We start from the raw sequence: 121,896 nt of genomic DNA, 5'->3' as shown, positions 1-121,896 counted from the left end.
TAGATAAACAAATAAAAATTAAAATTAAAATTTGAAACATATGATAATTTTTAATTCTATTTATAAAGTTAAAAATTATATTATTAATGTATGAAATGCGAATTTTATATATAACATTAATGAAGGGTGGAAATTGAGGAAGGCAGCTAAAGCTCCGTTCAAAATAATACGGCTTGCATTGCGCCCGAGGATGCATTTGTTGACTTTCAATCTTTCATTGCCATTTCCTGTGATTAATGTCTTAATTTGTTTTTTTTTTTTTATCTTAATTTCTTCAATATTCTCATTTAGATACGGAAAATATTATATCCATGTACTCATGCTCGTGCACAAATGTAATGTAAAAAAAGTAAAAATGAAAAATTTTCACTCAACTTTTAAAGAAAAGGAAATTACTATATAACCTTATATATAAATTTTTTTATAATGTCTTTTTTATTAATTTTTTAACTCAATTTGTGTCACTTAACTTCGTGACATCAATTCAATCATAAACTTTATGTAATTAATATAGATGTTTAACAATTACAAAAAATAATTCATTTTGAGATATGTAAAAAAAATAAAAAATATGATGGATGCATGGAATAAAAAAATTTAGAATTATGTAACTCTCAAATTTTTATTGAGGATTTATAGAGGCATCGTCATGTAGGTGTCAACTCTCAAATTAGATCTTCAAAATATATTTATATGTATTATATTAGAGATTAAAGTATAGAATTCTTACTAAAAATTAATGTAAGAAATATGAACTCGAGGAAAAGGATGCATGATCAGATAAGCTTGGATATGAGATCAAGGACAACCGCACTGTAAATATGTTGGGCTTATGCAATTGCAAGGGATTCAAAGATGAAATAAATTAATGGGCCCGTGATACAATGTCAAATGTGCCTAAGTCCAATCATACCATTAGCGATGAGGCCTACTTCTTTCTTGGCTCGCTCGGAAATTCTGACTCGCTAAACTGTAGACTAGGCCTCCTTAAGGGTCAAATTGCTTTTTTATTTAAATTTTGAGAGAGTTTTATTCAAATAAAATTAACATTCATTAAATAGATTTGGATATAATTTTTAAATTTATTTAAAATTTGAGCTTACTTTTAAATAAAAAAATTAAAATTTAAACTCAATCTAATTGGTTCAAATAAAATATATATAATTAAAATCTTATAATTATATATATACAATATTAGTATATTAAATAATTTTTATAAGTATATATATGTAAATTAAAAAAAAGAATTTTTTAAATTTTTAAATTTTTTATTATATAAATTAAATTCAATAAATAAACTTAAGATATATTATTTCAATTTGGGTCAACTTAAAAAATTTTAAGACATAAAATATTCAATCAAACTAAACTTAAATAAATATATAAAATATTAATATCAAATTTAGACTCAGTCTAACTGTATTAATGAACATTTTTACTATATATTATGGGCGTTGTACAAGATTTTTGATGTAGTTTTTAATCAATATCATTAATTCATCGTACATTTATTTTATGCTCTATACAGTTAAAATACGATACCGATTGCCCGTGATTAGCTCTTCCTTGACAGCCGATTGAGTGCCATGTGGTATTTAATTGTTGACTCTCAAATTAATTTTCTTTTTCAAATAAGTAGGCAGAGAAAAAAATAACAGATGGACGCCATCGGTGAAATCAGTGCGATGCATCATCGCCGACAGGGTTGACATGATGACCGCAGGAGAGCGAAAGAAAAAGTATTTGATACTGCATCAATGCGGTATATTTAAGGTTAACTCGTTATAGCTATAATATAATTGGGACCACAAGATGCAATAAATATAAAGATTGAAGTGTGGTTATCGATGGATTTGAGACAGGTAACATGATGTGATCACATCAAATAGGTCTGGGGCATATGGTGGATTTGAGATATCTAGTATGATGTGACGGAATAGATTCAGGGCATAGGAGACACTTTATTTTTCTTCGTAGGATGGGAAAAAAATGTTAAAAAAATAAAATTATAATATTTAATTTAATTTGAATCATTTTTTATTTAATTTAAATTAAAATTATATATTAAACATATATATATATATTAAATTTGAATTAAATTTTAGATCAAAATATGTAAAATTGAAAAAAAAATCGAATCAAATTATATATTTTTATTAATTTTTATATATGTTTAAAATTTTCATAAAATAAAAATAATTATTTTTATATACATTTATTTAATTATATTAAAATAATATATAAAAAATTAAAAAATAGTAAATTGAATCAAATCAATAAAATTTTTATTAAAATTGAATTAATTTAAAAAGAAAATCAATTCAAATTTTAAAATTTTATAATATTATATATTATCCAAAAAATTTAAATCAAATTTAATTTAATTTAAATCATTATCACACTTATTAATAGAATTGATGTTTTTTTAACAAGTTCTTAGCATAAAGTCTTCAAACTTCAAATGAACTCACGGTCGTGCAATTTATTAACATGAATGAATTTGGCTTTCGAAGGGTTTAAGAGAGTGAAAGGATAGCTTTCTCAATATGTGTGATTGGATAATGTTGGACTCTTATAATAATTTACTTAGGGATAATTGATTCAATCGTTTTATTAAGGATGAATATTGAATTTCATCATAATGATTTAAATTAACTAATTATCTTATGAGTGGGATTAAAAGATTTGGAAGATATATAAATTTTTGAGAAATTATCAAATATATTAATAGTAAAATATTTTAATTTCACAAGCAAAATTAAGATAATGACATATATATTTTATATATTTTTAAAAAATATGTATTATAATTCTAATTTGATTTATAAAGTTAAAAAATTTCGTTATCAGTATATTAAATATTTTTAAAAATTTTTTTTATAATATATATTTTTTATTAATTCAGTATGAATATAATTGTGATGACTTTACTTTGGGTATACGTGGAAGTAACCAAATCATGAGTGGCAATAGGCTTACCCTCATAGGATTGGGTATTGTCGTGTGTGAAATATTTTATCCAACGGTTTCAGTTAATGGTTTTGCTGATGCAAAAATAAATTGTGCCAAAGTTAATTAGAGAGGTTAAGAGTATCGAAAATGTGATCAGCAACATAGATGTTTGCAATGTAAAGATATATAGAGTACATTGTTTTTGTTTTTCTTTCTTGGCACACTGGGTGCTTAAATTAAGCTCAATAAAAGCAAAGACGCAGCACACAAACCACAAGTGAGACAATACATGTTAGCCCAACCAAATCATTCAAAAGGTGCTCGCCAAACCATTTACGTCCATGGTTATGGCCCTAAATCCCTGGAATTGGCATTGTCTAGATGCAAACAGGTGCCTCATTGAGCGCACCTGGCTGGGAGGATAAGGATGGGCCTAGTCTTCTGAAGATCATCATTTTCTATTATTATAGTTCAGGCAATTGCTGATAATATATATATATATATATAGTAAAAAAAAATTAAACCTTTTTTTTAATAATTTTTTTTATATTTAAACTAATTCGTTTTTAAAAAATATAAACATGGACATCTTATCCATAGTTATTAAGTTTTCTATAATTTTCTTTGTAAATAAATACATAACAACTTGGCTTAAAACGTGGAATTAAAAACAAAATGTTAGGTGCCATGCGAATGAGATCTTGGTTCACTAATCAATAAAGAAATTAAATGTGAATTTTGTAAAAAAATAAAAAAATTGAGCGGCCCAATTTTGTTGGTGGAAGCCATTGCCTTGAATCACGCCAAAATCTAAAATAAAACGCAAAAATGTTCCAATTGTCCCATTCGTGAGGAGAATGCAAAGCCTGCAATTCAAAGATTGAGAATATCATTTGTTTTTAATAAGAAGGGTCAAAGCCTAACAAAAACGAAAAGAAGAAAAAGGACATGGACACGTTATCTTAAGAATACAGTTTTAGACACAAAGTGGCACGTGAGAGCTTCCATTTTCGCGGGCTGCGGGGAAACCCACAGTTTTGCCAGCTCGCCACAACTTCGAGCAATCATTTTTGAAGTGGGTCACCCTCGCCGAGTGTAGGTGTAAGAGTAAAGCTATTGACGTCGTTAGCCTTCATTTCCTTTGGCTGCCTGGCCCTGCCCGGTCCACACTTTGTTGCATATATGTATGTATTCACCAAAACGCGTCCACATTCTTTTTTATGCCAACATTGCCCCTCCAATATTTTGCAATTGAAAAAAAGAAAAAGAAAAAGATCTTAACTACTCAAAACACTTATTTATTTATAATCTACAATTTATATTTATATTTAAAGAGTATATTTGGTATATAAAATTATAATAAACTAAGATAAAATAATATTTTAAGTATGATTATATTAAATAATATTATTTATCTTATGTTTAATGTATATAAAAATTAAAATAAAATTATTTATTTATTAATAAAATTTTAAAATTTTATATAATTTAAATTATTGATGTGATTTTTAAAAGTTTAATAAGGTATATAAGTTCAAAGTTTTGAATTAAAAATAATATTTTTAATTTTAAAAAAATTAAATTATCTTATATTAAAAGGATAATTAATTTTTTTATAATTATATATATTTTAAATAAAAATATAATATAATATAAGTTAATTATTAACCTATTTTATCCATCATCATATTCACCAAATATGACCCTAATTTATAATCTATAATTTCATAAAACTGATGTGCATAAAATTTTGATAATTGAAAATAAATATATTTATATTTACTCCTTTTATAACTATATACATTTACTAGTTATATTTTAAAATTACCAATTCAAATATTTTTTTATTATCATTTTAAATTATAATTATAAATTAATATTAATAACATTTATCCAATTATAGATAATAATTCTAATTTCATTAAATAACTTTCATTACAACATGATGTACTTGCTTTTGAATTCTCTGTTCATTATATTTTTGAATTATAGTCATATTAAATTAAAAAGTAAAAATTCATTTCTAATATAATGAGAAAATATATAACAAGAATTAAAAAATTTGTATTTATATTTATTATTATTATTATATTCAGTATCCAATAAAAATTTTAATCTTATAATAAAACTCTAGAAAAAAATAGTAACAAACAGGATGAATATATAAAAAAATTTTTATGGCAAAAAGAAGGATATTTTATTCATTTTAGTTTTAAATTTGCATTTTTAAACAATTTTGTTGATTATAATATTTAATAATATAATAATAATAATAATTAAAAGTAATAAATTATAAAAAAGATTTATCTTTTGTATATATACGAATTTTACTTTTATCGAATCACTTCAATAAAAAATTTATTTGCATTTTAGAAATTCTTTATTTATTAAATTTCTAAATGGTAACCATATTAAACATTTGTATATATAATAACTAATATTTAAAGTAAATAAAAATAAAAGTATTTATTTTACAATAGGATTTACATAAGGTATATTATATAAATTAATTATATTTATATCAAATCAATTTCATAAATAAAGTGATTAACTTGGTTTAGAATTTTTATTCAGTATATATTTAAAAATTATCATAATAAGTAAGAAAAAATTAAATTCAAATATGATTAAAAAGGAACATAATTATATGAATTTAAAATATTTATTTATATGCATTATCACTATTTTATATTTAATATTTTTATCTATTTCATAATCAATCAATATTTAAAAATTACTAAAAGAAATTCGAACATATATTATATTTATAAATTTTTGATTGAATTTGTGTCAGGAATTAATTAAAAAGAAAGGGGTATTTTAGTCCATCAGAAAAATAGTTAGATTGATTTTCAACGCTCAACCTAACCATCGCAACATGTCCTATCAATGCTCTGGTTAACGTCTCTCTCTCTCACTCTAACGTTCCAATAATTGTATTTTTAGAAACAAAAACTGTTTAAAAAAGAAGCATTAATTGTATTTTATTCATAATTTTTTGGTGTGTAAACTGATAATTGTTATCAGATGAGTTGGAGTGATTTTTGCTGAGGAGGAAGAAGAGAGATGAAGATGAACCCACCTCACACCTCCTAATTTTCTACATATTTTCAAGCTTTGATTTTTACCTACCAATAAATTCTCCTCCTTTTCTTCTCTTTGAGTCATCCATTTCCTTTGAAAAAAATAAGAAAAAAAGAAGAATTTTACTGCTTTTTTTAGAAATTTTTGTTTTGCGTTTATCTCTCTAATTGCGGAACAAAAAAAATCTGTTATCTGGGCTTTTCTTTTCTTTTTTTTTTTTTTTAATTTTTTAAAGCTTTTACTGTTCTGGGTTTTTGAAATAATTCGATTTTCGATTTTCAAAATTTATTATTATTATAATATGAAAAAAGAACTTTCAATTAGCCATATCCAAAAGTGCGAGCTTTTTCTTTGTCTTGTTTGTAACTCGTTCTCTTATCAGTTTCTTTAAATAAAACCCATTTGCAAGACTCAGCCTTTCTTCAAATTTCCAAGCTTGGGAGCTTGAAAAAATTGACCTTTACATGGTTCAAAGCTTATAGCTTTCTCTCATTTTTGACAAAGCCCTTATAAGCCATTTCTTCTTTTCTCTTGATCTATCAAAAAGAAGAAAAAAAGAAAATGTTTGGTACCCAAAGCAAAAGGGACCTTGCCTTGGAATTGCAGGCACAAATTCCAATCTTAAGGCCAAGCATCCATGCAAGAAGGGCAAATCTAACAGTGAAATTCCAAGACCTTTATGGGTTCACGGTAGAAGGCAATGTGGATGATGTTAATGTGTTGAATGAGGTAAGAGAAAAGGTAAGGCAACAAGGGCGTGTTTGGTGGGCACTTGAAGCAAGCAAAGGGGCCAATTGGTATTTGCAGCCACAGGTTTCTTCAATATCTGAAGGAATTGTGTTGAAATCTTCACTCAAATTGTCAGCTTTGGCTAATGCAATTACATTGAAGAAGCTCATTAGGAAAGGTATACCCCCTGTGCTTAGGCCTAAGGTTTGGTTTTCGCTTTCGGGTGCTGCCAAGAAGAAGTCTACGGTTCCTGAAAGCTATTATAATGATTTGACAAAGGCGGTGGAGGGTAAGGTCACACCTGCTACGAGGCAGATTGATCATGTAAGTTCCTGCATTAAGGGTGTTTTGTATTTGCTTGATTGAATTTTTGGTGCTTTTCTTTTTTTCTTTTTTTTTAATTTTATTTGGATCTTTGTTTTGATTGATGGCCTTTGGATGTGATGTTTGTCTGGTCTTTTTCTAGAGGTTCGGTTAATTTTGCATAATGAATTTGGAAATGAAAATACATATCTGATGGAGACCTAATTGCAAGGATGATTGCATAGGTTTAATTTGGGGTTTTGAGATGTAATTCACTTAATATTCTTTTCTATTGCATGATTTAAAAGAAGTAGTCGAGTTTGAGAAATCACCACATGAGAAGGTTTTGATCTGTTGACAAAAGGGTTTATTTTCTAATGAAATCTCAAGAGGTTGGAATCCAAACTTGAGCCGTTGAAGATGCCGAATTAGAAGTTATATCAATGAGGCTAAATGTTTTATTAAGTTTGACAATCTTATTGGAAGCATCTTAGCGATTTCAGTTTTCCTTGTTTCTCAGCAATAATTGCACATAAACTAATATAAGTTTATCAGTGAAGCTATATACATATGCCTGGACTAAGATCCAAGATTTACCCAATGCACTTGATAATCTGTGTCTGTGGAGTAAAGTTCTCGGTGCTAAAATTTCAATACAACCTAGACAGAACGGAAAGTTCTTCATGTTCTTTTCTTTTAGGCTAGTGCATGTGAACTTTCCTCCTTAGATGTGTGCAGGCAAGGTTGTGCTGTGCCATCTGAACCAATTGAATCAGAAACAGAAGAATTGACAAGTGTATTTTTGAAAAGTACTTGTGAAAATTCCAATGAATGTGAAGGTCTGACACAAAATTGTTGATTGGATATAAACTGGAATAGTGACTTTTGTGCAAGTTTAGTAGATGAAGTGAATTATAGTCTCTATATCTCTTATGGTACTGCATTTCTTTTAAGTTATGCAATTTGGTTTGAGCCTTTCTCTTATATACTTGCAGGACCTTCCACGAACCTTCCCTGGTCATCCATGGTTGGACACTCCAGAGGGCCATGCAGCACTCCGGCGTGTGCTTGTAGGTTATTCTTTTCGTGATTCTGATGTAGGCTACTGTCAGGTGAGTTCATCAACAGTAGTGTCTTACAGCATTTTATCAGCCTCTAAGTACCATGGGCATTGAAAGGACAGAATATGATACAAATATGTCCAGCCCTTCTTTATTTGTTGTGTAAAAAAGACGCCCTTTTCTGGTTTGCTGTTTCTGCCTTGAAGGATTTCTTTCCCTTTTGGTAGGTGGGCTGAGGTTGAATCATGTTTGTCTTTGTCTTATAACCATCAGTCTGTTTTTTAGTCTATGTTGAAAGTTAACAAGGCAATGCTGTTTTTATGGCTTCAACAATGTGAGAATGCCCTTTTATGCAATTCTGTTATATGATTGTGGCCATGGAGCTATACTTGTTTTGTGGTGCTAGTTTTTTTTGGCCAAGCAGTGCAAGTTTAATATAGCCAAAGTTGTTTATTTATTTAAGTTTGATAGTTAAATCTTGTTTCTGCATTTTATGTCAATCTGCCATAACCTGGTGAAGAGGAAATAAAACTTTTCCATTTCTGTATTTTTGTCCTTGTCTTTATCAGTTCTCTTTATTTACAGTGACTGAATTTTTGAACCCTAATCAAACTTTATTATTTCAGAGGTTTACTTACTTACTTTTGGTTACTAATCATTTGTACCAAATTTGATGTGCAAGTTTAAATGATGTGTACGAAATGAGAAATGTCCCTTGTGCTGAACTAATTTGATGTGCACTTTTTGAAGCATGCTGTGATTGGTTTCATCTTTGCTTCTTCCCTTTCCTTTTAACATATCAATTTGAGGTGGATTTCTCCTCATGGATAACTTGTTCATTCACTGAAATTAATTTCTCCCTACTATTACTAACTGTTAGTACTTCTTGCTTTGATTTTTTAAGTAATCACGTTTCTAAGTTCTTCATCTAATTGTAATATAATAAAGACAAAATTTATTCTTGGTGTAGGGCTTAAATTATGTTGCTGCATTGCTATTGCTTGTTATGAAAACAGAGGAAGATGCATTTTGGATGCTTGCCGTCCTTCTTGAGAATGTTTTAGTTAATGACTGCTATACAAATAACTTATCTGGATGCCATGTTGAGCAAAGGGTTTTTAAAGATTTGCTTGCTAAGAAGTGCCCAAGGTATTCTGTTAAGGATTAAACTATTTTATTTATTTATTTGTGGATAAATTAATATGTTTCAGCTATATGTTAAAATCGTGGTTTATCTTATTAAAAATTGGATAAACAAAAATGCAGGATTGCTACTCATTTGGAAGCATTGGAGTTTGATGTCTCCCTTGTAGCTACTGAGTGGTTCCTGTGCCTCTTTTCTAAAAGCTTGCCTTCAGAGGTTTGAATAATATATATATTTTTTTTGTAAAAAAGGAAGCTATAGTCTGGTGAAGGGGAAGGGGTTGCAAGTTTTGGGATTTGAACTCTAAACCTGCGGTACCTCCCACCTTAAAGGTGGGGACATGACAAATTGAGCTAATGCTCAAGGTCAAGAATATTTCATTGCCACGTCCCTCCTGCTAGCATCTCTCATTTGCTTTTAGCAGATGGTGTCAAATATCAATTTTATTTGAGGTTGCTTTCTGACTATCTTATTTTACTCTTTGTTTGGCTATTTGTCCAGACAACTCTACGGGTGTGGGATGTCCTTTTCTATGAGGGTGCCAAGGTTCTTTTTCATGTAGCTTTGGCTATATTTAAGGTGCCAATTTCATTGCTGCCATTTGGCTCTTCACATTCTGCTCAATTTGGAAATTTTCTTCAATTTGTATTCCTAAAAATCACCTGGTTGTCAAAACAATACCATGGGATCTAATTTAAGTTTTTGATTTGCTTTTGCAGATGAAGGAAGAGGAGTTGCTTCTAACGCATCAGGTTGGTGACATTATTAATATATTACAAAGAACTACCCATCACCTTTTTGATCCTGATGAGTTATTGACGGTAAGACAAGCCCTCATCTGTTCCTCCACTTTTCTTCTCTTCTGTATCTTTTCATGCATCTTTCCTCATTATCTGTGGAGAAATGAATTAAAGAGTAACAGACCTAGTTCCGGAAATAAACTGGATAGGACATCGTTTCCATTTGTTTTATCACAGCATCTATATGAATTTGGCTTATAGAGTATAAACATAATTTCGAAATCTATAATATATTTGTTTTTCTTTCAAGAAAAGAAATAAAAATACCACAGGGAGTGAAGATTTCTTTAACTTTGTAGATAAAAATCGAACATGGTATTTTCTTTCCTTGTGGCAACCACTTGCCATCTGGATCTTGATGTTTTATGAGTATGGACTTGGTGTATGTAATCCGAACATTCTGCTATGAAATGCAACCTTCACTATATCTCTACAGGTTGCATTTGATAAGATCGGTTTTATGACGACGAACACTATATCAAAGCAAAGGAAAAAGCAAGAACCAGAAGTAATGAAAGAACTTGATCAGAGATTGAGAAGACTAAACTCTCTCAGAGCTGATGACAAATAACAATTATTGTGAGCAGACCAAGTTGTAGATCAAACATCTTACAATCGACCCGCTTTCTGTATGTAGAAGAACATGAATTTAATGCCTTATATTCACTCTGCCAAGGACCAGGTAAAGAGTGTTTTTTTTTTTCCTAGGATGTTGTAGGTGATAAAATGTAAATTTTGAATCCATACAGACTACACAGCTGAAGTTACTTTGCAAATCAGTCTGGGCACTGTTGAATTTTGTGTGCCCAGTGATTTTATTTGCCATTGGCTGCTTCTCAAAATGTTTCTAAGGTTACTCTAAACAGTTTTAACACCCTTTTCTCTATTAAAAGTTAAATAATTGCCAACTATTCCTTGTAAAGCGAAGGAGAGTAGATAAGGAAATGAAGTAAAGTTCATATTCTTCTTGGTTATTTATATATACAAGAGAAATAGAGATGGAAGAGGAAGGAAAAAGAAATGATTTGCTGTGTCTCCCATCTTTTTCCATGCAATTGATTGACAGACCTCCAATGGAATGTAATGTCAGCATCTTCCATCACGATGTTAAATTTTTTTTTATTACTGTAAACTTCTTTTCAACATTTTTCACCTACTTCGTGAAACATTTAAACAAACCAATAAACCTCAATTCGAAAGCTGTAAAGTTTGTTAAAAAAAAAAGGAGGATAGCTGTAAAGTTTTGTGAAGGCAATCAATCCTTGGTTTGTAACAACACCAAACTTCTTTGAGGGAATTATGGGCTCAAATAGTTCAATATTTGGATTCACTTTGGTTTCTAAGTTTAGTTATAAACAAAGTACTTTTTTTGGCCAATAAAAAAACGTACTTCAATTCTTGGGTTTTGTTACGGTTTGTTGACTGATATTTTTAAGAAAAAAGTTTAGAGTTCGTTATAGATCATTCTGCAGGTCTCCAATGATTTAGAAATTTATTGAATGGTGGGGTAGATAATCTAATTTAACATAAACTTATAACACTTTTCTATCTATAAAATAAATCCTTAATGAAAGTCTTTTAATGAAATTAGAATTTTTACCATAAATTGGATATTAGCCATTCTTTTTCAACAGTAATGCAAACTAGAACTCTACAAGTAATACAATTCCAGGTTCAAATTTGTTTTTTTATCAAATAAATCAACTTAATGAGAATCTTTCATTATAAATTAATATTTTTAATCATAAACTGAATAAATCTTATTAATATTTAAAATAACAATTTAAAAATATAGTTAATAATGAAGCTTATTTTAGTAAATCAGAAGTTCCATTAATATATGTGCTTTTATAAACTATATAGATAGATTACATTTATAGATTATAAATAATGAATAAACCATCAAAGTTTTACTCTAGATTATAAAGGGCCTTTTCCGCGGTTCTTGAAGCCCCCACCTCCGCCTTCAGTTCCAGTAGCCAAAGAATCTCCGGGTCTATCGTCTGGAGATGATGTTTCTATGTCGATGCACGTGTCATCAGCTTCTGAAGTTATCAATGTATCTCTATGGCTATGTCCCTCATGTCGCATCTCAAGTACATCCTCACGAATTTGTTTTGTCAAGTCATTATTCTTCCAACTACTACTGCTTCCAGGAAAGTGGCATTACATGTGTTTTCCATGTATAGTTCCTCTGCTTCCTTCAGATTCAAATCCATCAGGAACACCATCAAATATGCTGGAAATACCGCCACAAGCATAAATATCTTTGGAGAAATCACCATAACAATCATGTTTCTCCTGCATAAGATAATTAAATCCAACTTCTTTGCCATTGTCTTCATTTCCATGCATCTCTTCCAGCCCATAATATGCGTGACCATGCTCTTGTGCTATTGCCTTGTGCCTGGCTGTCCAATCATTGCGACTCCAAAGATAAAGCGGTGGTGGCTTCACATTCCATTGCTCCATCTGCTTGTCATTTACATCAACTGAACCTGGGAGGTAAAATGACTGGAAATAAACAAGAAAAACAAAGTGCATGATGAGCAATGCAAAAAGTACAATTATATCTAAAGATCAGTGAGAAGTAGCAAGAAAGTAACTAAAAACCTTACGTACCTTGCCAGATACAATTCTGTCATCCTCCCAAATCAAATCATATGCCTCTTTTTCATCAAGTCTGTTAAAATGCAAAAGCAAGAGAGAGAGCAAAATCATTTTTCTTTAAAATTTTAAACAATTAGAATAAAGAAGTAAGGGAAGCGCTTACCTTCTGGTTTCCTTTGGAACAATAAGAATAATAACCTTTGGTCTGAACTTAAGAGCCTTGTCAATGAACTTGTTAGCACGAGATGCCTTGACCCCAAAAGGGGGGTTCAGCCCCATAATCTAATTGTAATGTTAAAACAAGAATATCGAAGAGAGAAAGAGAGAAGTGAAGCTCATGCAACATCTCTGTCAATTTGTTTAATCCTTTTTTAAGTTTCTTACCAGTTTAGAACCATCAGGTAATTCGTCCAAGTTGACACTCATCCAATCTCTCTTTTCAAAATTAAAATCATTCTGCAAAAGAGAAGGATTATGGAACCCTCAAAATGGCATACCGTGGCAAGACTGGAGAAGCAATCGGAAAAGGGAAAAAGAAGAAAATAGAACTGCAACAACCAGCTTTCAACTGTTTCAGATGTTAAGGGAAGTAAAACAACACAAATCAATGCTGATTATATAACATCATTGTTAAAAAAACAGTAGTCTTAAGACAGGCTCCATTGTAAGAGGCCTATGGGTGGCCACAGGAAATGATCAACCAAGCACAAGTTTTAGTCATGATTCTTGCAGAAACTGGGAGCCAACACAAAGCAGTCAACATTCACGCTATTGCAATACAATAATCGCCATAAGTTAGAAGTTTACCATTCAATTTACAGCTTGTCCTACATCATCAGAATCCTTTACACTCAGACCACATCAGGAGTTCTGTAGTTAATTTCACACGTTCCTCAGAACTCCCTCTTTCAGTTTAGAGTTAAAAACAATGGTAGCAACTCAATCCGAATACGGCCCATAATGATGGCATACTGCTAATTACTCATACAGTAGTTGAAAATATATGCTGAAGTTAAGAGCATGTTCATCTAATTTGAGTACATAAACAACAAACTAGTAAAACTACAATTACTACAGAGTTTGGAAATGTTACAGGGTGTTAATGCTTAAAATCCTTTGATTTGGATGATACAGTAGCACCTCATTCACATTAGAGATCTCCAGTTAAAAAATTGGGAAATGTGAAGTTTGGCTTATATCTGCTCATAAACCCAACAAAAAAAATGAAACAAAAGGTGTTCAATGTTGTCAGTAAACTATTTTTAACTAAAATAAAATTTATAGGTGAACTTGTATAAAAAAGATGACCAATTCTTTGAAAGAAAAATATCTTATATATAGAGGGAGTTTATCTAACCCTTGTGCTTTTACTTTCAACCCTTTAGGCTTGACACAAGAACCTTACTTGACATTGAACATTTCAAAGATAATTTATGCTAAATCTTTTACAGAATCAAAGGTTTTCCCAGTAAAGACAAAAAGGATGGTGAAAACAGAAGAACCTCAAAATCAATATATATGATTGAGAAAGATTGTAGATAAAGAAAAGGAAACTGCTTTGCCTTCTATCAAAAAGATTCTTAAAACTTAGTTTGCGGATTAAATGATATTCATCTGCATGAAGGGGATGGAAATTTAAAATATTTTTATTGAATGGATACAACAATGTTAATTAGAAACAATTCGTCATGAACTTCAAGTTGTAACTGAGCCTTCAAAACTTTTAAAAACAAACAACAAATACCAAAAAGTATTATCAATCAAAAGGACCTCAGATGCAAGAAATGATAACAGTACCTTTGGCTGAAAAAGATCATAATTTTTAAATAAGCATGACTTCCCCACTTTCTCTAGCTTCTCTTTTAATAAACAACTGAAATCATTGGAACCACAGCAGAAGTCGACCATCTGTTCAAGTAGAATTCATGCATAGATAAGATGACCATGATAATATTATCCATGATAAATATCAAACGAAAATCCAGTAATGAGAAAGAATCAATACCAAGTCATAATTAGGAACGGAAACGAAAAAAAAAAAGAAAAACTGAAACAGGATCTTGCTTCTTAAGCCATTTTTGTGACCTCCAAATATATCCTAAATAAGCCTATGCTAACTGAATGACAATTCACTATTCAGGGTCATCTGAGCATTTTTAATTTCAAGTCAGTAGCATCTTTTACCTAATCAAAGTCATTGCATTGCCAATTTCACATTCCGATGCATGATGCTTACACATCACTTCAGCATAAATTAATGCCCCCAAGTAACCCTAAACTACAGAATGCCTACAAGCATAGATATTCCGAACCTTTTGAAAACTTTGTGCCCCTGCAACTCTAAACTAGTTTTGAACTAACAAGAAAACCAGAAGTGCAATCAAAACAATGTGAGAATTCCATGAATTGCTTCCAGTGATACACGTTGAAGCATGGAAAAAGATAGACAATGACTATTGCAGATACAAGATGTAAGATCACAGTAGAATTTTCTTTTAAGCTTTAAAGAACAATGTAGCTGTGCCCATTATGTTATGCTTTTTCACAAGAAAATCATACATTATGTGTGATAATGAGACAATTTCTTGAAGTGAACTAAGAAAAACAGAGAAGAATAGTCTTACAGTGTCACCATCTTGCACATACCAATGGAGCCTATCAACTATCTGCAGAATAAACAAATGCTATTAGCTCCACCCTATAGATCAACCAAGCATCTAGATATTCATGGAGGGTGCAAGTACAGAACTGAACCACAATATATTTGCATAGTAAATTTAAGTGAAAACCTAGAGAAGTAGCCTTATAGTGAAGTGATTCTCTATGCCATTGATAGAAGTACAATCATTGTTTGTGGGCTCACACTTTTTTCTTTTACAGTTGCAAGGGAAAATGTTCTATTGCACCTTTACGTATAAAGGGCCTCTTAAAGCAGTATAATAACTGGAAAATCATGAAAAAAAAAAAAAAAAAAAAAAAAAACCCTTACTTTCCTACCATGTTTTATTTGGGATTAGTTCCTAAGAACTCCATTAACTTACTGCCACATTTATTCATCAACAAAATATAAGTCTACCATGTTGTGTTGTTTTCTTCTGGGTTGAGGTTTTGAAAGTGACTGGAACTTTAATATAGTAGCTAGCAATGTTGTTCTAACAAATAGTGTTGTTCTTAGAAGGAAGTCAACTCTTATCTTTAATTCAAATGCTTGGAAATAAGAAGATAAACATTAATACCTCTTTAAGCTTCTCCACTTTTGTGAAATGGCGACCAAAAGATGTATACCGCATCCCATGGAGAAAAGGTCCAAGACAAACAGCAAGATTCTCCTGTAGAATTCAACATATGGCCATTTAGCCTGGCAAACAATCTTTTTGTGGTAAGTTTAATACATTATCCACAATGTTTCTGCATTTTATAATTGAATTTATTAACATCATACACAACATATAGCTTGGGAAAAAGATATAAGCAGCTAACAACCATAAGGACTCTTCCTAAAAATGATTAGAACTTCTGTCAATGCAAACAAGTTATTCAAAAAGAATATAATACAAATAATCAAAAGAAATGGCAGCGTAAGGACTTGTAGAAGTCCTGATGATAAATTACCCTAGGATGTTAAATTAACCAATTAGGCATGTGAGTAAGCTAGTTATTCATTTATATTAAATGTGAAATTATTATCATAAAGATAATATAGTAAACCCAACAGCGCTCAGCTTCAGATTGCTTTTCTCTTTACCATTTTGCTTGGAATGTTAAATGGTACTTTGTGCCAGACACAGAAAGATGCATCAGATGATAAAGGAACAAAGTTTTGAAATGACGATGGAAAAAAAAGATACTCAATTTGACCAATTGAAGCTGAGATAGGAGTTCTTTACAGTTTAAGAAGCAAGCACCTATAAAATCCTAACATGAAACATAAACCCAGAATTTTCCAGCATCAAAGTTTAGTGTGAATGTGCAGTCCTAAACACAAATAGATACACCGAAAGGAAAAATGGATCAAAACCTTCCACTTGAATATCTGCTTGAGCACCTCTGGACCGCAAACAGTTTTCGCATCCTCAAGAGAACCTCCTGCTTTTAACTTCTCTAAGGCAGTTCTAACAGCCTAAAGCAATGGTTTGCATAAATGTCAAGAAAAAGAATCTAGCCATCTCAAACTACTTTATGCCACACTTAACAAGAAAATAGTAAGATATACCTTAACAGAGGCTTCCACCCTGCCCAATGTAATGGTCTTGTCCACTACACTCCTAAAGCTACATGCATTTGCAGCAGAGATTTGCCGCTGATTTTTCATGAATTCCTCAGCATTAAATGAAGAATCAGCATTTTCCATGAGAACCAAAATTCTGTTAATAAAAAAATGTGAATCCAAAACCAAAAAGTGCTTCAGCATCCTGAATTTTTTCAGCGAAAAATAAATAGTAAGGTTCAGATTACAAAAAAAAAGTGAGTAAATTACCCTTTCTCTAGTTCTGAATCAATTAAAGGCCTTGTGCTTTCCATTTTCTTCATCACTTGCATATTTTGATTGGTATTCTTGGTTTTAAAGCAAGTTTCTTCTGACTGCTTGGACATAGTTCCATGGAATTGCAACTTCACTTTTAAGTTACCTTTTGTCTGGGTTAGCTTGCTTTTCTCTCTTGCAAGAAACCTATCAAAGTCAGAGCTGGCATCCTGCTTCAGGAACTTTCTACCAGTGATACATGTATTTGGTTTCTTCAAAGGAGAAAATTCTGGTCGCAAACAGTGTTTCTCAATTCTCTTACTAGAAGCTCCAGCTTGAATGTCACCATAGGCCTTTTGAACCAGTTTTGGCTTCTTTAAAAGATTTCTACTTGTCGCAACATCTTCAGAAACCTCACTTCTCTTTGAGGCCAAATTCTTTCCTCTATAAGATAGCAACTTCACTTCGTGTTTCTTTTCTTTGACTTCAAGATTAGGAAATATCAAGTGGTCTCTGCTTGGCGTTTCAAGCTCTCTGATGATCTTATGCTCCCTGGTTAGCACATTTAGCAGCAATATGGCCATTGACAAATAAGTTCAATAACAAGTTTATCCAAATGGGCAAACCATAAAATAAAACTTACATGCAGTATATTAGAATCCGGTTATATGGCAAGAGACCATCCCACGCCCTTTGTAAACCAGTTTTATACATATTACATTGAAAGCAAATACTCCTGAAAACAAAGCAAAAGCTTCAGATGAAGTCAACCTTCTTTCTAGGCATCAAGTCTTGGTAAAGAGGTTCTACAAAGCTGAAAATAGTGGCTTAGTGTACTTGGGTAAACATTTCCTGTGGTATGCCTTAGGGCAACGCCTACAAAGAGCAAACTGCAAATCATGAACCTCTGCATCTTCATTTCGCTTACAAGCAAAGCATTTATGGATGGGACATGTAAATGAATCCCCTGCAGCAATTTTCTCTCTAAGCCTTCCTGCCTCAGCTTCATTGTCGGCATGAAGCAATTTCGCAACACATTTTGGATGATAGAAATGCCCACAAGTTGCAGAAACACAAGGAAAAACCTTGAAGAAAAGCCCCCCAAAAAAAAAATTGATCAATGATAGTTCAAATTTAAACTGCACTTATCAACACACCTGGCATCTACTTTAAAATGATTGCCAGCGTGGATGGCAGTAAAATGATTTAAGTGGACAAGAAAATAACACTTGCAATGTTTAAATTTAACAATAATAATGTAGTCTATGAAAAACTTAGTCAATGGTGAAAAACAACAAAAAGTCATCCTTAATCCAGGAGCAAGACTTTTAAATAATTGTTTTAACAATCTTTTGATTCCAAAAGCACAATAAAACTTACCTCTTGACCAGAAGAATTGTCAGAGGAGCCTAATTCACCACATGCATAACACTGATGCTGCTTATATAGACAATTTTTACACAAGAAGGATGGAATAGCCTACAGATATACAAAGCATGGCAACATTATACAAGTTACTAGAAAATTTACCAGAGAATCATATATTTAGGAAAATAAAGATGCTCATACATCAAGTTGAGCATCATTGACAAAGCCAAGAGATTCACAGAAAGAATCAATCCCATCAGCTTTTGTTGGGTGAAATGACCTCAGGCACCTTCCTTCACAGCTATATCAAATCCAAACAAACAAAAAGAACCGAAGTCAATTAACAAATTATTATGTAGGCAAGCAAAGATGAAGAAGAGAAGCCAGACCTTGAGCGCATAGGAACATGCCAAAAGGGCCCATGTATACATGTTGGATACACTTGAATCCAAAAGCCTAAGTTAATGGTTTCTTGGGTCTTTCATGTATATATGTCTCTTTCACATCCTAAAACTACCCAAAGTTGGACAGCCAAACTCACATGTGAACCTCAAGAAAAGACAAACCTAGGAAACTTAAACTGTTCTAAGGTCATTAATATGACAAAAATAAGGCACATTATAAAAAGAAAAAAATTGCTCAAAGTATAATTCATGAACTAACAATAAGAGCACATCATATATGGAAGCCATCTAAACAGCAAATATACAAAATCCAAGGACATGAATGTGTCTCTCCTATTGTTTTCTGGCTCGTGAACCCTAGTTTCAGTGATCTTCCAAATGAGGTGAAAGTCCAACTCAAGATCAGAAATAGCATTTTTCACTAGGAAGCCATTACCTATTAGTTTGTAAGAAGCAATTTTTAACATTCCATCACTGTGAAAATGCAAATGAAAGGAATTTTCTCAATAAATAAATCTAGCACTACAATGAAAGAAATGTTTTAAAATTAAAAAAAATTAAATTTTGACTAATTAATTAAAAGTCCATTATTCATTGAACCAAAAAGAACATATTACTCTATAATTTCCTGAAAATATGCATATCATTTAGACAAGCCTTACATTTTCATGACTTAAAAGTCAATCTCAAGTTATACTTCTCATCTTTATAATGAAACCAAAATATGTGGCTGTCTATGAATTATCATTATCAAAGCTGATGATCAACATCAGTATAGTCCCGTCTTTCTTTCTAAAGTTTCCAGTATTCTCCTTGCTCTCAACACTATTTTACGGCAAAAGGGTTGATCCATTCGTTCAAATCCTGCTACCATCCCAAAATCTTATATACAAAGTGTATTGATTTACATTTCAGAAAGCCACCTGGTATTCCAAGTGAACCCAAAAATTTTATTAGTTTCTCAAGGAACGACAAAGCAACTGGCTACTAACCATCCATGATATGTACATAAATCACAAAAAAAAAAGCCAGTTAAAGGTCTGGAAAAAATTAAAAAACCAAAAAAGTTCTTCATAACAATTTCTAGAACCAAAATGTTAGGGCATACCAAAGAACATTGCCGCCATTATCACAAATTGCACAGACAGGATCAAAAATGGGCTTCCCCACACTATCCACTTCTTCACCTATGTCATCTTCATCATTGTAATCTTCGTCTAAATCTTCATCAACTATAAAGTTATTTTTCCTGGGTGTATGGACATCCTGTTAAATCAGGGCCAATTTCTTCAGTACAGTGGGGAAAACGAAAAATAGAAGACTTAAAATAAAGGGCAAAAGCAGGTAAAAGAATTAGTCCACGAGCTAAGAATAACATGTTTGCAGACCTGATGAAAAGTTATATTTGTCTGAGGCATCTCCACAAAGTTAAGCACATTCTGTTCCAGATAAATTGTTTATCAGTTTCCAAATATCAGATTCTTCATGCGCATACTTATTAGAGCATGTGAGTCAGACAAATTAATTGCAGAAGATGGCATGTATATATGTGCTTGTAGAGGTTGGAGATACAGGCAGACCTATAATACAAATAACAGTATACAAATATGTTAGAAGTAACTTGCTAAATTTGTTAAGAAAAAGATGATTTGAGAATAGCTGACAAGTTCTAACTGGGAAAGTGTAGTATGCATTTGCATTTAGAAAGGAACAAAGATTAGGTGGTTATAGGTAATAATAGCAGCTTAACCTCAAAAAAGAATTATTCAACAAGAAAAGAAATTGCAAAGAGGTAAGAGAACAAGCTTTATCAATCCTATTTGCATTGAATCCTAAATCTTATATATATAGCAACTCTTGGTCGAGTAATAGTATTGCACATTGAACCACGCTGCAATGGATGGCAAATTTCACCAGGAAAAACAAATTCCGTCACCTGGCCAAAATAGATTCCCCAAAATTAAAAGCAACTAAATATGTTTCCAAGATCTATATGTTCTAACAAAGTGAAACTTTGACACAGCTAAAATTCTTTAGCTTATGATGAACTAGACAAATATCAACATGCTTGTTCCAGCAGTTATAGCTATTCAAGACAAGTAGCCAATAAAAGAAAAAGAGATAACAGAGAAAAACCGCATCATTTAATTGATGAGATTTTGCAACTAGAAACTAATGGCTTCTTTCTTTTTGCTCAAAATAATAACTTTAGGCCGAAGAACTGGTGTATTTAATCTTAAGCTATATCCCCTAATTGATGACTTGAGAGATAAGTATGAGATAACCATGCATATATGGATTTCAACAGATTAGTTTACAGTGCAATCACTTTGGTAATTTTATTATGCATATAAACCCAATGAGATATTATTGTCATGACATGAGACAGAGAGATAAGCCCATGGTAGCACAAACCTTAGACTTTGCTAAGTCTTTATCCCTTTTCACAGCTTCACCAATTAACAGCTTGTGATGCAAGAGGTCATTCTTAGAAGCCTCAAACTCATTTAAGCTGGATGACACACAAAATAAGTAATATGAACACAATTACACACAATTCTAAACCACCCTTTGTGAAAATTAACTAACCAAAAATAAATTCAAACAACAAAATTGAAATTTTGTGCAACAATAAGAACAATAGAATGAGGAGCTACCTTAATACTTTTTGCAAGTGGCTCCATACAGATTTTGTGGATGCGTCTATGTTCTTTTTCATATAATGCATCCAATGAATGGCGATCAGGATTGTCGTAATAGTGCTTTTAAAACTCTTCCTAGGCTTTTGGAGTGTCATCCATTTCTTGTCCTTAGAGAGCACCAAAATTTCAGGCAGTGCATAGGATAGCTCGAACTTCCATAGAACAACTTGCTTGTAAATCTTCTGAAGCCCATTGTCAGCATCTCCGTGTAAGAAAACATCAGTTTTAAGGTCACCAATGACCTCATTTTCACTCCATTGGAGAGGCAAAACAGCAAATGAAATTGGTGAACCGGTTTGATCAACAAAAGCATATTCTGAGACATGGATTTGTGGCAAAATCTCACCTTCTTCGTCAGAGGATGACATTACATATCTGAAAAAAAGAACAAAACTGCATTAAAATCATTAACATACATTTAAACAAACAAACAAGACGTATCTGCAAATTGAATATTAAGGCACCATTAGTGCCGCTGATAATTGTTTTACTTGATTAAGCAAGAGAAAATAGTGAAAATAGTACTAATATAATGCAAAGGAAAAGTTGAAATAAATTAGACCTATAAATTCTTCCGCTATACGCTATAAAAGTGTGTAAATTATAAAAATCAAACCCCATAACATTTTAACAAAAATACGAGTATTTTCCTAGAAATTCTAAAGGTGAAGAAAAGCTGCTTTCTTGAGTTCCAAACAAAGCTTAAACCATCAAAACCCATTACTCATTTTCCTTTTTACTTTCTTAACAATAAAAAACAAACAATGATGCATATACATTAACAATAAAAAACGAAACTAGCAAAAAAATTGGGGCGAGATCACAAAACCTTAAAATTCTTTTACTAAAAAACAAAAACGTACGTGAGGGTTTGAAATAAGAGATGGAGGAGGACAGAGACGTTGACTTTTCAAGTGAAAAATGAAACCTTAAAAACTTGTTTGGAGAGGAAGAAACTTAGGGAAAATGTTGGAGAAGTGGACGGCTGTATGGTATTAGTAACACGCTTGGTTGCTGAAAATGTGAGAGGTGTGTTTTCAAAGGTACAAGAAGCAAAAGCAGGCGACCTGAAACGTTTTTGGCAAGCAACCAGCTATTTATTATCCTCTACGGAAAGTTTTATCATGAGCTGGTCTTCTCTCGTTGACTTTGTAGTTACTGATCCTATGATTTTCTGACAAGTGTATTCCGCGAAATTTTTTTAAAATTTTTTAAGTAAAAAATTGGGACCATATCGCTCATTATTTTTTTATAATATTATAATTAATCAATTATAAAAATAATTATAATTTAAAAATATAATTTTTATTTTTATTTTTTTTATAAATCTCATTATATTATAATTAATTAATTACACTGATATAACCCCAAAAATATCATGCTTATTTGCCTATTACAAAAATTGGTTAAAAATGCTAATATTTTTAGAACCTTCAAATTATAAAAAATAAAAAATAAAAGTTGGTTATGGAAAGAACAGCGTTAGGACAAATGCCCGGTTTGTAAGAAATTCAAATGCAACGTCTAAAAGCTCAAAATCCAAGCGAACCGCCGTAAGACTCTTTCCCCAAGGCCGCGACCCAACGTCGAAACCGAAGGCCCTCCACCCAAACTAAAGCCCCCAGCTCCACCTCGACCCTCCTCTTGGACCATCTCTCCCGACCTCGACGTCTCTGACTTCACCGCCTCTGTTACCTCCTCGACTCCGGCGTCAACGTTAACGCACGTGATAACTGGGACTCCGTCGCCTTGGATTGCTTAGCTGGCCACTTGATGCCGCCCGTATGTTACTGGAGAATGGAGCCATCTGCTCCGAACATGCCTTGACGGGGACAGGTGCCACTATGCTGATTTTAACTTAAAGGTTCGGAAACTTCTCAAGGCTTTCGAGGCCCGTCCGCCGCCTCTTGGGCCGTTGCAGGGTGCCCTCAGGGACACTTTCTTGAGCTGTGGGGCTAATCGGGCTTTTCTCGACCAGGCTGCTGAGAGTGGATTACATTTCCAGGTTTCAAGTCAATTTGCTTCTTTTTAATTGAATTTTTCACTTGGGTTTATTTGGAGCAATCTGTTGATACTTCATTAAACCTTGATTATTGATCTTATTTAGTGGTGCAATGCAGCTTGACCAATGCTAGTAGTATTTCTGTTTTCTAACTTTGGAATTGCTTGATGATTGATGTTAATCAAGTGGCGTTTGATAACATCGGGGATTACTGTTAAAAAACTCAATGTAAAGTGAAAAATTATGATTTATAGTGTTTGGATTGATAGAAGAGAACGGAAAGGCAAAGACTTGAAAGATAGAAGTGATTTATAAGATGAAAGGTAATTCCTTTCTAATTATTTGGATTGGATACAGATTGATGCTTAGAAATGAGATAATGTAATGACTAGAGATTTTTTTGTCAATATTTTGCTCACGACTTCAAGGGATGTATATACAAAATTACAAGGAATTGAATTGCTAGTATTATTTCTCATTCTAGTTATTAAACTATTTCAAGATTGTGAATAAGAGTTGCCCCTCTGTTCTTTCTACCCTGTTTTTGGTTTTGCTATCTAAGTAAGAGTAATTTCTATCATTTCACTTATCTTCTCTTCATTTCTATCAATTCAAACATGATGTTGGAGAAGAGAGAAGATTGGTTTAAGGCCACCGGCTAATTAAATTAGCATCAAGATTGGGAATAGGAGCTCCCATCTTCTTGATTTTCCAGTCTTGGGGTCTGGCGATATGACATAAGTTCTATCAGCCCATGTTAATTGTTTCTAGTCAAATCTATAAATCAATAAATCAATTTGCACAACTGTGCTTTTAGACCTTTTTTTTTTTTTCCAGAATTTCATTATATTTATTCATGGGGCAACCTATTTTCTTAATGAAGAAAATGTGACAGTTAGCTTTGAAAGACCATTTTTGCTTCTCATATATTTACTTTCTATCATTTGTGAAGGCTTTCCTGGTATGAATATCACAATATAGTGGAACACTGAAATCTTTGATGAAATCTTAAGTCAATGGCATGAAACTTGAAATTGTTGCATTTGATGCTCTATTGGGTCTCAAAATATCTGCTCATTGTGGTTGCAAGTATTGTTCTTCTAAGAACGATATATATGTAAGAATCTGACACCTAATATGTAATATTCAACCAGGTTTTGCATCCAATGGGGTATCAAGCTCCTATCATTTCCCCCCAAATGTTGTATTTTTTGTGCAAGGCAGACCCATTGAAGCTCACAGAGTTATTTTAAGTGCCAGGTCACCATTTTTTAGGAGAAAGTTTGAAACAGATTTGAAAGATCGCAATGAAGTAAGATTTTCACGAGAAAAGTTGTCTTATCCTGTTCTCTACAGCCTCATCCACTTCTTTTAGTCTGACAGAGTAGAGGTTGCTATAGATGATATGGAAGATCTTTTGAGAATTTGTAAAGTATGCAAATGTGAATCGTTGCAAAGGGTTCAAGAGAAAGAACTAATTCACCAAAAATATGCTGAATATAAAGCACTGAGAGATGCAGATAACTCTCAAAAACGGTTTATTTTACAAGGCATTTCCCTCCCTGAGGAAGACCGGCTTCCTGCTGCCTTGCATCAGATCCTTAAAATTTCCCTAGCAAAGTCTCCAAAGGAAATCAATCTAGAGAATGGTGTTGATAGATTACTGCCTTGTGTTGGTCAATGTGGATAAGTGACTATCTGGATGATCTTGCAGATATTTGTATAAGAGTTGACAAAAGGTTTTTTAGTTGCCATCAAGTTGTTTTAACATCAAGATCAGAATATTTTAAAGCAAGATTGTCTCGTATGAAAGATTTTCACGAAGGGAAAGATGAGTTACCTAGTGTTACCCTCCCATGTCTTGAAGAACATGATTTGAGTGCTGAGGCATTTGAAAAAATGATTGAGTATATGTAAGCTTTTTTGTTTTTCTTTCTAACTTTTTTATTTTTTTCAGTACCGTAGCTTAATTTTGGATTGTTTTTGAAGATAATACTTAACTATTTATGAATTAGTCCTGTGGTTGGAACATTATTGCTACCCGTATGGGTCTCTAAGCTGTCTCAGAACAGATCATGTTGGAAAAGTCATGCAATATCTGTTCCCAAAAAAATTATAATCTGTTACCTAATATTCTTTGAGGCATGATCAAGCATGCTCTAGTTATTGGAACCATTATGTGTAAAATCGATATTCACTTTCTCATCTTTTAAGAACTTGTCATGGAACTTATTATAGCTCCATGATTGCTTAAGGTACACTGATGGTTTGACAGATATAGATCCTGATCAGGTATTATGTTTTTTTTTTTTTAATGTAAGTGGCTCATGGACATCATTTGAATAGCTATCTAATATTAGCTGTTCTAATGACCTGGCAGAGGAATTGTTTGATGCTGCTTCGCGATATCTGTTATTTCCTCTTAAGCGTGCTGTAGCTGATGTACTACCGCCACAACTAGAGATGGTCTCACCAGCAGAATTGTGCCATTGGCTGATATTGTCTGACATGTTTGGTATATCTACCTTTTATTTTCCTCTCAAATCTGAAGCATGAGATCAATGCCTTATTTTATTACTCATCATTTAAATGAGGCTGTTAACTTTAAGTTGGATTTGTTTTCTGGCCTTGGGAATGGAATTTATACTTGTGTGTTATTACAATGAAAATAAAGTAACGAAATGTGAAATGTGATTTGTTGATTGTTGAATGGAGCTTTGGGAGTTGTAGAGTCGTGATAGGCAAAGACAGTAGCATTTACTTAGCCTGAAAATGTTTCGGCAATTGCTTTGTAGTTTGTCGGCTATTCAGATTCTGATATTATCTCATAGAACTGATATATCATCCTCCATGTTAAATAGGCTATGCATGCGAACTCGACCAGGAGGCATATATGATCCGAAAGATTTGATAATGAATCGGAAACGATTTTAAGGTCATTTCTTTATCAAAACTTTTGTAGCCATTGATCAGATCAGCTAATGTCATTATCAGTCTTGGGCTTGTAGTTTTGACCACAAAGCCTTTTTATTTCAATTCAAATGTGTAGGTACGGTGTTTTGAAGATACGAGAGTATTGTCTAGATCCCATTGCTTGCAACTTCGAGATATTTGCTGACACATATGAGTCAGGAGCAATGCTTTTGACACACCAGCCACCACCTGGAGATTCCTCACTCCAGACTACTGTTCCAAGTGCCCTGGGAGCTGTGATTAATACAGGCCAAGCCAATCTTCTGGATGATCTTCGAGAAAAATGGCTTGAAGTTGAAGGTGCTGAGCTTGACCAGAGAGAAGAGAGCACTTTACTTTTTGATAAGCGCCTAGAGATGCTTATGCTTGTAGCAGAACAAGAAAATTCTGTTCCTTCTGCTGCTGATGGCCAAGATTGTGTCATGTAAGCTTTATTCTTTTCATTCCATCTTTGCTTCAAATGACAACAGATAAATTTTAAGCTAAACATTTTTTTCCTATATATTATAAATATCTCTATTGTTTTATATACATGGGAGGTCTCAGTATAACATCTCTATTGTTTTATGTCATAATATCTCTATTGTTTTATATACATGAGAGGTATTAAAAATTTAAATTTTAAATCTATTAAATATTATCTCTTATAGATAATTATATAAAGCAATTGAATTAAACTTCGGATGTTAATAGCTTTTCTTGTACAAAAACCAAAGTTTTAGATGACAATAATTTAAATAACTTCTAGAAGCAACATTTGCTTACACTGCCACAGGGAGATGTGCTTCAATTGAAAATTGTCATTAAGAAAAATACAAGGAAGGCTCATGTTATAATTTTTTTTCTTCCCATCTTGCATTATTCAGCATAATCAATGCAATCCAAAGAATATTTCTTACATTAGGTAAAAAATTAGTCCCATTTTCTTTTTCTCCTGTGGTCTACATAAATCAATAAACTGGACAATACCTCTAGTTCCACTTCTCTCAAACAAAAGAATAGGGGAAAAGAATTATAAATTTACCTATGGTCATTATTAATTACCATCGCTTTCTTCAGTCTTTGGAGATTGTTGTTCACCTTCAATATTTGTGGGAATTTCCTCATTTTTGGCTTCGGGAGATAGAGCAGTATCCGAAACTGAATCGTCAATAGCCAAACTGGATACTTCACCAGAGAGAGATGTCTCGTTCTCGCCCTCCTTTGGTGACCCAGAGGATTCATCAGGAACCTCACCATCTTCAGACTCTGCTACCTGCTGCTGTAGGCTCCAGTACATGATGCTGGCAGTCAAAGTAAGCATCATTTTCTGGTTCACCTGTTATAACAGACATTAAAGTTAGAAGTTACATTAAATGAGCCAACAAAAAAAAAAATACAAACTGATATCTGATTTGACCAGTTCAGGCTTAAAATAGTCACGTTCAGCTCAGTACCATTCATCTCAAGGGGTTGCTAACCAAAAAGAAAAAAAAGGAAATTCAAGCATTTGACAACAACTCACATGAGTTTTGTATATGATTGACTTGGATTAAAATCAACCCAAAAAGGGACAAAGTACCTCTAACCATTATAGTTGTCTAGGTTAGACATTGTTCTCAATATTCTGCCCCTCTTTTATAAAATATGACATCTATAACATCATGAAAGATCACACAAGTTGAAAAGTATATTTGTTATAACTTTGTGTAAAGAAACATCATGTTGATCAACCCACAAGGAAAAAACAGACATAAGATAAGGCAAACATCAGTAGTTTAAAAAAAAAAAAGATTCAGAGAAGGGATTGGAATTCAGAAAAACAATTACCTCTATGACATCCTCCGGTAACAAGAAAATGGAGCATCCAAGTTTCCGCGCAACACTGATTATATAGGTTGCATTCAACTTCTTATCTTCCTCTGCAATGTCAATAACAATAAAGCAATGCATCTCTTCCATGGATTTTATGATTACATATTACACAGTATCATCTATTTATTCGTAAGGGTGAGACTTGAACAAAGTTTCCCGTGTAAAGTTCCTTCGCATCCCCAATAAAATCACCGCAATGAATTAAAATTATTGATTGACCATTAAAGATTAAAGGTTCAAAGCAGGATTAATGCTGTGTTAGTGATTTTTTATTGAGGAATCTAAGGAAGTTCACAAAAGGAACCTGCACGTCTTTTTCTATTCATACGTTCTCAGAAGGAAACAAAAAGTACAGCCTTGGCAGGTACTTTATTTTATTGGTCAAGTGCCAAACAACATATGGTCAACCAAGTTTCAAAGGAAAAGGACACAGCTTATATAATAATCAAATAGCATCATACCAGTTTCTCCCTTGGTAACAAGACTCCAGTTAACCACCCTTGGTTCCACTGCACTTAGAAGCTCAAGGAAGAATATACCATTCGAAAGGTTTTTATCCTAAAAGCAAGAGTCCAATAAAAATCAGAGTGTCAGTAAATGTATTACAATCAAAATTTTAAGATACGATTTTCTTTCTGTTGCTTATGTACCTTGAAGCTCTCCATTTGAGAGGTTCTACCTGCCTTCTTTACTTTATTGTTAGCCCAGTTCAAAATGTCAGCATCTGTAATTTCTTTACCTTGGGAGTGAGATCTCAAGTTTTTAAGGAGTTGAAGCATAGAAAACCTCATCAGTTGCCACAAAAATGCTGGAAGTGAGGAAGAAAAACAAGAAAATGAGAAGAATGAAGTTGTTTTACAGAACATAGTGGAGGAATATAGAGCAAGGAGCCATTGCAAGGCTTATTTATATGTGCCACACTAGCCGCTGTAACGCCATATTACAACCCCAAAGCCAAAAATTTCGTGGGATATGCATCCATTTAAAAACCATAGGAATGATAAGAGTGCTGTATTTAAAATATCAAAATAACAGGCTCATATTTACCAAAGAAAGAAAAATAACAGCCCTCATTCACACTAGAGACAGCATAGAAAAGTTAAAAGTCTTTATCTTGAACTAACTACCCCATTAACAATAAGAAATAGATGGCATATGTTCTATGGAAAATGTAAGATGGAAGATCTTACCTAGTATAAGTTTCTTGTTTCCTTGCACAACATCATTGCCAGCTACATTCACAAGCGAGAAATTTAACTCCTTCCCAATCTTAATAACTTGATTGCAATTCTCAACCTTTTTAAATGGCATCTTTATAGGAGGCTTATTTGCATGCTTCCAGTTAACCGATCCAGGAGAAATTTTGTCTAAAACCTCTAACAGAACCCATCTGCAGGCACAAAAGGGTGAACACCAAACAAGATTCAATAACTGCTTTATACTGTTAGGAAAGCCGATTCAATAACTGCTTTATACTGCTAGGAAACCCAAACTTTTAGAAGATAAAAGAGCACATTACCCATTTCTAACATCTTCAAAAAGATTGTTGACATATGAAGCTACTCCAAGACTGTTAATCCAAAGTCGAAAGCATCTCTCTTCACGAGAAGTTTGTGCATCATCAGTCATCATCTCAGCAAAGGACATATTTTTGCTGTCAGTTGATAAACCATTCCTGCAAGAGAAATTATATGCTAGTTCAACAACTTTGCACAATCATAAGTACATGTCCACAAGGGAACAACCTGGAGATTAGAACTTGAGACTTGAACTTAGAGGTCTCAGGATTGAAGGGTGGGATTTATGGGAAAGGGGAGGGCTAACGCTTTTGTGTAACCCAAGATCACATGTAACCGAGAAACCAAAAAAAGAAAACAAAACAAAAAACAAATAATAAGTAAATGATTGAGTCAGCTTTTCCTGAATGCATATAACAAATAAACCAGACAATATACATTATTAGATCACTAAGTGTTAGTAGAAAAATATAGTTAAGTTTTACAAAAGGCACTAATCATTTTACTGGCAAGTTGAGAAAATCAATGAAAATGAACAGGGACAAGCTAATATGAATGATTATGAAAACTTAGTTCAGACGTAAAGCAAAAAACATTAAAAAAAAACATCATTTCTCACCTGTGCTGGAATATTTGTGCAACAAATGCAAGATTGAGATTTGGTGAGCCCTCAACAATGTCCTTAGGGGTCAGATATCTTTTGCAATCCAATTTCTCAGCCTGCTCAAGAACCATGTTTGCTCTTTCTGTTGGATCCTTTGTAGCCAAAGTTGAGGGTGTACTGTGTTCGGGGGCAAGTGCATTTAGCAGATATGCATATGCCTCTCCATCCTGTAAATAAATAGGTTCATGATACGTCAGTCACACTAGAAAACTAAAAATAATATAGACAATTGGCAATTTATTCTTTACACATTAAGAACTACTTGTTATTGGATTATACATAACCATCAATCAAATTCTTTTCCAAATTAGGAGGCAATGTTTGTGAATATGATGATATATTAAACTTTGAGACACTGAGAGACATTTAAAACATTTTCCTGCAATTGTTTCACCATTTCATGGAACTTAAGGCCCAAAACTAAAGATTAGTGCAGCACTGAAAACCATGATAAGAATTCTTTCATATATAAAATTGACATGCCATATAACTAGAATTAATAAATTGTCGAGTTTCCCTACCTTCAAATCTGAAGAGAAGTTTGTAACCTGCTTTTCATATCCAGCTTTCTTCAGATGAAAATTCATCCATTTCAGCAATACCTTTTCAGGTGCTAAACCCAAGAGCTCTTCCACATCCTACAAAATTTGTACAAAAGATGAATAAAAAAATTTGTTTCCAACCTGCAAAATGGAACTAATCTAGTATCTGATATTATCAAAACACAGAAAGAAGGCAAAACCAATTAACATTCTTGGACCTTGCTATCATCCACCAGTTCCACAAGTTGAGGAGTTTTCTTCAGATTGAGATCTGCTAGTAGTTGAATCTGATGTTACAACCATGTAAACATTATTAGCAATGTAATTCAATATGTATCCCTTGAAACATCTATGGATGAAGAAAACTGATATGATCAGTATGGTTTCTACAATTCTATGAATTGCAAGCACAATAGAAATGAGTTCAAAAGAAGTTTGAGCGGAATACCTTAATAATTTGAGAAATCAATCCAAGTACCAGATGGGGCTACAAAATAAAATCAAAAAAAAAAAAAAAAGACAACAGGAGAAGTTAGAATCTTGTGCAAGTCTATATTAAAAGGCAAGTATAACACCTAAATTGGTATTAGAAAGGAGCATTACTTACTCTTCCTTCAACAAGGTCTTGCGTGCCAATATTAACCACAGTGCAAGCAATAGCTTTTGCAGAATTAAGGCAAAGAGTATGGTTCTCATTCCTCTCCCAGGGATTGAGAACCTTTTTTGTGTTAATAGCTCGCTCATCTATTGTCCCAGGAACAGCTACATTGATAAGCTTGCTGCATGAAAGCAACTAAAAGCATCAACAAACATCAAATCATGAATCAATAAGGGGTAAAGCATTGCCAAGTAGGTCCAGTGAACCAACCAAAGAAGAACTCCATTTTTAGCAAGATCAAATAAAGCATCTGTGGCTGGATCAATTGGAAGAAAATTTTTCAAGAATTTATCTTCTGCCAGATAGCTATTAATATGAGCAACATAAGAAGCCTTCTCGGACTCATTAATAGCATGGTGAAAAGTGGTCGTGGTTGCCTTGAGAAATGAGGATTTTGAACCGCCTGATTTTGCAGTTGCATGACCATGCAAATTTAAATAAGCCTGCCAATTCACCAAATCCCACAGATAGCCACCAAGCAAGAAATAAGAACATATGCAAAAAAAAAAAAAGTAAACACCATACACCAGGTATCCTAACACAAATACATCAGGAAACATTGATTCACAAAATTTGAGATATTGAATCTTCTTTATAATTAACAAGGCTATACTGGGAAAGCAGTGCAACTGCTATTTGAAAAGGCTTACCCGAAGGAACACCTCAAAATCAATTTCTTCACCCATGTCACTATTTGACTCTCCCAAGATAGTCTTAATCTCATCCTCATTGAACATTTCACTAAAAGCCTTCAACTTGGCAAAAACTGGTGGCAAATCACCCACAGTAACACGACCATGTTGAGCCCTCACAGAGATAAACTAAAAGCAACAAAAAGGAAATCCATGTCCCATGTCAAACAAAGATTGCCAATTCACTATATAATCTTGTAAAATAAGGTAGGCTATAGTTGTTGTTTTTGCTAGTTGCAAAAGTCTATTTGCAAACAAAAAGCAAATGGTAGTTTTAAGGGTTAGAAATTAAAATTGTAATCTTTTAGAACTAAATGCATGGTTTCACTTTCATTCAAGGTACTTATGCAATGAGTTGGTGTTACATGTTACACCCGAAAGAAAAAAAAATAAAGCCAAAAACAACCAAAAGAAAGAGAAAAATAAGGTTACCTTGGATTTGAGGGTGCGAAGCTCGACTTGAGTGAACTGGCTTTGAAGCCAAGGATCAGAAACGATCACACCTTGATAACTAGACATTGTTTGCCTTGTTTTTTCCACCAAATTCTACCCCCCTAATCACACACACAACCAAATATTATTACACGTTCAAATTACATACACCTTAAGCCAATGAAAATTCAACAAAATCAGATCCAACGAATGCGGAAATGAAGAGAAACCCAATTGAGAAACCATCATATAGGTTTGAAATCAAAGCACAGGCATACATATAACTCAATAGGAAAATTAAATGATCAAACCAAACTCACAAACCCAAAAGAAAGACAATCATATTTGCCAAAACAGAGATTAAAAAAAAAAGACCCATGTAAGAAAACGAATGAAAAAGACAGAATAATAATGAGGAAACGAACCTTAAAGAGAAACAGAGAGAAAAGAGACAGAGAAGCTAAGATTGAAGGGTGGTTTCCTCCATCTTTTTTTTGGCTTGTCGTAGGTTTGTGGCAGTTGTAAGAGAGAGGAGAAAGAGGATGTGTTATGTTTGGGTGATGTTGGAATTGAGAGTGAAGAAAATGGGGACGAGAGAAAAGCGTGTTGCCCCCAGAGAACCCGCGAACATTGCCGATTGCAAATGTGTATAGGAGAGAGAACGAGAAAAGGCCAAATAAAAACAGAGAAAATGGATTTTTTTTTTCTTTCTAAAGTAAATAAATAAATAAATAGAAGTAGTATTAAATGTATATTAAATGCAAAAAAAATAGACAACATTGCCTTTTTTTTTTTTTTCTGGCTCATTTATATTCATTGGTCATCTTCATTTAATTCCCGTGTTGGAGGGTTTCAATTCCTTCTTTTTCTACATTTTTAAAAAAAAAATTTTAAGTACCATCCAAATAATAAAAAAATTACATATGTTAAGAGTCTTAAAGAGATATCTTTAGATACTTTTTAAGGGGATATTTTATACATAAAATTATGATAAAATAAGATAAGATAATAATATAAATAAAATTAAAATAAATTATTTTATTTTATTTTGTATTTGATATGTGTATGGATTAAAATAAAATAATATTATTTATTATTCAAAATTATTTTTTAAAATTTTTAAAATTTAAATAATTAATATAATTTTTAAAAATATAATAATACTGATACATATAAATTTAATATCATGAATTAAAAATAATTATATTTATTTTAAGAGAAATGAATCATCTTATGTATAAAATATAATTAACTTTCCTAGTAATTGATATAAAATAATTATTATCCTATCATATTTATTATCTTATACAATAAATATGATCTAAAATTATTATATATATCATTAAATATATTAAAATTTATGAATAAAATTATGAATTGTTTTGTTTAAAGTGTCCACTCATTAGCAAGCACTTCTTTATTTAGAATATTACTATGTTATTGTTTTTCTAATTTATTATATTAAAAAACATGAAAAATAATTTAAGAATATAGAAAATAATAAAATTAAGTGTAAAAAAATTTTAAGACATCTAAGAAAAAATGAAAGAAAAAGTGGAACCCAAGATTAGTAAATTTTGTTAATGAATAGATGTGTCAATGTGTTGGGCTAAGCTGTTTGACACTTTTAATATCTTTCCATATAAAGTCTATATTGATAATGAGTTTTTTTTTTTGTTTCTTTTTGTTTTAGAAAAATGCAATTCTTTGAATAAGAGCTATTAATCAAATGCTCAATTATTAATGTAATTTTAGTTTTTAAATTATGATGAAAATATAAAATTGATTGAGTTGATAAAAAATTAAATATTTTATTTATAAAATTTAAATTTAACTTTCACTATTAGTAACATTTTTTTATGATCAACATGTTTGCCTTTATTTATAAAAAAACAATTATGACCACAATAAAAATAAGTTAATCAAAATGGAAAAAAAGAAAAAAAAAAGTTAATTGGTTGGTGCCCTAGTGAACGGAATTAGCGGACTTTTGAGCATTTCAGATTGACTAGGCTAGCTAGCTTGTGCTTCCGCGTTCCGCCACCCCCTTCCCCTCTTTATTTGTTTCCTTTTTCATGTTGGCAGCCCAGGGACAATTTTTGATAGCCGAAACCTTTTTGGTTGTCGGTCCATTAAAATTTAAATCACACATTATCATTGAAAAATTGAACTATATATTCAAGAATTTTATAACTAAATTCAAAACTATAAATTTTAAAAATAGTTTTTCAAAATTTCGGAGTGTTTCTTTTGACTTTTAAGCACAATGGAAAGAAATTGTTGAGAACATTTGGAGTGCTGGGGATAAAGGAAACCAAACTGGATTCTGATTTTAAAAAATAATAATAACAATGTGGGCTGATGTTGATCCAGTTTCATTGCCCGAAAGAAAAAAATCCAATTTCAACTGGACCTGGGCCACAAGATGAAAAGCGCTTGCCTAAAGAAAATATATTGAAAAAACATAACAAGAAAAAAACGAAAACAATGGCCCATGCAGGTCTCGAACCTGCGACCTTCGCGTTATTAGCACGACGCTCTAACCAACTGAGCTAATAGGCCACTTGTTTACACATGGCCAATATCTTGAATATTAATTAACTATTTTATAGTTCCTCTCAAATCTCAATCACTGTAGTAAGTAAATACTGCTACATTAATTGCCACCATAAATAATCTGGTCGTACAAAAAATAAGCAACTGACACTCAGCTCCAACTCCAATTTTTCCTATTCAATTTTGGTCGCCACCGGGTGGTGGCCAAACTCGTGAAACTATTTGTCGCAGCATAATTATGTCGGGTGGTCCTTGTAATGAGTATATTCGCATGATTTTTCAGGGACTGTGTGAAAACACAATGGCCCTCCCTCTTCCTATCTTAAATTCCATGTGAATACCTTAACCTTGCTCATTTCTTTATTTACAACTTGTTTTTCTTTCATCTACTTTTTCCTTCCATCTATGCTGATGTGTATATACACTTTTTTAGCAACTATGACTAATTTCGTCTTTATAAGCATTAGATCCCAACCCATTTATAATGTACCACCAAAACTAAATTTTATTTTTTTTATCATCTAGTTATGACCTTTTATTAAAAAAATAAACCATCCCTTCCGCTGTAGGAAGAGGGAGCCTTCTTTGCATTTCAATGGAACTTGAACGAATTGCTATTAATGCAAGAGTTAGCACCAGCTGAAACAGATCTTGGGGCACCAACTTAACCATGGTCCTTATTCTTTTGCCCCTTTGGGGTTGGATAGTGAGGTTGCTTGTGATCTTGACTGAGTTCCATGAATGAGAATTGGTATGAAATCAAGTTTCTCACCATGGAAAAATATTTACAATCATTCAATGCTAGTCTAATTGTTCATTTTAACAGCAAGCCAATAACAATTCTATGCTAGAACAACTAGTTTAGATGTGGCAACCAAAAAAAAAAAAATGGAAACAAGTATGATCAAGTTAAAAACAGAGATTCAGGTAAAGCCATGTAAATTGAAGTAGTAATAATAACAGAAGAACTCACATTCTCAACACATAATCTCAAAAACATAAAAATGAAAAAATGGTTTTAAAAATCAAAGTAAATTGAGAAACTCAGAGGTGTTCCTCCCAGAACATAAATTAGACTCAATGAAGTTCTATCTTAAGAAAACAGAACCACCCCACCTAAGACTGCCAAAACCAGCTGATTCCAAATGCCCAAGTTTATAATCCTATGAGATGATGAATTTGAAGGTGAAGACTTGGGTGAAGAGTCGCCTTTAGACTCTGCTGATGGAGAATCTGCAGCTGGGCTAATATCAGGAGATGGGGCCGGAGCAGGAGTTGGAGGAATGTCAGTACCAAAGATCGCCTCTGGAAGAAGGACCTTGTCGACTTGATAAATTGCAACAGGATCAGTTGAATGTACAGCGCTGGTAATTTTTGTTTTGCTCCATCCTGAATCAAGGTGCACGGTGCCAGAATCATCTGTGAAATTCAAAGTGTATTGGCCACCAGCAAGTGTACTAACAGGGCTTTTTGCACTGAGGTCATTGAAGTCTGCAAGGGCATAGAATTTGGGCAAGGCATGGAAAAGGAGGAGTGATTGGAGCTGGTTAGAACTGAGATTGGATAAAGAAGGCTTCTTCAGAGCCTTGAACGCATTGTCTTTTGGTACGAAAATTGTAATGCCCTGTTTAGTGTTGTTGGCTTGGTTTTGGAAGGTGTCAATGACTTTAGTAGATTCAAGGTAGTTGAGGAAAGTTTCGAATGGACCAGCCACAGAGAGTAAATATGTGAGGTTCACATATTCCGGTGCAGGTGCTGGTGCTGGTGTCGGAGTTTGAGTCATTGCGGCCGGAGCAGGAGGACTAGCAGCTTGCCCATATGCCAAGGAGGAGCACATGAGTAATACGGAACAACTAACCGTAAAAATCCTGGAAAACTCCATTTTTTCCCAGAAATTTAGTTTTGCTTCAGTAGTGACAACTCTCCAAATTCCTACAAGAATCAAATCCTTCACATTTACATTGCAGCTAAACGGTTAAAAACCCAATAAATCTACATTATGAACGAAAACTAATAAAAAATTCCCTAAGATCGAAACCCATTGCACAATCTAGATCAGAATCTCAGGGTTCCATCTGTACAAAACAAGAAATGCATTGTAAATAAAACCAAAATCTCCTACTTTCTGCAAGAACGAAAGTAATGAAAAACCAGATCTTGACTAGTTCATCAAAACAAAGCAAATAATAGGAACTCTCATTAACCATAACAAGAAAAAAAAAAGCTTAAAACAGGATCTAAGACTATGTAATTACAGATGATACATAAATGTGAAGGCTAAAAAACTTAAACTGAACTCGTAAATATGATCCATTTTCTTGTTCTTGAGCTCCTGTAGACAAAGCACAACTTACCAAATGCCCAAAGTAATCAAATTTCAGACCAAAACCCAGATCAAATCTAATTTTCACTTTGCATACACCTTAATTTTACAAATGGCAGGAACTCAATTTTACAAATGGCAGGGTACTTCACACTAGAAGAAGTTTCCCAGAAAAGCCAAGTGAGTTCTTCAAGAAAAAAGGGAAAAAAAATCACATCCACACAATGTACATCAACAAAAAGCAAAGATAATCTAGATTTAAAGTATTTAACTTGAAAAGAAACTGGATTATTACAACTCTAAGAATGGAACTTTAACAGAAGCAAATTTCAATGAGAGCAGACAAATGAAGGACACTAACCTGACTGAGAGGAATTCAGAGAGAGAGTTTAGTGCTTTGGGTACCAATGTAGCAGATTGGAACAAGCAGAGAGACACTATATAAAGATGGGACTTTTTTTGCTTGTAAGTTATAAACAGAAAAAGGTGAATGTGGGGTAGATCCAGCTGTTGGTGTCTAAAGTGGGGATATAAGGGGTAAGGAAATTAGTAGGGGCAAGAAATTACTAACAAAACAGTGAAATTATTAACAATAATAAAAGAATGAAAAAAAATTATACACATATGGGTGTTGTTTTATTTGGTGTGAATTGAATTGAATGAGCTGGGGATGGCACGTCCCTAGAGAAAAAACCAATGCATTCTTAAGTTGGCAAGACTTTCAAGGAAAGAGGACTATGTAAGGTAGGCTTTCTTAATCATCTTTCAACTAATTAGTTTTTCTAATCCTTCAACACACCAACATTGTGCATCTCACGATATATTTTTCATCGTTGGAAATCATCTTTCAACTTAATTGTCATAAAAGATTTTTATATTAATAATTTTCTGATCTATTCATAAAATCCAAATTCCTATTACAAAAAAGAAAGAATTTTTTGTCTATCATAAATTGGTCTTTCTAATATGTAATATCAACTTGGGGTAAACCCTTTTTTTTTTCTTTTTTTTTTGTAGAAATAGCAATTGTTTATTTGAGGGATCTTGGGATGGATCCCAGGACTCGTAAAACCCTTCCCTTGTGGAGGTATCTAATGAGAGGAAGAGTAGGTGGGGCCTGGGGGAGAGTAGAGCCAACCAGCATTGCCTGTCGAGTTGTTGCTGCCATGAGAAGAAGCCGATTGCCAACTGTAGTATTTGTAGTATTCTATTCTTACTCTCCAAACCAATCATAAGCCCAACAGCCCCACCCACCCCTCCAGTATTCTTCCTGGTTTCCTCCCTATTCACTGTACAGTTCATTTCTTCACAGGAAACCCAACCTTTTTCATTTTTGTTTCTCCTTCCCCCTGCCCTCTCGCCCATAAAAAAAATTCACTTAAGTATAAAAAATTCTTAAATAAAAATTAAATAATTACTCGAACTTTTAATATTTTATTATAATTAATTTAATTTTTTAATATTTATTTTTATTTAATTAAATTTTTAAATATTTATTTTTATCAAATTAAAATTTGTATTTAACAAAAATAAATATTGACGATTAATTAATTTTTGTTTGAATATGAGTTCAATTGATAAAAATAAATATTTAATAACTTAAATGGTTAATAGTTATTTAATTTAATTCAAATTTTTTTTATATTTATACCAAGAATATTTTTGAAAAATTTATTATTTTATACATCTTAAAATATCAAAATCTTTATTATTTTAGAAAGGTCAAGATCTTTGAAATAGTACAGCCCACAGAATTAGTAAAGAAAACCGCAGTTTTCTTTAAACAAAAAAAATCATGCATCGTTTTTTTTTCTAATTTGTTTCGAAATAGTACTAAAAAAGAATGAATTGTTGAATATCAAATATTCCTTTTTTTTTTTTTTAAGGATGAGAGTCCTCCTTCGAGATTTTCAAATGTTAGAGAATTAACACAAGGAAATTGTCTTCTCACAATTGCCATGCATTGCATGTATATATTATGCATATATCAACAAAAAATTAATAACATTAACAAAAATCTCTTCAATTAAAAGTGTAATCGAGTCGAGTCGATACAATGAAAAATTCGAATTCGACTCATAATTTGAGGTTCAATATTCGATTTGAATTCGATCGAATTTTATTTTTTAAGCTCGAATTCGATTCGTGATTGAATTCGAGCTACTCGAACTCGCTCGATTAATATGTAAAAATAAGCTCGATTCGTATACTCGATAAAAATTCGATTATTTATGCTTGAACTCGGACTCAAAATATTTTATTAATTAAAATAATAAAAATATATTTAAATATAAATACTCGATTAAGTTCGTGAGCTACTCGAGCCGAATATAAAAATACTTGAATTCGGCTCGATTAATAAGTCGAGTTACTCGAGCTCGAACTCGACTCGATAATAATCGAACCGAATTCGAGTTTTCTTCGAATCGAATCCGAGTAACTTGCAAGTACTAATATATCATTTACACTCCTATCTCCAATGACGTTATCTTCACGATAAAAAAAAAGATTTTATTAAAATTTTATATAATATAATATTTGATTAAAATTATAATTTATTTTATAGTTATAAAATCTCATCAAAGAAACAAAACAAACCTCAACACCGAAACATAGGCAGTAAATGGTAATAATTTAATACTTTTTGACCCAGAGAAAACCATTTTTATGAATCCCAAACATGCTTAGTTATAAAAGTATTTTTTTATTAAAAAAATTATAATCTAAAAATAAAAAATATATTATAAATATTGAGATTTGAATTTTAAATTTATTAAATATTATTTTTTAAAAAAATTATATAACTAATTAAATTTAATTTTTAAGTTCTATAAAAATATATCTTTGGCTAAAGGACACTCCTAACAAATTATGCTTGAAGCAAAGCGACGACAGGCAGCATGTGAAATTTCATTGAAATCGGCTATCAACTTTGAGTTAAAATTTGTTTATTACTCCTACTAGTTATAAATATCAACCGGTTGTCTTCGATCAGTAATTAATTCAACATTTGTAAGGAAATTAGGTGCAATGGCAATATCAAATTCCGTCCAAAATTTAATGCTTTATTGTTAAGATTAGATTAATTTCAGCATATGAACCTTGTTTTCAATAATTAGATCCTTGGATTAACTTAACCGACACTATGAATTATCAAATTAATCAATTTGATTCTTGACATCAACTCCCTTTATATGATCATAAATCTCAATCAACAGTAAGATTTGCATCAAATGGTTAGTCATAAAAGGTGTAGATGCAAAGGTTTAATCAAAGTGATGCTTGTTTAAGTTGATTTAAAGCTTATACATAATTGAAATTACCAACCAATTAATCATTTTCTAAAACGTTTTATAATAAAAAATTAGCATTGATAAAGGACTTTAAACAACTGCCGACAATTTGAGAGTGATGAGAAAAAAAAATCTGTCAGCCTTTTGCTTTTTATTGCAAAAAAAAATTAATAACAAATGAAATGATAAAACCAAATACTCAATACAAATTATAATATTTAAAAAGTAATGGGGGGGGGGGGGGGTGGGATGCTAATAATGCACGGAAGCTTCTATATATAATAGTTTGGTGAAAAGCAAAGTGGAGCGGGAGGCTAAAAAGGGAGGGGGGCGGGGTAGCAAGTTGAGAGGTTAGCATCAATGGCAGGAGAAGAAGCAGCTGCCATTGCCCTTTCAAGCTGATCCTTAGCTTAAATGTTTTGGGGTATTGACTTGTCAAGCTTTGCTTAATTGGACGCCCTCTTTTTGAAAGTGATGAGAGAGAAATGAAGTGCTTGCTTTCAATTGATTCGGTCAAAACTCAAAAACTTGTTGAGTGCCCCGTCCGTCTGTCATTCAGACCTTCAGCATCTTTTCAATGACGAGCTCACAACTCACAATAATTATTTTCTAAGAAATTTAGTGACACTCCAAACTCCAAGGCTTTGCTTCTGGCTGTCTTTTGAAGTACAATGTATTAGCTTCAAAGTTTGTTTTAGTAAAGTTATTACAGTTTTTATATAGTTAATTTTGATCACTCAATTGTGAAAAATTACATTATAATAATATAACAAATAAAATAATTTATAATTATTTTAATATAAATAATGATTTATACATTAGTGATCAAATGTTATCAAATTATGTTAACAGTAAAATATTAATAATGAAGATCATAATATTAATAAATTTCATAAAATATTGATAGTTGAATTATAAAATTTTTAAAGTTTAATGATTAAAGTAAAAATTATAAAAAATTAAGCTATCAAAAGTATAATTTTTTAATATTTATTTTTTTCACAATTTATAATCTCACATGGCATGTGTTACAAAGCATGTTGAATGATGTAACAACACCACATGATGAGTAGTTGATGATGTGGTAATGCCATATTGTAATGCTGTTAGTCTTTAACAATTAAATGATAAAAAATTTCATAAATATTAATAATTAAATTGTAATTTTTTATAGTTGAATGATAAAAATACAAGCACATAAAAATTTTAGTGACTAATCTTATAATTATTTTTTTCTTAATATTTTTATATAATTAGTTGGGATTTGTTGTTTGACCATTTATTAATCTACAAGCTTTTGTTTACTTTTTCCTATATAGATTAGATAAAAGGAAGGATTTGATCTCAAAATTTATCTCTCTTAAAAATATTTTCAAGATTTTAAATAATTATATCTCTATAGAAGAGTTCATAAGTAGGTTAGTCTGAGTTCGGGTCAAGATTAAATATAATATCAATGTTATATATTTACTTAAATTCAATTCAACTCAGGTTTCAAATTTTGCTTAAACTTTCTCAAATTTGTAAATGGTATAATTCAGCTAAGTCAAATTGGCATAGATTTCATTTTAAAAAAATAAAATATGTTATTTTTATTTACTCTTTAGTGATATTTAAAATTAATACCTTGGTTAAAAAATAGTTGAAATTAATAAAACTACATGTTAACATGTAAATTTTGTCTTAGGTGAAAAATATATTTAATTAACATAAAATTTATTACTTTTAACATTATGCAAAAGTAAAACTTTGAAAACAAACAGCAAAATTACTACTTTTAAAAATTAATGTAAAATTTAATTCACTTTTATTTATCAAAAAATTTTATTTAATGAAAGTAGAGTTTTTATTTTTAAGTTGGATAAATCTTATTAAAAGTTATAATAAAAAGTTTTAAAATATCGGTTTAAAAATATAAGGAATATATGTAGATCTCTCTTTTCGGTAACTCAAAAGATTATTTACATTAGTATTTTACACATGTTACTATAAATTATAGTTATAAATTATAAATATATAAGTAAATAGTAAAAATATAGTATTTGATGTTTAAATTTATAATTTTATCGAATCTAATTTAATTGAGTTCGAATTATTTAAATAAATTACGAGTTGAATTCAATTAAAAAACATGATTTAATTTGAGTTTGAACTCGAGCCCAACATTAAAATGACCCAACTATACTCTATTACACTCTTGATCAAAAGAACAAGTTATTGGTGAGAGAGAAAAATTAGGTTGAATAACATTTTAATAATTAGAAAAATCTCGTTGGAGGCATTGAAAGTAAAACAACTCCGTCATCAACGGCACAAACGATGTCAACACTTGCCCAGGGAACAAAAGTGTGGGGAACCACAGTTTCACATTTTGTTCCATAATTAGGCCAAATTGCCTTGACTACACGCACGAGTCATGCAAAATGCAAGTTTTGCTAATTAACGTGGGGGCAGCTCATTTCATACCAATACATACAATAGTTGTTCTGAGCTTCCTCTAAAATTCAGTTCAATGGCAGTTGCCTTAGCTCTCTCAAATTCTATAATAATCAGGCTGGAGTTGTTTACAGTTCCAGCAATGATACTTAGTTGAACAGTTTGGTTCCCATGCATGTATCAGTTGAGGAATTCTAAGCCATATCAAGCTTTAGCAGCTGGAAGATTTGGATAAACAGGCAAGGTTAGGATCAAGCTCATTACTTGCACTGCTTTCTAATGTTTTAAATCCTACTATCTGCATGGTTAATTATTGGAAATCACAATCTCTGAATTTAGAGCAGTATGATGACAAAAGGAAATCATTGACTCACTCATTGTTGATATATGCACATAGAAGAATTGAACAAGAGCAATATCTAGATATCATTATCAAAATGTCCCTAAGAAATGCTAACTCTGCTCTTAATGAATAGCAAAAGCTTTTCCAAGTGAGATCTTACTCACTTGCCTTTGTTGCATGGAGTAGCTGGTTTAGACAGAAAAGAGATGGTTGAGATAAGTCAAAAATTGTCTGAAATTGAGATACTTTAGCTGAACATATAGTGGCATAAGAATATTGATAGAGATGAATGAAGGGTGCTAGAGCTCATCAGGTTCTTCTCTAATTAGAAGCAGCCCACTCTTTACGGATGTCAAATGTATAGTTGATCTCCAAGTAGCACTTGTTATCATCATCAAGGAACTGAAACAAAGAGAAACAGTAATTCAATTTACTTGAACAATTTGATTTAGAACCAGAAATCATTTCAATAAAATGTACAAGACAGAACATGTTGTGGAAAGATTTGGTTCCTGTTCTTTTATTAAGCTTTACAAATGATTAAGAACAATATTTCAGGGTTTGTTAATTAAACGAATAAATCACAAACATAACAAAGTTAATTCATGTCCGGTTTGATTACACCCCCACATCTACATCAAGTAATTCATATACATTTCAGCATGGGCCATATATGTAGCTAAAGGTAGCCAAACAATGGTGAGTTAAATCTTAAATGAATGAATTCATGGGTCACATATGCTATACAATAAATTAAGAAAGAGATGATAATGGACATCATCATCCATATGAAGGTAGGTAGGATAATTGAAAGCTTGAAATTTTGGGTTTCAAGCGCAAGAAACAAGAAGCTATAAATATGGTTAGAAGTTTAAGATAAAAATGTTTGATGCAACCAAGAAAATGCAAGAATTTGAGAAATACTAACTAGAAAGATCTTTAAAAAAAGTTGAGAAAATCATTGACAAGAACAAGCTTTTGGCTAAAAATTAAAACAGTATAAAAAATCCAAAAATAGCAAAGGAATTGGATCTAGTGCACTCCTTCAATAAGCGTCAGCTGCATGAAAGTAATTAAAGTAGACGACAAAGTGTTTTTGGTAATAAAACTCAATTGACAACTCATTGCATCAAAATTGAAACTCCTCATCCTTAATAGAAACAGGGTTTTCGTTGAATCCTCAGCAGGACACACATCAATTAGCTCTTAGCATGCACACCTTCTCAACTGGCATCTATCAAGCATTTATATTCCAGAATTAAGATCCTCATTCTCTCTCTCCCATTTTCCCAAAGATCATTGTTTTCATATCCAAATCCCAGGAATTAACCAAATATTTGTCACTAGCAAAAATTGATGCTCCACATATTATGAAAAGAAAAGCTCTAGTCCTGTTTTCTCAACTGTTATTTAGCCCCAAGGTAAGCAACCTTCTACAGTTGAGATCAGACTCACATAGTAAAGCTACTGCTTTTCTTTCTTCTTTTTCCCCTCTCCCATTGTCAGATGATTAAATAAAACTAAGAGGCATAAATAACTTCAAGGGAAACTATGTAAAAGCTTCACATAGAAAGAGAGGCTCGTTTATATTGTGGATATTCAAAAAGATACACTCTAAATAAATACTCATCAAAGAAAACTTTCAGCTTCTGTGTTTTTCATCTCTTAGGAAGGAATCTCAAGAAATAGGCATACAGGAAAGGATAGAGGCATAGAGCTTAGTTGAACAAACCTTTGATTTTGCAGTATATGATCCTCTAGCCAAAAAACCAGAAGGGGCTGTCTCTTCTGGCATTTCATGTGTATAAGGCTCTAGCTGAGGACTAAATGTTCCAATCATATCTTTTGTGCTGAAAACTGAAAAAAAAAAAAGATTCATTTTTAGGTAGATTTTCAAATGCTTTTCCCTTCAACATTTTTTTTTTTTATCAAGAATTAAGACATAGAGGAGGCTTACCTTTGACACCTGCTTTCCAAACAGTATTGGTGTACCTGAGGCCGGATACAATGTTGTTGCCAACTTGGAAGGAGAACTTCAAGCGATAATGGCTGCCTTCTTTCAGTGTAAACCATAAACCCCGGGGCTTTCCATCTTCAGGAATTGAAAGAACCATGTCAGGCCTGTCCGGAGAGACGATTGACACGCTAAGGAATTTTACTTCTGGATCAAGTGTTTCTGCAATAAAAGGGATAAAATAAAACCATATTCAATAAATGTAGAGTAAGTTTAGGAAAGTCCTTTTAGCTCCTCAAAAAGGACGAATAAATTGGATAATGATTATGTTTTAAATTACAGAATTCTCAACAATGACAGTTTAATATTTACGAGCACTGGGGGAAGTCCCGAAGAAAACCAACAAAATCTCAACATATATTACAAGCACCAGGATGGTAGAAAATGCTGCATTTCAAAATGTCAGCTGAAGTTGGGGAAAATGCATAAAATCTAGTTATTGACAAAGTTATTGTCGTCTTGCACAAGAAAATAATGCACATAAATTCCATCTGTCACGATTACTGACCAAAATGTTTCTTCTTGCAAAAGCAATCTTCTGGCAGATAATTTTCAACTCAGAGAAGTAACCATATCAGAGCATGCACAATGACCCGAGTTTCGGTGGTTGGTTTTTGCTAAGGCGATTCTACAATTGGTGCAAAGATCCAGATCTATTTGTGCTTGCAGTATCCATATATAGGACTCATGCCCAAAGGAAGTTTTAATTAGAAATGAAGCAAAATGCAGAATTATTCAATTTCATGGACTTGCATCATATTAAATTAGTACACATGATAAACAGCTATATTAAGAACCAGTTAGCACAGAATTGTTCCCATTTATCTAGAGCCAGAACAATAGAATGTGAACAACTTGATCTTATGTTCCTTCTCAACATGTGAAGTCAATGGAAGAAAAATATTCAGAATCAAAATTAATTCATAATATATACATGTGCACTGCATTTTTTAATCAGCTGGGTCTATAATTTGACAATGAAAGTTAAAAAAGAAAATGATAGAAAGAGAGGGAAAAAATTTAAAAAGTTTCAAATGTGCCAGGCTACAAATAATTAATGTAGTTGGTGAAAGAATATGATCAGCACAGTACCTCCAATGTTGTTGATATCCACACTTCCAAGAAGCTGCTCTTTCCACTTCCTTAAGCTCTCATCATCCTACAACTCAAGCAATGATCTCAAACATATAACAGTGAAATAAAAAATCTATGCATGTGCATATGACAATTAACCCATCTGAATAAGATGACAAAAACCTTATCTTTTTCAAGCTGTTCTTTGAGAGTGCACTGCGGACCCAACTGAAATGTGTTGCGATGCTCATCATCATCGTAATCATCATCCTGATCAGTTGCATAGAAAGAGGATTCATCACTTATCTGTGTGCTGCCTATCCTGTCTCCTCCATCATCATCACTGCTCTCTTGAGGATGAGTTGGCTTTTTTTCAGGAGTCCCACTCCTGTCTTCAGCTGCCTCCTTCTCCTTGTTGTCCTCAAACCCCATATTACTGGAACTTGCTACAGCTCCAACAGCCAAAGACATCAACTCATTCAACAGTGGAGAACAACAAGAACCGGAATCACTTTTGATCCTTCCACCAACAAACAGAAAAAGGTACAAAACCGGTGTGTAAACAAGGGAAGGGAATTAAAAAGGTAAGAATTGTCTGTGGCCAAAGCAAAAGACAGAAAGAGTCAGAAAGCAAAGGGCAAAAGACAAAAAGAAAAAGAAGCTAGGAATTGGTCCTTGTCTGCTAGCTTCTTTTCCGGTGGTGGGCTATAGCTGGTTTGTTGAAAAACTCAAATGCACGAGGGAGGGAAGCCAAAAAGAGAGTAAGGTAGTTTTTGGATATGATTCTTGGTCTCTGATTGTTACTTGTTTGTTGAACATGAAAGGGTAAGAAATAGTCATGTGGTGATCCGAAATTTACTACTACTACTCCGTAAAGATTGTAGCAACAAAATTAAAGAGAGAAGGAGAGAGAACGTGAAGGACACTAATAATAGAAACAAAATGGAGAATACATTTATTTGGCGGAGCATGATTCAAGGGGAGATAGATAGAATATCAGAGACAGCCTGAAATTGCGGGCGTTGCGCTTTTGACTCTTACTCTTGGACTAGCACCAGGAAAATTATAAATGAAACAGAAAGAAAAAGGGTTTCTCAGCAGGTTTTTCTAAACCACAGTGGTCCCGCCCCTTTTTTTATTTATGAATTAGACAAGTGGCCGTTGGGAGGAGATAGAACAGAAAAATTCTTGGTTTCGATTAGAATTTGAATATTTTGTAGTTGGGCCAATAGCAAGATTTGCTCAACATTTTCATGAGTTTGGGGCTTCTAGTTCTTTTTAGATAGAATGGATTGGATTTGACAAAAAAAAAAAAAAGACCCAACAGCCCAAACAAGGAGTATTGCATTTGCATGGTCAGGTTCTGATGATTAACTAGGCTGTTTCAACTTCATATTGATCTTAATTTTACATGACTAGATCAACCAATCGATGATCTTAGCCAGGCTTTAGTAATTGTGACATGTTCATTTTATTTTTTTTAATATAGGATCCACATGATTCATTAAAAAAGAAGAGATTTTGATTTGAAATCAAATCTCTATATCCTTTTAAAATTTCTTAGCTATTAAATAAAAAAATTGAAGATTATAATTTAACTCGATAATTGTGATTTGATTAGTTATTATAATGTTAAATAAATTAAAATTTTTTAAATTTTAAAATTTAAATTTAATTCAATTAATTTTTATAATAATTATCAAAATATAACATCCGATAATTTTAAAATTTAAATTTCAATATTTGTATCTCATTCACTTATTTTCATAGTATAATTTCTCTATAAAAAAAAAATTTAACCTGCACTGAAATTTTTTTAAAATAAAACCCTAATCTGAAGTTTAAGTAAAAAGACAAATAGAAAATCTTTTTACCATAGTTTTTCGAACCCATGATTTTATAATCCAGCTACAATACCAAATATCATACTTGATTTGCTGTAGCCTCTTTCTTTTTGGGCATTATTCGCTAGATTTACTATACTTTATGCCTAAAACTATTATTAATTAATACCATTGGTTTACTATATTTTTTTTATTTATTCATTATATTATGAAATAGTATAAATCAATCTACTAAAAGTAAATAAGAGAAAAAAGTGGCCAAAATAACAATAAGATAAAACCTAATTATTTGTTTATGAACCCATCCAAACTTTTGATCAAGAGTCAAATTTACATTGATTTGCTACCTTTTTCTGTAAAGATATAGTAAGTTATTTTGTTCTACTAGTTGAATATATAGCAATAGCATGATTGCTCATACAGATATTTATTTCTTGTGAATAACCAATGACCAAGTTGTGGAACACTTTAATATTTGTCTTTGTTTATTGGAATTGGCCATTACTAAATATATTAAGCACCAAGATTTCTACATATTCAATAATGGAATATGGACCGGATTAAGTGAATTTAAACTGGTTGGTATATCTAAATAGATGTTATTTAATTATTCATATAAATTGAGGTATAACTAGATTTTGAAAATTTACTTATGCATGGGAATAGGTGACACCAAACTTATTAATTCGGGGAAATTTTATTTACACTCTATTTAATATTATATACACATCACTTTTAAATACATTTTAAATTCAAATTTTAATTTCTTATTTCTACTAATTACATCTCACCATTCATTTTATATCTTTCATTACTACCATGTCTCTTTGCTTCTCTCTATTTTTTGAAATCGAGTTTTACTAAAATGAATATCTAAAAAGATTTGAGACTTTTTGGATCTTTATTTTTGAAAAGCTTGATTTCACTTTTAATCATTGAAAAATCATAAGTATACGCTTATGAATCCATTTACTTGATTATATGTACGAATAAAAATGAAATCAATTTTCAACATGCATGGTATAAACTTATTCTTTCTCATGAGCTTTTAGAAAATCAAAAACATCATTTTTTTAGTTTTTTGGTTTTATATGGGCAAAATGGAATTCTTAGTTTTCTGGGCTTAAGACAAAAATACTTTTTATACTCATGCATGCTTGAGAACTAATATGTCTCATCCATTTACATACATGATCAAATAAGAATAGGTATATTGATGATTCATGTGTATGTATGCATGATAGTCCGAGCTTGAACACCCTATAAAACATTGACATTGATAATGTCATAAATAAATTGATAAATTTGATAGTATCTAATTTTTCAGTCACCAATTCTTATTGTTAGTTTGTTAATGACATTTTTCAGTGGCTAAAATATTAAAAATTATGATTTTTTTTGTTATTAAGAGTTATAATTAAATATATATGTATTCCATAAAAAAATTTTGAAAACACAAAATAATTTTTGAAAATCTATTTTCAAGAACTCAAAAAAATTTCAAACATAGATTTTGGAGAGTTATATTTTATTCTTAAAAATTTATTTTTGAGAATTATATATATTTTTTTAAAAATAAATTTTTAAAAATATAATATAATTTTTAAAAATTTATTTTCACTAAATACAATGTAATTTTAAGGTGTATAAATCTTTTATCGTTTACTAAATATTAAAATTGACATTTAGTATTTGGGTATTTTTGAAAATTTTTTTTGAACATATACAAAAAAAACTTTGTTGGTGTATTGAGAACACCCCGTTAATTTGCCTTCACTCAAATCAATATTGGGTGCATTCCTAACAACTAGCTGCAACATGCTAAAAAGGCAATACACTTTGGCTAATTACCAAAATGAAGAAATTGCCCTGATAAGAATCATGTATGGTGTTGAATAAAGAAGGTTAATTCCAAATGATCACTCATCACCTGATTGATTTATGATCACATCGGATGATGTAACCAGCCCATAAAAGCCCTTTCGATCCCGTCAACGGATTTATCATGAATACATGCGTGGGGTCGCACTCCCCCACCGAAATCAACCAATCAAAATCCAAATAGTGACATGAGAGGGTACGGATAACGTCATCCCACGTGGTCCGTGTTCCGGATAACACTCGTCATTCTCCCATAGGTTAGAAGTAGTTGAAACGTCCCACGTGGGCTCCATTTTGGTAGGAGCCTCCACCGCCCACGCAGAAATTAGCCAAAAGCCAGGTTGGCGAACTTTACGGAGCAGCCGAAGGAGGAAAGACGGAAAAGAAGATTTCTTTTGTTTTGTTTCGGTTGTTGGATTTTGAAGAGAAACGGGGAATCCCATAGCTTTGTAGGAAGCCAAGGCAACGAAATAAGGCAGGGGCCAAGTTTTACAAATGTCAAGGCACAATCAGGTTGACTGCTAGCGTACGAAGTTTTCAGTTAGCAAACATGTTACTTTAGGGATCCACGAACACGCCATGATTAATGACTGAAGTGACCAAACCGTTGCATTCAACTTCAACGGGCACAAACATTTTGGAGTCAAATTTACAGTTTAGGAGATTGTTACAGCGAATCTAATATTAAATAATTCCATATTCTCTAGTCTAATATCAAATACGTTAATTGTGTGTGCAAATTGATGGAGAAAAACCAACAGCAAGTGAATCTTTAAATTTTAATAATCAAATTGAAAATTGGATTAGAAATGTAATGGCGAATTCTAACGGAGGAAGTCGGGAATGGGGAAGCAGAGCCAAGTCATTAGAGTTATTCCAACTCGGCCACAGTGTACAGATCCTCAACGTGACTCAACAGCTCACAGCAGTACTAATGTCAGCATCTAAGGGATGTCCCAATGGCCAATTGGGGGGGCATCGCCATCCTATCTGATGTGGAAAGGTTTTCCAGTTTTAACCAAAAAGAAGGCACAAAGTCATGGTCCATGTAACCTGCCACATCAGAATTTGATTCGTTTCTTTCAAGTAAATTGTGCCCATTGGTCGCATCTTTATGTGGAATGGTCGGCCAAACTTTCCTTATCAACTGCGCTGCCTCTATTGATCACTTGCTTCTCTATTGGTATTAAATTGCCCCCACCTGTTTTTGTTCTAAATTGAAAAGGGTCTCCTTCAATTCATGAGTAGAAAAAAAAAAAAACCACTTGAATTTAAGCCAAGCGCTAGAATGTGAGAGGGGGGGGGGGGGGGGGGGGCTGCAACATGAAAGGATGATATTCAGGTCACCTCCAAGACCGACTGCACAAAGCACACAATCACAAAACCAAAAAAGGATTATGGCTTAGCTGAAAGTGGCCTCCATTAGTTGGCCTCTCCAATCAAAAGTTTACAAACAATTGTCAATTGAATATTGCATAACCTCATCTCTAAGATAGAATTTAAAGTTTATAACATTATTGCCAAACATGCAGATGACCTTGTAGTCAGTGAGATAAGGTGTCAAATCCCAAGATTCTTCAATTGCACCCACCACCCCCTCTTTCTCTCATCAACTTTTAGGCCTCTACACCTCTATATAAGCCACTCTCTTTTGATCATCTCTGCATAGACACAAAGCATTCTTTCTCTGCTTGCCTTTAATTATTTGCCTGTTTCTTACAAATTTCTTTGTGATCCTAATTACATTTCCTTGGGAATCCTATGGCTACTGCAGAGGTATTGGATTCTTATTTTTGAGCTTTGGTTTATTGTTTCCTTTGTTTTCATTAGCTGTTCCGTGCACCTAGCCTATATACCCTAAACCCCAATAACAGAATAACTGATAGTATTTTTTTCTCTTATTTGATGTGTTCTGTAGGTTGTGTCAGCTCAAACTGCACTTCCTGAGGAGAAAACTGAAGAATCAATCAAGGTTCAAGAAACTACAACAGAAGAGGTAGTCGCTGCAGCTCCCGCAACGGAACCAGTTGCTGGAGAGACAAAGGAAGCAGAGCCTGAAGCAGCATCTAAAGAACCCGTGGCTCCAGAACCTCAAGCTTCAGTTGAAGTCGAAACCAAGGAGGTAGTAGAAGAGGCGAAGGTTGTCACTGAGGAGCCAGAAGTTGAGAAAAAAGAAGAGGAGACTCCTGAGGAAACAGTAACGGAACCAGTTGTCGAGGAGAGCAAGCAGACTACTGAGATAACTGTTGAAGAAACCAAAGAAACTACAGAGTCTAGTGAGGGAGCAGCAGCGGGAGAACCAGAACAAGAGGCCACAGTCGAAGCACCCAAAGAAGAAGTTGCTAAGGAAGAAGAAAAACCAGCTGAAGCTGAGGAGAAGGTTGAAACAGAAGTTCCAGCTGACAAGACCGAGTAATAATAAAGCTTGTGAGGTGCTGCGGATCAATGGAAGTCTGTCTAGTGGCTACTGTTAGCTAAGTTTGCATGTCATGTTAAGTTTCTGTATGTAGTTCAATAAGGATGTAGTAAGGTGGATGAGGCTTGGGACAAGGGAATGGAATTATGGAAATGACCCACCAATGATAACATGTCAAGTAACTAAATTAACATACAATGGCATATGGCAGAGGGAGTTAAAGATGGTTCAAGTTGGCATTGGGGGGATTTTTATGGTCATCCGTTCTCAGAAAGGAATGGTTTCTTGGTCCCAAGGAGGCTGCTTAAATTTATTATTTCGCTAGTATGTTTATTAGAAGAGGCAGTATGCATGTTGTCTTGATAATAATAAATCATGGTAGTCCTTTTGTTCAACATTTATCTACTATCCAATTTCTTCCATTTGCTTCAATATACCCAAAACCTGAGATCAGGATTTGTTCTTTTAAAATGATTTAACTGTAGAGCATATATTATTTTTCCTTCACACTCTTTCAGTGTGGCCTAGTATACCCAAAAAAAATCTCAGTCTAGAATCACAAAATCAACGAGCCTCACACTTCTGTCATACCCAAAGATCATCCATTTTTTTATTTAAGAATTTAACTCAGTTAATCCATATAGATACTTTTAATGTAATATCTTGCAGGTTTGAGGTTTAAACCTTCGCATTTGTAATCTTTTTTTTTATTCTCAAATTATTGGTCTCCCGGTACTAAAAAAATCATCCATTTCACATGCCACGCTGTTTCTAGTCTTAAGCAATTGGTAAAAATTATGTCTGATCACATGATACTGTGATAGTGTGTTGACAGTTGGTGAGTCCCGATCCTTTGTATGCAAATCTGCTGGTTTAATAGTATGATTTGATCTCCCTCCTACTGCTTCCTATTTCTGGCAACTTGAAGACTATCAGAATTTACAATGCAACTTTCTTTTTCCTTTTCTTCTACTATGTTTAAAAAGGGAGAAATCAAAGGAACTTTTTATTTTATTTTATTTTGAGGACATTTTAAATAAATATATCTAAATAACCAAATTTATACCTTCATCAAGTATGAAAATGATCCATCATTCATATAATTTAGGGGTTAACTTTTTCAATAAAAAATCTCTAAAAGATGAAAAACGTAAGTTGTTTACAAATTTTACTTGGTTGGTTCATAGTATTTAGAAAAAAAAAAAAATATACAGCCAATATTAAATTATTCAGTTGTTGATCAGCCTACATCGAGTTTTCTATTTAAGATTTGGGCATACGGTGCCATTGGTGTTAACTTTACTTCAACGAAGCATCCATTTTCTCAATCATGGAAAGTGACTATTGATATCAGTGATTCCTCCCATTTAGATTTTCAATACCATAAAAACAATTTTAAAAATCATATATATAATTAAATTATATAAAATTAAAATATCAAAATCAAATAAATTAAAAATAATTTTTCATATAAAATTATTTTAGGTTAAATATAAAATTAATTTTGTTCAAGATAAAAAATTATTAATGATTTTTATTGACTGTTATTTAATAATTATTTTCAATTTTTCATGCATTATTAATAATTTTACTGGTATTTTATACAATTTTACTCATCTGCATTCCTCATTAGTAGTGAATTGAAAATGGATAAATAACTAAATAATTTCATAATACTGACCTTTATTAAAGAGTAAGATAATGGCAAAAGGAAACTAATGGTCGAATCTTAGTACTTAATTTTTTTTTTAAAACAGAAAAATGGCTTGATATAGTACTAATGTAATTTTAATAATTGATTGTATGAATAGGAAATAGTACAATGAAAAATGAAGATGACATAAGGTAATAGTACATTGGGATTTCATGGTGTGACTTGATTGATTTGACTTTAACTTTTAACCTTATAAGGCTTAGTTTTGAGTGTTAATTTTATATATAACAATACAAGTATAGTATAATTGTATAAGTATAAATTATACTATATAATATTTCTAAATTTTGTTCATTCCAAAAATAAACTGAAAAAATAAAAAAAAAAACCCAAAATTGTTCCAACTTCCAACCCTTCTTGAAGCGCCTTCCATATTCTCTAAAAACCAAAAGTCAAAACGGTGCCGCTGAGGTTGGATTAATAAAATTTTTTGTTTGCAAGTTTTAGGCAGCCAGACAAGTCATATGTATTTATCTTCTATTGAATAAAGTCTCTTTTGCTTATTTTTTTAATAAAAAAGTCATTAGTTATCCAAGAGGAGAAAAAGTTTAATGATAATAAATGGTGTTAATGGTTAAATGATAAATAATTTAATTAATTACAATAATAGAAATACTTTTAAAAAATTTTTAAAATATAATTAAAAAAATGAAACAAATAATTTTTTAATTATATTACCATTTTTAAAAAATAAAGTTATACTGAATTTAATTTTAAATTGTTTATATTCAAATAATTTGAATTCAAATTATTTCAAATCAGAATTTATTTGAGTTGGAAGGATTTTAATTCTTGGAATTTTTTTTTTTTATCATCAAATCGCGAGTATTTCAAATTCGGGTCAGCGTTGCAACTTTTACTCGCTGCCCGTACTTCGATATTTCAAATCACCAACAATTTGTTTATGACTCCTAGTCTTCGAGGCCCATTATGGGTGGGCCTGAGCGCCCAGCTTGTTTGAGTGGATACTTTCAGGTTTTTCTAAGGTTAAAATATTAAAAAATTTTGAACTATTTATTTTTTAATAAATTTTTATATTTTTGTTATATTAGTCTACATTTTTATTTTTTAATTTATATTTATATAAATTAAAAATTACAAAATTAGACTAATATAATAAAAATATATAGACTTATAAGAAATAAAGTTTAGGAATTTCTTTTGTTATTTTAGCATCTTTTTTAACTACTTTAACGGTTCACTTCCATATCTAATGGCAAAACCAAAATGTCATCTCTTTCCTTCACAAAATCAACAGTGACAAGAGGCAAAGATGAAGTTTATGTGGCAGCAGTTGCACTAAGAGCTACAAGGGGACCAGCCCAGCTTTTCATGTCTGCTGCTTACTCTCTCAATCTGTGGGACTTGCAGCACTTCATGGTCATCATCAAACCCTCTCCTCCTCCTCTTCATTCTCAGGTTCCTTCCTCTTCATTATCCCAATTTTTTTTTCATTTTCTTTTGGGGTCTTTACTGTTGTGCTATAGGAGCTAGCTTTGTCTGGAAAACCTAACTGAAGCGGGCACTGTCTAGTGGCATTCTTTTTTGCTCTGTTAAGATTTCATTTTCTTGGAAATTGTTAATCGAACAACTCCCCAATTAATTGCAGTGAAAAGTTACAATTTTAGGCAAAATTATGTTCTATAAGAATTTAACAGAGTTATGCTGTAATTCAATAGTAGTTCTCAAAAACTTCTTTTTTGGTACAAAAGAGGTCGTACCTTGGAAATAGGAGAAGGGGCGCAGGTGTTGTTGGTCACACTGAAAATTATTTTTTTAAGGTGATTCTATCAACCAATTAATTTGAGTTTCAGTTCTTAAAATTTTACCTCTTTGTAAATGAATAATAAAATATGCTAGGAAGAACAGTTGCAGTAAGTGTTGAAAAGATAAATCATATTTGAAGCTTATAAGAGCACGTTAGAAATGTTGCATATACATGTTAGACATCACTTGAGTTTAGAAACTTAAGTTATTAAGTTTTTGGATCTTTCATATATATATATATAGTATATGTCATTCAAATTTTTTAATGATGTGAAATTTTTTACTCACATGTAAACCTTATCTTAATAATCTTTCTCATTTATTTGTGAGTTCTAATCAAGTCTCATCTCAATTTTTTTGTACAAGTAAGTCCTATCAACACTTCTTTTGGGTCAGGTAACCTCACATCTCTAATGCGCATTTTAAGGTAGGCTACAACACTCAACCTTACCACTTAGGTTGTCTCAGTGCTTCCTCAAGCTTACACTCCAGTTAACTCAACACTTCGCCCATTTGAATGTTTCATTTTTTCATTTTATCATATATTCGTTGCATCCAAGTCGAACTTTTAATACTGAGGTTCGAATACATGGAGTTGATAGATGCAGTCAGACTTCGGTTCCCCTGTACGAGTAAGTCTTATCAACACTTTCTTTGGACCAGCAACCTTACATCTCTAGTGCGTTTTTTAGGTAGGCCACAGCATTCAACCTTATCATTTAGGTTATCTCAATGCTCCCTCAAACTTATACTCCAGGTTGACTCAACACATTGACCACTTAGGTATTCTATTTCTAGATATTATCATATATTCGTTACATCCAAATTGAACTTTTAATACCAATTTTCGAACACATGGAGTTGATGGACGCGATCAACCTCCGATCTACTAACAATCTCTTTTAATATCGGTGTTCGAGTATGTGGAGTTGATGGACATGGCTAACCTCCGATCTGCCAATAATCCCCCTTCACCAACATTATTGGGACTCGAACCTGTGATTTCTCGAACCCGTTGTAACCTGGCTCTGATACCACTTATTGAAGAGATAAATCATACTTGGAGTTCATGAGAGCATACCGGAGAGCCCATACATACATGTTGGATATCATTTGAGTTCAAAAACTTAAGCTATTAGGTTCTTAGATCTCTTATGCATATATATGCTATCTCATTCAAATTTTTTAATAATACGATATTCTTTACCCATATATAAATTTTATTCTAGTAAGTACACCGCTTAACACCATTTGAAATCATCTCTCTGCATTCTCTTTCATATTAGTGCCAAAACTAGCTAAATAGTCAGCTACAGAGTTATGGTCCTACAACATTATATGACTCTCAACTTTAGGCAGTTATTTGACTTTTTATTCAACAGCTTATGAGACTTCTGATCCCGTTATTTATTGGCACAGCTCCAATTTTGATTACTCTCAACAACTGTATTATATTTCTAAATTTGATTTCCAAGCATCCTATTTGTGATGGTATAATTTTTAGTTTAATTATCATCTTGGAGAATGGATATGCGTGTGAAGTTTTCTATGTATAGATATGGTATAATTTTCTACGTAAATCAGTGGACACTCAGGATGTACGATAATTTCAATTACCGTTCTCTATTATCCTTATAATATTTAGTTAAAATTGTAGGGATATTCAATCTCTATTTACTGATGTGGTCTGAAAATTATGTGTAGGCCATTGTTTTTGATTTTCAACCTAAAGATCCTGAGAACATATACACAGCACTTGCAGCTATATCTGGTAGAGCAGTACCAGGTTAGCAATAAGTTTTTGCTGAATTTTATTTGATACTCTTACAATTTAAAATGTTCTTTAAGAATTCATAAAAAAGGTAGTTCTTGAGGAAATTGTGAGCCCTGATCATTGCATGGCTTATAAATTCATCAATGTATCAGATTTAAAAGTTCTGCCGCACTCCCATGAAGTTAAAGAAAAAAAAAACTCTATGTATGTCAGTTAATCATATCAGACAATATTTTCATATTTTTTGCCTGCTTTGTTCAAGGAGGCCTCAACATCAGAAACCTCTCATTGGTTTCTAAAGAATATTTTGTTCAATATTAACTGTGATCTTCTTTCTGTTTTGCCTTCTATGATTCTATCTGTGGTTCAAGATTATATATTTAGTTGCATGCAGAAGGTATTAATCATCACTCTTCACTTAACGTGAAAGGAAAGTACGACTATCAATCAAATGTCTGATTTTCAAGACTGAGAGAGGGATATAGGACTAGAGACTGGTTATTGAACAGCTTTTTCTTCCTAATTGAGTTGCTTATGTTAGATTTTCCTATATAATTAGGTATATGGTTGGCATGCTTCTTCTACAGGACATTGTAAGAATTTATTATACTTTTGCTATTCAGACTTTCCGCATTTATGCATATTTTGTGATTTGGGTTACAACATTGGATGGAATATCCATATATGCTGCCAACATTTAGGTACAACTATGTGAACATGAACAAAAGTGTGAATTTTCCAAATTTTAAAATGCAGAGAACATTGATTGTGGTTTAGTTAAACTTTTGTCATCTCTTTGTTATTGACAACATAAGTAGTTTTTTTCCTTCATATTATATGCTATAATAACACTTCCAATAGGAGTTGTTCTTACAAGGATGTTAAAAAAGCTGCCAAGGAGCAGATGTTGGTTTGTTGGATATTCGGAAGAGGATGCTGTCGATAAAGCCTATAAGTTCAACAACACATGGGAAGCTGATTTGAGAGTTGGGTTTCATGACTGTCGAGATTATACAAATGGTAGTAATCTGAACACTATTGTTCTCTTTTCTTCTTGTTTTTTTTTTTTTTTTTCTTATACAAGTTATGTATATTTACTTTAGCTAAATGACCTAGGTGTTAGGGTATTAGTGTTGCTTTTGTTGAAGGTGTAATATTTTCCCATTTGATTGGGCTCTAAATTTAGTTTCTTTGAAATGTAAGGATTGGTTGAACACCTGACTGGTGAGAAATTGGTGTTGGAGCACCTGAGACGGACCACTGGTGATCAGAGTTAAACCATTATTTCTATACGTTAAACTTGATCACAAGCAATGTTATCCACAGTCTACAATAGCAGTATTAGTTTTGGTGTTAAAAGGCCATATGCTCATACATTCATCAGAGTAAATTCCATAGAATCCAGATTTTAGAAGTCTCAGGTTAACTATGGTCTTTGTTACTTGAATAATAAAAAATTGTTCTCTTTCTTGCAAGGAATTTTATTAATTGGTCTATTTACACCATATTAATCTGTTTATTTGGCTTCTTGAACCTTTCAACTGCCATCTGTATGCAATATGCCAAATCCATATCTTTTGACGTGTATGAATTGTGTTTACTGTTCATCATCATCATTTAACTTAATTACTCTGTGAATAATTTTTCTTTTTTTTTTTTGGGTTTTTTTAAACTGGCGGAACATTCAGTACCCCAGATGCTGAGAAATATCAAGAACAAATATGTCAAGGGAGTAAAACTTCAGTGCGATGTCAAGAGAAAAATCAACATTAAACAAGTGTATTCTGATACCTAATGTTCAAGACAACTGTTTTGCTCCATGATAGATCATTGGAACATAGAAATACTTGTTATAGAATACAACTATATATAGCTAAATACTGAATTGCAACTTTAGATATGAGGAACTACTTCGAATGGTCAGGGGAGGTTTCCTACTTTTATTTTCCTGATCTTCTTCCTAAATCTCTCATAAGCAAACAGGGCCAATGGCCTAAGGAAGCCAAGCAGTGGAAATTGATCAGGATCAATAGTTAACTCCTTAGTCCAAGACTCCTTTATGCCATAATCTTTCATTAACCATACATCAATTTTGTTCATCCCCATCCTAGAAACCACAGAAAGGCTATTAGCAGGTCTACCAATTGTGATGTTTGGCAAAGAAAAACGACAGAACTCTTCTTGCGCGTCAAGTCAAAGGAAACAATAATTTGTGGCTCAGTAGCCTTGGGTTGGCCAAACCAATGAAGAGCTCCATCAACAAAAACTTCACTAGTTCGCATACGAATTTGGAAGGGATTATTTCTTTTAACCCTCCAAAAAGATGAACCTAAAGTAAAAACCTCAGTCCTTTGATCCAAAGACAATTCACAATTGAACAACCTAGAATAATTATACTTAAACACTTTCATGTTCTACTATTTTCACCACTTTGCGCTCTTTACTCGCTGGATGGAATCCAAACCCTGAAACCACCTTATACTATGATGTCATTGGCCTTGGAGTCAACTCTGTCAACTCTTCTGTGAAAAGATTGTAGACACAAATTTGCTTTACGTGCATAGATTATCGACTTCCATATAGAATAAGCACAAGAAACCATTGCAGTTTAGCACAGAAGTAAACTTGCGATCATCCAGAGGCAGGTTGATTTCTTTTACAGGCTTTTATAGCTTCGAAGGTTGTCATGGACATAGCTGAAATTATCGACCAGTTAAAGTTGATGGCCATTGGAATGAGCAGAGTGGAGGGTAAGGCATGGATTGCTATATTATATATTTATAATAATTTTATGTATAAATTTCACTTGGAATTCAACTTAATTATAATCTGCTGATGATCTTGAATTTAAAATTTTATAGAAACTGCATCTTTGTTTCACTTTTTACTGATGGGTTTGGGCTTGCTACTTAGGAAAACAGAAAACCCTCACCAACCCAGAGTTATTCCATTCTTGGCTTTGCTTTAAATGCCTCAAGTAGCCCTAATTAAAGGACTGCGAACTATAAAGAAATGTAAAAGAACCCTAATGGAGTAGTTTTTTTTTTTTTTAAATTCTGATTTTATTTTTGACCCTCAATCGCTTTATATTTAATTTATCTGAATAAGATTTTATATGTTAAATTCTCTCGAATTTATAATCTTTAAAAATATTATTAGTACACATGTAATCTGAACTAATGCTTAGCTAACACTATAATAGAGTAGTTACTTAAGCTGTATAAGTTAACATGACTATTTATATTTTGGTTTTTTGTGAGCTTTTATTTGCAGCACTATGAAAAGTATGTTTTATAATCATTTATTATTTTTTAGGTATGCAGTGGAGATTTTAGAAATTTTTTAGAGTAATCAAATATAATATATATTAATATTGATGAATTTATTAATTTTATCGTGTGTTTAAAAAAAGTTTTGGGATGTCTAAAAAATTTCTTATTTTTCACTTTTTAAAAGTTTTCAGACAAAAATTATAGGGATGTCCAAAAATTTTTTTTCTTCAAAATTTTTTTTTTTATTTTTCATCATTTTGAAGTGTCCATTTTGATTCGTTACGTAAATTCTTTATTTTAAAATTTGTGTATTATTTTATTAATTAGGTACTCATTATGCATTTCAAATATATTATATAACAATGAATTTTATTCATTGATTATTAGTAACGATCACAAATTTCTTTTTATTTAACTTTTCTTCGGCCATTAATTCTTTTATTTTAGTAAATAATCATATCAAAGTTATGACTTATTTCTTTATACAATTCTTTTTATATAGAACTTACTTCTATATACAATACTTAGCTAAATGTACGGACAAAAATGATAAAATAAATTCAAGTCCAAAAAATTATTTAAAAAACTATATTCGTTTTGATAAAAAAAATCAAAGGTCCGACCTTAAGAATGTTTGAATTTGGCAAACCTATCGAAACATAAAAAATTTTAAATCCGAAACGATTTGAATTAAAAAATAAAATAAAAAACAATGTTAAAATAATTATATCTCATTTAACTAACCAAAATCAAAATAATTTAAACCTCAAATGTTGTGAAGCGAACTGCCCGTTTTTCACTGCAACGCACAACGTTTTATTGGGCAGGGCCGCAGCGGTCTTTTTCGTTTCAGAGAGAATAGCTTAGGTGGCTTATTTTTTGAGGAAAAAAATGAAAAAAAAAAAAAAAAACACAAAGGCTATGAGAAAATAGGGAATCTGGTTAAGAGAAATGGAGTAGGTAATATGGCTTTCCCTCAAATTGCACTTCTTTAAAGAAAAATAATCCAAACAAAGAGAGGAAAAGAAATCCTTTCCTTTGCCCACTTCCTCTGAATTCACAACATAAAATCTTGTGTTTTGCTGCATTAGAATAAAAAAAATAAAAAGCACAAAAGAGAGTGGTGCGGCACAGGGAAGGTTTTAAAAGTAAAAGCTGGAGCCTTGAACTTAACTATATTTCTCGTCCCTTGCTTGGATTAAGATGCCTTCGCTGAAGTCAAAAAGCTAAAACCAACTAAAGGCAAAGCCTATCGCCTGCCCATCTGGGCCATGCACGAGATGTAGAGTCGCGAACAGATGGGCGATGAGACGTTGGGTTCATAATGGGGAGTTTCTGGTTAATCAGAGCTTGCTAGTGGTCCTGCAAATATACTACTGGGAAAAACAAATGACCTTTCAAAGTTTGCAGGAGCTGGTGGCCAAAGCTTTTGGTACTTATTTGTTCCAATGCCTGCTTGCATTCTTTCAATAATAAATAATGATGCATTCTTATTCCACAGCATATTCTTCTCTTTTGCTTTCAGATTGAGTAGTTTTTGAATTGAAACTAATACTGTTAAGCAATTGCTTCAGCGGATTTTTTTTCTTTTTTAAATATGGACGTAGGGTTTGGCTTTTAGGTGATCGTCCACGTCCTGTTCCATTCGCAGTAAGTGGGATAGGTGACACAGTTCAATTGTTTTGCTCAAACTTCCACAGCATATCCTTCTTTCAAGCAGTCTTTTGGCCGATCCAATGATTAAGAAACAGAAAGATAACCTTCCTGTAGCACTACTTATTCGAAAATGAACAGTCTGAATTGCACTAAACATGAAATGATGTTGATCTGCATTTTAGTCTGTGAGGGTCTTGGATTTCATGAACTATTTTCACTAACATATCAAATGAAACAATGGGATCTAACAATCTTTTCACATTTGAGCAATAAATTTAATGTAACCAAATTAAGATTAAAGAGGTCAGCCAATGAAAACTTGTGTTGACCAGCAGTAATAGAAGCCTGGAGGGATTGTTTCTACAAAATGATGTTTACCATTCTGACCATTTCATGGTCCCTGGATGAAAACCAAAGGGCATTTAAGAATTGGATATGGTCACAATATGTAGGTACTGAACCAAAAATGTGGTAAAGGTTTGCGCATGTGCTTGCATTGGTTAAGAGTGATGTCAGATAGTCATGGAAAAGGTTGAAGTGGATTGTCTAGTACAATCTTTTTTTTGGTTTTTGTTTTCATTTATGAGTGGAAAACAGAAAGCAGAAAAGATTATACACTATAGAAAGAGTAAAGAGTAGAAAAAGTGTACATAGCTGCTGCCTACTGCAGCCTGCAAGGGATGGGGCAAGATAGTGGAAATAGTTAAAAATTTCAAAGTAAAATGGAAATTATTATTACTTTCAAACATTTCAGCTGGGGAGAGTTCCATTCTGAAGGGAATCTCTCTGCATGTGCCACTAGAGGACACATCATAGGCCCCTTTGTGACTTGACTTTACGGCAATTTATTCAACTTTGGATCGGTGGAAAAGGCATGATCAGAGGACTTTTCTCTCTTTCCATGAATTTTTTTTAGGTGCAAGATTAATTGGTTGAACTACCAGTCCTAATGTCCTACGCTCATTAAGATTGAAAAATTCCTGATTTTGAGAAAATTAAGCCATCAGGGAAAAGATAATTCTAAATATATTGAACACCCTTCTTAAGAACTTACCTTGATCTCTGGCCTGGAAATCCATCCAAGCTTCTACACTTTCAGCAGCTGTCCTAGGACAGCAAGGGAAAATTTAGAGTGAATTTGAGAAAAAAAAAAAAAAAAAAACATTATTGGCTTATTGCAACTCCTTGTTGATTATCATAATGCATGCAGGTGAGTTAGGATCTAGACAAACCCTTTTCACATGCATATAACAGTTCATTTTGGTTTTTCTTGAAGGTTTGAAATAGATTCATACCATTTAATACTACTTGCGCCAGGCATCAGAATTTTTAATTGTCTGTAATGATGGTGGTTGAGTTCTTTTTTTTCCCTTTGTCTTGAAATACAATTTTCAAATCTGTTTTTCCTTTGTTTATATTATCCCCTTATTGGCCTAGAAAGATGAATTGGTGTCTAACTTTTACAAGGAAAGAGGAAATCATTTGATTGCAGAAGGGGAATAGTTCATAAGAAATGCAGTTTGAAAAGCAGAAATTTATCATCTAAATTTCCAAATTTGGATTGTGTATAATAATATTCATGAAATTACAATGAGATGTATCAAGGTAAGACAGGAAGGACAAACAAACATTGATGAACAGCATCACTTTAATCTTAGAGAGCAGCAAACTCACAAGGAAAGAAGCATCCATTTTTTCATTGCTGCAATTTTCACAAATCAAGGAGGGGTGTTGATCCAATTGAAACTGCCTGCATGAACAACTGTTTGAAACCAATTAGGTATCCCCTGAAATACAAGATCTCTAAATTTCCCTTTCTTTGGATCGTAGGAGACTAAAACTCTGTTCTTATACTCCAACAAGATTTCACCATTCTCTAGTAAGCAAAGAACTCGAACAACTTTTCCATTTGAAGCAGTCTTCCATATCTTCAAAGGTCTGTCTCGGTCCAAATTTTGTTTCAAACATTTTGGCATGTAAGCACCAATGCTGAATTCTTTGATCCAAGACTCCTTCACATTATAATCTTTCATGACCCATATCTCCAATTTCCCATAGTTTCCATAAACAGCTGCAGCAAGACAACCTCTTAAAACAGACAGATGAAAATTACACCTGTTTAGACCACCGCAATCAGGTTTTGGGACTTCTCGGAATTGTTCATCTGCTAAGTCAAATGACATAAGACGGCGAGCTGGATAATATCTCCGTGGCCTACTCACCCAATGAAGTCTTCCACTAACCAGAGCCTCTGAAGGCCGCCTTACAAACTGGTGTGATACTTTTCCAAGACTCCTCCAGGCAGAGCTTCCGAGTGTGAAAATTTGAACTTCTGATTGCGGATAAACGATTCTTCGGGCACGACTGTAGCTACTAGTACTAGTATTCCTATAGTAAACTATCTTAACTACCTTGTATTCCTTTGTTTTTGGATGGAATCCAAATCCGAACACTACCTCCTGATCTGTATATTGTCTAGATTTTGGCAGCTCTTTATAATCCAGGGTAAAAGGATTGTAAATATAAAGTGCATCGTTGTATAATGAATCAGAAAAGCATAATAAACCATTGCACGATCCTACTACATCAAATTCAGGCATGGCAGCCTGGAAAGGTGCATATAACCTTTTTACCTTCTCTTTGTCTTTGTTGTGAGCAGATAAATCAACAAAATACAGCTGGTTTCGGATGGGAATATCACAGTGAAGGATGAGGCATGGATTGCTCTCAGTTTTCCAGGAAAGATGCATATCAGCAAGAAGAGGATCTTGAGCTAAGGCACGCCATCCTCGGCATACAAACTTGAACTGCACCAAAGATGTGATCGGTAGCCTTGAAAGTATGTCAACGATGATTTCGTGTGGAAGGCTTTCCATCCCAGTTGTCTGTTGTTGATCATCTTCAGGCTTGGTTTTCCTTCGTTTAGCATGTCTCTCATCATCCGAATCCATGGCCAGGAAGAGATTTAGAAAGCACATGGATTAGAAATAGTAGGTTTGGAGATCAAAAAGGAAGTTCAGGATAAACATGGTAGACTTTGATGAGATCAAATTAATATAATAAAAGAGGAAAAGAATATAGAAGGACAGACGGAAACCACAAGGAAATAGACACCATCATTGAACAAAGTCTCTTGTAGAAAGTTTAATTTTTGCTTTGATTATCAGGACAAAGCTAAAAATAATGGATCGACACAACAACAATCTGCACCGTCCAATTAAGTATAAATGGCCAAAATGTGAAGGCAGAAAAAGCAAATTTTATGAATCAATTCCATGTCGATGCAAGTCGGCCCTACTGATAGTGACATTGCAACGTTAAAGCATTCAACATTGAGAGCAAAAAATTTGTCAAATTACACAAAAGACTAGCAATAAACAAATATATATATATATATATATATTTTCTTTTGCTTTCTTCTTCGAAGGACAGATGCTGTTGTTGGTGATATCGATAAAACTTTTTATAAAAAGTCCCTTTAATTATAAACTTCCAAACCTCCAAAAGAATACAAAATAAGAGTCACGCATAATTTTTAACGTAATTAAAACGTATTCTGTGTTTGGCGACGAGAGTTTTTCTTTTTAATTTATTTTAAGTATACTCAATTTTATTTTAATTATATATTTTATAAATAAAACAAAGGTATATTTTATAAATAAATATGTACTGCAATAGTTTATTGACTATTAATTCAATTTTTAATTTTTTAATAATTAAATCATAATAAAAATTATAATAAATTCATAAGTTGAAGATTTTAAATGAAAAAGTTGAAACATAATAAGTATAAAGCTTGCTTTTAAAAAGTTGTAAAACGAAATGAAAAAAAAAAAAAGATTTGATAAAAAAAAATTGCATAAAATTAACTCATTGCAGTCCACAATTTGGTAATTTCGTATTTTTATTATTTTATTATTTTTCCTTTATTCTTTCTTTGTATATTTCTTTTACCAAGTATCTAAAATTTTTTATTCAAGTTTAAATTCAGAAAAAAAAAGAATTAAAAAAAAGAAGAAAAACAACCATGAAAATTTGCCAAAAGTTTTTTTTTTAAATAAATCTATGAAAAATTCACACTATATGTCATTATTTAAAAATTTTAAATACCCAAAATTTTTTATAACCCTCAATCCTTGTTTATAAACAAATCAATTTTATTCATTGATTAAATTTACGCGGTTAATAATTGTTTTTTTTGAATCATTCTAAATTATATTATATTTTAATTTAGGATATTTGAAAAAAAAATAGAGAATAAAAGAAAAGAAGAAAATTAGAAAAAATATCAAAGGAAATGACAGAAATACCCTAAAAATCCTTTAATCATTAAGGAACAATTTGGTAATTGAGGATACTGGAAAAAAAAAAAAGAAAAAAGGAACAAAAGTAAAAAATTTAAAAATGTCCAAAAAAATACTTAATTTAAAGAATCTTCCTATGATTATAAAAAAATTTCTGTGACTTTTTTGGTAATTTTGAACACTAAAACATTCAAATCATTAGATTAAACATTTAAGATATCAAAACAAAAACAAAATTACATGATCAAAATGGAAGAAAAAGATAGATATGAGAGCCAACACTCGTGTGATTTATTAATAAAAATATTATATTATTAATTTCAATAATTAAAATTTAATTTTAATAATTTCAAATAAAAGAAATTTGAAAAATATACTTACACAGACCCTCAGAGAAATGAGTCCCAAAACTCAATAGTTTTTTTTTTTTTTTTTCCTTCTACTTTATTATGTAAGTTTGTTATAAAGTGTAGCAAGGTAAGCTGAAAGCACTGGATCAATGAAGAATTTGAAAGAAGATGCTGGAAATTAACTTTCAGTTGGAAGATTACAACGGGTAATGATAAAAGTAAATTCAATGAGTTCAGTTGCAGTTTACACTTTGCATCAGCAACTAAAGTACTACCAAAGTGCAAGTTATTAACTGAGTAATTTCAGGAAACACTGTGAAAGTTAATCATGAAATCTACCTAACAATTATTGTTTCTACAATAAAAAGTGAGTATTAAGCACTTCCAAAGGAAATACAAAGTCATGTGGCTTACCTCATGCTCAGACATGGAATGACTCATGATCCTATGCTTTCTCTGTTAATCTTCAAAATTCTTTTTATAAAAATTTTCAACAAAATTATAATTATATCTCGATCAAATATTAATCACATTAAGTATTTTGGTGATAAATAATTTAGAATTTTTTTCAGGAAATTATTTGTAAGCTGAAGGGTTAAATGTGTAGAGTGAAATTTTAGCAGCAGGCAATAAATGCTACTCTGGTAGGAAGCTATGGTACGGTAATATTTTGGTTACTTGCATCGAGCTCAAGGCAAGTTGCGGTCATTTCAAACCATCTTCGGTACTTGCCTAAACTTTAGCCCATGTGTTACCCCAAGAGTTTCTTTGAAACTTAGTCGGAAGAAATTTCGGGGTCACTTCAAAAAAGATGTTACCATGTGCTAGTACAGTTCTGCACAACATTTTCTTGCTCATCGACTTATCAATTCTGCTTTCCACAGGACAAAATGGAAAACAAAATATCGATAAAGATGCAGTGTTGGACATTTAGAAGCAAATTGTTATATCTTGCCGATGTTATTCAACAACAATCAAGCTTTGCCCTCCTAGAAACTCAATCAGCAGCCTGATTAGCATTAATAATTAACATGCATAAAGGCTTCAACTATACTACTACTGCTACTATTTTTGCTGCAGCTTGTGGAAGGGACTATTTGGAAAAAGCTGAGCTAGTAAATAGTTAGCCAATCAGCATGCAACAGGCAAAGGAAAAGGTAGATATATGTTGCATCGCCCTCAATCCTTGTCTAAAAGAGAATCTTCTTCGAACAGTCTCCACCACTGCAAGGATGCTTACATTCCTTAATGAAATTCAGGTTGTAAATGAATTTACAGTATGAATAGAAGCAGCAAGGCAATAACTCTGTTTGGTGAAGCAATCCAAGTAGGCAACCTGGCAGGAGAAGATGCATTTTGCTTCGAAATTTTCTCATGCTCATGTGTTTAACAAAGGTATCATTCATTCAATTAAAGCCCAACAACAAGATTGGTGTGTCAAACCAATTAGGCATTCCTTGAAATTTAGGAGCCTTGCATGTTCCACATACCATAGCTCCTAAGAAACTAGTGAAATCCTGACATGCTTCCATACCCTATAAGGCCCCACCGCTTTTCAACAGGCACAAAACTTGAAAACTACTTCTGCCCAACTCAAACTTTAATATTCCAAAAGGCTGGGTCAGCATTTTGCCAATTCCATTGGCCGATAGACGTGCTATAATTAATCCTTAGATCCATGGTTATACTCATAGTCCTAATCCACATATCTCTTGATCAAGATACAGAAGCAGCTTCTTAAGAACTCGAAGTTCAGATTAGTTTATTGATGTAATCATTATTAAAAAATAATATCTAATTGATTTAAAGTTTAAATTTCATTAATTGTAATTTTTTTCTTCTATCTCCAAGCTATAATCTCTTTTGTTATAAAAAAATTTATTAAAACTTTCTATATAATCTCTGGTAAGATGGAAAGTGCATTCCTATATGGTGAATCACTTGATTAGGTATAGATAACTGTAAGGGGCATTTGATGGTCAAAAGGATACAATGAATTTTTTCTTTCTCAAAATCTTCAACAGACAATCAAGAGTATCTTTGTCATTTATGCTGACCTGACCTGACATGGTCAGTGCCACCTCAGCTTAGCATTATCTGCATTGTCCTAATTGTCCCCTTATAGTCCCCCTTAGCTTATCTATAAATATGAAGACTCAGGCACTAAGGAGTTAGGTTGATCCCATTTATTTCTCTCTTTCAGTCTTACTTTTTATTTCGACCTGATCCTTATTGACTTGCACGTTGAAGTGCAAATGCAGAGAACACTCCCTACCTTTGTTTTTAACTGTCCTTTTTTGCATTCATAGGACACCATCAGTCGAAGCTTGATACCAACATTTGATGTGTCAAAGCTTATCTCTAAGCTCTTTCCCTCTAGTTTGAACTTAGTACAAACAATTGGTATGCTAGGTAGGGGCTTTTTCTTAGCTAAGTTCGAAATGACACTACAAACAAGTAAAAAAGCTCGGACATACCTTGACTAAAAGATCTCGGATTTACAAAATGCCTTCATAAAGTTTAACTTGATAAAATAGCTTGGTCAAAGAGCTCAGATTCTGCTTGGCTAAGAGAGTTTGAATCTACAAAATATCTTCATAAAGGCCCAATTCAACAAAATAACTCGATCAAAAAAGCTCGGATCTACAAAATGCTTTTATAAAGGCCCAATTCGATAAAACAGCTTGGTAAAAGAGCTCGGACACAACTCGATCAAAAGGGCTCAGATCTATAAACTACTTTCATAAATGCCCAACAAGATAAAATAGTTCAGTCATAGAGCTTAGACTTAACTCAGCCAAAAGAATTCAAATCTACAAAATGCCTTTATAAAGGTATAATTCGACAAAATAACTCGATCAAAAAGCTCGAACTCAGCTTGGACAAAAGAGTTCGGATTTACAAAATGCTTTCATAAAGGCCCAATTCGATAAAATAGCTCAGACTTAGCTCAGTTAAAAGAGTTTGAATTTACAAAATGCCTTCATAAAACCCAATTTAACAAAATAGTTTGACCAAAGAGCTTTGACATAACTCAGCAAAAAGAGCTTGGATCTACAAAATACCTTCATAAAGGCTTAATCTGACAAAATAACTCGACTAAAGAGCTCGAACTTAGCTTAGCTAAAAAAGTTTGGATCTATAAAATGTCTTTCTAAAGGTCCAATTTGACAAAATAGCTTAGTCAAAAAACTCAAACATAACTTGACCAAAAGAGCTCGGATCTACAAAATATCTTCATAAAGACCTAACTTAACAAAATAACTTAGCCAAAGAGCTTGGACTTAGCTTGAATAAAAAGCTTAGATCTATAAAATACCTTTATGAGATTTACAAAATACCTTCATAAAAGCCTAATTCGATAACATATCTTAGACAAAGAGTTTGAACTCAGTTCGACTAAAAGAGCTCGAATTTACAAAATGCATTTATAAAGGCCTAGCATGACAAAACAGCTAGACTAAAGAGTTTGGACTCAACTCGACCAAAAGAGCTTATATTGGATAAAGTAATCAGCTTGGCCAAAAGAGCTTAACTTGACTAAAAGAGCTCATTTTGGCCACTTCAACCAATGAGCTCATCTTGGTAAATTACCTTTACAGAGGCTTAGCTCGACCATTTCCATTAAAAAGTTTATCTTGGTAAATTGCCTTCATAATGGCTTATCTCAGCTAACTCGGCTAAAAAGCTCATCTTGGTAAATTGACCTTATAAAGGCTTAGTTGAGCTACCTCGGTAAAAAAAGATCACCTCGAACAAAGTGATTAATTTGGCCAAAAGAACTGAGCTTGACCAAAAGAGCTCATCTCAGCCGTCTTAACCAAAGAGCTTATCTTGGTAAATTACCTTAAAAAAGGCTTAGTTGGGCCATCTCAGCCAAAGAGCTCATTTCGACCATTTCAGCCAAAAAACTCATTTTGGTAAATTACCTTTACAAAGGCTTAGCTTGGCCACCTCAATCAAAGAGTTCATCTTGGTAAATTGCCTTCACAATGGCTTAGCTCAGCCATCTTGGTCAAATAGCTCATCTTGGTAAATTGCTTACATAAAGGCTTAGTTAAGCTACCTTAGTTAAAGTAATTAGCTTAGACAAAAGAGCTCAATTCGACCAAAAGAGCTTAGCTCATTTTAAAAAGCCCAGCTAGGCAAAAAAATCTCATCTCGATTGCCTCAATCAAGGAGCTCATTTCTGTGAATTGCTTTCACAAAAGCTTAGCTAGACCACTTCGACCAAAAAAGCTCATATTGGTAACCTTTAAATCAATTATGCACTCAATCCAAAACAAATGCACGAGATCGGATAATCGTTAGGTCAGATCGTGGCCTAAAGCTAGTTATCATTGTCATAATGTATAGATCCGTAGACCTACTGTTAGATTAGAAGAGTTTTCACTAATTTTTTTATTTAGGTGTGATTGGCCATTTGATCTAATTTATCATATTTAAAGAGGAGTAACTTAGGTATCTTTAAATAATAGATTCTAATCTACAAAATCAAATTTTTGGTTCTGGAGTATGGTTATGTATGAGAAAGGTTATAACACCCCTACAATGCCTATCCAAAGAATGGTACTAATTTAACTTCAAATTATCCAAGCATTAAATATGTTTGTAATTTCCCTAAATATTTAATATTAAAAATTAATCTTAAAATTATCTCAATAGTTTGGTACTAATTTAAGACAATTCTCTCACCTCATGAGTATTCATAGAGATTAATATGCTATTATGAAGAGCCTCTGTCATCGAATTTATTATTGTATTTTATTCAAAAAAATTAGCAAAATTCTTCAATAATTTGGTATGATTTACTTTGAGGTAGATCTCCTAATACTTTGGTGAGATTTTATTTGAAAGATATTTATAAAATTTTATTTTTATTTTTTTGAGAAAATTTATTAAAATTTTCAATAGTTTGGTATGACTTAATTTTAAAAGCAAATCCTCCAATAGTTTGGAGGATAAAAATTTTGTTTTTATTTTTTTTGAAAACTGATTTATGAAAAATTTTAATAGTTTGGTGAATTTCATAAAATTTAAATCCATAAAAATTCTCTAATAGTTTGGTGGGATTTATGAATTTATTTGAAAAGATTTTTTTTCTTATTATTTTTTTTCCAGAAATAAAAATGAATTTTTGCAAAATATTTAATAAATAATAAGTTACTCAATAAAAATAAGTAAATAAAAATCAGTAGAATAAAGAAAAATACAAATAAAAAAAACCTAAAACTATAAAATAAATAAAAATTAAAAAATTAAAATTAAAAAAAAAAGCTACGATCAGGTCGAGTCAACACGCGGGTCAACGAGTTTACATGCGGGTTTGAGGCTTTCAAAATGATGTCATTTTGGCACCTTATATAAGCTAAGTTTTGTGTTTTTGCTTCAGAAGTCTCATGCCCTCTCTCTCTAGCCTCGATTCTCTTTGATCCCTCTCTAAAAGAACTAAAGAACACTGCTGAAAATTGAAAAAACTTCACTAATTTTTGAAAAAATTATTTGAATATCACCGAAAAATTCAAACATCATCGAAAAGTTCAATTGAAAAATTCAAAGTTCATCCCAAAAACCCAAATTTTTGAGAAAAATTTTAGATTTTCTCAGATTTTTCCAAATCACTTCATAAATCTTGTAAAACTTCAATCCAAACTCCAGAAACCTAAATTCAAACACAGAATTTTCAAAAAATCTTAAAATCAAAATCCTAAAAACCCTATTGCTCAGAACCCTTTTCCAAAGTTGTAACAACCAAAATTTTCACCAATTCCTCCTCATTCCCAAAATCAACCATGTATTGTTCAATTGTCTTGTACCTAATTTATAGGCATCCTTAATAAGGGTTTTAAGGATCGGACAAAATCAATCTAGGCTTAAATCTTGAGATTGGATTCTACCTGAGCATGATTTTAGGCCAAATTGAATATGCAAATCTCTTGATTATGAATTAAAACCATTGACCATGTAAGGTTGGATTCCATTGATTTGGCTAATTATAGACTCCAATTTCCTCATTTAAATGCAAATCGGGGAAAAAAGGAAAGAAAATAATAATAAAAATAATATTTATAATAATAACATAATAATATAACAATATAATAATATAATAATAACATACGGACTATAATATAATAATATAATACTAGTAACAATGATAGTAAATAATAATAATACTAATTAAATCAGTCTGTTTGACACCGAACACAGATGAGTATCTACAGTTGCCTTTTTTATATATTTCTATTAGACAGGGATGATGCAAAGACCTAAATATCCACTCTGTTCCAAGAGTCAAGTCAATAAACAAAAATAACTAGGACTGAGCCGTAAGTTAGAAAAATGATCCGGACTAAGCCAAGATCGAATGATCGGGATTGAATCATAAGTCAAAAAAATGATCTAGATTGAGCCAAGATTGGATGATTGATATTGAACCATAAGTCAAAAAGACAAAGCGATTACGATCGAGTCAAGGTCGAAGATGAATGACCGTGATTGAACCATAAGTCAAAAAAATGATTTAAAGTGAGTCAAGATCAGATGACCATGATTGAACCCTAAATCTAGAAATGATCTGGAATGAGTTAAGTTCGAATGATTGAAATGGAACCATAAGTCCAAAAAATGATTTAGACTGAGCTAAGATTGGATGATTGGGACAAAACTACAAGTTTGAAAAATGATCTGGACTGAGTCGAGATCAGATGACCATCTATCATTGAATTTATCACTGAGTCATATGTGTCACTTTATTTGCCTTTTATTAAAGCATTTTCTCAGGCTTTTTTCTTTTATCTCTTGGATTTCTTTAAAAAAAATGAAAAACTCTTTATGAACATTGTCATTCATTTATTTACCATCATTCAAATTAGTGACAGACATGAGACATTTTCTTGATTCATTCAGGGGATGTACATTTGGTAAAGAATAAAAAAAATAAGTCTTTATAACAAATCAAAGGTGAATAAAGGCAAAATACTTTGACTGTTTAAATGGGATATCAACATCCAAAATAATGATTGTTCAGATAATTTTGAACTTAAACTCAGAATTCTCTTTCAAAAATTCATTTTATCAATATCCTTATTTTTTGAGTCAATCATCCTCATTTCTACGACTCTCATATGAAGTTATTTTTTCAAGTTTTAATTTTTACTTAAATCGTCCTTTCGTGTTTTTTATATAAGTTTTCATTTTTTTTCATTTTTTCTCTTTATTTTTGCTTTTTTTGTTTTGTATTTTTTGCACACCTTTTTTTCATTTCTTTTTTTTTATCCACTAGTGACACCTTGATCAAACAATCCAATGATAAATATACCTTAATTCAATTCATGATTCTCCAATTCGAGTACTCATATTCAATCAAAATAGACTTTTAAGGGACATAATGTAGGCTAGGGTAAAGAAGTTATGAAAGAAATGAATAAAATAAGCCTAAACATATTTAAAGGGTTATTGAATCAATGATCATTTATTCATGTGGTGCACATTGGCATTTTGCCTCATTAATTTTTTTTCTTTTGTTCTCTTTTTTTCTTTTCACCATTTTTTAAGAAAAATTTGAGCATGAAAAGGCTTTACTTTCGAAACTACTAAGGATAAACAAGTTCTCAAACTTTGCCTCAAGTATGAAGGCATCATTGGTTAGGATTCCTAAAAAAAAAATTTCAATATGCTCAAGTAGGATAGTAAAGGATAATTTTACTTTTTTTTTCTCTTTTTTTTTGAAGAATAGAAAAAAATGATCATTTCTTGTATCGAACATGAATACTCTTAATGGAGAATATCTTAATGAATAATTATAAAAATCATGTGTTGCATCACTTCTGAAATTCTTTACCTGATTTATTTTTTTATTCAGTAGTTTCATTGAATCAACAATCTCCATCTATTAATCAAATTATCATGAATAATATTTTTAAAATCGAATCCTGAATTATCATCATGATTGTCTGAACATTCATCATTTGAAATCAAAGAATAGGTATGAGAAAAAGATATAAGAAAGTAAACGTAAATAATGGTGATTCACATAAAAGAGAAGTTATGAAAATGCATTAGATTTGTCACTTTTATTAAAATGATGAAAAACAATATAAAATTTAAGTACATAAAAAAGATCCATAATATCAAGAAGTCCTAAAATGATAATCAGTTCCAATCAGCCTCCTCAAAATCATGCCCTTGAAAGATTAGGCAATGGGTTTCCACTAACATTAGGTGCCGTGTTTCTACTAGTGTCGAAGCTTATCAACTCTTTTTTAATTAGACTTTGCACCCTATGTTTCAAAATGATATAATTTTTGATAGAATGACCAACAGTCTCATAATGATAGTCATAGTGAGTAGTGAAATCATACCATTTGAGATAGAGAGGTTCAAATTGTTTTACAAAAATAGAAACAATCAAGTAATTTTTGTAAAGTTTTTGGTATAGTTCTAAATAGCTCACGGGAATAGGATCAAATGTAGACGTTTTCTAGTTTCGTGATTTTTGAACACCACTTATTGGGGTAGTTGGACGAACAGAGAGCCTAGTTGTGGATGGATAAGAAGGTTGTATAGCAAAAATATGATTTACAATGGGATGATATGTAGGATAGATCGACTAAGGGTAGTTTTTGAATTGCTAATTGTCAAAACTCACAGCTTGAGTCTCACTTTTTTTTGGGCATCTTTTTAGCAGTAGAGGATTCTTTATCTTTTAGTTTATTATTTTTTATTGCATTCTCAATAATCTCTCTTGAAATCATCATATCAGTAAAATTTTTAATCATATTTTCTATTATCTTCTCATAGTATGACGACTTTAGAGTGTTTACAAACAACACTATTATTTTTTTTATTAGTGGTGGTTGTACTTAAGTGATGACATCCCTCCACCTATGGACATACTTTTTGAAATACTTAGATGATTTCTTCTCTATACCTTGTAATGATAGATGATTAGAGGTCATATCTATGATGTGGCGATATTGGTTGATAAAGGATCAAGTCAAATCCTTGCATAATTTTATGCAAGTTTTATCTAACTGAACATATCACTTTACAACAGATTTAGTTAAGCTATCTTGGAATACATACATGAGTAGTTTTTCATTACTACCATGTGCTACCATCTTACAATAATATATTATGACATTGTAATGGGACACTTAGTACTATCATACTTTTCAAAATTTGACACTTTAAATTTTAGAGGAATCACAACATATGGGACCAAATAAAAGTTAGCAGCATCTATGGACCATAAAAAGCTATTCCTTCTACAGCCCATAATTTTTCTTTAATCATGTTCATTATTTGATCAGTTTTGAAGTCTTTTGAGGGTACTACCATTTGCAATTTCACTTTTTTTTTGTCTTATCCAGCTTGGGGATTTGAATGGACTTAACTACCTTTTTGGTGAAGATAGAATTAGTATAACTTTGAACATTTTTTTGATTATAATTTAGGAACATGATCTGTTGTGGCTAAAAATTTGGAGTGGTCCGGGTCTAATGCAAATAAAAACCTAAAAGATATAGCGATTTGGTATCTTCATGTGAGGTATCTTTTTCTATTATTTTCCTTTTATTTATATTTTCTAGAGCTTCAAGGATCTTGCTGAATTTCCCATCAATTACCTTCCACCTTTCAAAATAGTTTGCATTATCCTACTTCATTTTTTTGGCTTTAGCTCATGTGTTATCGAATATGTAGCTATTCTTGTATCTTGATTTTTCATAATGTGCAAATTTAAAATGATGTTTATGGAACCCTCAAATTATACATGAAGATGAATGCAAAAATAAAATACATGAATGCAATAAGGATAATTTACCACATAACAATTATTATCAAAGAAAATTTTTATTGAATTGAAAGTCACTTTTAACCAAATCCAACATTATATTCATGAAAAGTCTAGAATTATTAAGAAAAGAAACCCATAACTCATCGATACTGGCTTTGCACTTCATTAAGGAAATCTATCAATTTTTGATCATATGCTTCCACTGGTGGCACCCTTGCCTTCCATTTTTCAATCTTTTCTACCATGTCTTTGGCTTTGTAAACAGCCATAATGATTCAGTCAAGCAATGACTTCAATTGGTTATGTTTATTCACACATGCTTCTTTCATTTGCTCACATTCTTCAGTCACAGCTCTCATTTGTGCTCTGATTCCCACCACTACTTCATTTAGCATCTGAATGTGCCTTTATGCTTCAAAAAGCATTGCATTCCTTCTTACAGTTTTACTTGCAATTGTCTATTTTTTTACAAAAGTTGGGCCAATTCTTAATTAATGGATGATTATATTGTATTAAGGTCAATGTACAAACGCTTCCATCTATCATTTTCTTGTTCTAGTGTTTGGACCTCCCTTTTTAGCCTTTTGTTTGTAGGCTTCAACTTTTCAAACTCCCTTTTTAAGCTAGTAGAGGACTTTGCTAGGCTTTTCATAGATGTAATTGAGATTTTTCTTGTTAAAAATTATTTTGTGACAGATATTTCTTATGATAAATCTAATGTGAATGCATGATAAAGAAAAAAGGGTTAGTAGACATAAAAAATAATACATAAATACAAAGACCAACATATAGAACTAAAGTATACAAAAAAGACAATATATAAATATCCAATCATGCCTTCTAACACAAAAAAATGCATGGTTCTACCTATGGTGGGCTCTTAAAGTTAACTATATATGGTTTGGATTACTTCTAAAAGGTTTTCAAATTATTCCTTACATCATTGTTTATCACAGACTAGTAAAGCATTTTGATCCTTACCCATCATAAACTACAAAAAAAATGGTTCAATTTGAGTGGAAGTGTTTCATTGGCTAATGCAGAGACATGAAATCTTATGAGGGCATAGGTAATTCACTTCCTCCCAAAGGTAGAGCTCGGGTGGAGAGCTTATTTTATGCATATGCAAATGAATGGTAGATATATATTAATGAATAACTAAACAGAATATAAGCAATTAAAAGAAAAAAAATAGGAAAGAAAGAAAAAAAATCTTCAATTTATTAAGCAAGGCTTGGATAATAAGAAGTCATTTACTAACTTGACTTTCGACATCTCCGGTAGAGTTATCAAACTATCATAACGTATAAATTTGTGGATCTACCGCTAGACATGCATTAAAAGAGTCACCACTAATCTTTTTTATTTATGTGTGATTAGTCCCCTAATATAATTTATCATATTTAAAGAGGAGTCCTAAGATTAACTTATGTATCTTTAAATAATAGATTTTGATCTACGAAACTAAATTTTTGGTTCGAGAGTATGATTGCATGCGAGGAAGGTTATAGCACCTCTACAACACCCATATAAAGGATAGTACCAATTTGACTTCAAATTATTCAAGCCTTCAATATGTTTGTAATTTACCTAAATATTTATATTAAAAATTAATCTTAAAATTACCCCAATAATTTGGTAACAATTTAAAATAATTCTCTCACATCAAGAGTATTCATGGAGACTAGTGTTCTATTATGAAGATGCTTTGTCATCGAATTTATTATTGTATTTTATTCAAAAAAATTATTAAAGTCCTCTAATAATTTGATAGGATTTACTTTGAGATAGATTGCTTAATAATTTGGTGAGATTTTATTTGAAAGATATTTATAAAATTTTATTTTTTTAAGAAAATTCATTAAGTCTCCCAATAATTTGGTAAAACTTAATTTAAGAAGCAAATCTTCCAATAGTTTGAAGAATAAAAATTATTTTTTTATTTTTTTTGAAAACTGATTTATGAAAATTTTTAGTAGTTTGGTGGATTCCATAAAATTTAAATCCATAAAAATTCTCCAATAGTTTGGCAAGATTTATAAATTTATTTAAAAAGATTTATTTATTATTATTTTTACTTTTTTATTTTGTTTTCCAAAAATAAAAATGAATTTTCACAAAATATTTAATAAATAATAAGTTACTTAATAAAAATAAGTAAATAAAAATTAGTAAAATAAAAAAAACTGAAAATAAAACAAAAAACTAAAATTATAAAATAAATCAAAAATAAAATAAAAAATTAAAATTAAAATAGAAAAAAAAACTAAGATCGGGTTAGGTCAGCATGTAGGTTGGCACGTGGGTCAACGAGTCTACACACGGGTCTGAGGCTTTCAAAACGACATCGTTTTGGCACCCTATATAAGCCAAGTTTTGCATTTTTGCTTCAAAAGCCTTTTGCCTACTTTCTCTAGCCTAGATTTTCTCTAACCTCTTTTTAAAAGAACCAAAGAACACCGTCAAAAACTGGGAAAATTTCATCAATTTCTGAAAAGTTGCTGGAATCCCATAAAAAAGAATTCAAATCTCACTGAAAAGTTCAACCAAAAAATTCAAAATTCATCCCAAAAATCTAGATTTTTTAAAAAAATCTCAGATTTTCTCAAATTTTTCCAGATCATTTTAAAAAATTCCAGAACTTCAATCCAAATTTCAGAAACCTAAATACAAACCCATAATTCTAAAAAAATCTTAAAATCAAAATCCAAGAAACCATATTGCCTAGAACCCTTTTCCAGAGTTGTAGCAACCAAAATTTTCACCAATTCCTCATCATTCCCAAATCAACCTTGTATTGTTCAATTATCTTGTATCCAATTTATAGGCATCCTTAACAAAGATTTTAGGAATCAAACAAAATCAATTCAAGTTTAAATCCTAAGATTGGATTCTACTCGAGCATTATTTTAGGCCAAATTGAATCCAAAAATCCTCTGATTATGAATTAAAACCATTGACCATGTAAGGTTGAATTCCATTGATTTGGCTGATTATAGACTCCAATTTCCTCATTCAAAAGCAAATCGAGAAGAAAAGAAAAAAATAATAAAAATAAAAAAATAATAATATAATAACATACAAACTATAATATAATAATATAATATGATATAATCATAATATAATATAATATAATATAATACTAGTAACAATGATAGTAAATAATAATAATATTAATAAAATCAATTTATTTGACCCCAGACACAGATGGGTGTTTACAATTGTCCAAAATCGACCTTCCCTTGCAACGTCAGCCTTCGACGAACCAAGCTGCCAATCTGTTCCTTCAATTAAATTGTCCTATACCAGGGACATGGGTAATAAATTTGGTGATCTGATACTCAGACCACTTGATAGGATGTATGGTGTTAGGGGCATTTGATGGTCAAAATGATATAGTGATCTTTTCTCTTTTCAAAGCCTTCACCAAACAATAAGAGATATCTTTGTCATTTGTGCCGACCTGACATAACATGGTCAGTGCCACCTCAGCTCGGGCTTATCCTAATTATCCTCTTATGGTCACCTTCAACTTACCTATAATTACGAAGACTCAAGCACCAAGAAGCCAAGTTGATCCCATTCACTTCTCTCTCTCATTCCTATTTTTTTGTCGACTTGATCCTTATTGACTTGCGCATTGGAGTACAAATGCAGGGAACACCTCTTGTTTTTGCCTTTAATTATCCTTTTCTTCTACATTCATAGGGACACCTTCAGGTCGGAGCTCGGCACCAGCATTTGGCGCATCAAAGCTTATCTTTGAGCTCTTCCCCCCCCAGTCCGAACTTAGTACAAACAATAACAATAGAATACCATATCAAGTTGAGCATCATGGCTTATTTGTCTTCACTTCCATGTTGCTTCGGCGTAGTGAAGATGTTAGAATAGTTAAGCTAGTTATTGTATAGATACTAAGAAGATAAAACTTGGATAGTTTTCGGCTTTGCAGGCACACTATGCAATTGCTCTAAGCAGTTCCCGGAATCTTATACAAACTTTAATCGAGCAAATCATATTATGAGCAGTCGTTTTAGCTGTTATCAGTTGTGTTGATAGCATGCCAAGCGACCTTGAGTGGAATATTCTTCGAGCTTTCTCTTCCTATCACCATGTTTTCTCATTAGCAGACTCCACTAACAACTATTTATTTGAAAGAAAAGACAAATCTTATCAATTGAATAAGTGAATAAGTTCCACAGAAAAAATTGTGTTGAAAACGTATGTTAAAGAACTTAAGACTGGAAAGTCTCTATACTTCTTCAGTATTTAACATTCACATAATGTTGTAACCACATTTGTCAACTTCTCTAATACTACTTCTGGAAGTTGATTATGACTCATTTCAAAATAAGGCACTAGTTTCCTTTAGGCTTTGAGTCTAGTCTAGGTATGTGTGTATATATATATATATATATATATATATATGTATATAGTGATGGCTTCATCAATTAACCGATTAATTCAGAAAGATACAATTAATAATGATAACATGGAGGGCATAAAAAAAAAGTTTCAGGAGCTAAGTACAAGCATTAGAATCTAACATGGATGATTCAAAAGCATCATCGTAATTCCTAGAAACAAAAGATTGCAAGAAAACTCATAAGTTGAACAGTCATTTAAAAAGGCAGTACAGATTATCACAAAACAAAAGTTCAGATTCAATAAGGAGAAACCCACAGAAAACAACGGTTTCTTTGTTATTTTAGTACTTAGATACCGACCAGGCTGCCAACATGAACAACCATTTTAAACCAATTTGGTGCTCCTTCAAACGTGAGATCCTCAAATGTTTCATGTACTGGATCATAGAGAACAAGTGCTTTGCTTCTATGCTCCAGTAAGATCTTACCACTTTTGAAACCACATATAGCTCGGAAAAATGATCTAGGGAAACGGGTACTTGCATTGATATGTTGCAATTCTTTTGGCAGGAAACTAGCAATGTTAAATTCTTTGATCCAAGAATCTTTCATATTATATTCCTTCATAACCCAAATCTCTAATCCCCCAATAGCTTTGGAGGCCGCTGCAGAGAGATGACCTTGAAGAACCATCAGTTCATAAAAACACCTGTCTAAGCTCCCACAATCAGGTTTAGGGACCTCCTGGAATTGTTCAGCTGTTAGCTCAAATGATATGATCTGGTTTTCCATTTTGTATTTGGCAGGTTGAAAGATCCAATGAAGTCTCCCACAGACCATAACCTGTGATGGTTGCCGGATAAATCGGTAAGGTACCATCCCTAAACTTCTCCATCTGGAGCCACCAAGAGTTAAAATTCGAACCTCAGATTGAAATGAGTTAGATGCAGCAAGATGAGTGCTGAATATAGGCCTTCTTCTTTGGTAAACTGGCCTTCTTCTTTGATAAACTATCTCAACCAGTTTATATTCCTTTGTGGTTGGACTGAAACCAAATCCTAAAATTCCCACTTCTCCTGGATCCCTTAATAATTTTGGCAGCTCTATGGCATCTTTGGTTAAAGGATTGCAAATGTGGATTTGCGAAGAATTGCAAAAGCATAGCAGGCCATTGCATGAACCTACCAAATTAGCATGCTCTGTTGAAACAGAAATTTTCTTCAAGATCTTGTTTCCTTCAGTGTAAGCAGCAAAATCTACAAAGTAGTATTGATTTTGAATAGGCCAATGACTTTGAAAGATGATGCCTGGATCATTCTCAGTCATATGTGATAAATGCTTATTAGCAAGTAGTGAGCTTTGTATTATGCTTCGCCAGGCTCGGCATACACACTTTGATTGCATCAAAGTTGTTATAGGAAGCCTAGATAGTATGTCAAGGACAACATCATGAGGAAGATGCTCCATCCTTCTAGTTGGTCTGCATCACAAATTTGTTCCTTCTCTTAAACTGTTTCTAAGAAAGTACATTAACAGAGAGATTTAGAAGGCACAATATCTCTAAATGGCTTTTTGATCAAAAGAAGGCTGCAGTTAAACATAACGCACTTGATACTATCAACCTATTGATTAAAATGAAAAATGTAATGACATAATAGTATTTTATGGAAGTACAGGATCCACCAAAGAAAATTCTCATAATAAAATGTTTGCCGTCTCAATTTAATGAATCAAGCAGATTGATCAATCAGTCATTACAGCTATCCCCGGTATTAAAAAAATGGAAATAAAGAAATGACATCACTTACAATCTATTCCTACTTTTAAACTAAAAAAAATGTCATTTGCCTGATTTACTTTATAGCATGGCCATGATCAGCTGCTAATCATATGAATTCCTTTCTAAGTATTCTAGCTCCTTAACTGCCACTCATTTATCATTCTGACATCCAGCAATGCTTATTTCCAAATCAAGCATGTTTAAAACTCCAATTTCAGGTCATATCAACAAAACAAAAAGAACCCCCTCCCTCTCTTCCTTATAAATAAATAAACACAACAAACATACCCTAACTTGTTCACCCTCCATTAATGAGAAACACATGATTTAACCTCAGAGATTTGTCTCCAGGAGTATATAAACGAACAACAAGATATGGAATAAAAATTGTTAAGCATTTAATATCTAGAAAATTGACATGACAAGGTTTTTTCATTCATGCAGTTTTTGGTTTCACCTATTACAAACATAACAGATTGTTCCAGACCATAGGAAATACATACTTTTCAGCATCTGATAAAAAGGCGTTTTGACTGGCTCTAAATTCGAAAACTCTGTCAAGTAGTTTTATCAACATGTTGAGTGGCTTAAACCCCTTTACTAGCTTGATCATCCATTTAAAAAAAAAAATTCAGTTGAGCGTAACCCGGTTTAATACAGGAAAAAAAATTACCTATTTGGAGAAAAAAACCCAGGATCGGAATAAGGCAGTGAATTCCGACATGAATCAAGGTTTCTTTGGCTAAGTTGAAATTTGTTGCCAGACCTGATTAGCGTTTTCTCTACTGTTCTGCTCTAAAACTTTGGCATACAGAGAGAGAAAATTGCATTTCGGTATTTCTGAGGTTAGCTAGAGCCACGTCAGATATTCAACTTGTCTTCATCCCTTCTTTTCATTTCCAAAGAAATGGCTGTGAAAGAAGATGGGCCTATGGGCCAATTAAATTTGTTCCAACAAAAATAGGAAACCAAACATCGAAAGCTAATATGTCTTTTTGGGCCTAGCGAACTCATTCAAAGGCCAGTAAAACTTATTTCCTTTTAAATGAAAAAAAAAATGCATTTTAAGTAAACATAATAAATTTTTTTTAATAATTAATGTGAGATTCGCGGCATCTAATTTCTTTTTGTTCTCATCTTACAATCTTCTTATACTAAAAAAAAATTATCATTTTATTTGAAGTGATAGATGAAATTTATCACTTATTTTTAAACAAGTAAAATTTTAGTTTTGAATTTGATTAAAAATAATTAAAAGTTAAAATATTTTGTAAGATATTCCTTTATTTCCACAAGAAAATATTTTTTACATTAAATTTGGACCATATTTGACCTAAATTAAAATTAACAATGGACAATTGTACCATTCAAAGACTAGAAAATTTGATACATCATTTTTAATTAGAATGATGAATTTGGATCTTATCTTAAATTTATCAACCAAAATTATTGGAGCAAAAAATAAAAGACAAAACTATAATTAAAAATTGAAAAGTGATACATTGCACTTTAACTTGTTATCTTTTAAAAAAATTGTAATAGCAAGTTTTAGCATTATTATGTTTAAATATTTATTGGACCTAGTTATTATGAAAGAAATATTTTTCACTATTGCTAGTCATAAAACAATTTAATGCATAGGTATGATTTCATTTTTTTTACATTATTTCTATGAAAAATATTACATTTTCACAAAAAAAAAAAATTTTCTTTAAGCTTTCCCAACTAAATAATCCTACAATTTTGTTAGTAAAGAAATATCCGAAGTAATTAAATTCATTTTGAAGGAAGATGGTATATTTTAGTAATGAGTTTACGTCTCGTACTTTTTTAAGATATTGATTTCACATAATTTTTATTATAATTATATAATTGTAAATTTTATTAAAAATAATTTTGAAAGTAAAATGTTCTCATTTCAATAATTTTTTTAAGATTTAAAGTTATTAAGATTAAATTTTAATTATTAAAATTAAAATTTTAATATTTTATTAATAAATCACACGATTATTTATTCATTTTAATAATTTGACATTGTTGTGAAACAATCAATGCAAGGCCGGCTGAATAATTAAAATAATGAGGCTTATAAGATAAATATGAAGTCAAAGGAACATAAAGCCAAAGATCAACTCATCAAGATTCAAGAAGAAAGGATGCGGCTTTTTTCTTTGTTATATCAGCCTTTAGGTATGCCGAAGAAGGTATCGATCCAATTGAGGGTTGCAACATGGACGACTATTTTGAAATACTTGGGAATTCCTTCAAATGTAAATTGAAGATCCTTGAATGTCCTGTGCTGCGGATCATAGAGAACCAGTGCCTTATTTCTGTACTCCAATAAGATCTCTCCACTTCTCAACAGGGATAGGACTCGCATGCTTTCTTTGGGCGAATAAAGCCTTGCATTATTGAAGGATTCACACTCATTTTGCTGCAATATTTTTGGTACGTAAGTTCCAATGCTAAATTCTTTGACCCAAGACTCCTTCACTTCATATTCCTTCATAACCCAAACCTCGAATTGTTCATTATCTTCATGATAAGAAGCTGCCGAGAGATGACCTCGTAGAACCACTAGTTGATCAAATATCCCGTCCAACCTGATGCAATCAGGCCTAGGGACCGCCTGGAATTGTTCAGTGGCCAGGTCAAAGGATATAATAAGGTTTGTTGGTTTATATCTGTTGGGATAGGAAACCCAATGAAGTTTCCGATTGACCAGAACCTGATAAGAATGTTGCCACATAAAATGGAACGGTAGAGTCCCTAAATTTCTCCATGTGGGGTCACCAGGAGTCGAAATATGAACAGCAGGTTCAAAACGAAGTAGATGCAACAAGGTGACCGGTAGAGGCACTACAAGTTCTTCTTTCATATGATATGTCGACAACCTTATTTTTCTGTGGTAGGATCGAAACCAAATCCTAACACTCCAATATGACCAGGGTACTTTGTCAGTTTTGGCAACTTTGTATAATCCCTGGTAAAAGGATTATAAATGCAGAGTCCAAAGCTTCGGTGAGAGGCAAGCAAGCATAGCAATCCAGTACATGAACTTGCCAAATGGAAGTTGAGAAGGGGTGGCATGGAAAGTTTCTTTGTGACCACTTCACTGTTTTGAGTAGAGAAATCTCCAAAGTAAAGCTGGTTTTGGATGGGGTGATCACTCTGTAAAATGAAGCTGGGATCATTCTCAACCAGGCGCCAGAAATGCTTCTTGACAAGCACTTGATCTCGTATTAGGCCACGCCAGGCTCGACACACGGACGTGGATTGCGCTAAACTTGGAATGGGAAGCCTTGATAGTATGTCAAGGGCTATCTCCTCAGGAAGATGCTCCATTTTGCTAGGTATTTAGTTTTGCTGACAAATTATTTTGTTCTTCAAACTGTTTTTCTTAGAGAGTTTGATGAAGTGTTAAGAGAATTAATAGATGATTAAATTGTATCTCCAAAGATTGATTGGCGATCAAAACAAAGTTGAACCAGATTTACAATATTAAACATGAACAAAGATGAATTAATAATAACAAATAAATAGAAAAGCAAAACAAAAAAGAGCATATGGACATGGTGCTATATGGAAGCTACTAAAGCATATTATTGGCAATTGTTGGTATGTAATGAACAAATTCGGAGCCTTGTGGTTTGGCCGGCCTGAGTAGGACCACAAGCATAATATCATGATCCAAGGAAACATAAATTTCAAATCGGCTGTGTATTAAAATTTAATTTAAAATACAAATGTTTACATCACTTTTAATTTGTGATACATTTTATAAAACAACTTTGGGATTTAATGAATTGAAATGATTAATATCTTATAAATTGGTATGAATTTCTATACATAATTGGATTTGATTTTTTATCCGATTTTCCATTAAAGGCCTAGGCTTGAATAAGGCTTACTCCAAGCCCCCCCAGGTAGGGCCTGGATGTGTGCAGAAAATACGGGTTGGCGCCTTACATACGTACAACGTAGTTTGGGTTGCTTATCCAACAAAAGAAAGGTGATTTGGGCTATGTTCAATCATTTTGTTGTCCATCTCTTGTTAGGGTCCTATTTTTTTCTTTAATTTTCGGCTTTGATTTTTCGTTTTCCTCGGCAACTAGGACCTGACTCGATCCTAATTTAATTAGATTAATTTTGACCAGCTTTTGGACAACACAGGCTAATCCAATTACCTAATTAAAGACTTATATATCTCTCTTTTAGAACAAACTAGATTTTAGGTATAATAAGGTATGGGTCGTGTGACTCGATTTTGGATATTTGGACTGTCAAACTCATGTTATGGCATGACTTTTTAGCTTGACGATTGATAAGTTTATCTTGTTCATTTAGTACTCTTTGACAAACGAAAGGAAATAGACACTACATATATATAAGTGCTTTAATAACGATTTCTTGTTTTTTTTTTTTGTTTTTTTGTTTTTTTTTGGCTTAGGCTGTGATATGATTGTGTAACCCCTATAACTTTTTTATTTTTATTTGTATTTTTCACTTTATCATTGACCCTCTTCTCTTCTGCATATATCAATTGCATTTTCACTTAAATATTACAACTTGCAACTCTACATTTTTTTTCGAATGATTCTACTTTTTTTATTTTTTTTCTTTTCTTCTTTTTATTTTCTTCTTATCAAATAAAAGAAAAAACGAAAATATTTTTATTTAACCTTATTTTCTTTCTATTTCCTTCCTATCAAACACAGTATTAATAAGTTAAAAAATTACTAAATACACAGGCAATAAAATTTTAAACTTCACAAATAAAATTAAAAAGATGAAACATACTTCTTAAAATATATTAAAAAATTAATTAAAAAATATGTTATATGTGAATCTTTTAATCCACTTATAAAATTAAAAAAATGTCACTTAGAGTCTCTAATTCACACTCTTAAATTGATACCTAGACATCTAAGTAAAAACTCTTTCTAGTTTCTTCCAAGGATAATTTTTTCGAAGAGCCTATATATGTTGATAAAATTTAAAATTAGTTCACGTTTTCATGGTTCCTGGCCAATGACGGTAGTGTCAAAGAATTTTCACACACATTAATTCTGACCAAGTCAAGTACCGATATGTTTAGGTATATTATCACTTAATATATGATGACCACAATTAAAATTTGGGTTTAGGTCCAAGTGTCAGATCATCCAAATTAACAAATTCAAAGCTTTTTTCTCATCACTTAAAACCCACTTAAACGCGTCTCATCCAATAACGAAGCTGGAGAAAGATATTGTCATCCATTTTCAAGTAATCAGAACTAGTGGGACTTAGCTACCATTCAGCAATAGCCTCAAATATTTTTAACAAAACTTTTATTAAACTAATTTGTAGAATAATGTGGCCAAATTATCTTAACGTCTAGATCCGGGGATCTATCGTTAGACATTAACTTTTAGGGAGTCGTCACCAATCTTTTTTATCTAAGTGCGATTGACCACCTAAAGAATCTGTCATTTCAGGGAATACCTAAGCTTAAGGTCCCTAAAAGAATAGGTTCAAGTCTGTTAACCAGAATAGGGTTCGAGAGTTTGATTACGTGTGAGGAAGGTTATAGCACCCTCACAACGCCCATCAAAAGATGATATCAGCTTAAATTTGTGTTATCCAATAAGTCTTAAAATTTTACCAAGTAATTACTTGTTGAAAATTATTCTCAATTGACTCTAATACTTTTAGCAAAAAATTAAGAAAATTCTCTCACCTCAGGAGTATACAAGAAAAACTACTGTTTTACTTGCAGAGGCTCCGTCGTCGGATTAATTAAAGAAAAATCAAAATTAAAATCAAAATAGAAAGGAAGGAAAGAATGATTGTTCTCGTGTAGGAAAAATTGATACTTTCAACTTTTCCCCAAAAATATTCTTTTAAAAATTTTGATTTTCATTGAAAATTGATACTTTCAACTTTTCCCTAAAAATATTTTTTTGGAAATTTATTTTTAAGGAAAATTGATACTTTCAACTTTTCCTCAAAAACCATTTTTTTGGAAACTTTGATTTTCAAGGAAAATTGATACTTTCAACTTTTCCTCAAAAACACTTTTTTTGAAATTTTATTTTTAAGGAAAATTGATACTTTTAACTTTTTCCTAAAAATATTTTTTTGGAAATTTATTTCTAAAGAAAATTGATACTTTCAACTTTTCCCCAAAAATTTTTTTTTTTTGAAAACTTTGATTTTCAAGGAAAATTGATACTTTCAACTTTTCCTCAAAAACCCTTTTTTTTGAAATTTTATTTTTAAGGAAAATTGATACTTTCAACTTTTCCCCAAAAATGTTTTTTTTTTTGGAAACTTTGATTTTCAAGGAAAATTGATACTTTCAACTTTTCCTCAAAAACCCTTTTTTTGAAATTTTATTTTTAAGAAAAATTGATACTTTCAACTTTTCCCTAAAAATATTTTTTTGGAAATTTATTTCTAAGGAAAATTGATACTTTCAACTTTTCCTCAAAAATGTTTTTTTTTTTGAAAATTTTGATTTTCAAAGAAAATTGATACTTTCAATTTTTCCCAAAAAATATTTTTTTGAAAATTTATTTTTAAGGAAAATTGATACTTTCAACTTTTCCTCAAAAATATTTTTTTTGAAACCTTGATTTCTAAAGAAAATTGATACTTTCAACTTTTCCTCAAAAACTCTTTTTTTGAAATTTATTTTTGAGAAAAATTGATACTTTCAACTTTTCCCTAAAAATATTTTTTTTTTGAAAATTTTGATTTTCATTTAAAGAAAATAGAATAATAAAAAAAATAAATAAAAATAAGAAAATAAAGAAAAGTAAAACAAAAATAAAAATAAAATAAAGATAAAAAGAATATTAAATAAACCTAATCTAATAAATAAAAAAAATAAACAAAGAAATGAAAAAAAAATTCAAAAAAAAAAAAAACCTAGAGCGGCTCGGATCGTGGCTCGGCTCGGCTCGGCTCAAAGAAGAAAAAACGGCTCGAAGAAGCGGCTTTGAAGCTCGGCTCGGCTCGGCTCGGCTTGGAGGGGGTAGACACGTGCAGGTCAGGAAGCGGGTCGACGCTCGGGTCGGGAAGGATCTCGGCAAAACGCGCGGATCCTCTGGGTTACTTAAGGCCAAAACGACGTCATTTTGAAAGGGTATAAAAGGCACTTCCCTCTGTTTTTTGGTAGAACTCTCCTCCCCTCTTTCTCTCTTCTTTTTTTTTCCTCTCCCTTCTCTCTAAAAGGTCGAAGAACTTCGGTTGAAAATTCACCAGATTCTGGGTTTTGTTGTCGGAATCTGGGTTTTTTCGTCGAAAGTTTGTCGGAAGTTCGTCGGAAGGTCACCGATTTTTGGAAATCTTCACCGGAAACTAGGCAGGTCACCGGAAACTTCAAGGTTGGTCGAAATTTCCGTCGAAAAATTCAAACTTCGTCGGAAAATTCACCGAAATCTGGAATTTTTCAGAAATTCCCAAAAAAAAAAATGCCAAAAATTCTCAAAAAATTTCTTCTCACTCCCAGAACACTCCTAAATCTTTTCTTAGCTCTCTATAAATCCCTATTCTCTCAATCAGTAGCTTTTGCTTACTGTTTTCTGTGTGTTTAGCATCTGTTCCAGGATGTCCCTTTTATAGGGATTGATCAGGAGTTCCTGATCAATCCCAATTCCTCCTTGGACGGGGATTCAATCTTTGAATCCAATCTGGACTCTCTTGATTGAATTTCCCTTCCAGTGGATTCTTCAACTTTCAATCTCAACCCTTCAAAATCAAATAAAAAAAATAGATAATTAGAAAAGATAGGATAAATAAAAAAAAAAAATCAGATATGCAAAAAATCAGATAAACGGAACAAGAGAGAAAAAAATTATTAACAGATAATACAATAAGATAAATAAAAAAATATTACAAGAAAAAAAAATAAAAAAATAAAAAAAAATAAATTATAATATATAATAAATATAGAACTATATAAATAAAATACATATAAATATTAACAAAAAAAATAAAAAAAAATAAATAAATAAATAAGTAAAAATATACATATAATAATAATAAATAATAAAATACATAAAATACAAAAGAAAAGAAAAGAGAAAATAATAATACAAAGTAAAAATTGTATTAGGCTTACCCATTTGGGTCAGATCTAATTGATCTGGGCTAAGATCTAATTGGGTGTCTACACAAATTAAAAAAACAAAAAACCTTTGTAGAATAATATTTTTCATTTGTTTAATAATGAGCTGATTCAAATTGGGCTTGACTTAAACTTATGGAACAGTGAAATTTTGACTTAATTTAATTTAATTTAATTTTAATTCTGCAGATAACACCACAATCATTGTAAGTTGGAACTCTAATAATTAATGTGGTCAGTTGGTGCACTAATGATTCTAGTGGTTTCCCATAAGCTACACATAATGAAGATTGAAGATAACATTAAAATATGTGAAAGAGCCTCAAAAGTCATTTTCCTTTTATTACAAATTATTATATGGGTTTAATGGTATTAAAATCCATTTGAAAAATTGAAGCTCTCATATTCGAATTATAATTTAAAAGATGAAAAAATAATTAATGAGTTTCCCTTTTCTATATAATTGAGATTGATTTATATGCAGCAAACCAAGGGTTTATATGGTAAACTAATAAGATGATTTATTATTATTTTTTATACATAATTAATTTTTTTTCTAATCAAAGTAAAGTTCATGACTCACGAACTTCCTTGAATATATGGATAGTAATATGTTAGAAGAAAAAAATTGCTTCTTGGTCAATTATTATCTTATACTAATTACTATAATCCCCAAAAAATTATTTTCATTAAAAAAATTTGAAACTTAATTTTAATTTATGTTGTTATTTTATAAAAAATATATTTAATAAATTTTAAATTTATTAATTTTTTTCTTCAAATTATAATATTTTTCATAAAAAAAATACAAAAAGAAAGTCATCCATGACGTTGAGCCTTATTTTTTTTTGTTCTCAACTAAGGTATAAACTCTTGGCCAAAGAAAAATTATGGTATAAACTGTGGGCTGAAGCCAGGTGACGGCATGACAATGACAACAACCATATATGACGAAATGATGTCAAAGACCGCTGAAAAAAAAATGATGTAAAACACAACCATGATTAGTGTTATGAAATATATATTGTACATATATATTCAATAAGTGTAACAAATTTTAATTGCAATTGCTACCATATCATTATTACAAGTATTGCAGATTCATCTACAGCAGGCGCAGTTCAAAAAGATTCAATTTTAATCCACATTTGCAGGCCATTTTCTTTTTCATCTCCAAATTAAGGACACAGCACAAGGCTAAAGCCCCTGATTTTTTATTTATTTATTTTTGTTTCTTTCTTCGTATCCCATGCATATTGGATTGCAACTTTGGATAACTGCGTATGCAAGTTGATGATAACATGGAAAGAGAGTAGAGAAACACTATAAGTGGAGCCATGAATGATGAGTCTCCATCGAGGGATGTAAATACAGGGAATTGATTCTTAGTCCTTGGATGGAGTCCAAATTTGGGTTCCCATAAATAAACAGATTCTTTAATATTAATTAATTATACATTATATTAATCATACATTATTATTATTATTATTATTATTATTATTATTATTATTATTATTCTGATAGTTGAAATTAAGATTTTAATTGATAAAAAAATTAAAATTAAAATTTAAAAGAGAAAATATCTATACGTGAAGAATGCAAATATCTATTGGAAAAAAAAACAAATGGGATTCAATCCAAAGACTCGAAGGTTTATGGTTCTATTAGCCAATGACAGCTCAACCCCAATCGAATAAAAGATCTTCTTCGACTGAACTTTTTGTCTCTAAGCTTACATTTGATACCTCTCTTTTCTCTGAGATCGTAGGTACTCAATTGAACTGCAAAGGAACCTTAAAAAAATTTGTTCATTGTATTTGCTACATTTAGTTCAATTTTCTATCATTTCAATAAGAAGGAAATAAAAATGAAAAAATTCCTCCATGGAAAGCTTTGTGTACAATCAGGCAACTTTGTCGGCTTGTTGGCCTTAACTAGACCCCACAATTATAAAAAAAATAATGAGTGAAAAAATGCCCTTAAAAAAGGAACGCAATATACCTTTGTGATAAACACTGGCACTATCAACACCACCACCAACTTGCCATTATCAAAACCCATCTACAAAAGGTGGCCTTCCATTCCAAGCTCCCACCCCCAATTCAAGAATCTAAATTCCTTAAATCAAACCTCTTACAATTGCCAGAAAAACCAAAAAAATGTGGCGTATGCTGGTGGTTTTGCGACGAAGTCTACAAAATATCAAGAAAAGCCCCAGAGTAGCTGATGAGAGCATGTATGGTGGAGGAGGGAATAACAACAATAATAATAATAATAATGGGGCTGAGATGCCAATTTTCATAGACAGGAGATCCCGTGGATCCTGGAATGGTTTTTCTGTGATTTGCAGTGTTGTTAGAGCTCCTATTTCTTTAGTTTCTTGCTTCTCTCAACCCCATGTTAATGGAGCTGATGGAGTTTGGGTTTCCAGTGAATTTGCTCAAATTTCAGAGATGAATCATTTGATGGTGAGTGACAGTATGCGTTATGCAATCTTGATGTAAAAAAAAATGTAAGTACTAAATGATAGAATTGTTTTCTTTTCTCTTACTGGATAATCAATGAAGGAGAATTTTGATGTGTGTTGTTTCCTAGGTTCTTTGCATGGATTGACAAAATTATAAATTATTGGCTTTTATTTTCTTTACTTTTTTTTTTCTTCCTTTGAATTATGATCCATGTAATTTTTCCCCATATATATAAATATTTATTGTACGATTGATATATATATATATCTATATATATATATATATATATATATATATTAGTCAATTACAAATTACCTATGTGAATTGCACGTTTTCAATCTTATGGAATAAAATCATGAGTTAGTCTTCGTTGCCTCTTTGCTTAATCAATTTACTCTGTTTTTCATGATTCCTTACTTTGTTTCTTGAAAATACAAATCAAATGCCCAAAAAAATCAATTTTAAATACTAATTTTATTATGCTGGAATTAGAATAGAAAAAACTCCCAGAAGCCTAATCTCTTATGCTTTAAACAATAAAGTGATTGCACTTAAGAAACAAAATGAAAAAAAATAAAGGTTTGAGTAGAGTGGTGAATGATGATATGTGGTTAATGATAGGGCTTGCCACTGCTGGGTGTCATTGCTACAAGTAAATAATTACTAATAAATAGAAAAAGTTCAAGCATGCACAATTTTTTTTTTCTTACATAAGCATGTACAAATTTTATTAAAAAGTGATGAAGTTGTTTATTTTATTTTTAAATTATTTTTTAAAACTATATGTATTTAATAAAAAATTATAATTACAAGTAAATTATTATTTTCAATACTTTAATTTGTTTTTGAAATTATATAATTATTATAAGAGAATTATCAAATATAAATGATATTATAATGGTGACACATATTCTTTAGTTTATATTTAAAAAAATAAAAAATAATTAAAAAGATGAAACATGTGTAATTATTTTAATCTTATTTCTAGAATTAAAAATTTTTTATTGTTAATATATCAAATAATTTCTCTTATTATAATTACCTAAAACAATATTCATGATTAATATTATATCGGAAAATATTTAAAATTAGCAGTCTTTCCAAATTCATCATAAAATAATGTAGACTTTTTTTTTTTTGGTAGAAAAAAATATATAATTCTTTAAGAAAGTATAAAATGAGAAAATCAACCAATAAAGAAATATAATACCCTCTAACTTAATTTCAAATAACAACATAATCTATTTAAATTAATAGGAGAGAATAAGCTTAAAAGTTTATAAATCACCTATTGATTAACCCTAAACCCTGCCAAATGTTTTGTATGTGCTTCATTTGATAATCATATATATATATATATATATATAGTTAGTCTTGTCATTAGCAAAAAATTAAAGCAGGGATACTCCAGCCTAACCTTAATTTTTAATACAGCTTATATCGAATCAATTCTACGGGGGACATCGACAAGCCCCTACTTTCCCAGACACCAATTGTCTCTTACCACGTCATTTATTCCCAAAGACAAAAAATGAAGCGAAGAAAAAGTTGAATTTATAACTCTTTTGCAAAGAAATTAAATCAATTTCTATAACGTTGTAAATAGTGATAATCCCCTAATTATATTTGTTTCTTAAAAAATGTTAATCAATGTCAAGTGACGCTGATTAGAGTGATATTTATGAAAAAAAAAACAATTAATGTATTTTTTTAATTTAGTGAAAAAATGTGTATTAAATACACAATCCCTTAAATACTAAAAAAAAAAAAAAACAAAAACTACCCTTAACCAATGCATCAGTGCAGTGCATGCAGACATTTGTTAACCAGATCTTTGCTTATTTATTTATTTATTTTGGTATAATAAAGTGTAAAAATTTGCATTCAATAACTCTTGGAATACTGCTGGAATTGCTTGAAGGATAGGAAAATTAGGAAGACAAATAATTTTTGTTTACCTGAATTTTCATAAATTCTGATTGTTTTTTCATCCACATCCATTTTACCTTTAATTGTAAATATATAGGAGCACTAAATGTTGTTCTATCAGGACATATGTAGAGATTATAACTTGAGATTCCTATCAGGACAAATCAAATTTGAACTTTGAAATGAAATGGGTGTAATATTTTTATGCAAGGAGGGAAGTTTCAAATCTTTAACATGCGATAGAATAAGATTATATATTTAATTTAGTTAGCTTATACAGTTATTTTTAAAAAATAGTATCTAATATGTTTAAAATTTAAATTTAACATTTGTAATCCTTTTAAATTGTGATTTTTTTGTAAATATATATATATATATATGTATGTATGTATAAGAAAGATTATTGTTAAATATATAGCACAAACAATCAATAAAATTTCTACTAAATGAATAAAAATATTGCTCCAGCACCTAGACTTTTGTTAATTGTGTGTATATATATATATATATATATATATATATATATAAATATACACACGCACACATATATATGTCATAACGATTTTTTGTTCGGGAAGACTCGATTGCTAGACTTGATAAAAATTTTCGGAGTTACCACCAATCTTTTTATAAGGTGTGATTGGCCATTCAAAATATCATCATTTAGTAAAAATCTTAAAATTAATTAAAACTTACCAAAAAAAAGTTTAGGTCTGCGAAATCAAGATTAGGTCCGAGAATACAATTACGAGTGAGGAAGATATTAGCACCCTCAAGTCGCCCGTTCGAAGAATGGTGCCATTTAAACATGCGTAATCCTATAATTTTGATAACAAGGTCTTTTTTTTATTTAAGTTTAATTTCTTAAAATTTATTTTAAAACATTTTTCTCTATTACGAAATTAACATTATTATTATTATTCCATATTCTATAAATTCTCCGACGCTTTGGTGAAATTTATAAAAATTTATTATTTAAAAAATATTTCGAGAAAATTGACCATTCACAAAAATTCTCGAAGACTTCATCATAAGATATTTTAATTATTTATTTGAAAAAAGATTTTAGGAACATCCCCGACACTTTGGTGAGTTCCCAAAATTTGTTAAATAAATTTTAAGATTATCCTGATTCTTTGATGAAATCTAAATATTATGGTTATTTTAAAATTTTATCTTATTTATTCTTTAATTATTTTTTTATAAGAAGAAATTTAGATTATCCCGACTCATCGGTGAAATCTAAATATTAATATCTTGTTTGTATTGAAGAAAATCGAACTCTTTCAATTTTTTATATTTTTAAATATTCAAAATATCAATTATTATTATTTTTATTATTTATTTATTATTTATTATTGTTTTATATTGTTTAAATCAATCTTTATTTTAGTAAAAATAATGTTGGATTATCCCAACTCTATGGTAAAATATGAAAAATTATTTTTACTTGCAATAATTAAAGAAAATTAAACTTTTTTAGCTTTCTCTAAAAATTGCATTTAAAAGATTCATTTAAATAATTTATTTTTTATTTTTTATAATATTTTTATTTTTTAGCAAAAATTATTTTTTAAAATTATCCTAACACTTTTGGTGAAATTTAAATAATATTTTTGCTTGTAATAGAATTTATTTCCTTTAAATAATAATAATAATAATTTTTTTATTTATATTATATTTTTTAGATCTTTATTTTATTTCAGTTTCATTTTTATTCTATTTATTTATTTGTTTCTAAAGAAATAAAAATTATTACTAGTAATAATATAAAATAATAATAATAATAACAATAACAATAATATTATATAAAAAATAGCATAAAAAATAACATAAAATAAATCAAAATCAAAATCAAAATCAAAACAGAAAATAAAAAAAAAGAAAAGGAAAAACCTACGAAATGGGTTAGGCTAGCGCGTGGATTTTACGTGGGTCGGGTTCAATCCAGACGCCCAGAAAGATGTTGTTTTGGAGGGCCTATAAAAGGCTTGTTTCAATTTATTTTTTATTTTTTCTTTCCCCTCTCTCTCTTTACCACAGAACCTTTCTTTCTAAAATTTTGACACCCATCGCCGGCCACCGTGATAACCTAGTTTTCGGTCGGTCATTGCCATGCATCGATGGTAAAAAAATTTAAAGATCCTCAGATTTCAGTGGTCAAAAAATTCAACGGTCACTGAAAAATTCGAACTTTTTTAGATTTTGGTGTCGAAAAATTCAATGGTCGTCGAAAAATTCAAACTTTTTTAGTTTTCGGTGACCTAAAAATTTTTTCAAAAATTCCCAAAAATTCCCCTAATAATCCATTTTTTCTTTCTAAACACTTTTCCAAGCTTAGATTTTTTTAAAAAATCTCAAACTTCATAAATCGAGAATTTCATTCTCAGAAATTTTTTTTTTGTGTTTGCTATTTTTTTTTTATTGTGTGTTGCCTATTTTTCTGCTCTCTGTGTCCTTTTATTTTTATAGAACTTAGCTCTATTTATAGAGCTTTTGGGATTTAAAATCCCAAATCTTCTAGGATTTTTTTTTGTGAAAAATTTATGTCTATTCGGTGACTTTTGGTCATTGAATTTCAGGCTACCAAGTTAGACAATGTCAAAAAGAAAATATCACTCTGGCAGCTTGATTTCAACTGTCAAAGTTGAAACCAAAATATTTATTTTTTGACTTTTTTTTTTAAATTAATTAATTATTTAATAATAATAATAATAATAATAATAATAAAATACAATAGTCAAAATTGGTGTCTACAGCTGCCTTCTTTACTTATTTTTTAGAATAAAAAAGAAAGCAAAGATAAAAAGACACCAATTTTGTTTAAGTAAATACATACAAAAAATGAAACATTGAACATAAAATTTTTTTTTGAAAGAAAATTTGAAAGGCTTCTCTTAACAGAGGCTATGAAACTTTAAATTAAAAATGCTCATCTCACCAGAGGCAACAAACTTTAAATCCAAAAGGCTTCTCTCACCAGAGGTAACAACTTTAAATTCAAAAAGCTCCTTTCATCAGAGTCAACAAACTTTAAATGATAAAAGCTCCTTTAACCAAATGTAACAAACTTTAAATTCCAAAGGCTTATCTCACTAGAGGCAACAAACTTTAAATTCAAAAAGCTCCTTTAACCAAAGGTAAACAAACTTTAAATTCCAAAGGCTCATCTCACCAGAGGCAACAAACTTTAAATTCAAAAAGCTCATTTAAACCAAAGGCAACAAACTTTAAATGTTAAAAGGCTTCTCTCATTAGAGGCAACAAACTTTAAATTTCAAAAGCTCCTTTCACCAGATGCAAAAATTCCAAAGGTTTCTTTCACCAGAGGCAAAAATTCCAAAGATTTCTTTCACCAGAGGTAACAAACTTTAAATTTCAAAGGCTCCTCTCACCAGAGGCAACAAACTTTAAATTCAAAAAGCTCTTTTAACCAAAAGAAACAAACTTTAAATGTTAAAAGGCTCCTCTGACCAAAGGTAACAAACTTTAAATTCAAAAGATTCCTCTCACTAGAGGCAACAAACTTTAAATGATAAAAGCTCATTTAACCAAAGACAACAAACTTTAAATGTTAAAGATCTGAGATGACTTATAGATTATGCCATTTAGTTTTACAAATCATGCATAATTTTGATAGAGTCCTATGACTAAAGGCTTTTGAAATTAAAAAAACTCCTCTGACTAGAGGCAACAAACTTTAAATGTTAAAAAGCTCATCTCACCAGAGGTAACAAACTTTAAATGTTAAAAAAACTCCTCTAATCAGAGGCAACATACTTTAAATATTAAAAATCTGAGAGGTAATGGTATTCGAAAGATTTTTCTAAACAGAGGGTTCATATCTTTCCTACTTTTGACTTTTCTTTTGTTGGTCTTGAATTGTCCTAGACCTATACATCTATCGTGTCACATGAATGAGTGAATGACATTTTCATGTTTTTGCAATGCCATGCAATAAATGATGATCGTGATGTAAATGTACTTATTATGCAAATGAAAAGACCATCTTTTTTATCTTTTTTTTCATTGTCATTTTCCTTTAATCCTTAAAATTTTTCAAAGTTTCTTTCCTTTTTTTTTTCTCTTGAATCTTATGCATTCCAGCAATTGATTAAATTCAAATAAAAAAGATTTCTCTTCATATCCCATATTCCATGTCGACCACTTTATGACTCATAGGCCACTCTTTTCATTGACATTTGTTCCTTACTATTTTGCTTATCGTTTTAAATCTCTTTTAAAATAATGTGTGTGTCTTTTATGGTCATTGTTATTCTTTCATCATTTTTTAAATTTCAAACAATTATAACACATTGCACATTTTTTTTTAATGAGAGGGACAAAAAGAAGGATAAACAAAGAGGTATTTTAATTATGTAAAAGGGAAAAGTATTTCATGCATTATTAAAAAGGATATAACAAGGACAATAAGTAATCATATAACAAATATTCAGATCATCATAAACTAATTCATCATGGATTCTTTTCTGAAAACTCTTGATTGGTGCCTTCAACTTTTTAAAAATGTAGCAAACCAAACTAGCCCAAAACCATTGAAATCTTTTGGCACATATCGATAATTAATCCACTCCATTCACTATCCCCTTTTATTTTTATCTAAATTGCCCTTTCAGGTTTTCAACTTAGATATCTTTTAAATTTATTTTGCTTTTTTTTATTTTTTTAAGCATAGTACTTTTTTACTGCATCGATATTGACTAGATTTGACAAATCATCTCCATCCATTCTTGCTAAGATCAGTGCCCCACCAAAAAAAGCTTTTTTACCACATATGGGCCTTCTCAATTATGAGTCCATTTTCTTCGAGGATCCTGTTGGTTAGGAAAAATCTTCTTCAATACTAATTTTCCCCCTTGAAATTATCGTAGGTGAACTTTCTTGTCATGAGTTTGCATCATTCTTCTTTGATACAGTTGACCATGGCAAAGTGCAGCTAATCTCTTTTCTTCAATAAGATTCAATTGTTCATATCGAGCACGAACCCATTTATACACATGGCAAAGTGCTTCTTCTAACTCAACTTTCATGAGAATGCGCAAAGAAAGAATTTCAACTTCAATGGGCAACACTGCCTCCATCCCATATACCAATGAAAATGGTGTAGCTCTTGTAGATGTGTGAATCAAAGTTCGATAAGCATGTAATGCAAATGGTAGCTTTTCATGGCAATCTTTATACACATCTATCATCTTTTCAATAATTTTTTTTATGTTTTTATTGGTTGCTTCAACTATCACATTCATCTTTGGACGATAAGGTGCTGATTTATGATGTTTGATTTTAAACTGAGCACATACCTCTGCCATCATTTTATTATTCAAATTAAGAACATTATCTGAAATGATCCTTTTTGAAAGGCCATATCGACATATGGTCTCTTTCTTGATAAATTGCAAACCACCATTCTTGTCACATTAGCATATGAAGTTGTCTCAACCCACTTTGTGAAGCAATCAATTACCACTAAAATGAATCGATGTCCATTTGAGGCTTTTGGTGTAATAGGCCCTATCACATTCATTCCCCACATAGAAAAAGGCCAAGATGTTAACATAACACGCAAGAACGTTAGAGGAACTTGAATCTTGTCTGCATAAATTTGACATTTATGACATTTTCTAGCATAGTCAATGCAATCTTTTTCCATTATCAATCAATAGTATCCTGCTCTTATTATTTGCTTAGTCATCATATGACTGTTTGTATGGGTTTCATAAACACCTCCATGAATTTCTTCTAGTAACTTTTTGGCTTCGGTAGCATTCACACATCTCAATAGTGTTTGGTCTCGACTTTTCTTATATAAAATTTTTTCATCTAGAAAGAAACCTATTGCCAACCTTCTCAACGTTCTCTTATCATTCTCTGATATGTGTTCTAGGTATTGTTGATATTTAACATATTGTAATATGTAAAAATACCATAGTTTTCCATCAATTCCTTTATCAACATTTGAATAGTGAGTTGGTTTCTCTCACAAGCTCAATTTGATGGGTTAGATTTTAGCATTTTCATTTAATTTGAACATTGCTACCAATGTAGCCAAAGCATCAGCCATCTGATTCTCTTATCGGGATAAATGATGAAACCAAATATTCTTAAATTTTTTGATCAATTCTGATATATACTTTTGGTATAAAATTAACTTTGAGTCTCTAGTTTTCCATTCTTCTCACAATTGGTATATGACCAAGGCAGAGTCTCCATAAACTTTTAAAGCATGGGCCTTCATTTCAAGAGTAGCTTGAAGACCCAGAACACATGCTTCATATTCTGTCACATTATTGGTGCAATCAAAATTTAGTTTTGCAGTGATTAGGTGGTAATCCCCTTCTGAAGATATCAAAACTACTTCAATACCATGCCCTAAAGCATTTGATGTACCATCAAAATATATCTTTCATATACCTTCATTATGCTCTTCTTTATCTATGTGCATTACAGACATTAAGTTTTTATCTGAAAAATCAAATGTCATAGGCACATAATCTTCATGAGTGCGTTCTGTAAGAAATTTAGCAATAACACTTCTTTTGATTACCTTTTGAGATACATATACAATGTCATATTCAAAAAGTAACACTTGCCATCTTGCTATTCTTTTCAACAATAAAGGTTTTTCAAAGATGTACCTGATTGGGTCTAATTTGGTAATGAGCTAAGTAATATGATACAACATATATTGTTTGAGCCGACGAGCTGTCCAAGCTAATGCATAAATACATCTTTTTCAATGGTGAATACTTTGACTCATAATTAGTAAACTTTTTGCTAAGGTAATAAATGGCCTGTTTTTTCTTTCCTGTTTCATTATGTTGCCCTAAAACACATCCCGTTGATTTTTTATGCACAGTTAAATATAGGATAAGAAGTCTTCTAGGGACAGGTAACATTAATACTGATGGGTTTGAAAAATATTCTTTAACTTTTTCAAACGCCATTTGACAATCTTCATCCCATTTTTTTGACCCATGTTTTTGAAGAATCTTAAATATGGGATCACATTTGATTGTAAGTTGGGAAATGAAACGAATAATATAATTCAATCTCCCTAAAAATCCCCATACTTTTTTTTATGTGCGCAGGGTGATAGCTCTTGGATGGCACGTATCTTATCTAGATCCACCTCTAGTCTTTTTTTACTGACAATAAATCCTAGTAATTTTCCTGAGGTTGAACCAAAAGTGCATTTAGCTGGATTGAGCTTGAGTTGAAACTTTTTTAATCTTTTAAATAGCTTTCTGCGATTTGTTACATGATTTTATTCTTCACGAGATTTGGCAATCATGTCATCCACATACACCTCTATTTTTTTGTGCATCATATCATGGAATAGAGTTACTATGGCTCTTTTATAAGTTGCCCCAGCATTTTTCAAACTGAAAGGCATGACTTTATAGTAAAATATTTCTCATACTATCACAAAAATAGTCTTTTCCTTATCTTCTTGTGCCATCTTAATTTGATTGTAGCCTAAAAATCCATCCATGAATGAAAATAGAGAATGCCTAGTGGAATGTCCACTAAAGTGTCAATATAAAGCAATAGAAAGAAACCCATTGCCAACCTTCTCAACGTTCTCTTATCATTCTCTGATATGTGCTCTAGGTATTGTTGATATTTAACATATTGTAATATGTCAAAATACCATAGTTTTCCATCAATTCCTTTATTAACATTTGAATAGTGAGTTGGTTTCTCTCGCAAGCTCAATTTGATGGGTTAGATTTCAGCATTTTCATTTAATTTGAACATTGCTACCAATGTAGCCAAAACATCAGCCATCTAATTCTCTTCTCCGGATAAATGATGAAACCAAATATTCTTAAATTTTTTGATCAATTTTGATATATACTTTTGGTATAAAATTAACTTTGAATCTCTGATTTTCCATTCTCCTTACAATTGGTATATAACCAAGGCAGAGTCTCCATAAACTTTTAAAGCATGGGCCTTCATTTCAAGAGTAGCTTGAAGACCCAGAACACATGCTTCATATTCTATCACATTATTGGTGCAATCAAAATTTAGTTTTGCAGTGATTAGGTGGTAATCCCCTTATAGAGATATCAAAACTACTTTAATACCATGCCCTAAAGCATTTGATGCACCATCAAAATACATCTTTCATATACCTTCATTATGCTCTTCTTTATCTATGTGCATTACAGACATTAAGTTTTTATCTAAAAAATCAAATGTCATAGGCACATAATCTTCATGAGTGCGTTCTGTAAGAAATTTAGCAATAGCACTTCTTTTGATTGCCTTTTGAGATACATATACAATGTCATATTCAAAAAGTAACACTTGCCATCTTGCTATTCTTTTTGACAATAAAGGTTTTTCAAATATGTACCTGATTGGGTCTAATTTGGTAATGAGCTAAGTAATATGATACAACATATATTGTCTGAGTCGACGAGCTGTCCAAGCTAGTGCATAAATACATCTTTTTCAATGGTGAATACTTTGGCTCATAATTAGTAAACTTTTTGCTAAGGTAACAAATGGCCTGTTCTTTCTTTCCTGTTTCATTATGTTGCCCTAAAACATATCCCGTTGATTTTTTATGCATTGTTAAATATAGGATAAGAAGTCTTCTAGGGACAGGTAACATTAATACTGACGGGTTTGAAAAATATTTTTTAATTTTTTCAAACGCCATTTGACAATCTTCATCCCATTTTTTTGACCCGTGTTTTTTAAGAATCTTAAATATGAGATCACATTTGACTGTAAGTTGAGAAATGAAACGAATAATATAATTCAATCTCCCTAAAAATCCCCTTACTTTTTTTTATGTGTGCAGGGTGATAGCTCTTAGATGGCACGTATCTTATCTAGGTCCACCTCTATTCCTTTTTTACTGACAATAAATCCTAGTAATTTTCCTGAGGTTGAACCAAAAGTGCATTTAGCTGGATTGAGCTTGAGTTGAAACTTTTTTAATCTTTTAAATAGCTTTTTGCGATTAGTTACCTGATTTTATTCTTCACGAGATTTGGTAATCATGTCATCCACATACACCTCTATTTTTTGTGCATCATATCATGGAATAGAGTTACTATGGCTCTTTTATAAGTTGCTCAAGCATTTTTCAAACCGAAAGGCATGACTTTATAGTAAAATATTCCTCATACTATCATAAAAAAAGTCTTTTCCTTATCTTCTTGTGCCATCTTAATTTGATTATAGCCTAAAAATCCATCCATGAATGAAAATAGAGAATGCCTAGTGGAATTGTCCACTAAAGTGTCAATATAAAGCAATAAAAAATTATCCTTTAGACTTACTCTATTCAGATCCTGATAATCAACATACATTTTCATTTTGCCATCTTTTTTAGGTACTAGAACTATATTCGTAACCTATTCGGGATATTTGGCCACTTCTAAAAATCTTGCATCAAATTACTTTTTCACTTCTTCTTTTATTTTCAACAACATTTCAAGTTTCATCCTTCTCAGCTTATGTTTATTGGTTTGCACTCAAGCTTAAAGGTAACTTATGCACTACAATTTTAGTATCCAGCTCTAGCATATCTTGATATAACCAAGCAAATACATGTACATAATCATGTAGTAACTTTATCAACTCCTGCTTTATTGGTGATGACATTAAAGTACCAATCTTAACTTTTTTTTTAGTTTTTTCATCCCCTAAATTAATAACTTTAGTGGCTTCTTGATAAGGCATGATTTGTTTCTCTTATTGTTCCACTAATCTCAATAATTCTGGGGATATTGCATGGTTTTTCATATTTTCTTCATCATCGAGTTCACTAATATAAACAAAATTTTTAAAATCAAATCCTAGAATATTGTTATGATGATTTTCATATTCATTATTCAGATACCTAAAAATAAGTGAAATAGATGAAATGTAAAAGGATGTATAGTAATGCAAGGAATTAAAATTAAAGAGGCAAAAAAAATGGACAAATGTGCTACACTTGTCATTTATTCAATTGAAAATGAAGAAACAAACACACATAAGAAATTTAACACTTTTAACAAAAACATTTAGATTAGGTTCAACATATTACTTTAGAGAAAATTTAAAAACAATAGGTATCTCTTTAACATGCCAATTTTTTAGTTCTGCACCAAGAGGAGTAAGATAAACCCATGATAGCTTGGATCTTCGTTTTTCTTTTTTTCACCCACCATTTGTATAGAAAATTCAGCAAAAATATCTTCCAATGATGGTGTAAACTATTTTTCTATGTTGCCTGCTACATCTGGATAGATATAATCGACTAAGATGAAAGTCTCGTAAAGGGGAGAAAAAGATAGGCTTTTAGTTTCTACTTTTTACCCTAAAAAATGAGCCAACCCTTTTTCTCTTTTTCCTCTATGAACTTCATCTTTCTTTTCGAGTTGGCTTGTACCCCAGCCCAAACCTATCATCTTTCTTCGACATCATCCATGGTTGTTATATCCCTTGTAAGTCAGCCCATACTTATTGTCCTTTCCCTATCACTGCTTTAAGTGCCATATTGAAAGCTTTGGATAGACATGGAATATACACTTTTGATCCTTCACCCACATAGGTTGCATTAATGAATTCAAAGGATCTGAAAGAACATTTAGAGCTTCCTCAACTACTTTAACATATAATGTAATAGAGGGTTTAGTCACCAACAAGTCTTCTTCACCAACAACAATGATTACGTATTCATCAATTATGAATTTTACTTTCTGATGCAGAATGGAAGGAATAACTCCTGCCATGTAAATCCATGGTCTTCCAAAAAGATAACTATAGGAAAAAGCGATATCCATGACTTGAAAGATTATATCAAAAGTACATGGTCCAATTTGGATTGGTAGCTCAATATCGCTTATCACTTCATGACGAGTCCCATCAAAAGTCCTCACTATCATATAACTCATTTTTATGTAAGACATGTCAACTGATAATCTAGATAGTGTAGTCATAGGCATGACATTTAAAGAAGATCTATTATCAATGAGTACTTTTATCAGTGTATGATCCTTGTATCTTATAGAGATATGTAAGGCTTTAGCATCACCTCTACCACCAAGTGAAATTTCATCATCACTAAATGATATATAATTTTCCACTGTGATATTTCTCACTATGCGATCAAGTTTCTTCACAGATATATTATGAGCTACATAAGCCTCGTTGAGTACTTTGAGCAAAATATTTCTGTGAGGTTCAAAATTTAATAATAACGAGAGCATAGAAATCAAAGCTGGTAAGCGATTTAATTGCTCTACTATACTATATTCATTATGTTTAATAAGCTTAAAAAACTCACAAGTCTCTTTTTTTGTAACTGAATTTTTACATTCTCGATCTAAGACTAGGGCTGGGTGAGTCTCTTGATCGTTGAGTGCTTTATCTTCTTTTTCTAAGCTCTTTTCCCCTTTTTTTTATTTTTTTTTGTGCTCTCTCAAGTGCTTCTGGGTATAGTACTACCCATTTTCAGTTCTGCCCCCAACGTAGTTATATTTGTTGTACTTGCATCACATGAGTCATATTGAAGAGAACTATTATCCAAACCTTATGATATGATATTACAATCATATTTCCAAGGGACTGCCTTATTTGATTTGTAAGAGAATGGGTTAGAGACCTCAATTGTCACCTTCGGCATAGTTATACAAACTGGTTCATCAATTTTAGCACTCCATTTTTCATCATAAAAGATCATGATAGGCTCAAAATTCATATGAACTGGCTTATTAACTTTAACACTTGGTTTTTCTTCATAAAAAATGGTAACAAGCTTCAAATTCATTCGATAAGGCCTATTTTTAGATGAGTCTTTCGTAACAACATTTACTAAACTTTTTTCATGTTTTTCATAAAATTCAACCGAGAAAGAATCCATCATTCTCTACAACTCCTATCGAAATGCTTTATAATCTTGAAACAAATGACCAACCATCCCCATATAGAATTCACAAGTGTGATTTGAATTATATGAAAATTTTCCATCATTTGAGTTTTCAGGTATTGGATGAATCATATTTGTTTTCACAAAGGTAGCAAATATTTCATCCATAGGGGTTCTGATCTAGCTTACTTTTCTTTTAATATTCTGAGTTGTCTCACTATTTAAAGCATATATTGATCTTCTACCATGATTAGGTAACGAATTAGCCTCTATATTTGGTCTGACCGTAGTTGTGAAATTTAAAATTTCATTATCAATCAAGCTTTGCACCCTACGTTTGAAAGCCGTACAATTTTTTAAGGAGTGGCCCTAAATTCCATAATGATAGTCACAAGAAGCTTTAGGATCATACCACTTCGGATATAGAGGTTTTAAAGGCTCTATGGACTGTCGAGCCACCAAGTATTTATGGAGTAACTGAGGGAACAATTTTATGTATGTCATAGGAATTGGATCAAATCATTGTTACTCTTGATTATTTCAAGGTTTTCTTCGATTAAAGTCTGTGGTATTTGTCTAAAAAGAAGGTTGTGGTCAAAGTGCTTGAAGGTGAACATTGGCTTGAAAAGTAGGTGTCTGGGTTTGTATTGGTTGGTAATGGTATGGGTTTTAGGAAATGTTAAAAATGGTTGGGTAAGAAGATTGGTATACAAGATATGAATGGTATGGGATAAAAGGTCTTGGTTTTGGTTTTTCAGTGGTGACAGCTTGCACTTTTACTTCTTTTTTCTTGGATGGTCTTCTTTTCTTTGATCCAAAAACATCACTTCCATCAATCTTTTCATTTTTAATGATATTTTTTATTATCTCTCCTGTAATTACCATATCAATAAAGTTTTTCATGGCATGACCAATAAGTTTATCATAATATGGTGCTCGAAGAGTATTAATGAACATAATAGTTATTTTTTTTTAGGTGAGAGAAAGTTGAACCTAGCAGCAACATTTACCATCTCTGGGCATATTCTTTAAAATTTTCATTAACTTTTTTTTTCATGTTTTGTAAAGACAGTCTATCTGGAACCATGTCTGTGACATGCTTGTATTGAGTAATAAATTATTTGGCCAGATCTTTCTATGAATGAATATGACTCCTGTCTAATTGAATATACCATCTAGTAGCAGATCCAGTAAGACTATCCTGAAAACAATGGATAAGTAACTTGTATTATTTGTATGCCCAGTCATTTTTCAACAGAACGTAGTAATATGTGCCTGAAAGCATTTGGTTTTATCATATTTTTTAAATTTTGGTACTTTAAACTTTGGTGGGATTACCAAATCTGGAACCAAACTGAGTTCATTGGCATCAATTGTACCAAAAATATTTACGCCTTCAACAACTCGTAGCCTTTCTTCTAAAAGATCTAATTTTTGCTGTGCCTTTGTATTATTAGATTGTTCGGGCATGCCTTTCTTTAGTTTCTCATGCCCTTTTGGGTCATCTAAATCTAGGACCGTAATGGGTTCAACATGACTTGCCCCAATATTTAAACCAACATGTCCTTGACTACGTGGTTGAACCTTGAAGAGAGGTAAATTAAAATGAGCATGTGGCTGCCTTTTAGGCTATGTCATTTATGGATGCATTTGATGAGAAGTTTGAGCAAAAGATGGAGTAAACCCTGATGAATACAATGGATCTTCCCTATCACTGGTATTTTCTTGGGCTTGAGGCTCTTTCTCAGTAGTTACTTCTTCAGCAACCCTTTTTTCTTTGGTTATTTTCCTCATCATGTCCATCATTGCAGCCATTTCTTTTCGAGTCTCTTCTTGAGTCCTAATCATTTGTTTTAACAACTCTTGTTGAAACCTAATCATTTGCTCCTGCATATCAAATTAAGCTTTTTCTATCCTTTTTATTCTAGATGTTTGCTCACTTTTCATGATTTTGACTTATGAACGAGTGTTGTAATGATGACAAGTGGTTTGATCTATGTTTTCTTGATGGCCTAACTATCCTTGCACTTGATTGAGTTAAAGGAAGCTATTTGAGATTTGTTATTTTGAGGTTTCTTTCTTTTAGTTACAATGCATTTTTTTTTTTAAATGAAACACATATATGATGCATGAATACATGAATACAAAAGATGTGCTTATTATATATCCAATATTTGCAAAAGATTTTAAGTCTAAACTTGAACCACCATATCATAACTTCACATTATCCTTACTAAATAAATCTTTCATTACAATATTAAAATTTTCAAAAGAAGCGTCTTACATGGTTGTACTGCTCATAAACATTCTCTAAAAACTTAGTCAAGCATTGATTATGCTATCCGAGGTAAACTTATTTCTTTACTTGCTTAGCTTTTTGAGCCATGTCTCTTACTTTAAAGCTAACTTTTCTTATTTGTTCTACTAGATAGGGTGGCTTGAAATTCTTTCAACTGATATTCTTCTTTCCAATACTATGCTCTATATTCAAATTGATCTCGTTCCTCTTTCAAAATTTGAATGGCTTCATGTCGATAATGCATTTGCTATTTCAAGTCATTTATGAGACTCTGTAGTACTTTTTTTTCTTCCATAGATTAACTAAGCTCTTCTTCCTTAGATAATAAATTGGACCGAAGCTATTTTGCATTTTTTTTGAACTTCTCAAGCTCTATAGTCATTGTGGTGTGGACTTAGGCTAGCTTTTAAAAATCTTTTCTTGTTCTTTTTCAGGCTTTCGAGATTTTGCTTCACTCTTATCAGTTTTATCTTTTCAATAATTAATCTCATGCTAAAGCCTTTTCGTTTCAAGCTCTCATATTTCTTTTTCTTCTTCAAATTTGCACTTCATAATCTTTATATCCTTAGGAATCTCTTCATAATGGGTGTCTTTTTGGTGGCATGGTCTATTTTTTTTAGGATCAATTTTGCTTATGACTCGTTGACTTCTTTATATCAGATATTTAGGTGTGGCTTTGTCTATATATTCCTCACGATCTACTCTTCAAGTCTGCTTTCACTCTCTGATAATCTCTTTTATCTTTCCTAGAAATCTTGATTCTTCAAAAGAGAATTCCAATTCTTGAAGCCCATGAGTCATTGGGACAAATTGCTCTGACCTTAATTTTCAACGGACTAATGCCGGAGCATAGCTTATACATCTCCACGGTCTTAAGAGTGGAACCCATGACTAGTCACCACACCTGTATAACATGGCTTATCGTGGCATCCATGAAGCTCTCCATATAACCTGAGCACTAATGAGATCTTGCAAAATCAATACCCACTCTTCATTAGTCTTTGATTCTGGCCACTCAACATTGCAACATTCTTCAATTGGCCTACTTTTATTACTATATGTAGGATGAAATTTACCTATATGATGTTGAAAATGACTTTTTGCTCAAATGTAGAGTAACTGTACACATCCTATAAAGCATCCTCATTTTCTTCGATAATGATTCAATGATCTAAAGGTCTTTGCCAATATAGAACGAACATGATTGATTTTATTATCCATCTGCTCGAGAAAGTCAATTGCTGATACCTCAATGTGCCCCAAGATCTTCGAAAAAATGATCAAGCCATAAATTGTCAAAGTTATCATTCTCATTCCTCATTCATCCTTCAAGTGTTTGAAGATGTAATCATGTAAGATTTCTCACGGGATGCAATCACTTTTGCCTTTTGTTTGGATATACGAGTTCACATTCTGAATGGGGACCTTTATTATAGAGGCGAGTTTCTTTCGAGACCCAAGTTTTTGACCTTACTAATAGATTTTGTCTGGATTGGAAAGATGCAACCATAACAATGTAGTATATTATTCGATCGTCGGGATCATATCTATTTCATTGAATATGAAACATCTGTATACAGGATCCCAAAATTGGACTAAAACTCTTATCAACTAATTTTCTGTAGGCACCTCAAGTAGTGAAGCAATATGACCGTATTTTTTTCTCAAAAGCCATCTTCCTAAAAGTTGTTACACATGCCAGATTTCGACCAACTCAAAAATGTCATTTTGTTAAAGTCCCAACTTGATTTCTTTAGGCAAAATTTCTTGTTCAGATTCTTTCAAACAATTTCCCATTCTACTTTGGGCTTCTAATAATAGAGTTATCACCACTTTGGTCTCTTCACACACAGTGAGCTTCGAAGCTGAGAACATTATGATGGTGTTTCTGAAGCAAGACTGAAAATCTTCTTACTGATATTGGCATATTGATAAACACATCCCATATGTAAGTGTTTATGATGATGCATGATCATGAAACAAAAGGAGATCAAAACAAAATAGGGTTAGTAATCACATTAAAATAAATATCCCTAATGTGTCCTAATTTATGGTATAATAAAAAATAGTATGGCCTTATCTAAGGTTGGTTTTTTAAGGTTCACTATATGCATGGTTTGGTAATTAACATAGGCTAAAAAGGTTCCCAAATGATCCTCACTGTCATCCACTCTGGACTAGTAAGGCCCTCGATCCTCATCCATAATGGGCTACCGACGAAAAGGGTTCAACTTGAGTGAAAGTATTTAGTTAACCCAAGTAAAGGCATTATAATCTCATGAAAGCGTAGGTACTCTACTCCCTCCTAAAAAAGGATAGATTTGAGAGCCCAGGTATAAAGCTCATGCATGAATGTTAATGTGCACATGTGTGAGGGAATGTAACAAATAAAATTAACAATATAATTAGCAATAATATAAAATAATAACATATCACAACCAAATGAAAAAATTTTAATATTCGAAGATGAGATAAGAAATTAAAGTTAAATATCGAAAAGACCATGAAATCAAAATTTGGATGACGCATGTTTAATTTTTTGGCTTGACTCTGAAGCATCCTAATGGAGTTGCCAAGCTGTCATAATGATTTTTCATCTAAGGGGACTCGATCATTGGACTTGGTGAAAATTTTCGGAATCGCCACCAATCTTTTTATAGGGTGCGATTGGCCACCCAAAATATCATCCTTTAGTAAAAATCTTAAAATTAATTAAAACTTACCAAAAAAAGCTTAGGTTTACGAAATTAGGACTAGGTTCAAGAGTACGGTTACGAGTGAGGAAAGAATTAGCACCCTCACATCGCCCGTTTGAAGAATGGTACCATTTAAACATGCGTAATCCTATAATTTTGATAACAAGATCTTTTTTTATTTAAGTTTAATTTTTTAAAATTTATTTTAAAACATTTTTCTCTATTATGAAATTAACATTATTATTATTATTTTGTATTCTATAAATTCTCCAATGCTTTGGTGAAATTTATAGAAAATCATTATTTAGAAAATATTTCGAAAAAATTGACCATTCACAAAAATTCTCAAAAACTTTGTCATAAGATATTTTAATTATTTATTTGAAAAAGGATTTTAGGAACATCCCGACTCTTTGGTGAGTTCCCAAAATTTGTTAAACAAATTTAAAGATTATCCTGACTCTTCGGTGAAATCTAAATATTATGGTTATTTTAAAATTTTATATTATTTATTATTTAATTATTTTTTTATAAGAAGAAATTTACATTATCCCGACTCACTGGTGAAATCTAAATATTAATCTCTTGTTTGTATTGAAGAAAATCAAACTCTTTCAATTTTCTATATTTTTAAATATTCAAAATATCAATTATTATTATTATTATTATTTATTATTGTTTTATATTGTTTAAATCAATTTTTATTTTAGTAAAAATAATTTTGGATTATCCCAACTCTATGGTGAAATCCAAAAAATTATTTTTACTTGCAATAATTAAAGAAAATTAAACTCTTTTAGCTTTTTCTAAAAATTGCATTTAAAAGATTTATTTAAACATTTTATTTTTTATTTTTTATAATTTTTTATTTTTAGCAAAAATTATTTTTTTTAAATTATCACAACACTTTTGGTGAAATTTAAATAATATTTTTGCTTGTAATAGAATCTATTTCCTTTAAATTATTAATATTATTTTTAATTTTTTATTTATATTATATTTTTTTTATCTCTATTTTGTTTCAGTTTCATTTTTATTCTATTTATTTGTTTGTTTCTAAAGAAATAAAAATTATTACTAGTAATAATATAAAATAATAATAACAATAATATTATATAAAAAATAGCATAAAAAATAACATAAAATAAATCAAAATCAAAATCAAAACAGAGAATAAAAGGAAAAACCTACGAAACGAGTCGAGTTAGAGCGTGGGTCAACGCACGGTCTTGCGCCGGTCGGGTTCGATCCAGACGCCCAAAACGACATCGTTTTGGAAGGCTTATAAAAGACCTATTTCAAATTTTTTTTCTTTCCCCTCTCTCTCTCTACCCCAAAGCCCCTCTCTCTAAAATCCCAGCACCCCTTGTCTGTTGTTGTGATAACCTAATTTCCTATTGGTCAATACCGTGCATCGGTGGTCGAAAACTTTAATGGCGTCAAAAAATTCAAAGATCCCCAGATTTCGGTGATCGAAAAATTCAACGGTTACCGAAAAATTTAAACTTTTTCAGATTTTGGTGTCGAAAAATTCAAACTTTTCTAGTTTTCGACGACCCAAAAAATTTTTCAAAAATTCTTAAAAATTCCCCCAATAATCCTTTTTTGCTTTCTAAACACTTTTCCAAACCCAGATTTTTTAAAAAAATCTCAAACTTCCTAGATTGAGAATTTCATTCTCGAAATTTTTTTTTTTGTGTTTACTATTTTTTTTATTGTGTGTTTCCCCTTTTTTTGTTCTCCGTGTTCTTTTGTTTTTTCAGAACTTAGCTTTATTTATAGAGCTTTTGGGATTCAAGATCCCAGATCTTCTAGGATCTTTTTTTTGTGGAAAATTTGTGTCTATCCGATGACTTTTGGTCACCAGATTTCAGGTTGCTAAGTTAGGTAGTGTCAGAAAGAAAATGTTACTCTCGCAGCTTGATTTCAGTTACTAGAGTTGAAACCAAAAGATTTGTTTTTTGACTTTTTTTTTCTTTTTTTAAGTTAATTAATTAATAAATAATATTAATATTAATAAAAAAAATACAATAGTCAAAATTGATGTCTACAATATATATATATATATACATATATAAAATAATTGTTTGAAACAAAATTTGCTATGATTATTGTCAAATTAAAGTCGTGTAAACAGTACTAGCTAGAGATAAATTGAAAATTTGCTTGTCATAATGGTTTTGGAGTCGTTCGATGAATTTGAAAATAAAAAATAAAAAATAGAGTCATCACCAATCTTTTTTTGGCTAAGTGTGATTAGTCACTTATTAAAACATATCTTTTTAATGAAATTTTAAAATTAATTAAAATTTATTAAAAAGATAATTTTAGGATCTACGAAAACAATCTGGATATGGGAGTCGATTATGCATAGAGAAAGATTTTTGCACCCTCACAGTGACCGTTTAAAACTGTGTCAATTAATTACATGTTATCTATTAATCCTAACAAAATAGTCTTAGTTTTGATGTTTAAAAAGTAATTTTCTTGACTTTCTTTGTTTATCGAAGTTTTGATATTATTATTATTATTAATCTTATTCTTATTATTATTATTATTATTTTGGTTATTACGTTTTATTCGAGAAAAATAAATTGAAACTTTTTTATTGAAATAATTCTTAAAATATTCTAGTACATTGGTAACATTAAAAGAACTTTTTCTCTTCTAGAGATTTCATAGGCATCAGTTTTCGAAATACCTTGAAATCTTATTCTAAGAAGCTCGGATTTACTCTTAGTATAAAAATTTTTTTGGTCGTGCATGCAGTGCAAGTAACAATATATTGATGCATATATTTCATTTTCTTTTTTAGAAATTTTATTGCCTTTTTTATTTAAAATTTTAAAGAAAACAGAAATTTTTATCATATTAAAGATTTTTTTATAAAATTCCAATATATTGGTAATATTTTAAAAAAAATATTCTCACTTAGGGATTTCTTAAAACATCACTACTCAGAATACTTTTAAAATCTCGTCATCGAATACATTTTTTTTCTTATTTTTTATCACTTATTTTATAAGGTTTATTTTAAAATTAATAAAATTATAAAAAATTTTAACTATATATTTCATTATTTATTTTTATTAATTATTATTATAAAACAACAAAAATTTATTCTAGCAAATTTAAACATTTTAATATACATAAATATTAATAATAAAATTTAAAATAATAAAAATAATATTAAAATTAAAAATTTTTTTTTTACCTAAATCGAACTAGTCAACGTTAATTTGGCGATTCGATGGTTCAATGCTGGTTTAATCTAGTCTGAGTTAGTTCAATTGGACCGGTTAGATGCTGAGGGATGTCAGGGTCAAGTGTCCGGATTCCGGGTTGAGTTAGGGCTAACGTACGGATTTTGGGGCTCAAATGGTGTTGTCTTGCTTCTTCCTAAACGACATCACGACATCGTTTTCCCCCCTTTTTTTTTTATAAAATCTCAATTTTTTTTTTATTTTTTCTCTTCATCTCTTTTTTAAACCCTTTCTCTCTTTACCCCAATCGGTTGGTCACCGTTTGCCATGCTGGTCACTGTTAGTATTGTCGGCTGTAGTGTTGGTCATCGAAAAATTTTAAAAACTCCTAAAAAATTTTTCTCGACCCCTTAAACATAGATTTAGGTCTAGTTTCATCCGAATCTCACCGAAACACCCTAGATCGAACCTTAAGGGGTTCGATTAAATATTTTTTTATAAAAGCTAAATTGATTTTTTTTTTGCAAGGGCTTTTGGTGTTGGGTTCCTCCCTAAAGGGGAGGATTGTGTTTTTGATTTTTTTTTGTTTAGGTTTTTCTTCTTTCTTTTTTGGTGATGAGTTTTTCTAAAATATTTTTTGGCAAAAAAATTTTTTTGGTGGTTTTCTAGTGGGCTATCTAGGGCATGGGTTTTGGTTGGGTCTTCGCTAGGGTTCTAGGACTAGCACAAAAGAGAGGCTAAGTTGTGTTTTCTTGGTGCATGGTGTGTAATGGGTAGCTCAATCCCCCCTTGGTCTTTTTCTGGTTATTGGTTTTATAAAGCCGGTTAGGGCAGATGATGGCTAGTGGAGGTTCAGGGGGTGTTGATGGGGCTATAGTGAAGTGGTTCTACAGGAGAGTCAGTGGCCAGTGCTCTAGTGAATAGGGGGTGGATAGAGGGGTGGCAATGATATCGTGCACGGCACCCATTGGCACTAGCCCTCTTGGTTTTTGCTTTTTTTTTTTTGGTTTAATTAATTATTATTAATATCTGATTAATATTTTATTTTAATACTAAATTATAAAATCAAAATAAAATAAAATAAAATGAAGAACGAAACAAAAATAGTGAATTCAGATCCGGTTTTAAAACTAAGGCCTGACTTAAAGACCTAGACAAATTTAGTGTCTACATTACTTTGACATTTCCATATCCCAAAAGAATAAAACTAGTTAATTATATATGTTGTGGTATACAATCATCTAATGGAAAATTCATAGGTAGTGTGGAAATGAGGTAAGAGTCTAGGGAAAATACTCAAAGGAGAAATGATGTGGTTGGGTTTATGTCCAAGTTTAGTGGGACATGGAAAAAAAATGATAGTCAACCGCTCCAACTCCATTTTCTTTATCATAATAATAATAGTAATGGAATTTCTAATGTGCACTAGTGGTGGTGAGTGCCACCCCGTTCAATTAATTTTGTGGGCAAACACTCGTTCTTTTATTGACTTATTTTTTCTCATTTGTAAATTATGGACTATATTAATTTCAATGTCACCACAAGAGGTAGGTTACCCTCCTTAGGGAAGGATATTATAAATCGTTTGAACAAGACCACAAATTAATGGGAGAGGTGTAAAAATATACACATGTATATATGTAGATTATTATTTTTTACACAATGAGTTTGGAGCTTTTTTAGTTTTCATTAAAAGTAGATTTTATGATTGCCATATAAGGAATAATTGAAGTTATTCTTCTTGAAAGTTTTTTTTTTTTTTCTAAAAAAATGGAGATTTTAAGTTTCATATAGCAAAATTAAAAAGTTGACAAATATTTCATTAGAGTATATTTATAAAATTAATGTCTTAATTAATTATTAATTTAAAATATGATAATAATTCAATCTTGTTTGTGAAATTTAAAATTTTCATCATTAATATTGTATAAATATTTCAAAATATATATACATTAATTATGCGTGTATATATGTATAGAAAGAGTGAAAATATACCTTTTGACCTTTTAGTAACGTTTTATCATTTCTATCATGAGTTTATTGACATTTAGTGACACTTTCTATCATGAGTGCTGTGAACCTTTCTTATTTTCTCCAACAAGATTTCTTTTGCATTTCAAAAAGAAAATTATATATGCAATTACTACACTGATGCAATTTTGACATTTAATAGCAATTTCTTACTTGTTTATCATTTTTTTTTTACTTTTCAATAAGAAAATAAGAGGTTCTTATGCTTATTTGTCTCCCTATATTGTGAAACCCAAACTTCAATTTGCCACTATATATGAAAAAGAGAAGAAAGTTCAAAATTTGTGTGTCCAAAATTTTGTCAACTAAAAAGTAGGATTAAATGAAAAAGAAAATATATAGTACTTGATATACTCGCTAGTTTTAAGACTTTAAAGTCCCATCTGCTCCTTATCCTTATCTCAAAAAATTGTGAGTTATTTGTTGCTTTCCAACAAGTGGCACCACTTCTCATTCAATTATACATCCAACATAGTTCATTTGCAAAGTTGAAAGTTTAAAACATTTCGAAGTTAATATGAAGAGATATACACAGTTATCTTCATTAATTTACAATTTTTAATTGATAAAAAGTGTAAGTTTTATATATATTTAGGTTATTCTAACATAAAATAATGGGGATAATATGATATTTGAGGTTTAAAGCGTATACTATTACATAAATTTCAAAAAAGAAAAAAAATTATGTAATTAATTCTTTATTTTGGCAATGGTTTTTTTTTTAAAGATAATTATAACTAGTGAGACAATTACTAACTCTTTTATTCTACTTTTTACTTATATATATATATACACACATAAAAGACAAAAGGGTAATAATTAATGACAATGCTCTAATATTCCATTGCTTGGTTCTTGATAAGTCGTGGAAATTTTGTAGCAACACCTTTCAGCAACACTTGTTGTCCTCTTAGCAATCATAAGTTTAGTGGGAAAACCAAATTAAGCTGAAATATCTAACCAATAACAATCCTGAAACATAATTCTGAAAGCTAAATCATGACATCCCATCATCCATAATCTCTAATGAAAATAGCTTTGGATCTCCTTTTGTCTTTTAAATCTTTTGCTTATTCAACACGACTTCGTAAGTAGTGCTATAATTTAGCTCTAAAATTTCCTGTAGATTTCCCTCTTTTTTTCCCCACTTTCTCGCATGCACTGAAAAAGACAAGCAGGTAAAGAATATTATCAAGAAATGATGGAAAATAATTGAGCTTTGATAATGACTAAGCTTTACTTGATTAAGATCAGTAGCATTCATTACGAAAGATTATTAAAATTAGAATTTCAAAGGGTAGTGGGTGTTAGAAATTGCTACTTTCTTCGTAATTTTACACATTGGACGCCGCCTTAATAAAATGGACTTGAGGAAAGCTTAAAGTTTCCACAACGATTATTATAAATAGATATATTTATGAGTCAAGTCAGATGGCCATGAATTTTGGAATCTAGATTTGATTTCGTCCGATGTAAAATTTTGTTTTATTAATAAATTTATTTTTATTTAATTTAAAATTTAAATATATTTAAATATTAATTATTAAATATTTTTAATTAAATATTACACTTTTAAATTCAATTAATCCTGTTAAATTTTAGACAAACTTTTTAAAAAATCAATTTAATTTGATTAGATTCATGAACAAATTTAATTATAAATAACGCTTATATATATTTTGACTTTTACTAATCGATATATTTTTTAATTTTTGCTACTTTTTAATCCATACAAAAGAAATTCTACTTAAATTTATCGAATAAAATAATTTTCAAGTATATATTTATTAAAATTTAATTAAATAAAAGGTTTAAAATTATTTTGATAAAAGTTGAAAATGTTTGATCAAAGAAATTCAACTAAAACAAAAATATGGGAAATTTAGTCTTAATTATATATAATTGATTTTGTTAAGGATTAAAATTTGATTACTAAAATTAAAAAATTAACATTTTATTAATAAACTACAAGAATTATTGACGATTTAGTTTAACTTACGTAAGCACTAGTGAAATTTGTGGTGGATCAGGCTCCTTTTGAATCATTTTTTGTGAAATTATTTTTCAAAAAACTTTTATTATTATCATTTACACGTGTAGAATCTATCTTTATATGTATAACTTATGAAATTCATGTTTGTGAATAATGATTAAAGGTGTATTGATGTAATAGAGAAAAAAATCATGGAATCCGATCCGAATTGAGGTAGAAGTAGAACCGTAGAAATCCTCGATTCCAGCTGTAATGCTCCTCTTGATTAGAAAAAGGAAAGAAAGTCCTACGCCTATGAATCCAAACAATTCATAATTATGATGAGTAGATAATTATAAGAAATCTAGTAAAAATAAATATTGATATTTATACTGTACATAAAGCACAAAGTGATTGATTGAGTTTGGTATCACGAGTAAAGTGATATAAAGTGATTTCTATTTATGTAGCTAATAAATTTATATAGAAATAAGATAAATTAGTCATAATAACAAAATATAAAAATGATTTATATGTATTTTCATTTTTTATAAAAACACATTAATTTTTTCCTTTTACTTGCTTTTAAAAAATATACTTAACTTACTAATTAAGCATTAATTTAGTGACAAGAAAGAAATTTTAAAATTACGAGATCTTAGATTCAAATTTTATTGAATGTAATTTTGATTGTTTAATTATGTTATAATTTTTTAATTGATTATTTAGTAGTTATAACTTTATTATGATATGATAATTAATTATTCAGTTAATTATAAATACGTAATATTTAATTATAAATGAAACTTAAAAAAAAACCAATCTCACTTATCTTATTTTTATTTTGAAAGAAAAAAATAATATAAATAATCCACCAAAGGATTAAAGATTAGGATATACAATAGAAGAGACCAGCCAACAAATATATACTATCAAAATAAAGCATCAACCATAAGTAAGTAACCTAAATTCACAAAATCTTTTTTTTTTTCGTGGATATAATTTGTTGAGAAGTTATAAGAAGGCAATTTTAATGAATTTGTTAGGTTTAATACAAATAAACATACTTAAATCAACCAAAAAAAATATTGAATACAACTAAAAAATCCTTTGCTTCTTAAGAAAACTCCGCCAACATATAAACCTTTAATTTTTACGACAAGTATGATACATTGATTACACGGTGTTGCCATAAAAACTAAACTTGAACAAAGACAAAACAAGAAGAATGTACAAAACATAACTTTTCAGACTCCAAAAGCTGAAATCGATCCACCATCGTAGAAAAACCAAATAAATGACGACTATCATACCATTAGTTATTATTAATTTCATTTTATCTTGTAAAACTTCTCATATTTTCCTTTTTTTTT

At 31.2% G+C, this 121,896-nt stretch overlaps 9 protein-coding genes, 1 non-coding gene and 4 pseudogenes across 24 annotated transcripts; 5 read left to right on the top strand and 9 right to left on the bottom strand.

Moving 5' to 3' along the window:
* The first annotated feature begins 5,942 nt into the window (after positions 1-5,942).
* LOC111305575 (uncharacterized) lies at positions 5,943-10,898 on the top strand. Of its 2 annotated transcripts, XM_022903231.2 has the most exons (7): positions 5,943-7,089; positions 8,064-8,180; positions 9,100-9,278; positions 9,396-9,489; positions 9,775-9,852; positions 9,993-10,094; positions 10,510-10,898. In XM_022903231.2, the coding sequence occupies exons 1-7, from the start codon at positions 6,598-6,600 to the stop codon at positions 10,642-10,644; spliced, it is 1,197 nt and encodes a 398-aa protein (XP_022758966.1). In that variant the 5' UTR covers positions 5,943-6,597; the 3' UTR covers positions 10,645-10,898. The 2 variants fall into 2 exon arrangements, with proteins under 2 accessions (XP_022758966.1, XP_022758965.1); XM_022903230.2 differs by lacking the exon at positions 10,510-10,898 and having other exon boundaries at positions 5,972-7,089; positions 9,993-10,418.
* Positions 10,899-11,881: 983 nt separating this feature from the next.
* On the bottom strand, positions 11,882-22,638 carry LOC111305574 (protein ENHANCED DOWNY MILDEW 2-like). Its single transcript, XM_089750722.1, has 19 exons — positions 22,483-22,638; positions 21,575-21,994; positions 21,333-21,429; positions 20,306-20,356; positions 20,026-20,183; positions 18,715-18,814; positions 18,526-18,624; positions 17,983-18,230; positions 17,789-17,881; positions 17,161-17,697; positions 16,897-17,047; positions 16,702-16,803; positions 15,920-16,012; positions 15,308-15,349; positions 14,481-14,591; positions 13,068-13,139; positions 12,847-12,965; positions 12,696-12,756; positions 11,882-12,587 (listed from the first exon to the last, which is right to left on the bottom strand). Exons 2-19 carry the CDS (start codon positions 21,985-21,987, stop codon positions 12,240-12,242), a joined length of 2,895 nt encoding a protein of 964 aa, XP_089606848.1. The 5' UTR covers positions 21,988-21,994; positions 22,483-22,638; the 3' UTR covers positions 11,882-12,239.
* A 661-nt stretch (positions 22,639-23,299) lies between these two features.
* On the top strand, positions 23,300-26,808 carry LOC111306498 (BTB/POZ domain-containing protein At2g04740-like; annotated as a pseudogene). The gene is made up of 6 exons (XR_016331742.1): positions 23,300-23,631; positions 24,776-25,534; positions 25,877-25,913; positions 26,002-26,136; positions 26,483-26,556; positions 26,671-26,808. The product of XR_016331742.1 is annotated as a BTB/POZ domain-containing protein At2g04740-like (transcript).
* On the bottom strand, positions 26,537-33,604 carry LOC111305573 (fimbrin-5-like). 7 transcript variants are annotated; one of them, XM_089750725.1, is made up of 16 exons: positions 33,379-33,604; positions 32,954-33,075; positions 32,480-32,650; positions 32,040-32,272; positions 31,779-31,950; positions 31,620-31,658; positions 31,390-31,458; positions 31,151-31,267; positions 30,585-30,796; positions 29,968-30,123; positions 29,639-29,838; positions 29,099-29,256; positions 28,910-29,006; positions 28,404-28,495; positions 27,619-27,912; positions 26,537-27,048 (listed from the first exon to the last, which is right to left on the bottom strand). In XM_089750725.1, exons 2-15 carry the CDS (start codon positions 33,038-33,040, stop codon positions 27,631-27,633), a joined length of 2,085 nt encoding a protein of 694 aa, XP_089606851.1. In that variant the 5' UTR covers positions 33,041-33,075; positions 33,379-33,604; the 3' UTR covers positions 26,537-27,048; positions 27,619-27,630. The 7 variants fall into 7 exon arrangements, with proteins under 7 accessions (XP_089606851.1, XP_089606849.1, XP_089606852.1 ...); XM_089750723.1 differs by having other exon boundaries at positions 26,537-27,043; XM_089750726.1 differs by having other exon boundaries at positions 26,537-26,996.
* Positions 33,605-35,441: 1,837 nt separating this feature from the next.
* Positions 35,442-35,515, bottom strand: TRNAI-AAU (transfer RNA isoleucine (anticodon AAU)). The gene has a single exon. It is a non-coding gene; the product is annotated as a tRNA-Ile (tRNA).
* A 916-nt stretch (positions 35,516-36,431) lies between these two features.
* Positions 36,432-38,246, bottom strand: LOC111306223 (fasciclin-like arabinogalactan protein 7 pseudogene; annotated as a pseudogene). 2 transcript variants are annotated; one of them, XR_016331479.1, is made up of 2 exons: positions 38,194-38,246; positions 36,432-37,441 (listed from the first exon to the last, which is right to left on the bottom strand). The product of XR_016331479.1 is annotated as a fasciclin-like arabinogalactan protein 7 pseudogene, transcript variant X1 (transcript). The 2 variants fall into 2 exon arrangements; XR_016331480.1 differs by lacking the exon at positions 38,194-38,246 and adding an exon at positions 37,864-38,117.
* A 5,717-nt stretch (positions 38,247-43,963) lies between these two features.
* On the bottom strand, positions 43,964-47,591 carry LOC111306222 (rho GDP-dissociation inhibitor 1-like). The gene is made up of 5 exons (XM_022904132.2): positions 47,176-47,591; positions 47,011-47,077; positions 45,862-46,080; positions 45,637-45,761; positions 43,964-44,306 (listed from the first exon to the last, which is right to left on the bottom strand). Exons 1-5 carry the CDS (start codon positions 47,461-47,463, stop codon positions 44,226-44,228), a joined length of 780 nt encoding a protein of 259 aa, XP_022759867.2. The 5' UTR covers positions 47,464-47,591; the 3' UTR covers positions 43,964-44,225.
* A 4,791-nt stretch (positions 47,592-52,382) lies between these two features.
* Positions 52,383-53,528, top strand: LOC111306221 (uncharacterized). Its single transcript, XM_022904130.2, has 2 exons — positions 52,383-52,493; positions 52,636-53,528. The coding sequence occupies exons 1-2, from the start codon at positions 52,479-52,481 to the stop codon at positions 53,131-53,133; spliced, it is 513 nt and encodes a 170-aa protein (XP_022759865.1). The 5' UTR covers positions 52,383-52,478; the 3' UTR covers positions 53,134-53,528.
* Positions 53,529-56,034: 2,506 nt separating this feature from the next.
* On the top strand, positions 56,035-60,323 carry LOC111306220 (PTB domain engulfment adapter). Of its 2 annotated transcripts, none has more exons than XM_022904128.2 (4): positions 56,035-56,266; positions 58,319-58,400; positions 59,250-59,408; positions 60,077-60,323. In XM_022904128.2, the coding sequence occupies exons 1-4, from the start codon at positions 56,075-56,077 to the stop codon at positions 60,181-60,183; spliced, it is 540 nt and encodes a 179-aa protein (XP_022759863.2). In that variant the 5' UTR covers positions 56,035-56,074; the 3' UTR covers positions 60,184-60,323. The 2 variants fall into 2 exon arrangements, with proteins under 2 accessions (XP_022759863.2, XP_022759864.1); XM_022904129.2 differs by lacking the exon at positions 60,077-60,323 and adding an exon at positions 59,592-59,867 and having other exon boundaries at positions 56,041-56,266.
* A 4,512-nt stretch (positions 60,324-64,835) lies between these two features.
* LOC111306218 (F-box protein At3g07870-like) lies at positions 64,836-66,479 on the bottom strand. Its single transcript, XM_022904127.2, has one exon. It carries the CDS (start codon positions 66,292-66,294, stop codon positions 65,035-65,037), a length of 1,260 nt encoding a protein of 419 aa, XP_022759862.1. The 5' UTR covers positions 66,295-66,479; the 3' UTR covers positions 64,836-65,034.
* Positions 66,480-82,357: 15,878 nt separating this feature from the next.
* On the bottom strand, positions 82,358-84,791 carry LOC111305572 (F-box protein At3g07870 pseudogene; annotated as a pseudogene). 3 transcript variants are annotated; one of them, XR_016331503.1, is made up of 2 exons: positions 84,587-84,791; positions 82,358-83,649 (listed from the first exon to the last, which is right to left on the bottom strand). The product of XR_016331503.1 is annotated as an F-box protein At3g07870 pseudogene, transcript variant X1 (transcript). The 3 variants fall into 3 exon arrangements; XR_016331505.1 differs by having other exon boundaries at positions 82,358-83,643; XR_016331504.1 differs by having other exon boundaries at positions 82,358-83,613; positions 84,587-84,790.
* A 1,301-nt stretch (positions 84,792-86,092) lies between these two features.
* LOC111306497 (F-box protein At3g07870 pseudogene) lies at positions 86,093-87,281 on the bottom strand (annotated as a pseudogene).
* Positions 87,282-94,038: 6,757 nt separating this feature from the next.
* Positions 94,039-94,676, top strand: LOC111306496 (uncharacterized). Its single transcript, XM_022904339.2, has one exon. The coding sequence runs from the start codon at positions 94,189-94,191 to the stop codon at positions 94,531-94,533; it is 345 nt and encodes a 114-aa protein (XP_022760074.2). The 5' UTR covers positions 94,039-94,188; the 3' UTR covers positions 94,534-94,676.
* Positions 94,677-101,309: 6,633 nt separating this feature from the next.
* On the bottom strand, positions 101,310-101,639 carry LOC149512880 (uncharacterized). Its single transcript, XM_089751103.1, has one exon. The coding sequence runs from the start codon at positions 101,637-101,639 to the stop codon at positions 101,310-101,312; it is 330 nt and encodes a 109-aa protein (XP_089607229.1).
* Between the last annotated feature and the right edge of the window lie 20,257 nt (positions 101,640-121,896).

This window comes from Durio zibethinus, chromosome 21 (assembly GCF_047325235.1).
Source record: "Durio zibethinus cultivar Kanyao isolate XHJ-2024 chromosome 21, ASM4732523v1, whole genome shotgun sequence".
Lineage (NCBI taxonomy): Eukaryota > Viridiplantae > Streptophyta > Magnoliopsida > Malvales > Malvaceae > Durio > Durio zibethinus.
This window is presented reverse-complemented; position numbering and strand designations above follow the sequence as displayed.

Bases quoted from the DNA above. Each gene is read 5' to 3' on its own strand.
- LOC111305575 (XM_022903230.2), top strand. From the start codon at position 6,598: ATGTTTGGTACCCAAAGCAAAAGGGACCTTGCCTTGGAATTGCAGGCA. The intron at 7,090-8,063 runs GTAAGTTCCTGC...ATATACTTGCAG, and splicing joins CTACGAGGCAGATTGATCAT to GACCTTCCACGAACCTTCCC. The intron at 8,181-9,099 runs GTGAGTTCATCA...TTCTTGGTGTAG, and splicing joins CTGATGTAGGCTACTGTCAG to GGCTTAAATTATGTTGCTGC.
- LOC111305574 (XM_089750722.1), bottom strand. From the start codon at position 21,987: ATGTCATCCTCTGACGAAGAAGGTGAGATTTTGCCACAAATCCATGTC. The intron at 21,430-21,574 runs GTAGCTCCTCAT...TGTGTCATCCAG, and splicing joins CACTTGCAAAAAGTATTAAG to CTTAAATGAGTTTGAGGCTT. The intron at 12,757-12,846 runs GTAAGCGCTTCC...GCATTTTAACAG, and splicing joins GTTCCAAAGGAAACCAGAAG to ACTTGATGAAAAAGAGGCAT.
- LOC111305573 (XM_089750725.1), bottom strand. From the start codon at position 33,040: ATGTCTAGTTATCAAGGTGTGATCGTTTCTGATCCTTGGCTTCAAAGC. The intron at 32,273-32,479 runs GTAAGCCTTTTC...GTGAATTGGCAG, and splicing joins ATTTTGAGGTGTTCCTTCGG to GCTTATTTAAATTTGCATGG. The intron at 29,257-29,638 runs GTAAGATCTTCC...CCTCACTTCCAG, and splicing joins AAACAAGAAACTTATACTAG to CATTTTTGTGGCAACTGATG.
- LOC111306222 (XM_022904132.2), bottom strand. From the start codon at position 47,463: ATGTCTTTGGCTGTTGGAGCTGTAGCAAGTTCCAGTAATATGGGGTTT. The intron at 47,078-47,175 runs GTTTTTGTCATC...CTTGAGTTGTAG, and splicing joins AACAGCTTGAAAAAGATAAG to GATGATGAGAGCTTAAGGAA. The intron at 46,081-47,010 runs GTACTGTGCTGA...CTTTTATTGCAG, and splicing joins GGATATCAACAACATTGGAG to AAACACTTGATCCAGAAGTA.
- LOC111306220 (XM_022904128.2), top strand. From the start codon at position 56,075: ATGTCATCTCTTTCCTTCACAAAATCAACAGTGACAAGAGGCAAAGAT. The intron at 58,401-59,249 runs GTTAGCAATAAG...CACTTCCAATAG, and splicing joins ATCTGGTAGAGCAGTACCAG to GAGTTGTTCTTACAAGGATG. The intron at 59,409-60,076 runs GTAGTAATCTGA...CGGAACATTCAG, and splicing joins CTGTCGAGATTATACAAATG to TACCCCAGATGCTGAGAAAT.
- LOC111306218 (XM_022904127.2), bottom strand. From the start codon at position 66,294: ATGTGCTTTCTAAATCTCTTCCTGGCCATGGATTCGGATGATGAGAGA.
- LOC111306496 (XM_022904339.2), top strand. From the start codon at position 94,189: ATGTGGCGTATGCTGGTGGTTTTGCGACGAAGTCTACAAAATATCAAG.
- LOC149512880 (XM_089751103.1), bottom strand. From the start codon at position 101,639: ATGATAGATGTGTATAAAGATTGCCATGAAAAGCTACCATTTGCATTA.